The sequence below is a fragment of the Taudactylus pleione genome, unplaced genomic scaffold (genome assembly GCF_031769625.1).
Source record: "Taudactylus pleione unplaced genomic scaffold, aTauple2 ptg000127l, whole genome shotgun sequence".
Taxonomy (NCBI): domain Eukaryota; kingdom Metazoa; phylum Chordata; class Amphibia; order Anura; family Myobatrachidae; genus Taudactylus; species Taudactylus pleione.
This window is the reverse complement of record NW_028284529.1, coordinates 16,993,756-17,137,934: the sequence shown is the minus strand read 5'-3', so window position 1 is coordinate 17,137,934 and position 144,179 is coordinate 16,993,756. Positions and strand designations below refer to the sequence as shown.

General features: G+C 41.8%; 2 protein-coding genes across 3 annotated transcripts; both read left to right on the top strand.

Moving 5' to 3' along the window:
• The first annotated feature begins 35,763 nt into the window (after positions 1–35,763).
• Positions 35,764–84,043, top strand: LOC148523852 (uncharacterized). 2 transcript variants are annotated; one of them, XM_088472664.1, is made up of 6 exons: positions 35,764–35,879; positions 52,942–53,094; positions 60,219–60,518; positions 61,851–61,968; positions 80,574–80,678; positions 81,243–84,043. In XM_088472664.1, the coding sequence occupies exons 1-6, from the start codon at positions 35,813–35,815 to the stop codon at positions 81,355–81,357; spliced, it is 858 nt and encodes a 285-aa protein (XP_088328790.1). In that variant the 5' UTR covers positions 35,764–35,812; the 3' UTR covers positions 81,358–84,043. The 2 variants fall into 2 exon arrangements, with proteins under 2 accessions (XP_088328790.1, XP_088328789.1); XM_088472663.1 differs by having other exon boundaries at positions 80,571–80,678.
• Positions 84,044–134,563: 50,520 nt separating this feature from the next.
• TYRP1 (tyrosinase related protein 1) lies at positions 134,564–142,734 on the top strand. Its single transcript, XM_088472662.1, has 8 exons — positions 134,564–134,662; positions 135,507–135,922; positions 136,781–137,103; positions 138,840–139,044; positions 139,256–139,423; positions 139,522–139,701; positions 140,143–140,289; positions 142,209–142,734. Exons 2-8 carry the CDS (start codon positions 135,532–135,534, stop codon positions 142,397–142,399), a joined length of 1,605 nt encoding a protein of 534 aa, XP_088328788.1. The 5' UTR covers positions 134,564–134,662; positions 135,507–135,531; the 3' UTR covers positions 142,400–142,734.
• Positions 142,735–144,179: the final 1,445 nt, after the last annotated feature.

Below are 144,179 nucleotides of genomic sequence, written 5' to 3'. Positions count from 1 at the left end.
ACCTGCGTCAACCTGGAACCCGGCGGCTTGCATATTGGCTGTTCAAACTGTCACAATCCGGTGCAAATGTTCCTCTGCGGAGGACTGTGAGCCAGGGGGTTCGGGTGACTATGGGAGTGACTGGACTAGGTCTCCTAGCTGTGGCCAAACCCAGGTTTGGCTAGACCTGCCCAGAGGCGTGGAGTTTAACTCTCTTGGTGTTTTTCTCCAGTAAGCCCTCCAATTGGGATTTGGTTTTCCGCTGCACCAAGTGAGCAGGTCGCGGCCCTCTGGATAGGTACCTGGGAATGGCAGAAGACCGGAAACTATAATGAATACTATAATACTGGTGGTGAACGGAATGCTTGAACTCTGGAGCTGGATCTGAATACTTAGAAAACAGGGAAAGAATCTGGATGCTAGAACACAGGCATGGACTGGAAATAGTTAAACATATTGGTGCTGATTTGCACAGACAAGATACAGAGCAGAGTGGACAAAGGCAAATACTGGGAGTGCTGTAAATGCTGGTACTGCTTTGCACAGACAAGGCACAGAGCAGAGTGGACAAAGGCAAATACTGGGAGAGTAACAGATTCTGGAGCTGATTAGCACAGTGAGACACAGAGAGAAGACAGGCATATACTGGGAAAGCTAGGAATGCTGGTGCAGATTTACACAGACAAACACAGGGCTGTAGACTAGCTGGGAATGCTAAAAGAGGCAGCTGGGAGCTAATTAGTAATAGCAGGTAATCTGACACCTCAGTAGCACATATACAAAGACACACAGACATAGATAAACATGGTACTAGGAGAGAACTAACTCTCAGACTGAGAATAGCAAGGAAGCTAAAGCTGGAGACTTTAGAGAAATGTGAGCAGGCTGAAGCAACTCTCTGTAAGGAATAGCATAGAGCAACATAGTATCACAGGCACTGGAACAAAGAAGTTGAACAGCAGTTACTTGTTCCTGCAGTCAGACTAAAATACCCCTGGGTGGCTGATCATTGGATCAGAGGGTCAGGTGAGTGACCACAGGACTATCATTGGGAGAGACTAGTCAGGTGATATGAGCCAACATGGCTGCGCCCAAGCCCAGCACCCCGGAAACCAGGATGCACGCACGGAAGTCCTAGATGACCCCAGGGAGAATACACAGTCACCACTCACCTCCACTCCCAGCATCTGGACACCTAAGCCCAAGGACACCAGCACAGAAGTGAGTAGCAGCTTATCCCAGGCCACATCCTGACACATATATCTAATGCAGTACCAGGGATCAGACAAAAACAGAGTCAGAACAAGCCAAGATCAGATACAGAATAACAGGAAATGCACTGGAATGCTGGAGTAGGTATTGTAGCCTATACTCTGGCACCTGTCAATTGCCAGAGACTCCCTCTTATAGGGAGTTCAAATGTGAGTTCAAAAATGAATTACATTTGGTGCACCTGGCCCTTTAAATCTTCATGCAGGATGGTGCGCGTGCCCCTAGGGGAGCCGCGGCTGCCTCCACACAGCCACAACAGTGGGAGCCAGAGAAAGCAAGTGCCGGGATCTCCCACTTGCCGCCCGCCGGGGAATGTGACTGGGAGGCAGCTTTGTCAGCAGCGGGCGCCGGGATCTCCCTGCCCGCTGCCTGCCAGGGAGCCAGTGCTGCCGGACCCAGTAAGTTATGACTGGTGTCCAGCACATTGTGACACTACCATTGCAATATTAAGCCTCATGTGTTGAACTATGTTCTATCCAAGAGCTAATCAGCACAGCTGTATGATATCCACTGACTCCTGAGAGTGGTTCTATGCTTCTTAATGTCAGACCAGCCTGATTACACCAACAACCAGTCTTTTGCTGGTTTCATCACATCCTGTAGTTTCTTTAGATACATCCCAGTGCAAGTCTGCCTGCAATCATTCCTGCTGTCCATCAGTGTATCTCTGTGGTATTCTACCTGCCTATTCACCAACTTCTACAGTTTGCAATTATAGAAGCCTTGTACCAGAGCTCCAGAGCACTGCCTGCTTGTGAGCACTATCTAAAACTCTTACCTTACACTGGAACCCTCAGCTTACTCCTTCCTGTCAATTACACTGTCTGCTACTGGAAGTATCATTGTGTGAATCATTACTCATTAGCTTTTGTTACTACCATCGGAGACTATCCATGTTATAGTGACTGACACTTCAATTCCTGATCTGATCATATTTGCCTGTCCTGCTGGTATCCAGTGACTGTATTGTGCACTCTAACAAATATTCTGTTCATACTATCTTCACTAAACCAACATCATTTATCATTTTTGAGATAAAGCTATATTATACCTCACAGTTTCCACCACACAGCCTCCAGTCACATAACGGCCTCAGACCCTGTTATGAAACCAGAATCTCAAATACTGATATAATGGACTTTTAATTCAGCTTGTATCTTCTCTCTTTTGTATGTATACATAGGCAGCTCTTTCAAAAATGTTAAAATGCTTTGAATTGGGTTTGTTTCCTGGCCATGCTTCTATTGGTGTTTTGTATTTTAAGGCAACTGTGGGAGATCAATTTTTCAGACAAACTGCTGCGGACACTGTTTCCCCTCAAATTTGCTTGTTTGGGCCTGCGTCCTTTTACATGCTTCTGGCTTTCTCTACTAATGTTCAGTTTGCACGCCCACCCCATTTTGCTCTGGTGTGTCGGCACTGATCAAGTGTAGGCGATGACCAGTTTTAATTTTGATTAGTCCTTTGTAGTCTGTAGTGTATTATTCATTTATTACCAGTTATTTATATAGCGCACACATATTCTGCAGCACTTTACAGATAATATTTGGCCATTCACATCAGCCCCTGCCCTTGTGGAGCTTACAATCTATGTTCCTTATCACATGCTCACACACATACAGACTAGGGTTAATTTGTGTTGGGAGCCAATTAATCTACTAGTATATTTTTGGAGTGTGGGAGGAAACTGGAGTATCCGGAGGAAACCCACGCAAGCACAGGGAGAATCTATAAACTCTCACTACTTTAGACTTCTCTTTAATGAAATATATGCATGACATTCTTGTGAAGTCAAAAATGGATGTTTTGAGGTATCTGTATCCACTTATTGACTTAAATTACATCTGTCCACACACATCTGTATGCATTAATTGTAGTGGCACTTCAGCTCTGCTTTCTGACTTTGGAAATACGGAAGAGAGAGGGAAACATATTAGGACAGTGCTGGTTTCCTTTGTGTACTTGTGGATACCTGAAAGCCTTGATTAGTGTTAGCCAGTTCAACTTCAGATTCTGTGACTGAGAGGTGTTCCAGCAATTCACTATAGCAGACTGTACCAGAAGTTCACTGCAGCTGACTTCTGCCTATTGGCATTACAAACACCTTTTAAGCAAACAGTGCCTCATATGGTTCACTACATTTTGGAATCAGTCATGTCATGCATCCCTGCAGATACACATGCAGGACATGGTTTGGTAAGTGCTGCAATTTCTTTACCACTTACCTAGTTGGAATTGGCACCATCCCATCTCAGCTTGATAGCTCAGAGGGTATTGCTACTCTTGTGGACCCAACATCAAACTGCATAGTTTGTTTTCAGCTTAAAATCTCCAGCTGGGGCCCTTTGGATCGATTATATGCTACATGCAGTGCAATAGCTTATAACAACTTAGGCAAATCTTTAATGGACTTAGGGCCTGATTTAGCAAGGATTGCAGTTGCTTATATGCACACAATCGGCTGATTATTGCATACTGCAGATGAGTATGCATCATATTATGCATGCGCGAGCCAGTCACTGTGATCGGGACTGCGCACGCAGATGATACACAGATCCATGTCAGAGTGAGTGACAGGAAGTGCCATTTGTGGGTAGTGATGGGGGTTGGTTAGGCAAATGCAGTCATGCCAGTATGGTGGGATGGCATTGCTTGGGCATGTCTAACTTAGCCACTGCAATACCAGATGTTTTTATGTAATATGTAAAGTTGAAGTATATCTGTATTAATAAATTCCTTTTATGTTCAAGCTGAGGCTGATCAATTGTGGTTAGTGCTTAGAACAGTACTATTTTTTTAGTATCTGGATTTTTCTCCCCAAGGGTTGGCAGGCCCTTTAAGCAGCAGCTTTACAATCATCTTTTGCCTTGCCCCTTAGGGCTGTACTTTTTTATTGTTGTTTTTCATAGCTGCAAGCACTTCATTTCCAATGAATTTGATTGTTAAAGAGTCACAGATGGTTAATGTGGTGAACCACTTTTCAATGCAGCTTAAATGCCTGGTAGCTCCTGAGTCAATATACCAGCAATCTCTTCTGTGGATGTCTTTGCCATTCAAAGCTGACACATATTTGCTGTTGCACTTCTTATTCTGCATACTATTCACATTGTTTTGCTTACATTCAACTGCTCTGTGACCTATCTTGTGTCAAATATAAAATGTGTACTTGAATTTTCTGAGTTTCTCAGTCTTACTGTGTTTTGCAGTATTATCAGCATTCAATTCAATTGGCACATGTTTTTGGACCTGCAGCAGTTTTGCTCTAACAATGTCAGTAGTTAACTTGGCTGTTTTGTTAATCCAATGCCACCACTAGAAAGTCAAACATTACAAGACGTTTAATTTTTCAGCATTGACAATGCTATCTTCTTGCCATTTACTTCAACACCTACAGCGTTAGCTGCTGTGCTATGGACATCATTCTGTTAATGTAATCAAATATACTAGTGCATTCACATAACTTTGCATTATGTAATACATATCTCAGATCAATTGTTCTCATTAGACACTCATCTAGAAATGCTGCCTGCAGTACTTTCCACATGTCTTTTGCTGACATTTTCTCATGTATAATATAATACAAGTGTTGCTCTACAATAAAGCCAATTGTACCCATAGCTCTCTCTACATCATCTGAGCTTGGACTGTCACTTGTGTCAATTGTAACTTTCTACACCCTTTCATGCTTTAGTTGCATTTCCATTGCAAACTTCCATGTAGTGTAATTCTCTGCACCCTTCAGTTTCATGAACCCCAACATGGGTGTAACTTCTGTATTTATATTTTTCATTTACTTAAGTTTCACTGCTTGAAACACTCTGTGCTACAGTATCTTCACTCTGTATTTACAGGTGTCTAATGGTGGCTGTGTGCTCCTGGGCTTTCTAAGTGATTGAGATCAGTGTGACTGGTGCTTGTGTGTCTGGGCCCATAACCTGTTGGAATATGTATGAAGTGTTGAAGATGGTATAGCAATGTAAATGCACACATCTACGGATATTGTGAAGTCACCAAACAGCCCAGTACTTAACCAGTGGAGTGGTTTATGTAGCAGTAACTTAAATGTACAACTGTGCTCACAGTTATTCATGTAACAGACTTTCAGCATAGAGTGGAGTATACAGAAAAGACAGTGACTACATGTTGGAAGCGGTGCAGGATGCACATGGTGAACAACATTGTGGATGCAGTATATTTCAGGGTCTCACTGAGCTAATTGGTATAGTCCGTGTTCCAATGTGGATAGATGATATATCTTTCTCTTATTTCCTCTGCTCCCACCTTGTTCTTGTACTCAAATTTGCATGTTAACAGTTTGGGTAAATTATAAATCACAAAATGTGCAAAGAAAAACCTGTATTGTGCCGAATTTGAAATGCATACTTACATTTCTGCTGAGGTGCATGTGCACACTTGGTTGGTGAAGTAGTGAGGACACTTATTGGTGAAAGACTGAGTGAGGACACCAGGGCACCTACATTTCTGTAGAAATGCAGAAACAAATAATTCTATTAGTTTTCCATGTTGCTTTTCATCAGACAAGCATATTGTTAAGCAATGCAATGTACTATATAATAAAAATAGTTACTAAAATGGTTGGAGGTTGGTCCTTGAAGTGACGTTTACACTTTGGCACAATTCAGGCTCTGACGATTTTCTACTTCCACATACATAGGCACATTTTTGGCTTGCAGTAATGCCTACAGTGAATAAATGGTTAGCATGCACCATTATAGATAAATTGTTTTATTATTTACATAAAAAAAATAAAGTGGATAGGCAATGAAATTTTACCGGTACAAAGCTAGCTAGTTTTGGTTAATGCATTGAACGTATCACTTAAATGACCTACCAGTATATTTTAATGTTGTGTTCTTTTACTTTAAATATGAAGCTTTGCTATGTTAGAAGGAAAAGTTATTTATTATCCATACACGGTACACTGAAAATTATGTAGTACAATGATACAGAATATCATATTAATATATAAATTGCACAGACGCATATCTGTTCATTCTTGTGAATGTTTTTTTAATATCCTTGTTAATCTAATTTATTAAAATATATCAATGTATTATTAATAACAAAGACATTATAATTTGTTAAAAAAACAAATATTACACTACCATAATACTTCAGTTTGTAACTAAATTAGAATCTCTGTTTTGATGATTAATGGCCTTTGACATTGCCTTGTGAATAGCAATTCATATGCAAAAGGCATGTGACAGCAATTCATGTGAAGATTAAATGTTTAAGGCAGTTTAAGGGAGGTGGGAAGTGGGCAAAGGTTAGGAGTTTAACTTAAATACCTTAAACAGGAGGCTAATTTATTCACTGATAACATTAGATAATGTTCATATTATTCAAGCTAAATGCAGAAATAAAAAAATGTTGCTTTACTTTAAGGGGTATATTGACTAAAGTGAGAGTTTTTAGAAGTGGAGATGTTGCCTACAGCAACCACTCAGATTCTACTAAATATTTTAATAGCACCTTCTCGAAGTTAATAGCTAGAATCTGATTTGTTGCTATGGGCAACATCTCCACTTCTAAAAACTCTCACTTTAGTAAATTTACCCAAGCCTTTTTCATTTTTGTTTTATTTGGGTTTGTTTTTGGAAAACACAATGACTATATTATAAATATGTTTCTTGTGTACATTTGTTTAAAGTAAGGGGCAAACTTTACGGTTTTGCTTTTATCTGCATATTTTGGTCATGAGTCACAACCAATGTGCTTTTATGAATAATGTAATCACATGAAAGGTTAGACTGGTTTGCAACCAGTCATGCCGCCATCCAGATTTGCATGAGAATTAACAAGCAACGGTTTTGAGAACCACAAAATAACCTGCCATACTGTATAATAGAAGTGCTTGTGACTATATCTGAGCTGCTGTTTGAGCTACGTGGCCAATCACAAGGTGAGAACTATCAATACACTTTTAATGAAGGCAATCATTATGTCAATATTATTTTATTAATATACAGATGTGTCAACATACACCTTTCCTAAAATCTAGTCATATGGCCAAATGTGCCATGCCTTGGAAGGCATGACTTTGCCACAACTTGTGATTTTTCTTAAAATTTGCTACTTTATTCTGCTACTTTATACGAATACTTTTGAAGGGGAAAAAAATTGGGATTTATCCAATTGCTACTCGTTGTGGAGCGTCTTAGCCATGATGGCATTTCGTGCCAAATGAATCAAAAAAGCAAAAGGTGTATGAGGACACATCTGTACCTAGGTGCAAAATTAAAGTTTAATTTTTATTTTTTTTTTAAAGAATTTTTATTGGTTTTTCAAGTTTCATCCATAAATTTAACAAGATATTAATCCAGGTGTTATAAAGAACAATATAAGTGATCTACAAATTCTTCCTACATCTGGGAATTTGTTAAGCGAAAATATCAGAAACATATTATAACTATCAACATAGTCAAGATTTTGCGGTAATTCAGTCTACATAATCGCAGAAAAAAATCCTCTGTATTATTATTTAATACTGTATATAAACTGAATTTCAGCATATAACACTTAGGACAAACAGACATTAAACATAAAACACCTAGGGAAAGAAGGGGAGGGAAAGGAAGGGGAGTGTATCTTAAATAATTATTCTGAATAAATTTGACTCTTTCAATTGAAGTTTTATTGGATTTCAATAAAAGTTAGTGGAATTTGTAAGAGAGAAGTATATACGAGTATCATTACTAGTTTTGCTGAGATGAAGATAAACGCCTGAGCAAAATCCAATCTGTATTCTCAAATAATTTGATAATATGATCTTGAATAGCTTTATCTAGTGTATTAATATATGGTTCCCATTTAGTATAAAATTTTTCTACTCCTTTATTTATATCTTGCATGGTCGACCTTCTGTCATAGTATAACAACTGTAGCAATTTATTTTTTACTTCTGCGAGACTCGGGGAGGATCTATTGAACCAATGTATTAAAATAACTTTTTTTGCTACGGTAATCAGATTAACAATTAAGGGTATTTTTAAGTTATTATTTGTTCCGAGATCCCATAGTTGGAAGTTAGCACATAAACAAGCTAAAGGGTTGGGTGCTAGATTAAGTGTAAATATCTTGTTAATCATTTGAACAACTTTATTCCAAATTTTTTTTATTTTACCGCATTCCCATGTGGAATGTATAAAAGTAGCATCAACTTTCCTGCATTTAGGACAAATACCTGTTTCCAATTCTACCATATATTTCCGCTGTGCTGGGGAAATATATGCCCTATGCACTATCCGAAGATGTACTTCCTGTAAATATGATGACTTTAATTTCCTTAAAGTAGGATCTATATAGTCTGTTAAATCAGAGAGAGAGGACATTGATGATATATCCGTCTTCAATGCATTATTTAAGGAAACCCATTGAGCTGCAGAATGACCGTCAACCAATTGCTCATATAACATATTCATTTTGTATGGGGTACTATTCAATCTTTTTAAGAGTGTTCGGAGAAAAAAAGTTTCAGTATCTTCATCTGAAATTATAGGTATAGTAGCTATGTAATGTCTCATTTGCAAATACATATAAAAATGTTGATTTGGTATTTGATATTTTTGCTGCAAATCAGTAAACGACATAAGAGATCCTCCAGGATCAAAGACTTTAGTAATGTTCGACAGGCCTTTTTCTCTCCACCGAAGATAATTACTATTATTCAATGAAGGAAGGAAAGCTGGGTTGCCCCATAAGGGAATATACGGTGAATGTAAATGATTATTTCTTAATTTCTTATTAATAGAAATCCATGAGTAAAATAAAATATTTTGTAAAATAGAATGAGGGATGTCTTTAATGTTGGAATGTAATAACGCACTAGGGGAATATGGCGAGAAGAAAGCTAAATCTAATCGTTTATCTGTGTAATCTCCTTTTTCTAATATCCAATCATTAATATATCGAAAAGATATAGATAAAGAGTAGCTCTTAAGGTCTGGGAGAAAATTAAAGTTTAATTTAAGAGTGTAATTATATGTATTAGTTATATTAATGGGTCAATATTAATTAATTGTTAACTGGTGTTAAAAAATATTTATGACGGGCAACATTTATTATTTATTTTAATAAACTAATAAATGTTGCCTTTTATATAACTATTCACTTCCTCTATTGTGTGTAGATGAGAGGTGATTTTAAATAAGCCTTCAGCAATTTATATCCTTTTCTGTTTAACATAAATAGTAATGCATCTTTATTGGGTGAAGGGGGAATACTGTGATATATTTGAATTTTAACTGGGCATACCTAAATTTATCCATGCAAATTAGTTATAAAATAAGATCTAACCCAGATTTTGCTGACTCTTGGCCTCAATTTGCATTACCTCCTCCCCAATATGCCAAACCACAATCACTTCATGGACAACTACACCAAACTTCTGCTGAAGCCCCAACTAGCCTAAGTCCTGCCCCCTTAACATATTTTTATTGGGTTGTTCTATGAAGATTTGGAAAGTTGTGAGGTGTCTCATGGCCTTCTTATATGTACTGGGCTATTTAATCCTTGCTGGAAAATGATTGTTCATTTTTGAAAATGTAAAAATGGTGTGCCTGATTCAGAGGCGGATTCAGTACACATTTTTGCATGATTGATGTTTTTGTAATGTACATGTATTCAAGCCGCACTGTGCATGTGACTGAGCTACTGCTGGCATTCGCAGAATGAATTTGGACTCATAGAGGCAAATTTAGTTGGTGTTCCTGGTAACAGGGGGTGGCTACCGGGATGCAGACATGTCACAGGAGTGTCACGGCCAGCGACTGCACAGTTGCAATGGTTCTAGTGTTAATGTTCCGATAGACATTCTAAATTACTATACAGTTGCTCTAATGTCTGATGGCGCGACCGATGTGTGTTCGATGGTGTCATTGTTTATACACAGTGGATTAGAGACACAGCAGGTGGGCGTCTCAATAGGAAGCCAATCGGCTGCGGCATTAGCATAAATTTGCAGTTGCAGCTACAGTAGCATCCACTTCTAAATCAGGCCCTCTGACACTAGTTACCTTATTAACTGCTCTCTAAAAGACGCACAATGCGGCTGAGATGCACAGGAACTGGCATCTCTCACGTGCCCTTTGTAACACGAGATAACGCAGGGAGGATAGAAGAGGAAGGACATATCTGTATCTGATAATGAGGATTTTTTACCGCAAATATGCTTTATTTGCATTGCAATGTAAATACAATGTACAGGAATAAGATGTGATCCGCGCTCAGCTGGACTTCCCTAGCTTTCAGGAGCAGCTTTAGTACTGGAGATGTCCTAGCTCCAATCAAAAAGGCACTATAGAGATTTGTACTATAGAGATACTATAAGGTACACATATCTCTATAGATGTAAGACACACAAGCAGACTTTGAATAAAATGATTTGCGGCATGTGTATGTTCTGTGTGTGGCCAAGTCTGTAAAATAACATAACATAGCATTTTATATGCAGATACAGTGGAAGTCGCACACAGAATATACACATGCCGCATATCTTTTTAATAAACAAAGTCTACATTATTCACATCGCTTTGTGAATGGGATGCATTTGCGGTGAATAAGACACATGAAAAGACTCTCTGCATGAGTATACTCACACGGGACTAAGCGCAACTAGAAGGGCTGTTCAGTGCGACTGCAGCAACAACAATTGATGACATCTGTACAGTATATCTTTGAATTTGGTTTGCTGGATCATTATGGGGCTGATCTGAGTTGGATGCACTGCCAATGTCAGACACATCTGAGCGATGATTTTCTTCTGCACATGCATCTAAATCGCACTGCGTATGCGTCCTGAGTACACATGTGACCCAAGCTCTGTTCATGTGTTTTACGCATCTTTTCTATGTATTAAAATATTTTCTGAATAGTTTTATACATACATATTTATTAGGGAGGTTTTCTCCTCATTGTTGTATGAATGAACTATGCTTGCCTTATTTACATATTATAAATTGTACATTCACCATATGAGAGCTCTGAGTCCTTGTCTACCATGTATCTTCTCTTGTCAAGTTTACTGCAGCCTTCAGAATCTTAGAAATTCTTCTATTGACTTATTTATTACATTTCCTTAACTAGGGCTAATTCCACAAATACCTCATGCTTTACAATGTCCATGAAGTCATGAAGAAATGTTCATAATCTGTTTCTGTACTTATAGATTTATACACCACAATTAGAAAAGAAGCCAGGATAAAATCTTAGAACCACCCATCTTTCCATATAATAACATAAACGAGGTGGCTTACATGAATCAAGGAGATGCCATGTAAAAGTCAAAAAAGCTAATATAAAACGCAAACATACAACAGCAACTATCTATTCACAACTATAATCTGTGATTACTTTAATAAGATTTTTTTGTACTCTTTAATTCTATTTTAATATTTTTAATAGCGTCTTTATTGTTAAATAAATATTTGCTTGTAAGGTCAATCCCTTTGTGTACTTGTGAATCACTACTTTTAGTATGGTACTAGTTAGCATTACTGCCTCACAGTGAAAAACAAATAGAAAAAATGAGAGGGCTAACCCATTTAAATTAACATAGTTTAATTATGACAATAATATCAAACAAATCAAATCTGAAAATATATTAATAATATTAAAACATTTAATCAAATAATCAGCTGATCACAATTTGCATAAACACGTAAATGATATACACATTAAACTGAACACAATATGAAACAATGAAAAAGAATCATATGATCCTAATCATGTGTGCAGTTATACATATGTATTTAACACTAATCCATTGGTATAGGTTCTCCCAACCAATTAGAATAGATTAAAAATGGTATATATTTAAATTATACTGTATACTAATCAATCCTAAATTAGTATAAACAGCCTCAAAATCCTAGTGTCATAACAAAATCTCTTAATGTAATAGAGTAGTTGCATGCACACAATATTGTAATCTCAATAGTAATTAAGGGTTATTTATCCTCAGATGTATGAACGCATGCAGTTTCACTCTTCTCTGCCATGCTGCAGTTAGTTAGTATCAAAATTAATACATAAAAGATTGGATGTAAACAAAAAAAATCCATATTGTTTCACTTTAGTAGCCTAACAAAGCTTACAAATTGTCAATTCTGAGGCTGGTTAATAAAAGGCAGTCTGTTGGAATACACTAATTGTGGTGAATAGATCTTGAAACAGGTTATATCACCCCATTAACCATTCAGAGCACTCAGGCGCAATCAGGCGTCACTAACAGCCTGTAATTGACAGGATACTAACAGACAGTCATGTAAATCCTCCCTGTCCAGCTCTATCCCACTGCTTGTGGGAGAGACCATTGTGCACAATTAAGGCTGGGTAGCGCAAGTGAGATATTACTTACTGCTACCATGTACGAGACCTCGGACGGTGTTAGATTCCTGGTGCTCTCTCTGGGTTTCTAACTGCTAAGTTGCGGTGCACATTGTGCCAGCTAGCGATGCTAGTTAAATCCCAGCGGCTTGATGTCCGACCTGTGGGAGAACCTTTTTCCAGGTACCGTCTTTGAAAATAAGGGGTGGAGCTTGACGCATTTTTCAGCCACGTACAAGGGGCCGTTTCCTCACAATACTGAAGTTGTGGGTTTGATTCCCACTATGGCCCTGTGTGGAGTTTGTATATTCTCCACATGCTTGCATGAGTTTCCACAGGTTACTTCTTTTACTTCCTACACTCCAATAATATACTGGTAGGTTAATTGGCTCTTGACAAAGGATTAACCCTAGTGTTCAAGTGTGTGCATGTACCTGTGGTAGGGAATATAGATTATAAGCTCCTCTGGGGCAGTGACTGATGTAAATGGCCAAATATTCTCTATAAAACATTGTGGAATATGTGTGCACTATATAAATAACTAGTAATAATAATATTAATAATAATAATAATAATAATAATAATAATCTGCTATAGTACTAGATGTTTTACTTAATAGGACAAACTGAATGAACTGAAGAACATGAAATAACTCATCGCATGAATAGCAGCATTTATTAATGTCGTATGCATGTACAAATGCAAATAAAACCACAATGGACATTCTTCTGACAAGAGCTGTCCTTTGCGGTTTGAGGACTTCCAAGTTTATGACCTGGATTTCCTTCTGTGCATGTGCAAGCCACAAGGTGATTTATAAATGAGTAATGTTCAGCATTAATACCATAAGAATGTTAATGAAGTGATTAGAAAATAAGCTGAATCATATATCATATATAGTCAATATTAGTTTGACGATAGTAAAGTGAAAATCAATAGATAGTAAACAACACCTAGGGGCCTATTCATGATGTTAATTATTGGGGTCCAAACAGACCCACGATAATTAACATTCTAACTTGCCACGGAATCCAGAGCAATTCATCAATACTCCAGCTTGGTGAAAGCTGATGCGGCTTCACTGCTCCTTTCGAAGCAGTGACGGGAGTGCGCAAGTGCAACCTACAGGTCATGCTTGCGCACAAGTGCCCCAACATCCAGTGGAAGGAGCCGGACAGGGGTGGAGGGATCTTAAAGGATCTCTCTTTGCACCCTGGACCTCCTTACCATAGGGAAGGAGAAGGTTGTGACCCACAAGCGGAAGCATATGCCATCTGAAGATGGCGAATGCTACAGCACTCAAGCTCAGAAAATATTGTATTTTCGTAGCTTGATGAATTCTGTCTCCATACTAGTGTATGGGGACAGTGAGCCATTCCGCAAGAGGAAGGTGAGTAGGAGATATCTATGATATCTCCTGCTTTACCTTCTTGATGAATGGTCCAAAAACTTAATTTTTACAATTGCAGGTGAAAACGTGCATTTTCACCTGCTTTTGTAAAAATGAAGTGATGATGAATAGGCCCCATAATGTTTTAGGACTCATATTATTGTAAAGCAAGATTTAGCAATCATAACATATTAAGACATATTAGCTTACAATTGCAGTGTAGAAAAACACTGATAGTTGGAATGCTAGCAGCGGAATGCTGACAGTGAAAATGCTGGAGAATATCTGTAATTATTGTATCCCAAACTTTAACCCTAACCCACTCCTCGTGCAACCTAACCCTAACAGCCAATGTCTAACCATCCCCTTCAGCACACTAACCCTTCCCTTGCAGCCTAACACTAACCCTCCCCAGGGCTGTAACTAGGGTGGTGCGATCAGTGCCTTGGCACAGGGCACCGCGGGTCAGGGGGGGCGCTGTTTGTGCCTGTCAATTTTCCTGTTTATTATCATTCTCACTTGTAGCTTCCTCTTATTTTATCTCCAGCAACTCCTGACCTCCCCTATCTCTTCCCTGCCGTTCCCCATGAGGCCATGGCCCTTTTTGGGAGCGTTATGTTCCTATTTGAAATTTAGGGGGGCGCCAATGCTCCTTCTGGCACAGGGCACTAAAAAGTCTAGTTACAGCTCTGACCCTCCCCTCCCACAGCCTAACCCTAACCCTCCCCTCCTGTAGTCTAACCCTAACCCTCCCCATAATACTTACTGTTTAATGTTGTTGGCATTTTGACCCATCGGGATCTCACAGCCAGTATAGTGAGCGTCAGGATTATGACTAATGGGGTGCCGGCTATATCCCGTGTGCTATATGCAAAGGAAGTCAGCATTTTCCCTGCATGCTTAACAAATAAATTCTTTTGCATAATTTGCATAGAAACTTGGTTTGTCCAGGTGCAAATTTGCTCATTTATTTGCTTTACAAAAACAATAAATGCAAATTAGTTACCTGCCTTCTGTCCCATTAAATAATTTATACTACAACTACTACTTTACATAACATATAATTTACAAATGACATACAATAGTATTATCATCTACACCCATTCATTTTTGGAGCACCTTAAATTAATATCAGCAATGGTGAAGACACTAACAGGGGAATTCAATATGGAGCGATAAGTCCGTTTCTGCGAGGTTAACACTTGAATGACGTCATTTTCGTCGATGTGACTTTTACACCGTATTCAATTTGGAGTTTACGCAAAAAAAAATGCGTAAACTTTTCGGCGCTATGGCTTTTCGTCGGGCGATACGTATCCTATTGAAATTAATTGCTTAACACCGTTTCTGTATTCAATATGAAAAATGTATCGGAGTTTTGAAGTGACTTTTCGCCGTTTTTTTAACGCCAATCGGAGGGTGGTGAAGACTCCGAAAAAACTTTTTGGGGGTATTTTCACCTGTGGTATTGAGGTGGTAGAGGGATTTCAGTAATGGCTGTACTTTTTTTTCCCCAAAACGAGTTTTTGGGACTCTTAATTCAGCATTTTTAATATTACCTCACCACACTTCCTGGTTTTACCTCAGGAGTATTTCCTGTCACTGACAGGAAGTCAATCACTCCTGGGTAGGGACATTCATGGAGAAGCAGCATCTGTGCAGTCAGCTGTATAAACTTTGCATTTTCCAACACTTTTGAGGTATTTTACTTACAAAAAGTAAATTTTTTTATACTAGCTACAAACATGGAGCAGCATACTGACACCATCTGGATGTTCATGGTCTGTGCATCAGTGGGGTCTCGTCTGGCCATGGATGAAGGTGGTGATCAGGAGGCAGCTCCATTGGGTGAGTTGGTCTGTGAGTCAATTCCATGCCCGCGTCAGTTTCGCACTAGACGTGAGCTGGATGGTCTCCCCGTGGTAGAAGTGATAAGGATTTATCGCTTATCTAGCTCGTTAATCTATGCACTATATGATCAAATGGAGCCGGACCTGCAACCACAGAAGCGCTCAAACAAGGCAGTCAGTGGCATGTCAAAGCTGCTGGCTGCCTTGCATTTTTTTGCGTCAGGCACTTTCCAGCCGACCCTGTCCCAAATCACCGTTTTTTCACAACCAACATTTTCACATATTTTAACACAGGTCCTCAAGGCATTCCTAAAATTGACGACCCAGTACATAAAATTTCCTGATCATGATAGTGAATGGAGGGAGACCAAATTTGTTTTTTTTCAAATTGCTCAGTTCCCCAACATTCTGGCCGCGATAGAGTGCACCCATTTGTTTTTTTCTCTTCAAATCATGTTATGTCATTGATTACTCTAACTTCATTTTTTTTTTTTTCTTTTAGGTGATGTGGGTTACCCCAATAAAAGCTGGTTGTTGACCCCATTATCCAATCCCCAAAGTGATGCTGAGAAAAGGTATCAGGCAGCACACATAGCATCGAGGGGTGTAATAGAAAGGACCTTTGGTGTATTTAAAAGCCTCTTTCAGTGCTTAGACCGCAGTGGCGGTGTGTTGCTTTATTCACCGGAAAAGGTTTGCAGCATTGTTAATGCATGTTGCATCTTACACAACATTTGTGTTGCAAACCGTTTTCCGGTGCATATTGATCCCGAGGTTTGCCAGGATGCTGACCTTTCCTCAGCACCGCCAGAAGGTTTGGACGACGGAGTCTTTTCGTGCCAAGCACTGATCGAGGATTTTTTTAATTGTAAGTATGAATTTTTTTTAAATTAAGTAAATGCTATGCATTTTCCAAAATGGGTTAATTTAAAAAACTAATATTGTTGTTCAAATTTTGTTTTGGTTGGTGTTTAGCTTGATGGTCCTTTTGGATTATTTGATTTTGAATTCTGGCATCTCATTTTTTTTTTCATGTGGAAGATTTGTTTTTTTTCTGCCAGTTGTGGAAGTTGTGTTATGTTAAGGTACTTTTTGATTTTGAAAAAGAAACAAAAAATCAAATGTCAAGTACAATGTGTCTTATTTTAAAATTTGTCAAATTTTTCTATTTTGTAGTTCTGTTCCTGTTTCAAATTATTATTTTGGGATGGTTGGTTGATGTCTTTGTGCGATTGGAGAAATTATCCTGAGGCCTCTACAGTCCCCCAAGCAACCTTATCCACTCGGCTTCCATGACTACTGGTGAATGCATCCAAAATGCGGGTCTTCAGGCTGCACGTTTGTTTCCAAGGCTCGTTTGCTAAGAAGAACAAAGACGCAGCACTTTGAACATGGTGAGTTGCAGTGTTTTATTTTAATTTTTTTTTACTTGGTGCAAATGTAAATTTTTTTGTTAAAAAAGTTTACCAGTCTTTTTATTTTGTGTTTTGTTTTTCCCTGCTACTCCTATGTTCATCTATTTCAGTTAATCGTGCTGTCGTTCGAGGACCTACCCATGGAGAGTGCATTTCACCTGAGTCCAACAATGCCCTGCCTGGCTTGAGTGCGATTGGAGAAAGTATCCTGAGCCCTCTGCAGTCCCCCAAGCTAACCTTATCCACTCGGCTTCCATGACATCTGACCATACCAAATGAAGGTCTTCAGCCTGCATGGTTGTTTCCAAGGCTCGGTGCTAAGAAGAACAAAGACGCAGCACTTTCAACATGGTGAGTTGCAGTGTTTTTAATTTTTTTTTTTTTTGACTTGACGCAAATGTAAATGTTTTTTATTTTTTTATTTTTTATCAGCCTTTGTTATTTTGCATTTTGTTTTTCCCTGCTACTCCTATGTTCATCTATTTCAGTTAATCGTGCTGTCGTTCGAGGACCTACCCATGGAGAGTGCATGGCACCTGAGTCCAACAATGCCCTACCAGGCTTGAGTGCGATTGGAGAAAGTATCCTGAGGCCTCTGCAGTCCCACAAGCTAACCAGTATCCACTAGCCTTCCGTGACATCCTCTTGTCTCACCATCCCAAATGAAGGACTTCAACCTGCACGTTTGGTTCCAAGGCTCGGTGCATAAGAAGAACAAAGAGGCACCAGTCTTATACAGGTATGTTATAGTGTCAAATAGCTGAGATGGCTTATGTTGTAAAGCAATTTGTGATATATTCAATCTTAATGTGTTTAATCTTTCCCCTTTATTTTTTACCTATACAAATGTATTCCAGAATACACAGCTTCCTTTGAAAACCCACCCTGTGAAAGTCACACTCAGGACTTTGAAGAATCTCATGGCAGGCAATTTTGCGTTTGGTGAATGTATGTTTAAGCCTATGCAGTCGGAAAATCCACTTTACTAACTCTGATACCATAAGTATTTCTTGCTACACCAATCAAATAAGCGCTTGCACCCTGCTTCTATGTTTCCAGGCTCGACGCTGTTTGGATGTAAGTCGCTGCAGAATAATGTTGGTGAGCTGAAATAGAGGCATGGAGCTGTTGGTTTTTAGTAAATGTCCAATTTTAAACTCTAATTTGATGTATGTGTTTTTTTTTTCTTATGGTGGAGTTTTGCCTAATGTCCTATGGGATTTTTTTCCTCATTGCTTGCTGTTTTCCTGGTCATCGCCCTTTGGACAAAGAAAGTCATTGGATTACTTGAATTATATATTTGCCTTTTCAATTATTGCCAGTAAGTATCCTCATTCTTGTGTAGTACCGTAAAAATATCTATGCCACATCACTTCTATGATGAATTCTCCTCTCAGTATCTAAATGAGGACCTTCAATATTTGTATGCACCATTTGTTTTTGGTCTAAATAGAAGGTATTGTCAAGTAATCTTATTATGTTATTTTACACTATCACTACAGTGTTAATAATTTTTTTTTCTTTAGCTCAGAATGGAACAAGTACCTTGTGAAGATATTGACCATCAAATTACTTCTTTCAAAAACACATCCATTTCATATGTCATCCTCAAGGAAGAGACACTGCCTGGTTGTGACCCTTGGAAAATAGGATTTTTAATATACAACTAAAGGTATTTTTGTAACATTTATTTTGCAAATCTTATGTCTTATCAAAGTGCACGCGCCAATATAGCTGTCATTGGGGGTTTTTTTTAGGAGAAATGTTAAACTAATTTTTATTCGAAAAAACAGATTTAATAAGTTTCAATGTGAAGTAAATTGTTGTCACCATTGGTAGTAGTGGCGTTTTTTTCCCCAAAATATTAATTGATTTCTCAAGGCACAACATGTATGTCTGATATTAGCAGCAACCCTGGATAATTGTGTCTGTACATTGCAATAAATGGCAAAGTAGTATGTACATATGATCTCAGTAATCTCCATTTTGGCCACTGTAGTTTGCAACTTTTGAACATAATGTTACCCACTGTAGATATTGGATATTTCCATTTTTATCACACCAACGTGCGTTTCCCCAGAAACTTGTGTTCAAAGGTCTTTGTCCATCTTAAGTTCCTGCCCATCTACATGTGCAGAAAGCTGTAATTGTTGTCAGCCAACAAAGTATGTCAGGTTTTATTTTTTAATAAAGTTTAACAGCATAAACAGGTTAATAATTTAAATGTGGGGATGTTTTTTTTGTAAAATTTTAAACCTGCGCAGTAAATGGCATCGCTATCGTATTATTATCAAAATAAACAATGAGGTCTATGTTTTCATGTACTTAAGATATGTAAAATAATTGATTTTGCTTACATATTATATTGATTACTACATTTATAGTAATTTCAATATAGATAGCTGAAGTTGAATTAATGCTTTTAAAATTGTTGCCTATTCACCATGCCTTAGATGTTGAAATAAAAAAAAAATATTTTTTTATTTTTTTCCCTAGACCACCTTAAACAACTGTTTTGAAGAATTGGATAAAGTCACATCTGTACCGGTGATATTTTAAAAAGAATAAAAATCATTGATCAATAAAAAAATTTACATTTTTTTGTGATTTACATTCAAAAGTACAAGTTGACCTCAATTTCCACTGTGTGTAACATTGTGAAAATAAACTTTCAAGTATTTTTTGGAAAATTTTGTTTGGGTTTTATTGTATTAAAAAATCGTATGTAGGGTTGCCATTTTTCAGTTATTGTATGTATCTATTACTTAAATGTCTAATAACTGCTATAAAGGAATGTTTTTGCATTTATCTACGTGTTTTTCACAATTATGTTTTGCAGTGGAATACGCCAACAATGTTTAAAGGCAGCAGTAGCGGGTGCCACTCCAATGAACACAAACATGGACACACCGTGAGTCCATGTGGTTTTTGATTAACCATTTCAGTCAGTGGTCGAAGTGGGGGTATGGAGGTCATCTGCATGTGCACCGGGAAGGCATATCCAAAAAATTAGTTTGGGTGTTTTGAGGAGAGTGGCTACTCAAAATGAGGGTGTCAGCATCCATCTCTTACCCTTTGCACCCATAGGAAATAAAACGAACACAAATAAAACATAAACGGGGTGAATTCAATTGTTCAGGGTGGCGTCTATGCTAATGGGTGTCCGATGGAGCAATTCAATTGCTGCTCTGTCGGGCTCCCATTAGCTCTCGAAGACACATTTGTTCTCGCAGTATCCTGACATGGCGAGAAGAAAAGTTTGTGGTTTGGTTGACAAAACGGTAGTTTGGGAGTTTAAACAATTACTTTAGAGAAGTTTAGCTGTGCATATTTTGCTTCTGTGCGCTTCAAAAATAATGGGTCACCGAACATTTGAATTGCTCCGTTGGGTGCCTGGTACTTTAGACGACACCCAGAAGAAGTGAATTTCCCCCTACAGACTTTCCATAAAAGAAATGTACACATTGGCACTGATAGGAAAATCTAAAAATACATAGGCCACCACCAATGGATAGGAAAATGTAGTGGGGTAGACAGAGGTAATAAGGCACAAAGGAGTAATGGGATACACAGGGGTGGCGAGGGACACAGAGGAGGCCTGGGACATGGGTGGTAGGGTACACAAGGGACGGTAGGGTACACTCTACACAAGTGTGTATTCTGGTATTAGCCACGAGTTGATTTTGTACAGACCTATGGAGGAGACTGTGTGAGCTAAGGAAGAGACTGTCTGACTATGATTGAGGGCTGTAATGGTGTGGAGTGGAGAGGTATCCATACGGAAGACTGTCGAGGACTTGGAGGGAAGCAGGGAGCAGTGCAGGTGACAGTGGGTGGCAGCAAATACTATACTTAGAGGCCGCTGCATCAGGAATAACTCCAGGGCTCAGCCATCTGCACCAACAGTCTTATCGGTGGACCTGTATTGACGAGCTCTCCTGTCACCAGCGGTGGAAAGGCAACACAGCCGGCACTCTGGAGGGATTTGCAGCATGGTTGAGTGGGGCAGACCCACCCGACAGGGAAAGATGCGCAAACAGGAGGGCTGCGGAACACTGCAGGAGGAGACAGACACACAAAGGCCAGCAGCAGTATGCTACAGGTCCCGCAACATGGTAAGAGTTATTGATTAATTGCAAAGGTAGCCTTATCCAGACTGTGCCGCAGCGGCCAGTAACAGATGCTGTCAGGGTGACGGGGGCAGCCAGCACAGTAGGGCTCCGGAGCATGCCTGAGTGAAACTGAGTCTGTCACTCTGCACTCAAGGCACGCCTCGGCACTCAGCTGTGCAATACTGACAAATGAAAAAAAAAAACTAGTGCTGGAAGTGGCAGTATGTTATTCCGTTGCATACCGGCACACTTCAAGCACTGATTTGAGTGCCACCCGCTCCTGCTGCTTGTCTGTATATTTTATAAGGGGAAGGCACCTCAAATTACTAATATATAGGTGTTAGTGCCAAGTATTGGCACTAAAAAATATATATATATATATATATATTATATACACACATACACAGACACACATATATACACACAGACACTTACTAACAGCTCTGTAAGAAATATTTGTTGAGGCCTATTAGGAAACGACAGGTTTTTAAAGAAAAAAATGTAGAAAAAAAGCCTTAGCGTACTTGATTTTAACGTGTGATTAATTTGATATATATACATACATAGAGATAGATATAAATATATATATATATCTATTAGGGGTGAGCGGGTTCGGATTTCTGAAATCCAAACCCCCCCGAGCCCCCACGATCCAAGTCCGATCCGAGTCAGGCTCGACTTTTCCCGCCTGACTCGGATCTGAAATCGAGGCAAAATGTCATCATCCCGCCTTCCGAGTCTCGCAGGTTTTGGATCATATATAAGGTACCCGCGTCGGCGCCATTTTCTCACTCGGCTGTGGACAGTGAAGAGGGAGGGTGGGAGTTAGGGCTGTGTAGTGTAGTGATGTATAGTGCTGCTGTTGTCCACTACTTCAAAGTCCATAGGGGCTGGCTGTGTTGTGCTGTGCTGCTGTTGTTAATAGGGGCTGTGTCCACTACTTCAAAGTCCATAGGGGCTGGCTGGACTGTGTTGTGCAGTCAGTTCTCCATAGGGGCTGTGTCCACTCCAAAGTCCTGTGCAGTGTCCCAGTCCTAAAGGGGTGCTGTAGTGTTGTCCAGGGGGTGCTCTGTCCATCAGGGGTGCTCCCCCAAGTGCAAAAAAAATAATATATTTTCTGTGTTTGTGAATTGTGTGCGCAGTAGCCGCACGTGCATCAACAAAGTAGAGCCAAGCGTGCGCCTGTGTCATAAGTAAAGGGCCGGCTGGCTTGACCATTAAAGGGTGCTGTAACCCCCGAAAGTACACTCCAGTCCAAACCAAAAAAAAAATGATTTTCTGTTTGTGAATTGTGTGCGCAGTAGCCGCACGTGCATCAACAAAGTAGTGCCAAGCGTGCGCCTGTGTCATAAGTAAAGGGCCAGCTGGCTTGACCGTTAAAGGGTGCTGTAACCGCCGAAAGTACACTCCAGTCCAAACCAAAAAAAAAATTATTTCTGTGTTTGTGAATTGTGTGCGCAGTAGCCGCACGTGCATCAACAAAGTAGTGCCAAGCGTGCGCCTGTGTCATAAGTAAAGGGCCGGCTGGCTTGACCATTAAATGGTGCTGTAACCCCCGAAAGTACACTCCAGTCCAAACCAACAAAAAAATTATTTTCTGTGTTTGTGAATTGTGTGCGCAGTAGCCGCACGTGCATCAACAAAGTAGTGCCAAGCGTGCGCCTGTGTCATAAGTAAAGGGCCGGCTGGCTTGACCGTTAAAGGGTGCTGTAACCCCCGAAAGTACACTCCAGTCCAAGCCAAAAAAAAAATTATTTTCTGTGTTTGTGAATTGTGTGCGCAGTAGCCGCACGTGCATCAACAAAGTAGTGCCAAGCGTGCGCCTGTGTCATAGTTAAAGGGCCGGCTGGCTTCACTGTTAAAGGGTGCTGTAACCCCCGAAAGTACACTCCAGTCCAAACCAAAAAAAAAATTATTTTCTGTGTTTGTGAATTTTGTGCGCAGTAGCCGCACGTGCATCAACAAAGTAGTGCCAAGCGTGCGCCTGTGTCATAAGTAAAGGGCCGGCTGGCTTGACCGTTAAAGGGTGCTGTAACCCCCGAAAGTACACTCCAGTCCAAACCAAAAAAAAAATGATTTTCTGTGTTTGTGAATTGTGTGCGCAGTAGCCGCACGTGCATCAACAAAGTAGTGCCAAGCGTGTGCCTGTGTCATAAGTAAAGGGCCGGCTGGCTTGACCGTTAAAGGGTGCTGTAACCCCCGAAAGTACACTCCAGTCCAAACCCAAAAAAAAATTATTTTCTGTGTTTGTGAATTGTGTGCGCAGTAGCCGCACGTGCATCAACAAAGTAGAGCCAAGCGTGCACCTGTGTCATAAGTAAAGGGCCGGCTGGCTTGACCGATAAAGGGTGCTGTAAACCCCGAAAGTACACTCCAGTCCACACCAAAAAAAAAATTATTTTCTGTGTTTGTGAATTGTGTGCGCAGTAGCCGCACGTGCATCAACAAAGTAGTGCCAAGCGTGCGCCTGTGTCATAAGTAAAGGGCCGGCTGGCTTGACCGTTAAAGGGTGCTGTAACTGCCGAAAGTACACTCCAGTCCAAACCAAAAAAAAAATGATTTTCTGTGTTTGTGAATTGTGTGCGCAGTAGCCGCACACGCATCAACAAAGTAGTGCCAAGCGTGCGCCTGTGTCATAAGTAAAGGGCCGGCTGGCTTGACCGTTAAAGGGTGCTGTATCCCCCGAAAGTACACTCCAGTCCAAACCAAAAAAAAAATTATTTTCTGTGTTTGTGAATTGTGTGCGCAGTAGCCGCACGTGCATCAACAAAGTAGTGCCAAGCGTGCGCCTGTGTCATAAGTAAAGGGCCGGCTGGCTTGACCGTTAAAGGGTGCTGTAACCCCCAAAAGTACACTCCAGTCCAAACCAAAAAAAAATTATTTTCTGTGTTTGTGAATTGTGTGCGCAGTAGCCGCACGTGCATCAACAAAGTAGTGCCAAGCGTGCGCCTGTGTCATAAGTAAAGGGCCGGCTGGCTTGACCGTTAAAGGGTGCTATAACCCCCGAAAGTACACTCCAGTCCAAACCAAAAAAAAAATTATTTTCTGTGTTTGTGAATTGTGTGCGCAGTAGCCGCACGTGCATCAACAAAGTAGTGCCAAGCGTGCGCCTGTGTCATAAGTAATGGGCCGGCTGGCTTGACTGTTAAAGGGTGCTGTAACCCCTGAAAGTACACTCCAGTCCAAACCAAAAATAAATTATTTTCTGTGTTTGTGAATTGTGTGCGCAGTAGCCGCACGTGCATCAACAAAGTAGAGCCAAGCGTGCGCCTGTGTCATAAGTAAAGGGCCGACTGGCTTGACCGTTAAAGGGTGCTGTAACCCCCGAAAGTACACTCCAGTCCAAGCCAAAAAAAAAATTATTTTCTGTGGTTGTGAATTGTGTGCGCTGTAGCCGCACGTGCATCAACAAAGTAGTGCCAAGCGTGCGCCTGTGTCATAAGTAAAGGGCCGGCTGGCTTGACCGTTAAAGGGTGCTGTAACCCCCGAAAGTACACTCCAGTCCAAACCAAAAAAAAAATGATTTTCTGTGTTTGTGAATTGTGTGCGCAGTAGCCGCACGTGCATCAACAAAGTAGTGCCAAGCGTGCACCTGTGTCATAAGTAAAGGGCCGGCTGGCTTGACCATTAAAGGGTGCTGTAACCCCCGAAAGTACACTCCAGTCCAAACCAAAAAAAAAATGATTTTCTGTTTGTGAATTGTGTGCGCTGTAGCCGCACGTGCATCAACAAAGTAGTGCCAAGCGTGCGCCTGTGTCATAAGTAAAGGGCCAGCTGGCTTGACCGTTAAAGGGTGCTGTAACCGCCGAAAGTACACTCCAGTCCAAACCAAAAAAAAAATTATTTCTGTGTTTGTGAATTGTGTGCGCAGTAGCGGCACGTGCATCAACAAAGTAGTGCCAAGCGTGCGCCTGTGTCATAAGTAAAGGGCCGGCTGGCTTGACCATTAAATGGTGCTGTAACCCCCGAAAGTACACTCCAGTCCAAACCAACAAAAAAATTATTTTCTGTGTTTGTGAATTGTGTGCGCAGTAGCCGCACGTGCATCAACAAAGTAGTGCCAAGCGTGCGCCTGTGTCATAAGTAAAGGGCCGGCTGGCTTGACCGTTAAAGGGTGCTGTAACCCCCGAAAGTACACTCCAGTCCAAGCCAAAAAAAAAATTATTTTCTGTGTTTGTGAATTGTGTGCGCAGTAGCCGCACGTGCATCAACAAAGTAGTGCCAAGCGTGCGCCTGTGTCATAGTTAAAGGGCCGGCTGGCTTCACTGTTAAAGGGTGCTGTAACCCCCGAAAGTACACTCCAGTCCAAACCAAAAAAAAAATTATTTTCTGTGTTTGTGAATTTTGTGCGCAGTAGCCGCACGTGCATCAACAAAGTAGTGCCAAGCGTGCGCCTGTGTCATAAGTAAAGGGCCGGCTGGCTTGACCGTTAAAGGGTGCTGTAACCCCCGAAAGTACACTCCAGTCCAAACCAAAAAAAAAATGATTTTCTGTGTTTGTGAATTGTGTGCGCAGTAGCCGCACGTGCATCAACAAAGTAGTGCCAAGCGTGTGCCTGTGTCATAAGTAAAGGGCCGGCTGGCTTGACCGTTAAAGGGTGCTGTAACCCCCGAAAGTACACTCCAGTCCAAACCCAAAAAAAAATTATTTTCTGTGTTTGTGAATTGTGTGCGCAGTAGCCGCACGTGCATCAACAAAGTAGAGCCAAGCGTGCACCTGTGTCATAAGTAAAGGGCCGGCTGGCTTGACCGTTAAAGGGTGCTGTAAACCCCGAAAGTACACTCCAGTCCACACCAAAAAAAAAATTATTTTCTGTGTTTGTGAATTGTGTGCGCAGTAGCCGCACGTGCATCAACAAAGTAGTGCCAAGCGTGCGCCTGTGTCATAAGTAAAGGGCCGGCTGGCTTGACCGTTAAAGGGTGCTGTAACTGCCGAAAGTACACTCCAGTCCAAACCAAAAAAAAAATGATTTTCTGTGTTTGTGAATTGTGTGCGCAGTAGCCGCACGCGCATCAACAAACTAGTGCCAAGCGTGCGCCTGTGTCATAAGTAAAGGGCCGGCTGGCTTGACCGTTAAAGGGTGCTGTATCCCCCGAAAGTACACTCCAGTCCAAACCAAAAAAAAAATTATTTTCTGTGTTTGTGAATTGTGTGCGCAGTAGCCGCACGTGCATCAACAAAGTAGTGCCAAGCGTGCGCCTGTGTCATAAGTAAAGGGCCGGCTGGCTTGACCGTTAAAGGGTGCTGTAACCCCCAAAAGTACACTCCAGTCCAAACCAAAAAAAAATTATTTTCTGTGTTTGTGAATTGTGTGCGCAGTAGCCGCACGTGCATCAACAAAGTAGTGCCAAGCGTGCGCCTGTGTCATAAGTAAAGGGCCGGCTGGCTTGACCGTTAAAGGGTGCTATAACCCCCGAAAGTACACTCCAGTCCAAACCAAAAAAAAAATTATTTTCTGTGTTTGTGAATTGTGTGCGCAGTAGCCGCACGTGCATCAACAAAGTAGTGCCAAGCGTGCGCCTGTGTCATAAGTAATGGGCCGGCTGGCTTGACTGTTAAAGGGTGCTGTAACCCCTGAAAGTACACTCCAGTCCAAACCAAAAATAAATTATTTTCTGTGTTTGTGAATTGTGTGCGCAGTAGCCGCACGTGCATCAACAAAGTAGTGCCAAGCGTGCGCCTGTGTCATAAGTAAAGGGCCAGCTGGCTTGACCGTTAAAGGGTGCTGTAACCCCCGAAAGTACACTCCAGTCCAAACCAAAAAAAAAATAATTTTCTGTGTTTGTGAATTGTGTGCGCAGTAGCCGCACGTGCATCAACAAAGGAGCAGCGCCAAGCGTGCGCCTGTGTCCCATAAGTAAAGAGCCAGCTGGCTCATTTCTTAAAGGCTGGTATAACCCCCAAAGTGCACTACTCTCCAGCAAAAATAAAAAAATATTTTCTGTGTTTAGTCGCACGTATATATCAAATCGATATAACATAAATGGAGGACCAAACTTTCTCCGATAAAAATAAAATAGAGAAAGATCAAGAACCACTTCCTCCTAGTGCTGAAGCTGCTGCCACTAGTCATGACATAGACGATAACATGCCATCAACGTCGTCTGCCAAGGCCGATGCCCAATGTCATAGTAGAGGGCACATACAATCCCAAATGACAAAGTTCAGGAAAATGACCTTGAAAAAAACATTTAAATCATCTGAAGAGAAACGTAAACTTGCCAATATGCCATTTACGACACGGAGTGGCAAGGAACGGCTAAGGTCGATCCCTAGTATGTTCATGACTAGTGGTTCAGCTTCACATGACGATGGAAGCCCTCCTCCCACTAAAAAAATCAAAAGAGTTAAGCTGGCAAAAGCACAGTGAAGAACTGTGCTTTCTAAGAAGATATCACAAATCCCCAAGGAGAGTCCAAGTGTGGTGGTGGTTGCGATGCCTGACCTTCCCAGCACTGGACGGGAAGAGGTGGCTCTTTCCACCATTTGCACGCCCCCTGCAAGTGCTGAAAGGAGCACCCACAGTCCACTTGCTGATATGCAAATTGAAGATGTCACTGTTGAAGTACAACAGGATGAGGATACTGGCGTAGCTGGCGCTGAGGAGGAAGTTGGCGAGGAGGATTCTGATGGTGATGTGGTTTGTTTAAATCAGGCTCCGGGGGAGACAGTTGTTGTCCGTGGGATGAAAAAGCCCATCACGGTCATGCCTGGGCAGAAGACCAAACATTCCACCTCTTTGGACTGGCAATATTTCTATCCAAATCCGGACAACAACTGTCTTGCCATATGTACCATATGTAAAGGTGAAATAAGTAGGGGTAGGGACGTCAACCACCTAGGAACATCCTCCCTTATACGGCACCTGCAGCGCGTTCATAAAAAGTTACTGTCAAGTTCAGAAACTTTGGCTAAGACTGTAAGCAGTCCAGGGACACCTAAATCCCGTTGTCCTGTTGTATCCAAGCGCCTGCAAACCACACCGTCAACTCCCTCCTCGTCAATTTCCTGCTTAGTCAGGATCGGAAGTAGTCCTGCAGGCCATGTCACTGGCATGACTGACTCTCCTATCCGGGATTCCTCCAGAGGATCCTGCATTGCTACGCCTACTGCGGCCGCTGCTGCTGTTGCTGCTGCTGGGAGTCGTTCATCATCCCAGAGAGGAAGTAGGAACACCACTACTTTTACTAAACAATTGACGCTCCAACAGTCCTTAGCGAGGAGGATGAAGTACGACAGCAGTCATCCTGAAGCAAAACGTATAACTGAGGCCTTGACTGCTATGTTGGTGTTAGACGTGCGTCCGGTATCCGCCATTAGTGCAGTGGGATTTATACAATTGATGGAGGTGGTGTGTCCCCGGTTCCAAATCCCGTCTAGATTCCACTTCACTAGGCAGGCGATACCGAGACTGTACAGAAACGTCAGAAAAAGTGTCCTCAGTGTCCTGAAAAATGCCGTTGTACACAATGTCCACTTAACCATGGACATGTGGACAAGTGGAACAGGGCAGACTAAGGACTATATGACTGTGACAGCCCACTGGGTAGATGTATCACCTTACGCAGCAACAGCAGCAGCGTCACCAGTAGCAGCATCTCAGAAACGCCAGCTCGTTACAAGGCAGGCTACGCTGTGTATCACCGGTTTCAGTAAGAGGCATACTGCCGACAACCTCTTAGAGAAACTGAGGGAAATCATCGCCCAGTGGCTTACCCCACTTAGACTCTCCTGGGGATTTGTGATATCTGACAACACCACCAATATTGTGCGGGCATTACATCTGGGCAAATTCCAGCACATCCCATGTTTTGCTCACACAATAAACTTGGTGGTGCAGAATTTTCTGAAAAGTGACAGGGGCGTGCAGGAGACGCTTTGGGTGGCCCGAAAAATTTCTGGCCACTTTCGCCATTCAGCGACTGCGTGCCGAAGACTGGAGCACCAGCAAACACTCTTGAACCTGCCCCGCCATCACCTGAAGCAAGAGGTTGTGACGCGGTGGAACTCAACCCTCTATATGCTTCAGAGGATGGAGGAGCAGCAAAAGGCCATACAAGCCTATACATCCACCTATGACATAGGCAAAGGAGGGGGTATGCACCTGACTCAAGCGCAGTGGAGAATGATTTCCGTGTTGTGCAAGGTTCTCCAGCCCTTCGAACTTGCCACACGTGAAGTCAGTTCAGACCCTGCCAGCTTGAGTCAGGTCATTCCCCTCATCAGGTTTTTGCAGAAGCAGCTGGAGAAAGTGAAGGAGGAGCTAAGACGGAGCGATTCCGCTCGGCATGTGGGACTTGTGGATGAAGCCCTTCATTCGCTTTGCCAGGATTCCAGGGTGGTCAATCTGTTGAAATCAGACCACTACATTTTGGCCACCGTGCTCGATCCTAGGTTTAAAGCCTATGTGGTGTCTCTCTTTCCGGCCGACACAAGCCTGCAGAGGTGTGAAGACCTGCTGGTGAACACACTTTCAGCTGAAGCGTAACGTGACACGTCAACGGCTCCTTCTTCATTTTCTCCAGCAACTGGGGCTGCCAGGAAAAAACTTAGGTATCCTAAGCAACCCGCTGGCAGTGATGCAGGGCAGGCAGGACCAAGTTTGGACATCTGGTCCGGACTGAAGGACCTGGCAACAATTTCTGACATGTCTACTGTCACTGCATATGATACTGTCACCATTGACAGAATGGTGGAGGATTACATCGGTGACAGCATCCAAGTAGGCATGTCAGACAGTCCATACCTGTACTGGCAGGAAAAAGAGGCAATTTGAAGGCCCCTGTACAAACTGGCTCTATTTTACCTGAGTTGCCCCCCCTCCAGTGTGTACTCCGAAAGAGTGTTTAGTGCAGCCGGGAACCTTGTCAGCGAAAGGCGTAGGAGGTTGCTTCTACAGAATGTGGAGAAGATGATGTTCATCAAAATGAATTATCAGCTCTTCCAGGGAGACCAGCCTCCAGAACTTAAAGAGGGACCTGTGGTGGTGGATTCCAGTGGGGACGAGTTAATACTCTGTGAGGAGGAGGATGTACACACTGAAGAGGGTGAGGAATCGGTGGATGAGGAGGATGAGGATGACATCTTGCCTCTGTAGAGCCAGTTTGTGCAGGGACACATTAATTGCCAGCTTGTTTTGTGGGGGCCCAAACGAACCAATCATTTCAGCCACAGTTGTGTGGCAGACCCTGGCGCTGAATTGATTGGTTTGTTAAAGTGTGCATGTCCTGTTTATACAACATAAGGGTGGGTGGGAGGCCCCAAGGACAATTCCATCTTGCACCTCTTTTTTTTCTTTGCATTATGTACAGTTTGGGGCCTAGTTTTTCTAACTGCCATCCTGTCTGCCACTGCAGTATCACGCCTAGATGGGTCATGTGTTTGTGCCGCCCACTCGTGTCGCTTAGCATAGTCATCCAGCTACCTCGGTGCAACCTTTTGGACATAAAAACACTATTGTGAGGTGTGAGGTGTTCAGAATAGACTGGAAATGAGTGGAAATTAAGGTTATTGAGGTTAATAATAGCATAGGAGCAGAAAAACCTACAAATTCTGTGATTTTAGCTGTTTTTATTCTTTTTTTCAAAAAAATACAGATCCAAAACACAAAACCCAGAACCCAAAACACGGAAGGGTGGTTTTGGCAAAACCAATCAAGATCCAAAACACGAAGAAAGATCCAGATAAAAAACCAAAACATAAAACACGAAAAGTGGCCGGTGCACACCCCTAGTACATACCACATTAAACAGAGCCATACCTCTACATTTTGGTTGCCTGTGCCAGATAAAAACATAGACGCACCCCACAATTTTTAAATGGACTTAGGCCCTCATTCAGACCCACTCGCGAGCGGCTGTCCGCTCGCAAGTGGGTCGATGGTCTGCACTGCGCATGCGCACGACGGAGGGAGCTCCGTTGTGCGCATGCGCGAGACGCGCTGAAGGAAAGTCCTTCGCTCAGCGCGTCTCGCGCATGCGCACGACGGACTTTCCTTCGCTCGGAGTGTCTCATCAAAGGGGGCGTGCTGTCGATGTTGACTTAAAGCACACCCCCTTTAGTGGGCGTGCCGAGGGCGTGCCTGCCAGACGGAGGCATACCCAAGGGAACGGCTACCATCTGAAGCCGGCCCCACTGACATCACTAGTGATGTCAGTGGGAGTGATTTTGGCTCTGATAGAGCCAAAATTACTCCTGGCCTTGCGGTTGAAAAACTCAACCGCAGGCTGTTGCTCGCAGTGGCGATGGTCGCAATGGTCAAGACCATCGCGACCATCATCCTGCATGCTCGTATATGCTGTGGGTGGTGACCCACAGCTATACGAGCATCCAGGAGGACGCTCCATATTAATGGAGGTGGGCCCTGATTCAGAGCGAGCGCTCTGGTCAGAGCGTCCAGCTCTGAATCAGGGCCTTTATGCACAAAGAAAAAATGGAAAATGACCTCATGGGGAAGGGCCAGGGAAGACATATAGGAGGCCAAGAGATGCAGAAGCTCAAATAAGTGGAAGCTATAAGAGAGAATGATAATAAACAGAAATTTCACAGGCCCAAACAGCACCCCATTACCTGTGGTGCCCTGTGCGATGGCACTGGCCGCACTACCCTAACTACGGCCCTGACGGTAACAAACAGCAGTAAGTACATGAATGGCAGGCAGCATTTACAACCACAAAAAAATTAGCCTAACTTAACTCTACATTATAACATTTAATACCATTAAAAAAAAAAAATCAATGCATTATAAACATTTTACATACTGAAAGTGTACATATGTTTGGAGGAAATAGGGCATTATAGATGTACATCACTGCATGAGTGCATGGGCCAGGTGATAGATTGGCATTGCAGTGCATGTGCTTACAAGGGACAAGCCACTATACGCTTAATAATATGGCTTGAGTACATGGATCAAAGTTGATGTTAGTGTACATGTGCTTAAAAGTGACAAGGGCACTGCTGTTCAGTATAAAATATTTCACTTAATGGGCCGGGATGGACGTACAGGCAAGATGTTAGTATTTATTAACGTTTATTATAACAGTGCCAGGGTCAGGGTGCTGTTAGTGTGCATGGCTTTACAATACAAAACACTTATGGCCCTCCAGCTACTGTAGAACTACACATCACAGCATGCCCTGCAAACATTTTAAACATAACACCATGCTAAAATTATGGCAGGACATCCTGGGATCTGGAGTCCTACAACAACTGGAGGGCCATAGGTTAAAGATCCCTGCCATCTAGCGCGTGGGGGGGAAGGAGAGGGGGCGATTTTCTAAAACTGAAAACATAATTAAAAAAGTGTCAAGGTGTGGCTTAGGTATGCACTATAGGCTATAGGGACAGATTGCACATACCTAAAACAAATAGAAATATGACAGATCTCTTCCTCCATGGGCTGGCTCCTCTGCTCCCAGTCGCTGTCTTCTCTCCTCTGGGTCCTGGATTGCTGGTCACTGCTGCTGCTGTCTCTCTTGCCAACTTTGTTCACCAACAGGTACCCTTGTCAGCAAGCCAAATTGATCAGGGACACTGCACTCTCCACACTGCAGGCTGATCAAAATGGTGGCTCACCAACAGCCAATCAGAGCCATATATACTCTGGGGAAAGCACTGATATACCTTCAGTGTGAAATACAACCAGGTGACGTGTACAATGACACTGCCTGTTAATTATGCACACCTCTGAAACAGCGTTAGGATGCTCAGGCACACCTGTGTTCACACCTCCACTCCCCTGTTTCTAGTGGCCTGCCCCTGCCACCACCCACAAACAGTTTCTCCTGTCACTTACTCTGTTAGGCAGTCTATGCACAGAGAGCGAACAATTCGTGAGCATTCGTAACTGATTCGCAAACGTGCACTGTGATGCATGCGCATGAACAGATTGCGAACATCGGCCTGCTACGAGCGAACGCTTCTTAGCATCTAAGTCTGAATCAGGTCCTGATTGCTATAATAGGGGTGTAATATATTTATCGAATAGCACCAAACATTGACATCAGACATCACTTAATTTGTGAGCTTGCGGAGAATGGAATCCATTAATGTAGTTCACATTGCCAGTGAGGAGAAAGAGTGGACTACAAATCATTTGAAATGTTGATAGTTTCCTGCTTGACTAATCCTCAGTTTTTTACAGGTTGCTAAATGTTTGTGTAACATGGAGAAGCTTATAATGAAAAGGGGGAGGGGGGGTGTTGAAGCAGAGAGAACGCTACTTTGTAGTCTCCATATTGGCTCCTTCAGGGGTCTATCCAGCAAGAGTGACGGTGTTGCCAGAATATTATTGGGCAACATTGTCACGATTTTTATGAATTATTCAAATTTATTGCTGCTATTCATCATTATTTTATGCAGGGACAGCGGTTGTGGTAACATGCTGTCCCTGCGATGTTAAAGAAGGCATTGTTTTTGGTTTCCAAAAACAATACATTCTGTTTCTGCTACTGCACATGCTCAGTCATGCTTTTCCGAACAGTCTCCATCCCTGCTTCGAGGTGACCACGGTGTAAATGCAAATACAGCCTATCCAAAGTGATTGACGTATATTAGTCTGTATACATGTATATTTATGTGCTTATATATTTAACATTTATATATAAATGTTAAATATAATCGCACATAATTATACATGTATACAGGGTAGTATAAAGCCTGTATACACATGTCAATCACTTTCGGCAGGTTTAACATGCTCTAATTTGTCTTACCTGTCCGCGGTCACCGGAAAGCAGGCATGGAGACTGAGCGGTGTTACACGATGCTGCAGGGACTTATGGGAAAATTTCCCTCTGTCCCTGCAGTTTTCGGGATTTTTAAGTATTTTCTTAATATAACGCCATTCTGAGATGGCGTTATATAAAGTAAATATTTTTCGAGAGATTTAACACTTTTTGCCTTGCTGAATAGCAAAAAGCGTTAAAGTACTGTAGAGATCAATGGCTGATCCCTACAGTGCGGTACTCTGTGAGCAGGGAATTAGTGGAGAAGATAATTGCGTTATCTTCTCCATTATCCCATTGCTGAAAAGGAGATTTACATAAAAAATACGGGAATCATAGTTTCCGCATTTTTTATGAAAAAAAATCATTGCTGAATAGACCCCTTAGGGAGGTTTCATAACCGCTATCTGTACTGCTGTCCCTGTCACTTATTTTATTAAATTAATAATACAATTGTGTCTTTTATTTTAATATTTCACCTATATATGGGGTATATGTATTTGTTATACTTTTATATGGAATTTATTTGTGTGACCAGTGCACCACATCACTATCGTTTACTTTTGAGATTAGATACTGTACCTCTCCTTATAGTGGGTAGCACCTCTTTAGTGTGTAACTAATAGATTAAAACTCAAATGAAGTTTTGAAAAAAAGGTCACAGACTGATGTGGTGGTTTCCCTTTTTTCTATTGCACCAAAGTTATTTTCAATATAGCACTGATGAGACATACATTCATCATATGACATTCAGAGTTGTAGACTCTGTTATATTTTATTCACATATTTTTTCTTTTTTCACTTTCTTTATTATTTTATTGTGCTTTATAATATATTGCTTGTGTATTTTTTAATGTGATAATTCAAATTTATATTCTATTTATCAATTGTACTCTACTGAGCAGATTAATGCACCTCTACTACTATTCTTCTCAGTGTTTCTGGTTATAGCATAGTAGTCGTTAGCACCCCTATATAAATACGGTCATTGTGTTATTATATTTTTATTGAGGGTATCGATACAACCTGTGCGATTGACCGATCCTCTCTTGCTCATACTGTAGCTCACCCGAGGCCCAGGCATATTGTGCCTTATATATTCAACCACTGGCATGTGCACTTTATAGTAGACTGTATGCTTGGTCATTTGCAGATTGGTAAAAGTCGCATGGTAAACAATTAAGACTACATGTTAATGTTGGAGATAACTTCCTTCCTTAATTTTAGATTTATTATAGGAAACATTAGGTACATTTCATAATATTTATGGTGATTCCATTACTTCACATATATACTAATGCATATCAAGCATACAGCACAACTCACAGAGATTCTTGGAAATTATACTTTCTCTATCTCTGAGCCTTCAGTTTTGTTCATGTTACATCCCCCACTTAACTCACATTCTTTAAATGTTGTCACACTGATTATAATTGAACAGTTATCACCATGATTAGATTTAAAGTCTGTTTGTGAGATGCCAGCAATGCCTTTGGTGAAGTAAAATACTATTTGACTTGGTATTTGGAAGTAATCTGTGAGTTTCTATAGATGACCACATAGGCTAACCTAGAACGTATTACAAGAAGCAGAGTCGAATTTCATAGTAGTCATCTAGCTAAATAGCGACCACGTAATTATGCTATTCATTTGCAAGTAAACCTTTCATGTTCAATACTGATTAGTTTTTGTACAAGTTAAGGATTTATCCGAGTATATGATGAAATCTCTGGAAATTGAAAAAATCATTGCTTTAGTCCTTTGTATTATTTGTAAAGCAAAAGGTAAGTTTTCTCCTAATTATCAAATGATTCTGCACTGTATATCTGCATCTTTAGATGAAATGTGATAGTTTTATATTGCAACCAAACTGCTAAATATTTATATCATCATTGGTTCGTAAGCTCCTATTTTATCTGTTTCACTTTAGAATCATGCCAAAGAAAAAATATACATACTTATGTAAAGATGTAGTTTTCTTACAAAGGGACTAAAGTGTCCTTAATAAAAGTAAACAGTCATTTATGAAACTTGTTGGGTAGGCGTAGATATGGCTTCTTGGTCTGACTGCATGTCACTTACCATCTTTGGCTACAATTGTTACAATGAAACTAGTACAGAAACACAACATATTGGACAATTACTAGAGTCACTCAATGTATTTGACAACAATAATAATATCATTATGTATGTATAAATGCTGTATTGCTAAGAGAATGTTATATTGAGAGGAGTGTTTGTAGTTCAGTGGAGGCTGAGCTCCAATAGTATAATTTGGCTGCTTCCTTACTGTAATAGTAGATTTATCATTACCTTTATAAAAATTCAGAGCATGCACAAGACATTCATGGCATATGTACTGATATGTAGATGAACAACGTCACAGTGGATTTTAGTGTAAGTTGCAATGTTTCAGTCATATACTCTTCTGGTTCTACTTTTGCTCTACCATTCCATAGAATAGATAATCAGTGCTGTATTAAAATATAATGGTGACAACAACAATGTTAGTTTATTCTGCCCTGTGACGTGGTTAGTGTGTGTTAAGTTAAAGAGGTAAAGTAACTCCTCTAACTACACTAAACTGCATAAACCACAAAGAGTCTTAGCCTCTGGCAGTGTATGCTTACTCGCAAATAGTGCTGGGTTGTTATGGTCAAAGCTCATTATCAGTAATAATATATATTTTACACTACACAATTTAAATATTTAAATGTGTTTGGTGCAGACCAGGAAATATTGTATAGAATAGACAGAGTGGTAGATCCTCAGTTGAGCCTCATCCTAGAGTTTGCGACTGGACTGTCATTATGGGGCTTATTATGAGTCAGACACAGTTGGGTCCATGTCTGTGTGGTGGTCATCAGCTACAAAGCTCTTCCCTGGTGTTACATCTGTGTGTGCGAATGTGCAAGGACTGAGATGCGCACTCTCAGTGTCTGTTCATGTTGAAAATACAGATTTGTACTATGGCAGGTGTAGTTTTTTCATAAAAGTATGGCCTCTTATGTGAGTAATACACAGAAAAAGTAGGTGGCATCTAAGAACACATATCAGTGAGTGTATTTATAAACCACCTTTATTAAAGGCTCAAATATCAGTATATGTAAACTTTCAAAAATATCAATAAAACTTCCGGGGGTATAAGAAAATTCTATACACACAGTATGTATTTAAATGAATAACATATCTTCAAATGAAGCACAGAATCACAATTAAAAGACAAACAATCACAATAAAATATCTCTATTATTCTCAAATTGATGGATTGAACATCTGAGCTCTGATGCTTCAATGAGCCAGGTGAAAATGACCCAGTTAGCAGCAATGTTCTGAATAACTGAGAAAAACATTTTCATGTAGCAATGAATTGAAAGCTGAATGGCCCAATAAAACTAAGTAGCTGACAGTGTTCCACAGCAATTAGCAACAGTGTGTCCAATGACTGAGAAAAAAGCTGCTAAACAGCAGTAAATTGAGAGCTGAGTGGCCCAATAAAACTAAATAGCTGTCAATGTTCTACAATGCGCTGTGAATATGCGCTTCCAATGTAATAGTGCGGAATGAGAAAACTCTGGGCCTGATTCAGACCCGCTCACAAGCAGGTCGATGTTGACCCAGTGCGCATGCGCACGACGGAGCCGGCTCCGTCGCGCACATGCACGAGACCCGGAGAGTGACGAGCAAGCCGTTGCTCCGGCTCTCGTACCAAAGGGGGCATGCTGTCGATGTTGAGTGACAGCACGCCCCCTTTGGGAACGCCTACCATCTGGGGCCGGCCCCACTGACATCACAAGTGATGTCAGTGGGAGTGCTCTCGGCTCTGATAGAGCCGAAAGCACTCCAGGGCTTGCGGCAACGAGACCCTACCACAAAGGTCTCATCGCAAGCCCGATGGTCTTAACCATCGCGACCATCTTCCTGGCCATTCGCTATAGCTGTGGGTGGTCACCCACAGCTATACGAGCGGCCAGGAGGCCGCTCTAAAAATTAAGAAGGATGGCCCTGATTCAGAGCGAGCGCTCTGTCAGAGCATCCAGCTCTGAATCAGGGCCTCAGTTCTCCACTGTACTCACTCCTCTTTTGGCGGTCCCGCCGCTCCAGCGGCTTGCAGATGATGGTAGCTCCAACTCCAGCAGCATAAAAAATATATATTGCACACAAAACCACCATCTATCCTGATGGAGAAATCTATCCGCAGCCCTCCGAGTGTCTCACTCACAGGAGGCTGCGCGGGTCACGCGGGGCTTCAGCTGTGTGTATGATGTGTGAGCGGGAAAGATATATAGAAGTAGTCCCAAGGGATGAGTCTGGGGCAGCAATTGGGTTCAGCTCTCAAAAGTGGTCCGTGTCCTCAAATAGTTTCTCCGCACACCGGCGGTTTTTTTCAAGAGGCGGAAGTATGTGAGTGGTTGAGCATCTCTTGTACACAACCACCTTTTGTGACACGCCCACCACACTTGCATCCACTAAGCCACCTTCCTGTCACTGACCTGTCACCACCCAACAGATATTCAAGACATATCTGATACTGTGCGTCTCCTATGTATCTCAATCACAACTCCGACACTGGGCACATGCACAATGCGACTTAGACACATGTTCAGAAAAAAAAGCATTGCTCCACTGCATCTGACATTGGCAGTGTATGTGACTCAGACTCAGGGGGTCATTCAGACCCGCTCGCGAGCGCAGAACGCTCGCAAGCGGGTCGATGTTGCCCCACTGCGCATGCGCACGACGGACGTAGCTCCGTCGTGCGCATGCGCGAGACCCGGATAGCGGCGGGGTATCCGTCACTCCAGGTCTCGCACAAAAGGGGGCGTGCTGTCGATGTTGATTGACAGCACGCCCCCTTTGGTGGGCATGCCGGGGGTGTGGCTGCCAGACGGAGGCGTACCCATGGGAACGCCTACCGTCTGAAGCCTGCCCCACTGACATCACTAGTGATGTCAGTGGGAGTGATTTTGGCTCTGCTAGAGCCAAAATCACTCCAGGGCTTGCGGCAGTGAGGGTCTCCGTCGCAAGCCCGATGGTCGCGATGGTCTTGACCATCGCGACCATCATCATGGACGCTCGCATAAGCTGTGGATGGTCACCCACAGCTATGCGAGCATCCAGGAGGACGCTCCATTTTCATGGAGGAGGGCCCTGATTCAGACCGAGCGCTCTGGTCAGAGCGGTCGGCTCTGAATCAGACCCTCAGGCCTCATGTTGGGAAACAAGTAATGAACTGCAGGCTCCCCCATGATACAGTATATCAGCTGTTATAGCCCTAGGCACACACGTATATTATACTATATACAGTATAAATGTATATATATATATATATATATATATATATATATATATATATTAGGGGTGTGCATCGGCCACTTTTCGTGTTTTGTGTTTTGGTTTTGGATCTGGATCTTTCTTCGTGTTTTGGATCTGGATTGGTTTTGCCAAAACCACCCTTCCGTGTTTTGGGTTCTGGGTTTTGTGTTTTGGATCTGTATTTTTTTTTAAAAAAGCATAAAAACAGCTAAAATCTCAGAATTTGTAGGTTTTTCTGCTCCTATGCTATTATTAACCTCAATAACCTTAATTTCCACTCATTTCTAGTCTATTCTGAACACCTCACACCTCACAATAGTGTTTTTATGTCCAAAAGGTTGCACCGAGCTAGCTGGATGACTATGCTAAGCGACACGAGTGGGCGGCACAAACACGTGACCCATCTAGGAGTGACACTGCAGTGGCAGACAGGATGGCAGTTAGAAAAACTAGGCCCCAAACTGTACATAATGCAAAGAAAAAAAAGAGGTGCAAGATGGAATTGTCCTTGGGCCCTCCCACCCACCCTTATGTTGTATAAACAGGACATGCACACTTTAACAAATCAATCATTTCAGCGCCAGGGTCTGCCACACAACTGTGGCTGAAATGATTGGTTCGTTTGGGCCCCCACAAAACAAGCTGGCAATTAATGTGTCCCTGCACAAACTGGCTCTACGGAGGCAAGATGTCATCCTCATCCTCCTCATCCACCGATTCCTCACCCTCTTCAGTGTGTACATCCTCATCCTCACAAAGTATTAACTCGTCCCCACTTGAATCCACCACCACAGGTCCCTCTGTACCTTCTGGAGGCTGGTCTCCCTGGAAGAGCTGATAATTCATTTTGATGAAAATCATCTTCTCCACATTCTGTGGAAGCAACCTCCTACGCCTTTCGCTGACAAGGTTCCCGGCTGCACTAAACATTCTTTCGGAGTACACACTGGAGGGGGGGCAACTCAGGTAAAATAGAGCCAGTTTGTACAGGGGCCTCCAAATTGCCTCTTTTTCCTGCCAGTACAGGTATGGACTGTCTGACATGCCTACTTGGATGCTGTCACCGATGTAATCCTCCACCATTCTGTCAATGGTGACTGTATCATATGCAGTGACAGTAGACATGTCAGAAATTGTTGCCAGGTCCTTCAGTCCGGACCAGATGTCCAAACTTGGTCCTGCCTGCCCTGCATCACTGCCAGCGGGTTGCTTAGGATACCTAAGTTTTTTCCTGGCAGCCCCAGTTGCGGGAGAAAATGAAGAAGGAGCCGTTGACGTGTCACGTTCCGCTTCAGCTGACAGTGTGTTCACCAGCAGGTCTTTACACCTCTGCAGGCTTGTGTCGGCCGGAAAGAGAGACACCACATAGGCTTTAAACCTAGGATCGAGCACGGTGGCCAAAATGTAGTGGTCTGATTTCAACAGATTGACCACCCTGGAATCCTGGCAAAGCGAATGAAGGGCTTCATCCACAAGTCCCACATGCCGAGCGGAATCGCTCCGTCTTAGCTCCTCCTTCACTTTCTCCAGCTGCTTCTGCAAAAGCCTGATGAGGGGAATGACCTGACTCAAGCTGGCAGTGTCTGAACTGACTTCACGTGTGGCAAGTTCGAAGGGCTGGAGAACCTTGCACAACACGGAAATCATTCTCCACTGCGCTTGAGTCAGGTGCATACCCCCTCCTTTGCCTATGTCATAGGTGGATGTATAGGCTTGTATGGCCTTTTGCTGCTCCTCCATCCTCTGAAGCATATAGAGGGTTGAGTTCCACCGCATCACAACCTCTTGCTTCAGGTGATGGCGGGGCAGGTTCAAGAGTGTTTGCTGGCGCTCCAGTCTTCGGCACACAGTCGCTGAATGGCGAAAGTGGCCAGAAATTTTTTGGGCCACCCAAAGCGTCTCCTGCACGCCCCTGTCGCTTTTCAGAAAATTCTGCACCACCAAGTTTATTGTGTGAGCAAAACATGGGACGTGCTGGAATTTGCCCAGATGTAATGCCCTCACAATATTGGTGGCGTTGTCAGATATCATAAATCCCCAGGAGAGTCTAAGTGGGGTAAGCCACTGGGCGATGATTTCCCTCAGTTTCTCTAAGAGGTTGTCGGCGGTGTGCCTCTTACTGAAACCGGTGATACACAGCGTAGCCTGCCTTGTAACGAGCTGGCATTTCTGAGATGCTGCTACTGGTGACGCTGCTGCTGTTGCTGCGTAAGGTGATACATCTACCCAGTGGGTTGTCACAGTCATATAGTCCTTAGTCTGCCCTGTTCCACTTGTCCACATGTCCGTGGTTAAGTGGACATTGTGTACAACGGCATTTTTCAGGACACTGAGGACACTTTTTCTGACGTTTCTGTACAGTCTCGGTATCGCCTGCCTAGTGAAGTGGAATCTAGACGGGATTTGGAACCGGGGACACATTACCTCCATCAATTGTCTAAATCCCACTGCACTAATGGCGGATACCGGACGCACGTCTAACACCAACATAGCAGTCAAGGCCTCAGTTATACGTCTTGCTTTAGGATGACTGCTGTCGTACTTCATCCTCCTCGCTAAGGACTGTTGGAGGGTCAATTGTTTAGTAAAAGTAGTGGTGTTCCTACTTCCTCTCTGGGATGATGAACGACTCCCAGCAGCGGCAGCAGTAGGCGTAGCAATGCAGGATCCTCTGGAGGAATCCCGGATAGGAGAGTCAGTCATGCCAGTGACATGGCCTGCAGGACTACTTCCGATCCTGACTAAGGAGGAAATTGACGAGGAGGGAGTTGACGGTGTGGTTTGCAGGCACTTGGATACAACAGAACAACGGGATTTAGGTGTCCCTGGACTGCTTACGGTCTTAGCCAAAGTTTCTGAACTTGACAGTAACTTTTTATGAACGCGCTGCAGGTGCCGTATAAGGGAGGATGTTCCTAGGTGGTTGACGTCCCTACCCCTACTTATTTCACCTTTACATATGGTACATATGGCAAGACAGTTTTTGTCCGGATTTGGATAGAAATATTGCCAGACCAAAGAGGTGGAATGTTTGGTCTTCTGCCCAGGCATGACCGTGATGGGCTTTTTCATCCCACGGACAACAACTGTCTCCCCCGGAGCCTGATTTAAACAAACCACATCACCATCAGAATCCTCCTCGCCAACTTCCTCCTCAGCGCCAGCTACACCAGTATCCTCATCCTGTTGTACTTCAACAGTGACATCTTCAATTTGCATATCAGCAAGTGGACTGTGGGTGCTCCTTTCAGCACTTGCAGGGGGCGTGCAAATGGTGGAAAGAGCCACCTCTTCCCGTCCAGTGCTGGGAAGGTCAGGCATCGCAACCACCACCACACTTGGACTCTCCTTGGGGATTTGTGATATCTTCTTAGAAAGCACAATTCTTCGCTGTGCTTTTGCCAGCTTAACTCTTTTGATTTTTTTAGTGGGAGGAGGGCTTCCATCGTCATGTGAAGCTGAACCACTAGTCATGAACATACTAGGGATCGACCTTAGCCGTTCCTTGCCACTCCGTGTCGTAAATGGCATATTGGCAAGTTTACGTTTCTCTTCAGATGATTTAAATGTCTTTTTCAAGGTCATTTTCCTGAACTTTGCCATTTGGGATTGTATGTGCCCTCTACTATGACATTGGGCATCGGCCTTGGCAGACGACGCTGATGGCATGTTATCGTCTATGTCATGACTAGTGGCAGCAGCTTCAGCACTAGGAGGAAGTTGTTCTTGATCTTTCTCTATTTTATTTTTATCGGAGAAAGTTTGGTCCTCCATTTATGTTATATCAATTTGATATATACGTGCGGCTAAACACAGAAAATTATTTTTTTTTTGGTTTGGACTGGAGTGTACTTTCGGGGGTTACAGCACCCTTAAAGTCAAGCCAGCCGGCCCTTTACTTATGACACAGGCGCACGCTTGGCACTATTTTGTTGATGCACGTGCAGCTACTACGCACACAATTCACAAACACAGAAAATATTTTTTTTTTTGGTTTCGACTGGAGTGTACTTTCGGGGGTTACAGCACCCTTAATGGTCAAGCCAGCCGGCCCTTTACTTATGACACAGGCGCACGCTTGGCACTACTTTGTTGATGCACGTGCGGCTACTGCGCACACAATTCACAAACACAGAAAATAATTTTTTTTTGGTTTGGACAGGAGTGTACTTTGGGGGTTACAGCACCCTTTAACGGTCATGCCAGCCGGCCCTTTACTTATGACACAGGCGCACGCTTGGCACTACTTTGTTGATGCACGTGCGGCTACTGCGCACACAATTCACAAACACAGAAAATATTTTTTTTTTTGGTTTGGACTGGAGTGTACTTACGGGGGTTACAGCACCCTTAACGGTCAAGCCAGCCGGCCCTTTACTTATGACACAGGCGCACGCTTGGCACTACTTTGTTGATGCACGTGCGGCTACTGCGCACACAATTCACAAACACAGAAAATAATTTTTTTTTGGTTTGGACTGGAGTGTACTTTCGGGGGTTACAGCACCCTTAACGGTCAAGCCAGCCGGCCCTTTACTTATGACACAGGCGCACGCTTGGCACTACTTTGTTGATGCACGTGCGGCTACTGCGCACACAATTCACAAACACAGAAAATAATTTTTTTTTTGGTTTGGACTGGAGTGTACTTTCGGGGGTTACAGCACCCTTAACGGTCAAGCCAGCCGGCCCTTTACTTATGACACAGGCGCACGCTTGGCACTACTTTGTTGATGCACGTGCGGCTACTGCGCACACAATTCACAAACACAGAAAATTATTTTTTTTTTGGTTTGGACTGGACGGTACTTTGGGGGTTACAGCACCCTTTAACGGTCAAGCCAGCCGGCCCTTTACTTATAACACAGGCGCACGCTTGGCACTACTTTGTTGATGCACGTGCTGCTACTGCGCACACAATTCACAAACACAGAAAATATTTTTTTTTTTGGTTTGGACTGGAGTGTACTTTCGGGGGTTACTGCACCCTTAACGGTCAAGCCAGCCGGCCCTTTACTTATGACACAGGCGCACGCTTGGCACTACTTTGTTGATGCACGTGCGGCTTCTGCGCACACAATTCACAAACACAGAAAATAATTATTTTTTTGGTTTGGACTGGAGTGTACTTTGGGGGTTACAGCACCCTTTAACGGTCAAGCCAGCCGGCCCTTTACTTATGACACAGGCGCACGCTTGGCACTACTTTGTTGATGCACGTGCGGCTATTGCGCACACAATTCACAAACACAGAAAATAATTTTTTTTTTGGTTTGGACTGGAGTGTACTTTGGGGGTTACAGCACCCTTTAATGGTCAAGCCAGCCGGCCCTTTACTTATGACACAGGCGCACGCTTGGCACTACTTTGTTGATGCACGTGCGGCTACTGCGCACACAATTCACAAACACAGAAAATAATTTTTTTTTTGGTTTGGACTGGAGTGTACTTTCGGGGTTACAGCACCCTTAACGGTCAAGCCAGCCGGCCCTTTACTTATGACACAGGTGCACGCTTGGCACTACTTTGTTGATGCACGTGCGGCTACTGCGCACACAATTCACAAACACAGAAAATAATTTTTTTTTTGGTTTGGACTGGAGTGTACTTTCAGGGTTTACAACACCCTTTAACGGTCAAGCCAGCCGGCCCTTTACTTATGACACAGGCGCACGCTTGGCACTATTTTGTTGATGCACGTGCGGCTACTGCGCACACAATTCACAAACACAGAAAATAATTTTTTTTTTGGTTTGGACTGGAGTGTACTTTCGGGGGTTACAGCACCCTTTAACGGTCAAGCCAGCCGGCCCTTTACTTATGACACAGGCGCACGCTTGGCACTACTTTGTTGATGCCCGTGCGGCTACTGCGCACAAAATTCACAAACACAGAAAATTATTTTTTTTTTGGTTTGGACTGGAGTGTACTTTCGGGGGTTACAGCACCCTTTAACGGTCAAGCCAGCCGGCCCTTTACTTATGACACAGGCGCTCGCTTGACACTACTTTGTTGATGCACGTGCGGCTACTGCGCACACAATTCACAAACACAGAAAATAATTTTTTTTTTGGTTTGGACAGGAGTGTACTTTTGACGGTTACAGCACCCTTTAACGGTCAAGCCAGCCGGCCCTTTACTTATGACACAGGCGCACGCTTGGCACTACTTTGTTGATGCACTTGCGGCTACTGCGCACACAATTCACAAACACAGAAAATTATTTTTTTTTTGGTTTGGACTGGAGTGTACTTTCGGGGGTTACAGCACCCTTTAACGGTCAAGCCAGCCGGCCCTTTACTTATGACACAGGCGCACGCTTGGCACTACTTTGTTGATGCACGTGCGGCTACTGCGCACACAATTCACAAACACAGAAAATAATTTTTTTTTTGGTTTGGACTGGATTGTACTTTCGGGGGTTACAGCACCCTTTAACGGTCAAGCCAGCCGGCCCTTTACTTATGACACAGGCGCACGTTTGGCACTACTTTGTTGATGCACGTGCGTCTTCTGCGCACACAATTCACAAACACAGAAAATAATTTTTTTTTTGGTTTGGACAGGAGTGTACTTTCGACGGTTACAGCACCCTTTAACGGTCAAGCCAGCCAGCCCTTTACTTATGACACAGGCGCACGCTTGGCACTACTTTGTTGATGCACGTGCGGCTACTGCGCACACAATTCACAAACACAGAAAATAATTTTTTTTTTGGTTTGGACTGGAGTGTACTTTCGGGGGTTACAGCACCCTTTAACGGTCAAGCCAGCCGGCCCTTTACTTATGACACAGGCGCACGCTTGGCACTACTTTGTTGATGCACTTGCGGCTACTGCGCACACAATTCACAAACACAGAAAATTATTTTTTTTTTGGTTTGGACTGGAGTGTACTTTCGGGGGTTACAGCACCCTTTAACGGTCAAGCCAGCCGGCCCTTTACTTATGACACAGGCGCACGCTTGGCACTACTTTGTTGATGCACGTGCGGCTACTGCGCACACAATTCACAAACACAGAAAATAATTTTTTTTTTGGTTTGGACTGGATTGTACTTTCGGGGGTTACAGCACCCTTTAACGGTCAAGCCAGCCGGCCCTTTACTTATGACACAGGCGCACGCTTGGCACTACTTTGTTGATGCACGTGCGGCTTCTGCGCACACAATTCACAAACACAGAAAATAATTTTTTTTTTGGCTTGGACTGGAGTGTACTTTCGGGGGTTACAGCACCCTTTAACGGTCAAGCCAGTCGGCCCTTTACTTATGACACAGGCGCACGCTTGGCTCTACTTTGTTGATGCACGTGCGGCTACTGCGCACACAATTCACAAACACAGAAAATATATTATTTTTTTTGCACTTGGGGGGAGCACCCCTGATGGACAGAGCACCCCCTGGACAACACTACAGCACCCCTTTAGGACTGGGACACTGCACAGGACTTTGGAGTGGACACAGCCCCTATGGAGAACTGACTGCACAACACAGTCCAGCCAGCCCCTATGGACTTTGAAGTAGTGGACACAGCCCCTATTAACAACAGCAGCACAGCACAACACAGCCAGCCCCTATGGACTTTGAAGTAGTGGACAACAGCAGCACTACACTACACTACACTACACAGCCCTAACTCCCACCCTCCCTCTTCACTGTCCACAGCTGAGTGAGAAAATGGCGCCGACGCGGGTACCTTATATAGGATCCAAAACCCGCGAGACTCGGAAGGCGGGATGATGACGTTTTGCCTTGATTTCAGATCCGAGTCAGGCGGGAAAAGTCGAGCCTGACTCGGATCGGACTCGGATCGGGGGGGCTCGGGGGGGTTCGGATTTCAGAAATCCGAACCCGCTCACCCCTAATATATATATATATATATATTATAAGGTTACAGTCACCCTTATATCAAGGCTGAATCTAAAATAAATTGAGTTCTCCCATAGAGAATTCCTGAGAGGGGGGCATGGTGTTTAAGGGGCTACACCTCTAAAGCTATTGGATGTACAGAGCTGAAATTTGGCATGCTATTGTAGTAATGTTGCTCGGTGCTGCATGTCAAATTTCAGGGCAAAAAAAAATAAGTAAATAGGAGTATTCTAAAGTTCCAACTGCCACTTTCGGTTAGGACCACATTTCTGCTGCTTTCTAAGGGGGATTTTTGGGGATGGCATAATTCGGGGTACAGGATGAATTTAGACTTGGGGTTTGTTTTATTAGGTAGCTATTGTTCCAGTGTAGGGTGGGGTTCAGATAATTGAGAAAGTTACTGTTTTTAAACCATTACCTCACAAATGCCCTATTATACAGATAAGAAGCTTTAACTTGTTGTGCAGCCTCAGTAGGTGACCTCCAGCAGACGGTATACTGTGGCTTCACTTAGTTGCACAAGATGGCTCTCCTTTGTGGGTGTTAATGGAGGTGTGACCCAGGAGAGGTAGCAGGCATTAGCAGCGTCTGGGACCTGGCATAGGTAGCGGGAGTTAGCAGCAGCAAAGACCTGGTGGGGGTTCGGGCATTAGCGCAGCAGTGTGGAAATTAGCAGCAGCAGGACGCAGTGGCAGTGTGGTTGTTGGCAGCAAGCCTGGATCAGAGAGGATCCAGTCCCTGTCAGCCATTCTGCAGAGTTCGGCAGTGGTGCCGTTTTCAAAATTCGCACAAGATCTATCATGTGCGATCTAATGATTTGCATATTCATTAGATCATGTGCAATAGCAGACAGATGCAGGCTCGGATCAGGGAGATCCGTGATTCCTGTATCTGTGTGTAAAAAAAAATAAACACAGATGCACAGACAGATCAGTGAGATCCCTCTGTGCTGCTGTATTTAAAAAAATTAAAACCTGCGTAAAAACAGAAAAAAAAATGGAGTGACCTTCTCCCCAAAAGAACAACCATCACCGGGCTTTGGAGACCTAGTTCTGATTGTGCTAAAAACAGGGTACAAATGATATAGGGGTCCCCTGTATTAAGCACAGCCAGCACTGGGCTTTTCAGGCCCAGCCCTGGTTGCCAAAATACAGGGGACAAACAATGTAGGGGTCCCCTCTATTTAGCACAACCAGCACTAAGCTCTGATCTGGTCCTGGTTCTGGAAATACAGGGGAAAAAATGCATAGAATTCTCTCCAAAGCCCGGTGCTGGTTGTTCTTTTGGGGCGGGGGCCGAGCCGTTTTTTTTTAACACTTTTATTAATTTTTTTACACAGATGGATCTCACTGATCCATCCATTCATCAGTGTCTTTTATCACAGGTGCTTTCCGCATGGATCACACTGATCCGTTCGGGCGTCTGTGTTTTGATCCATGAAGGGATACTAGGTGAGTATGTGAGATAGTGAGTGTGTAATGTCCTTTATTTAAATTCTTTTGCAATGGTTCTGCAGGTACCTGCAGGCCCATAATGCCCTGCATGCTGGTGTGTGTGGTTCTCCAAGTACCAGCATGCGGGGAATGCTTGCTGGGACCTGTAGTTCTCCTGCAAAAGACAATATTATTTATTCTTTCTTTGCACTACACTATACACTGGCACCCACTGCTCCAAGGGTGCCAGGGATAGCCCTGGGCTATCAGCCTAGGCCTGGGGAGCCCTGGACAGAGGGACTCCATTAATTGGTGGTCCCCACCTACCCAGGGATCCCTGGTCTGTGCTGACTAGTGGTCAGGGGTAATGCTTTGGCCCAGTGACCCTGTGAAAGGACTCCCCTGGCTGTGGCATTACTCCCCTGCTAGAGAGGGTCCGGTGCTGGTTATGGTTAATACAGGGGACCCTACACTTTTTATCCCCTGTATTTTCAAAACCAGGACCAGCTGAGCTGAGCCCAGTACTAGTTGCGCTAAATATAGGGGACCTCCACATCTTTTGTCCTCTGTATTTTGGCAACCATGACTGGCTCTGAAAAGCCCAGTGCTGGTTATGCTAAATACAGGGGACCCCTATGTCATTTGTCACCTGTATTTTCACAACGAGGACCAGCTGTGAAAAACCCGGGGGGCTGGTTGTAATTTAGGGGTGGGGGACACACCATTTAAAAAAAATTAAATTTCACTTGTTTTCCTTTTTTTTAACACAGATGCATGGATGGATCTTACTGATCTGTCTATGCATCTGTGTCATTCATTTTTTTTTTTAGATGCATGCTGCATGGATTGTACTGATACGTGCATGCGTCTCTGAATCTTTTTTTTACACAGATGCCTTCATCACAGATCTCACTGATCCATGCATGCAGTCAGCTATCTTTAGATCTGCACAATAGTTCTTATGTCAAAATGTGCTGCTTAAGCACCATATCGTGTACTGGAGTGATGGGGAGAGAAATCGTTCATGAAATTGCATCATGAGCACATCGTTCCATGTGTAGGGGCCTTAAGAAGCAGTTCAAGGCTGGGACCAACAGCACCAGTGAGCCCCTCTGCCCCTGTGCACTGCCCTGCTAATGCCACTGCTCCACACCCCCGCTGCTGCCCCTTTGCAGTTCCCTACTGCTGCCACTGCCCCACATGCCTGCAGCCTGCCCTCACAGCCGTCTCTCCCTCTGCACTCACAAAATGCAGCTGCTAATTCACAGAAATGTGTGCTCATTGGAATACACATGCAGTCTATGCAACTGAGGTCTGAGTAGAAGATAGAGCTGCATACATGGGATAAGAGTGGTGTGGATGGGGGGAGGAGAAAGAGTGGAGTAGACAGGGGAGACAAAAAGGCTTGGAGAGGGGGAAGATTAAGCAGTACAGGTGGGGGGAAACCAAAGCACTTCAGATAGGTGGAAAACAGTGGTGCACATGGGGGGAAAACAGCAGCACAGATGGGGGAGACAGAGTGGCATTGTTTGTGGAGACACAGACACGTGTATGGGGTGGTACAGAGTGCCATGGATGCCGAAAGACTGAGCAGCACAAATGGGTAAAGACAGATTGGTACTGATGATAGAATACAGACTAGCACAAATGGGAGAACACAAAACAGTAGGGATTGGGGAAGAAAGATTGGTGCGGATGGGAGGGAGACAGAGTGGTGCAGGTGGTGAGGAGACAGAGTGGCATGGTTGGGGGGGACAGAGTGGTGCAGATGGAGGAAGAAAGAGTGGCACAAATAAGGGGAAGACAGAGCGGCATGGCTAGGGGGAAGGTAGTGGTGCAGATAGAAGGAAACAGAGTGGCACAGATGCAGGAAGACAAGGCCGCGAGGATGGGGAAAGAAATATAGGTGTGGATGAGAGAATACAGAATAGCACAGTTGGGAGACCACACAGCAGTAGGGATTGGGGAAGATACAGTAGCATGGAGATGAAGATACTGCACATGCATAGAGTTAGCAATTAGGGAGCTGAATGTGTATTCAGAATGAGATTGATGTAAGGAGTGAGAAGGATGTTGGAACCCAGTGGGATTGTTGAGGTGACCTAATGGGAAGATTGAGATTGTGGGCACTGAGTGGGATTTGTGTGCCGCATAACTGCTCAGACTTAGTTGCATAGACTGCATGTGTGTATTACAATGAGCACACAATTCTGTGAATTAGTAGCTCCACCATTTTGTGTGTGACAGCAATCTCACTCTGTGAGAGTGCTAAATCTGCAGTTAACCACAGGGTGTGATGGCATACCAAATCTGTATTGTACAAGGAACACGTCCATTAAGGTGTCAGTCTCAATGATCTGAATTTCATTGCTTTTTTTAGCTTGAGAAGCAGAAATTCAGTGGGTTTTGTGAGATTTCAGATCAAGTCTAATAAGCCTTAATGGGGTATGTGAAACCATAAGGTTTTTTGTCTATGGAATATATATAGGAATATATACATGTATATATATATATATATATATATATATATATATATATTATGTACTGAATGTGCTTGTACATAAGACCCCATCATTTTTTAAAGAATTTATGTCTAGTTATTAACAGCAGAGTAGTGGTCAAGAAAATAATAGACAAATGAAAAAGAGAAAAATAATAATAATTACATTTCTGGGCTGTCCCCTAATGTGTGATGTCCCAGGTGTGTGCCTAAGAAGGAAAGTAACAAGAATAAGGAGAAAGAGATGTTTTTTTTCTTCTTTGTTGTGAAGTATAGATATACTTGATACTTTCTAAAAGAAAGGTTTACCTCAAATTGAGCAATGTACTGTAAGCTTACAATCATTTTTGTAATCAGTCAAATACTATGGTCCAGATTCAAATAGTCGCAGGTTGTGTCATACAATGTCTAGTCCCAGGTAAAGTGCCCCAGAGGCAGCAGTTAATGCTTACTTCTGCTTGTATCTATGGAAGGTGCAAGCAGATAAGCGTCAACTGCTGCCTCTAGGCTGCTCACCAGTTGATCATGGGTCTCTAATTGAATAGCTCTGTGCACTTTACCAGTAGGAGAGACTGTGTGACACAAGTCATGGCTATTTGAATCTACCTTTATGTCTTATGGTAATTATAATACTTTTATATAAAATATAAATATAAACATAGCACATGTTTACAGTAGATACTATTTATGAACTATTTCTGTCAAGCACCTTTCAAATGTATGTGTACAGGGGAACAACATTCATCACTTTAGATCAATATTTTACTGCAGTAGTTAGGAAATACATTACCATTAGAATGTGGTGTGAATGTGAAATAAGGTATATACCACCCTTAAGTAAAATGCTTTGAAAAAAGTCAGATCTTGCAACTAAAATATTATAGTTAAATAATAACAGTAACACAGCATGTGCACAATCTTTGAAGGCTATTAGTTTGATAAATATTGTACATTGTTATTGCTTTTCCACATTAATTGAAATTTGGTTTAATTGTATTTTGTTATTACAAAGACATATGCTGTTTTGTGTCAGTACTAAGTGCTTACTAGCTTAAGAGCATAGCTACAGAATAGATGAATGCCTAAGTCTTTTTACTTTAATGTGTTGCTCTATGTTTATATTTGCAGTTTAAAAAGCTAAATAAGATTTCATGCTTCAATTCTCCGTAATGCTTCTATGAAGGTTAAGGTTTAAATCAGGGTAAACTATTATAGAATACAATGAAATAAACTGCATTTGTTTAAATATGCTGTAAATTTGTAGTGCCATTTATTTGCTGAAAAAGTCAGTAGTACCATGGCACTTTGGACATGAGGTGACTGATAGAGTACAAAGCATACAGTATATCAGGTCACCAAGAATACACTGTGCAACAAATACTTGTAAACTCATAAAACTTCTGTTAAAATGTTCTACTCTCTGTTACATTTGTAAGTAAAATATCTTGTGTACGGTTAATGGTTGATGCAGTTTATTTATCCAGTGGCCTAAAGAGATATATCACTATGTTGAAAAACAAATATAAAATAATATCATAGAGCAAGGAACCTAACACTGGAGTTTTATTGCAGGATAAATCTGAATGTTAGGAATGCAGCAAGAGACTGGCAAGTCATGATATGAGTTTTGTGCTGTATTATGCTCGGGAAACATTGCCTCAGTTTATTCTACTTATAATGTAGAATATCAGGGAAACCAAGTCTAAAATGTGTTTATTTTATTTGCAGGAGATGTACCCTACCAGTCCACTGTATTACCTACCTCAACGTTTGTTTCGCTCCCTGTCTTGAAACCAACCACTGCTGTTACTCAGACTGACCTGCCTGTAACTTTTCTCACTAACACAGAGCAGTCTGATGTGCCACCAACACAGGACCCAGGTACAGTCATACTAGCAAGGTGCAATATCTTATTTACATGTATCTGATGTAAAACAGCATTCTCAGGTACTGTAGGATGAACTGTTCCAACTACCCAGGGCAACATTCTACAGGATCCAAGATCATTTTATGAATATTGTTGCCATGAAAGACAAATCATACAATTAACCAACTGAATAACCACTGAAAACTGCTCTAATTGAGGGCACATTATTATTATTATTATTATTATTATTATTATTAGTAGTAGTAGTAGTAGTAGTAGTAGTAGAAGTAGTAGTAGTAGTAGTAGTAGTAGTAGTAGTAGTAGTAGTATTATGTCTCAAATCTTCCACTTTGCTGTATGCAAATAGTAGTGAATAAATACTTATGGTGCATTAAAACTATTGCTCATTTTGAACAATCATACAACATAAAGAGCCAAAAGCAAAGAGAACTACTGAAAATCTTGGAGATTTTATGATTTTCTAGATTAGACAGTTCACCTTTTTATACAGCATAGGGGGAACAATTAGCTGCCATAACCCGTCTTTGCGCGTTAAAGTGCTTTAAATGTTTTTGCGATATTCAATTAGCCCTGAAGTTAACACATGATAATACTTTTTAGGATTTAACACAAAATACTTTTCACCACCTCAAGCAGGTGAAAAGTTAGGGAAAATCCCTATTTTAAGTTAAAAATGTCTGGAATTGGTTCAGAACGACTGTGACACTCTTCTTAATGACTAATTAGGCAAAAATATTTTATTTACTAGCCTAATTTGGCCAATGTCATTTTTGGGGTGAAAATGTGTAAACTTCAGGAAAATGGGTTCATTGATTTGGGACAGGTATATGGGGGTGCTATATGAATGGGACAAGTGTTTTTAAGATTGTAGGTGGGCGTTAGAGGCATATTTGGAAGGTTTTTAAAAGTGGCTTTAAATGACACAAATATGTTCTTATAGGCATTTTTATATACCCCCAATTTAAGTAGAGAATTTATTTTGCAAAAAAAAAGTGCTTTTTATCTATGCAAGAATTACCGTGCCCAAGGGCCCCCCTCCCCCTGTAGGGGTCGTATTCCAGACTGTGCACTGAACTGTACTTTGTTATTCTATTAGAGAGTCAGTTATCTTGTGGAGCAGAACCACTGATAAACATCGATTCTTGGTTTGCTTCTATAGGAACTACACCAATATTTGCCTAATGGTTAGCCAAGCAACTGTGGTGGCTGGCCACACCCCCTCTGGTGGATAACCACACACCTTAAGCATGGGCTTCTGCTACTTTATTCCCCTGGTGGGTTCTTTATGCCCCAGTCCGACACTGTGTAGCTCTCATATAGTCCAATATGATTTCAACCATCAGATTATATTTCTAGTTTTGAATTCCAACAATTCATCATTTGATTGCTTAGATTATATATAGGCCATGTGGAAGCAGTCATTTTATAAAATTGAACATAAACCATTTATCTGCTGCTCCCTGAATAATGTTAACCATCTCTATGCCTACAAGACTTTGACAGCCTTAATTAAAGTTATAGGGCCTGATTCAGAGGTGAACGCTATGTACACGCAGTGTCGATATTCATGTAATTGAGTGATTATTTGCTACTGCGCAGCACCAAATATTCTGAAAACCCCTGTGGTGCATGCATTGACCTGTGTGTATGTACAAATTAGCTTTTGCGTATGTGAACGCTGGCATCAGATATGATGAGGGAAACCATGGGCGTTCTTGGGTTGTGACTGGGAAGTGACCATAACTCGCCAATGGGAAAAATATGTTCCACTGGAGTGTTATGGTAGTGTTGCGGGCATGTCAGTGAAAGCTGCTGCATTCCTAGATGCAGAGTCGCAGCCTCAGAGAGCATGTTCAGATGGAGACACTGCACCTGCCACAGGGCAAGGGCCAATGGTGCATGTTATGGTGCACTGTTGGTGGAGTATCTTGGTGTTATACCAGGCAGTAATGATGAAAGTGGCCATTTCAGTGCTTACACATTCAGGTGCATGAAAGTAGCATTTGCATTATAGCCACTGCTGCTCAGCAAACAGATGTAGCCGTGACTGTTACTGCATGCATCTCTGATCAGGCCCATAGTCAGCAGCATCCATTTGTACAGTATTTTAAGTTGAACTGTTATTTCTGTAGCATTTTTATGATGACTGTTCTAACATACAATACATTGCTAGTTTAATAACTATTAGTTACTCAACTGAAAAACGTGACATTATTTTTTACTTCGCCGTTAGATATATATTATTAAAATATTTTGCATAATTATAGCTCTATATCTCTGTTAATTGAATTTACAATTGAAAACTTCAACTAAAAAAGCAATAAAACAAAACCACTAATGGTAGATTCACCAGGAGTGTTAAACAAGATAGATTGGTTGCTGGTGTAATTCCTAATTCCACCGTCTTGTAAAATAAAGCTTTTTAATTATCAGTTCCAATTCATTTGTGTTGTCCAATTAAAATAACTGCTTGGTAAAAGTCCAAGACCTGAATGTGAAACTAAATGGTTTGATTTGTAGCATTTTAATTTGTCACAAGGTTTTCCGCATTTTAAGCACTGCATGGGTTTGTTAAAGAAAAAAAGTGCAGAGCAGTTACACTGACTAGCGTGACTTAATTGCTCCATTATTCCGCTTACTGTACTATTAATTACAAGCTGTTTCTTAAGCAGGAATTGCTTGGGTTGCCGTGTATTATCCGTGCAGTTTTCACAGTGCAAACTCAGTGGCTAAATGTGCTTTTAAACAATACTGAGCTTTGTGCAGATTACTTTTCAAAAATGTGTTATATAAACATGAATAATGGATTGAAAATGCTTCATTAAAATATCTACTAAATTAGCTATCAAGACACAAATGGAAGCAATCATTTACCTTTGATGACTATGATAATTTATATTACACTGCTTCAAATCTACAAATTATATACCAGTACAGCACCTGGTTTTATTTTAAACACTATATCAGCTGATGTCAGCCCTCCCTAACCATGCAGTTAACCATAATCATACACTTATTTAAAAGAATGACACAGAGGTAAATATTGGTGGGAAAAAAAGGGTCCACTTTATTTTAAATTTTAAGTTAATGTAGTTAAAGAAAGTATGGTAGAGAAGAAAGAATGGTCCCACTGACAGTATCACCATCTGCAAAATTAACACCCCTAGATAGGAGGCCTTCAACCAACCCATTATACTCTACTCATGGGATCCAACTCCCATATCAATGACACAGAGACATAAGGCCCACCTGGACTATTGGTGCCACTGACCCCAGTAGGGTAGAATCAGCCTAGCCCATGTATTGGTGGGGAGAGCACCTCAAGAATTATAGTAAAACGGTCACTGCAGCTGTTCTTTTACACCATTGAGGTTTAATAAAGCTGAAACCACCGCCATACTAAACAACTAGTACCTCCCTGACACCCTTCATCAAGTCTTCTAGAAACAGGAATATACCTTCCTTTGTAAGATGAACCTCATATGGCCAAAAGTTGAACATACTTAAAAATAATCAGAGGATAATTTACCAGAACACCTAAATAATGAAGCACTGACACACTCAAGGTAGACAGCTCCTGAATAATTCACCTTAAATCCAGATAAGTCCTATCAGCCAAATCATTACCCCCCAAATGAAGAATAATCACAAATGATAACCCAAAGGATCACTGTATTGTCAAACCAAACTCAAAAAGGAAATGCCAACACATGCCTCTGACACCAAACTAACAAACATATTGCAACTCTGGAAAAAGGGCAAAATTACATAATTAAGGGATTTAGCTGCACAATGAACGAAAGATTGTACCACAAGCCTAAAAAATGTAACATCAAATCTTGCTCCTGCAAACAAACAACAGAAATAACATTAATATTGAACTTCAGATAAAACTGTTGCAACCCAAAATGAAACAACTAAAATGGCCAAATGTGTATGGTTATTGGGGTGGGGGGTTTAAGAAGGCTTAGACTGGGCCGTGAGGCAGTCGGATGATTCCCAGGTGGGCCTCACTGATTTCAGGCCATGCTCCTTTCTGGGAGGGGGCAGTGATTTAGCGGAACATGTTTGGGAGCAAGGTTCTCCTGTCAGGGGTGGGGTGGGCAAGGAAGCAGGGTGCCATATACCCCTCGGGCCGGTACAATTAAAGTGAAGGCCGCAGGAGCTATGACTGATAGTCGGGTGACTGCACTGGTTACTTCCTGAGTCTTCAGAATGGCTGCCTGCTCAGAGCAGATGCCCCAGTGATCCCTCCCCTCCCTGCCTGGGACCCCAACTATACTCTACCTCGTCACTACCCTCCCTAACTGAATCTTCTACTGAATCTCCTGTCCCTAACCATGGTTCTGTCCCCTCACCTCAAGTCTCCACCCACCCCTATCCTCTACCTTGTCTGTCACTACTCTGACTCTAATCTACTGAATCTACTCAATTCCAAGACCCTCACACCCTGAGTCTCCGCCCCCTTATACTCATTGTCTGACAAATCTATTCTACTACCTTCTGGCCAAGGCCATGCCCCCTCACCCGAGTCCCCGTCGTCTCTTACACCCTGTCTGACTTTTCTTATCTACTCCCTCCTGTCCCTTGCAAAGACCCCACCCCTTACCTTGAGTCTCCACCCCTTTTCCAGTCTATCCAGTCTGTGAATTATTTTCCTGTACCCTTCAGCTCCTCAGGGACCAGAAACTTCCTCCTTCTGGACAGGTAAGTGCTAGTGGAAGTGTGAAAATGTTTAAATGTTATTTATAGGGATGGTATACTAATGCAATGAGATGGGGTGTATTTGTTTTTAACTTGGGTCGGTTAATACTGTCTGTGCTGGGGATGGTGTATTAATGTGTGTGCATGGGTATTATTATTGTGTTTGTTTGTGTGTGTGATGGGTGTATTCATTTTAACTGTTATATGTGGATCAATGATTGTCTCTGCATAATCTGACAGTCACTGCAACACTGTCTGCATTTTCAGGTGGTCACTACGATACTGTCTGCATTATCTGGTGGTCACTGAAACTTTCTCTCTGCATTATCTGACTGTCACTACATTGCTCTTGCATTATCTGGTGGTCACTGCAACACTCTGCATTATCTGATGTTAACTGTGACACTGTCTGCATTATACGGTGGTCACTGCAATGCTCTCTACATTATCTGGAGGTCACTGTGATGTTCCCTGCATTATCTGGAGGTCACCAGCGAGTAAATCAGGATTCTTGCCAGCCTACAGCCTCTACAGGCATCAAGCAGCCATCAATTACTATTGGCTCATTAGACAGTTCAGCAGTGCTACCTGTAGCTGGATCCAAGTGGCATTGTCACCTTGGCCCTCCATTAAGCAAAGCCAACCCATTAGCCAGTCTGGCAGCACTATTTGTTGTTGGGGCTGAGCAACACTGGAAACAATAAAACCAATTAAGCCTCAAATGCTACCACTGTCCTAACTGTGTCAGCTGACCCAGCCTAATGGGTTTAAACACCCACCAGGCATATTCAATTCCTTCTGTCACTCGATGCAGATATCAAATAATCATAAACATGCTACTTACTTTGTGCGTGCCTTATTTAATAATACTATGAGCATGTCCAAAGTGCTAATCCTCTCTCCTACTCAAGGTGAAGCTTTAGTGTATTCCTTATGTCTGTATAGCACATTTGCTTTCGTATGCACTTTATAGTAAAAGCTTGAATAACTGTTTTAAAATATGTGTGTGAGAAAACCTGCCACCAAACAAGTTATTAGATTGTTAACAGCTTCAGAGCTCATCCAGGTTTAGACAACACCTGCACTCTTCGGATGTGTAAGGGGGATGTAGTTTAAATCCCTGCTGTCAGGATGCCAGCACTCAGAATGCCGATGCCAGAATCCCGACACTAGTCAGAATCCCGGCTCCAGCATCCCGAAGGTAAGTAGCTGGGTTAGGCGGAGGGTTAGGATTAGGATTAGGCACTAGGGGGAGGGTTAGGGTCAGGCACTAGGAGGAAAGGGTTAGGGTTAGACACAAGGGGGGGAGGGTTAGGGTTAGGCTGTGGGGGGAGGTTAGGATTAGCCTGCGGGGAGGGAGAGTTAGGTTTAGGATTAGGGGTAGTGTTAGGATACTTATCGACAGGTGTCGTATCCTAACCCTGTCAGGATTCTGGTGTCGGGATTCTGTCCATCGGGATCCCGAACACCAGCATCCTGTACCCAACCCGTGCAAGGGGTTAAACCAACAAGAACACAATGAGGCTGCAGATGGATGTGGTCGACGGCCACCTAGTGGCTTGATGATCCACATTAATTTCTATGCATGCAATGCCGCTCTTGCTTGCACTTCTACATCAGCCCCAATCTGAGCATTTATAAACATCTCAGAGTGTGACATGAGGCTATTTTTATACTGTTGTGGAGAGAGGGTGATGTCAAATGCACACCCATATAAATCAAAGTTTCTACACCTAATCTATTTGGATTGTGTGGATTAAAACTAGATATCTTTCTATGCTTCATATATTATTGTAGACCATATGGCAACCTTTTCTATTTTTTGGAAGACATATTAGATATAGAGCATAATTGTACTAAAATGTATTTTCTTCCATGCATGCCAGGCACATTGCACAAACACTGGTTCTTACTCGGTGTGACATTTTTGTATACAGAAATCAAGCATTTAGACATAGCAATATACCAAATCCATGCCAGGAGTTCTGTCAAGGTATGATAATGTATGGCTATATATTTATAAATGTTATGATCAGTTCTTTAATGTAAGGCATCTAGTATTGTGGAGTTAAAGTTATAGTTAAACAAAGTCACAAGAATCCAAGCTTATATTGTATTGTATTATAGATATTGGGGTAAATGTAGTGAACTGCAATTAGTCAAAATCTATTTTTTTTTCTGACATTTTTGTTGCTGGCTATAAAGGGGAATTATTAAAGGCACCATATCAGGTTTTGCCTTTAATAAAATCACCCCTTTTAAATTCTGCAAATCTCTAAAAGAGCAGATTTTGACAAACAACAACTCATTACATATCTCCTTACAGTGATTGAGAAACCCTGCAACATTGAAAATGTTAAACATTTAGGTGATACTGTTTGCTAATTAACCCGTATGTGATACATTCTCATAGGCTCCAGACTAGATATGCCGAGTCGCAATGTATCTCCTCTTTCACATCATCCTGAGACTTCTCCTGTGCCTCAGCTGCCACAAAGTGCTAACTCAGGGATTTCTGATGCCAGTAAAGAGACTAATAGCATAAATGACATTTTTACTGAGGATAACACACTCTTCAACATCAATGAAAGAACCACAACCCCAGAAGTGGAAAATGACAAGGGTATGCCTCCAGTCACACCAGAGCCAACTGAGTCACAAGCCATGACTCCTAAAACTGAAGCATTCTTAGAAGGAACATTAGATGATGGAGGTAAAGCACACAGAAGAAACATAATAAAGGAGAGTCATTTAATGTACCTTTTACAAACCTGGTTTCAATTTATGAATAGTAAAAAAAATTTAATCGTTTATCTCATATTTCTTTAATTCTTGTACATTACAAACTAATAAAGCTGAAAATGTCATAGTGATTATACCAAGCATAGCTAAAAAGATGAGTTAATGGATTAAAAGAGATGATGGAAATCTACAACAAAGTGCTGAAAATAGGAGTTGGTTTCTTTGGAGATTAAACTAGTTTTGTACATCAATAATACATGTGAATTCTACAATGTTTCTAAACTCAGACAGAGAATGTTATTCCTGGACTGTATATTGCTACAGTACTTAACTCAGTTGTGTGATAGTAACAAGAAACATTTGGGGCCAAATTCAAATAATTATTGTTAAGCCAAAAACAGTGCTAGATTACTACACATCTGTAATCACGAGCATGTAAAAGTAAATTTGGGATTTCTAGTGTCAATAGAACTAAATTGATTCCAAAACATTGAGTGGTTTAAGCCACCTCTAGATTTAAACTCAAAATGATGATGTTAAATAAATAAATCTGTTAACAGCAAACATTTTGTAGCAGTTTGTTTAGTTTACATTTGGAAATCACTACACACAATTCACAGGGGCCTATTTAATAATAAGGCATCTTTAATTACATATTTCCTCTACACAGGTTTGAAATAAAATTCTTAACTTAGGGGGTGATTCAGCTTGGGATGGAATTGCAAAGCTGCACGCAAGCAGCTTTGCAATTCTGCTCTTGTAAATATGCGAATGCAGGCTGGGATAACCATCGCTACCATCCTCATCCTCAGCTTACTCAAGCTAGCCATTTTACGAGGCCAGGAAACTGCATCCACGCAGCCCCTGGCCTTGCCACTCCTGGAAAACAGCGAGAACACCCCACCCCCCATTTCCGGGAACGCAAGCCGACCCAGCCCGCGCACCATCCCGTAAATACCTCTGCCTGTCAATCAGGCAGAGGCAAAAGAGGCTGCATGCGATTACGCAGGACCCGTTTTGCACTTTCGCAGAATGGGTCCTGGACATGTGCAGATTCCCGATAATCGGGAATCTGTGTTCAGCATTGCACTTGTTTGCAATGCTGAATTAGCCCCTTAGATCAGTTGTTAAGCAAAACACTGCACAATTTTATTAATTGAAAAAATTAATATCTGAAAACTGTAGGTTAAATAGGGTATGTAGGTTTGCCTAGTATTTGTTACCTGCAATTTACATATAGTATCCATCACAAAATGCTGTTGTTTGTGTTTGTACAGTTTAGTTTTGCTTTTTCCATTTATAGGCAAAGATGAAAGCTTGGGACTTGAACCGTGGAAAATTGGTGTCATCTCAGCAGCTGTTTTTCTGGCAACAGAGGCTATTGTCCTGGCTATTTATTGCTTCATATGTAGAAAAAGAAGGTATGGTTTGCTTTTGAATTATTCATAATATTTTAAATGAAAGCTTTACATAAACACATATGTTTAAGTGTGTTAGTGTCACTAGCTCACCCTTCTATAGCATACTGTATGACAGACTTAGCTAACAAGGTCCAGTATCTTTACTTATTTTAAACACAATGGAGTTAATATATAGTGAACGCTGAAATTGCTCCCCAAAATGCAAGCACAATTTGTATTTATTAAATAAGCCGGAATTTTGATCATATGCAAAGTAACAACTATCTTTGAATGCTGATCAGCATCAGTAGCATATGTGCCTAGATTGCATCATTCAAAATGTCACATTCACTAGCAACCATGTTTTTAACATTTATTTTATTTGCTTAAACATGTACACTAAGAGCCAAATGTAATAGGGTGAGAGTTCAGAAAATGTGAGAGTTTAGCAGTAACTCACATTGGTCGAATTTTATCTTCAAAAGGATGAGAGTTTAAATCGTGAGTTTTTTTAGTCTGAAAAGCATGCGAGTTTGCATGTTCTCTGACTTTTTTAAACATTGGCCGAGTTTAAAAATTGCTGATCTTCATTTAATCCCAAACGTTACCAGATTTTCATTCCAACCAATCAACTAGTTGGCTAATTGGACAGATAATCTTTAGATGTGTGGCCAGCTTTAGGGACCAAAATTATCGTCTATTATGTGCACCTGACCAACCTTCTAATGTCATGTTCGGGTGTATATAAGTCTTTGATATGGCCTGCTTCTGCAAATACATCCTTATTGTACTCGGCCTACATTAGAATACCCCTCTCTTGCCTATTGAGGCACAAGCAGGGCAAATTCACTTACATCTGTATGAGCCATTTTTCAATAAATATACCTGACAACAACATCGCCAAATAAAGACAGGACACACAGCCATGCCTCCAGGACTTCTTGACAATTGCACATATGTTCCATAACATAAATCATGTCCTGAACCTTAGGCAACAGTCCCTTTTCCCCAATAAATACAATATTGGTCCAATACTCTGGTATGCAAAAAGGCACAAAATGGTTTTCACTTAGGAAATGAGCTACGTTATGTACAGCATAGTCAGTATGGAATAACGTTGTCCCGAATGAAAGACTGAGGTAGAAGTAGCTCAGCCAACTACAGATCACTCGCTAATGCTATAACCTAGAGTTAGGGATACACTTTTTTTAACTAAAAAACTCTCTGTTCTGTCTGAGACGAATACAATTGCATGAAAGGATGAAATGATGTGTCAGAAATCTATGTTCTAGACCGTGGACCCAAGGCCAGTGCAAGGTGTCTCAGCACCCTAGCAAAAGTTTAGCCCTCCATCTCTCCTTTCTGAAATACCCACTTACCAGTTTCTCACGAGTGACTTTTGGAAAAAGTAAAATAATAATTATTACCTGTTTCTTGCTGGTGGGGTTGCAGTCCAGGTATACTGATATCTGAGGCAAAACACTGTCCATACTCCACTGCTGCTGCAAGATTACTAGATGGGCTGGAGGGGGAGACTAAGGGGTACATTTACTAAGAATCAAGTTCGGGTGAGATTGCAATCTCACATAAGTTTAGGTATGCTTCTCAACTCACAAATTTACTAAAGACAAACTTGAGTGTGTTTGGAAGACAGTTTTCTCTTTTCACTGTTAAAACTCGTGTAAGATAGCAAAGTCGAAAAAACTCACCATCGGCCAAACTAGGAAGTACTTTTCATGAAAAAGATGCAACTCAGGAATTTGCTAAAATTCGAGTTTACAATCTCGGGTGAGATTGTGGCAAACTCACTAATAAATTGAAGTTTCAAACAGACCAGCTCCTGAGCTGCGAGTTTGCCAGATACATACACAGATCAGTGTGACCAGCTTGGGGTGACAATGCTTTGGCCCTGGAGACCCGGTAATAGGGTCTCCTGGCTGTGGCATTATACCCTGGGAGGTTTGGGTCCAGTGCTGGTTTTAAATATAGGGGGACCCCTATGCAATTTTTCCCCCCTACCTTTAAAGCCAGGACTAGCCCTGCAGCCCTACTCGTTTTGTTCGCCGTAATTTTGGGAACCAGGACTGGCTGATAAGTCTGGGCCTTGTTATGCTTTTGGGGGGCCTACGTAATTTTTTTTGTAATTTGAACCCGTATTTTACAGGTAAAACACAAGCAGCCTTCACATATCTCACTGACAAAGTATGTGCAGGCTGCTTGTTCGGGTGAGTTTGGCAGCGAGAAAACACTGCAATGTCGGGTGAATAATCTCATCTAAACTAGCAACTAGGGGTAGAAATCTCAATCTACTTCACCATGGGAAAACTCACTTTCAGCTAAACTCACTTCTTAGTAAATTTGCAAGTTTAAAAACTGAAACTCACCCAAGTTTCAGCGAAGTAAAGAGTGTTTGAAAAAAACAAAACTCGATTCTTAGTAAATTTACTACTAAATGTTAGGACAGAGTGGCAGGCAGTAGTAAGAAAAAACTTACCACATTGCTAGTCAGTCAGGGCCATTCTCTGAATGCATGACCCGGAATTGCTGGGTTAAACATACATATTGCATTGGAAGCCTGGTCTGGGGCTTTGAGGTGTAGATTAATTTGTATAAAATGCAAAAAATAACCATTTAACATTTTTAAAAAGAAAGAAAATTTGCTTTATTTTACTAATAAAACATTTTTTTTTCTTACCTCACTCACCTTAGTAGTATAACCTAATGGGTGATCTGGCCCATAGGGGGGAAACTCAATTAGCCGCAGGGTATACCACGCAGTTGATAGATCGCGTGGTAAACATCGGATCTGCGTGCACTAACCCATTGAATCCACGTAAAATCCGGAATCAATGGGTTTCCCTGCCTGTTAAAATGCAGAATCTGCATTTTAATACAGATTTTTCCTAGAAGCTCCTCATGCTGCAAGGGAAATTCCTGCCTCTGGTAAATAGCACGCAGTGTTCCCACAGCTAACTGAAAACCCCACAGTTAATTGAATTACCCCAAAAAGCACCACTGGTTGCATACAGTATGCACCAGATTTCCAGCGGGTGTATTCACATCTCAGCCAAATATGTATGCATATAGACTCATGTCTTTACATACAGTAGGCTAGCTAGCTAGCAAATATCACTGATATTAAAAGTTTACTAAGGTCAACCTTTAGCATGAATGCCTAGGTGTACTTACACCCCCCCATTGCTATCTTATTATGTTTTTTAACTTCACACTACATTCTTTGAAAACAAAAATATTAGGGTTTTTAATATTAACATCTGTTACGCTAAACCTCACTAACCACTATTATATAAGCATTACTCTAAATTATTAGTACAGTACTAGAATTTGTGATTACAATTGGTTAGAAACTATCCCTATATTAAAGAAGAACCCAAATATATATTTAGTGCATATATATATATATATATATATATATATATATATAATGCTTCTCTCAGGAGAGGGCTCGTGTGCAGACTCAGTGCGAGCCCCCTCCTCTCTCTGGCACAGGGAGAACAGGCTCCAAAACATGAGATACAGGGCTAGACATTATTTAAGGATTTGGAGGAGTTATGTAGAAGGCTCTTCATATATTCCATCTGGTATACATGCCAAATTCTATTAATGATAGACTGTATGTATGACACCAGACGGAGGCAATTTGGCAGGTAGTCGCAGAGGTGACATGTCAAATCAACTTATTCTGATGTTCATTAGCTGAGGGGAAATTCAGTGGCAGGAGGAGGAACATAGATGAGACAGGAAATTCAAAGTTAAGTAGGGAGAATTGGAAATGATAAACATTACTCCAGATCTGTAGTAGTTCAGGACAGCCCCACAATGTATAACAGAAAGTGCCCACTACAGGGCAACCTCTCTAACATCTATCAGAGACCTGTTATGATACATTTTGTAGCTTAGAGGGAACAAGGTATTATCTGTATAAGAGATAATAAACAGTTTCCTTTATGCAAATACATAAGGAACTATAGGTAGCATTAAGTCTAATATCATCCCAGTCCTAGTTGTCTAAAGGTTCCCCAAAGTCACTCTCCCAGGCCCTTTCATTTGGGTGTCTGTCTAAAGACCCAGGCAAACTGAGTTCCTCATATAGAGTGGATATCAACCCATTGGTAAAGGATTGCCTAAGTTAAAGTGTTTCAAAAGTAGTATTAGGTTTGGAGCTGAGTCTGGGCCTTACTGAGGAGTGAGTGTTGTATTTGCAAAAATTTAAATCATGACTTGTTTGATATCAAGAATGTGTCCTTCACATCAGAAAATAAGGAAAGATGGGACCCTAAGTGAGATCTCAATGACCTAATCTAATCCCCACTGGCAACCATCAAGTGCAGCACTGGTACATCGTGGAGGAAAGTATTTGTTATTTAATAAAATAAATAAATGGCCATTTGACGGGTACAATCTAATTTTAACATTAGCTCTATCCCAAGTACAAAGTGAAAGGTAGATGGTGGGGTGGTTAAGAGCCAGGGGCATTTCTAGACAAGAGGGGGCCCGTGTGCAGTCTCCGACATGGGCCCCCTCCTCTTTGTCCAGCGGCCGACAGCGCACTGAGTTGTGTGCAGCCAGCACCGGGGTTATAGACTCTGGGCACTAGAGTGCACCCAGAGTCTATAGAGTATGCACAGGTCGCCGGGAAAATGGCCACTGCAGCCATTTTCCCCGGACTGCGCATGCGCAAATGACAGACGTTTTTAGAGCGCCGGACCTCCGCTCCGACGTGGGACTCCAGAGAGGTAAGTATGCTATGGGTGCAGGGTTTGTGCTGCGGGGCCCCCCTGGACCCAGGCACCTGTGTGCCTCATACACCCTGCACCCATTATAGGTATTCCTCTAGATATGCCCCTGGTAAGAACAAAGGTAGGATGCTTGGATCTTGGGAGCCACCGCAGAGAGAACACCGACCACACCCCAAAAGACTGAGCTTAAATCATAACCACTATCTACCACTCTTACCATAATGCTCTGGACACTTCAAAACAAACATATTTCCAATCTCTCATCTCTGCTCAAGACCTTAACTCCAAGCAAATTCATACCCCTCCCTCACTGCTACTATCCATGCACAAGATCTTGCTTCCTATTTCAACTACAAAATTGATAAGTTCCAAAATGAAATGAAGTGACCTGCTCAATTCCTTACCTGAACCCACTGGCACATTCCATTAATTTGGCCCCACAAATGAAGATGAAATATTTACACTCTTCTCATCCTCCTAGACTGCTACCTCTCCTCTTGATCCTATAGCCTCACAAATCAGTAAAGCTCTGTCTCCTGTGCTCATCCCAACCTTAACTAAAATCTATAATCTCTCTCTATTGGTATATTTCCATCACTGTTCAAGCACACAGTGATTACCCCCATTCTGAAAAAAAAAACAATATTCTGACCCTAACACTCAAATTACCATCCCAGCTCCCATTCCGCTCCAAGCTACTTGAGAGACTTGTCTATACCTGCCTCACACACTTTCTTCATTCACACAACTTATTCAACCCATTTCAATCAGGCTTCATTGCCAACACTCCACAGAGACAGCACTGACTAAAGTAGTGAATGATCTGGTCACTGCCAAGGCTAAAAACCTTTACTCATTATTCTTTTAGATCTCTCTGCTGCTTTTGACACTGTTGACCACTCTCTTCTAATACAAACACTACGAACCCTAATCCTTAAGGACACAGCCCTTTCTTGGTTCTCATCCTACCTATCTAATTGCTCTTTCGCTGCCTCCTCTTCACCACTTATCAGTTAGAGTACCACAAGGCTCAGTCTTAGGTGCTCTGCTTTTCTCAATTTATACCACCTCTCTTGGCAAACTAATCCACTCTTTTGGATTTCAGTATCATCTGTACGTAGATGATATACAAATCTACTTATCCTCCCAAGATTTGTCACCATCTGTATTGTCCGTGTCACTGAATGTCTTCCTGCCATTTCATCTTCATTTCATCTTGGATATCATTTTAACACTTCAAACTTAATATTTCCAAAATAGAATTAATTATTTTTCCACCAACCAATAGTAGTTACCAACCTGGTCTCTCTATCAGTCGACAATCCACCCTATCCACAAGCTCGCTGCCTAGGTGTCATCCTTGACTATGAACTGTCCTTTGTTCCCCACATTCTAGATGTCACTAAATCATGTTACATACATTTAAAAGACATAATCAAAATTTTACCATAACTTACACAAGACACTGCTAAAACTCTAAACCATGCATTTATTAATTCCTGCATTGACTATTGCAATAGTCTCCTTACTGGTCTTCCCAAAAACAGGCTTTCACCACTACAATCCATTTTGAATGCAGCTGTGAGGCTGATATTCCTCATCAAATGTTCATCGTCTGCTGCTTTGATCTGTCAGTCTCTCCATTGGTTATCGGTTTTGCACTGTATTCAATACAAAATACTTTTACTTACACATAAGGCTATTAACTAAACCACACCAACGTACATCTCTTCACTTATCTCAAAATATCTTCCAACCTGATCTCTCCGCTCTGCACAAGACCTGCGTCTCTCATCCACACGCATTACTTGCTCCCATTCATGGTTGCAGGAATTTTTTCTGGCTGCACCCACTCTGTGAAATGCCATCCCATGCACAGTAAGACTTTCTTCTAGTCTCCAAACCTTCAAGCTAATAAAGTCACTTATTCAGACAAGCTTAACAGATTCCAGAACTGCCCACATAATTTCATAGCTTTCATATCTAATTACATCCCCTCTCACAGTCTACATATTACCTCACACATTTTCTTTCTTCAATTTTACATCTTCCTGACCTTTGACCAACATTCATGTGTGACTGGATTATACAGCCCACCAAGAACCTCTACAATCTGGCTGGACCAATTTTCAAGTTGTAGCACCTAGCCTATTTCTGTATAGATTTTACGCTTGTGAGCAGGGCCTTCCTACCTGTATGTCTGTCTGTTATTACCCAGTATTGGTCTATTAATGTTTCTAATTGTAAAACGGAATATGTCACACTATATAAGAAACTGTTAATAAATAAATAACAAGTCAGCCAGATCCTAGCATGAAGATGACCATTCAAAAGAACATATTGGGCGAGACGAGTCCCCAGATAATAATGACTAAAAATAGGTATACTCAAGCCTCCATCCCGTGTAGAGAATTGAAAAAGCTTAAGATGGACTCTAGGCCATCTATGTTACTAAATAAAGCATGACACCAAGTGATGCAAGTATTTAAACATATTAGGGAGAATTCAGATCAGGATGGTCTGGAAAATATGTAGATAATGTGTGAGAACTTTCATGTTCACTGCAGTGATCAGACCAAGTCAAGATATGTAACTGGAGATTTTAAAAGGAAACAAGACAATGCCATTGACCAACACAATTGCAGAAGGAGAATAGCAATAGCCCAAGATTCCAGTGAGAAATTTCCCATTAAATACCCATCAACCTGAGTACCCTAATTATGAATGGCCAAGAAATACAATCAAAAGCTTTTTTGGCATCTAGTACCATGATTAGAGAAGGAAATTTTTGCTGGCGGATATAGTGATTCAGGTCAATGGTTTTGCCTCGGGTAGTCCAAGGCCTGACGGCCACGAAAAAAAACACCTCATCTGGGTGAATCAAATGGGAAAGCATTGGGGAAATTCTATTAGTTAAAATTTTTATTCCACATTAAAAAGTGAGACCATCCTCTAATTAGTACAGATAGTGGAATCCTTACCTGGTTTGGGAATGACAATTATGCTGACCATTGTAGTCGCCCAATAAAAGAGGGTCCCATCTAGAAATGTATTAAATAATTCTGTTAAGAAGAGGGTAAGAACAACTGAGTATTTTTATAGTACAAGGAGGTTATGCCAGCTGGGCTGGTGGCAGAGAAGGTTTTTAGGTTTTAAATTGCTATTTGGGTCTCTCTGAAGAGATATCAAAAATAAGATACACTCTATGAGCATTGGATAAAGTAGGGAGCAAGCCCAGACTAAGGTAAGGATGAAGCTCATCTGGTGGGACCACAGGGAAGATAACTGCTCAGGGAAATCATAAAGAGATTGGTAGTAGGATCTAGACTTCTCCGCAATCTGCAAAGGATCAAGCAAAGTAAATCCAGTACCATGACATTACTAGAAATTGTATTCTAATGAGAATATTGATGTACACAAAGTGGGAGAGGGGGCAGAGCTGTGAAATACAGAGGCTGGTAAGTTAGGGTAGGGTGGCAGGCATGAATAAAGAGGTGAGTTTTCCAATAAGTTAGTTCATAAAATTTCTACCCTGCTAGAACAGCCCCAGTCAGCAGTTAGTGCTGTTATTGTGAACTTGAAACAACTAGGAACAATAATAGCTCTGCCATAAATCTGTTGGCCAAACATGCATACGGGACTGCCTAAAGCTGAAGTGAACATCATGTAAAAAACATCAGTCCTCATTTGCAATATTCACAACCGAGTTCCAAACTGTGTATATGAAGTCAGCTCAGTAACTTTACTGGGAGATTGGATTTCTATACACAAGCCTCAGATCACATTGCAGAATGTCAAATATTGGCTGGAGCAACCAATAGACTGTGTATGGAACAGTGGAAATGCATTCTCTGGACTGATGAACCATACTTCACCATCTGGCAGTTTCGTGGATGAATCTAGTTTTGGTAGACACCAGGACAACTCTTCCTGTCTGAATGCATACTGCCAAGTGAAAAGTTTGTTGATGGAGAAATCTTACTGTCTCATGGTTAGCCCTGGGCACTTTAGTTACAATGATTGAAAATCTTAATTATACTGCAAAAATTACTAGAAAATTGTATACCTACAGTACAACTCTCTGGGTAAAGCTTTTTTCTTTTTTCTGCATGACAGTACCATCTTGTACAAAGTGAGGTCCAACAAAAAATGGTTTGCCAAGTTTGGTATGGAAGGACTTGATTGGCATTGGCACTGATCATATTGATTAGTTCTCAATATCAAAGTTGAACTACAATTTACAAGGCACTTAGTCAAATGGCAATATACAGTGAGCAACTTCATATTTGTATATGTATCTTTGTGTTGCTCACATGTCTTGTAGTCTTAGATCACCACGTGTTCTACAAATAGTCCAAGTTCAGTAGGCAGCTTAGCAGTGATAGCAGACTGGTTAGTAGCAAGTGCGAGTCAGAAAACAGACATTGGTTAAAACTCCTGAAGTTCATGTATAACAAACTGAGACTACACAGATGCATAATCCAATATCTAGTTCCAGTATTCAGTGAACAGTGATTTGCAATGAGGCAAGCAAAAGGACATAGCAGAGCATGGTCAAAAGTTAGCCCAGGTTGTTACATGACAATCACATGTAGGGAACAAGAGAATTGTTAAGGTTTATCCAAAAATCAAAAGCCATAGTAACTAACATAAGGTTTGCAGGGTCAGTTTAGAGTGGGTTAATGGAACAATGACCTAGCACAGTTTGTTAGACATTGCCTCACTATAAGCAGCAAGGGGCATGGCTTTAATCACTGGCAAGTTAGTTGGTAACACCTTGGTCGCTAGTTTAACGCTAATTTGGGAGCTCGGAATCTGTCTTCACCTACATGTGATGCTTTGGAACCTCTGAGAGTAATATTGCTGGTCTAACCTATCAAGTGAGTGACAAAGGTTGTGAACAAATGTTTTATTAGCACAATATACAATGCTGAGTGTAAAAATATGCCCCTCTTTAGAATGACTATGTTGATGCAATTTATTAGTCTATTTACTAAGCAGTGTTAGGAGACAGAGTGAAAAGTGATAAGTGATAAGGTGCCAGCCAATCAGCTCCCAAATGTCAACTGAGATGGCAGTTGGGAGCTGATTGGCTGGCACCTTATCACTTATTTATCACTTTTCACTCTGTCTCCTAACACTGCTTAGTGAATAGACCCCTTAGTGTGAATCCTGTCATCCAACCTCTGGGCAGTCCACCTTAGTCAGGAAGTGGGTGGCAGTAGAAGATGGGCCAATATTTTTGTGTGGTCAGGAGAGGCCCCCTAAATATTGGACTCCTCCTGACATTCTGGGAGAATTGGCATGTCTGTGGTGAATCGCACCTATTCCCTTCCCAAACAGAGCTCCAACATTCCAGGATACAAAAAGAAGTTTAGCTTAACATACCAGCAGCAGCAAATAGCAAAAGTTGCAAGTGTAAGACTTCCTGTAAACTGTCCAGATTCTGGTGAGAAAATCCTGATTTGGGGTACTGTCCCTACAGCTTGGATAAAGTATGCTTAAAGAGGAAAGGCTTGGAGGGCAGTCATGCAGCAACACTGCAAGCCACACCAAGCATGCACATGCATTGACACACCTCCTGAATATTTACCCCACCTACTGGCAAGATGTTTTTATCTACACTATAATGTTAGGCCATATTCAGCGTGTGTGACTAGGTGAGAGGCGTCATACTGTATGTGACAAAGAGAGGAAGGGTGGGGAGATATGTGATTGTAGCTGGAAGGTTAGGAGAGCATATGCGACAATATGGAGGGAACATACAGTATGTTAAAATGGTAATGTGCTAAATTAAGAGAAAAGGCTGAGACACGGAGAAGATAGCATTTATTATGCAAATTAAAAAAGTTATATTCTGATTATAAATCATAGGGTCATATAATGATGATACATGTACATTAAAATTGATGTATCACTCCAATCAATAGTGCAGACAGAATTTTAACATGCATTAAATGAGTTTGTTTTCGCTTATAGAAAAGTGTATGGAAGGTGTGGGATGCGTAATGTTCCCTGCAGCGGCATTGAGACTTCCAGAGTATACTGTGATTTTTTGTTAGGGTCCTCTGATAAATACAGTAGCTTTTGTAATATGTTCTACATTATTAACATATATTAATTGTTAATGCAACATTTATCATACTAAGGGATCTATTTACTAAGCAGTGTTAGGAGACAGAGTGAATAGTGATAAGGTGCCAGCCTATCAGCTCCCAACTGTCATTTTTCAAACACAGCCTGTGAGATGGCAGTTAGGAGCAGATTGGCTGGCACCTTATTACTTTTCACTCTGTCTCCTAACACTGCTTAGTAAATAGACCCCCTAATATCCTCTCCCTCATGGCATCTCATATGTGTGAATTTATATGGTCAATGTTGGTTTATCAGTATAAAGGTGTCTGCAATCACAATGTTAACAGTCAAAAGTTTGTCTTCAAAATGTCGAATGACAAAATATTGACTTGGGTAAAATATTGACACCTAACATGTCGACACTAGCAAAACGCTGACACAATCAAAATGGCAACATATGAAATGTTGACACTGTCAAAATGTATAAATTCTAGGGTTTAGCCTAGGGTTGGGATGGGTCAGGGCTGAGGCTATGGTTAAGGTAAGGCTCAATATTGAGAGTCAATGTTTTGGCAATCAACAATTTGAACATTTTGACATTTTGTCAGTGTCAGCATGTTTCGAGTCAACATTGAACATGTCTACATAATGGTGTCTACAAAATGACTGTCGACATTGAGATTGTTGATAAAACTTCCCAAGCCCTTTTTAGCATATACTAATTGAGAGTCAGTAATTTGGAATATAACACACAGTAGTATGCTATATTTTTCTTATAATTTTTTGTTATTACACTATCTTTTTTTTAGTGTAATAGAGATCAGTATTTCCTATTTCCTTTGCATGTACCTGGAACAGGTCTAGCAGTAGGAGGTGATCTAATTATATGAAATAACATTATTATTTGAAAACTTTTATTACTTTACATTAGTCACAGTGAAAATATCATACTGCATAAGTGGTTGGGCACAGTATTATTAGCATGCCAATAAATTGGAATAAATAATAAACTGTTATTGCAAACAATTTCTAATTCTCTGATAGTAGTATTGCATTGTTTTTGTTATTCTTATTAGATTTAAATTACAAATGATCAGATTTTTGTCAGTTGGTTTCCAAGTTAAGTAAACAAGTTGCATGTTTTAAAATAAGAGAATGTAGTGTTGGGAATGATGCTGGATATGAAAAGGACTTCTGTCAGTAGTAGTAATTTCGAAATATAACAATATACAGATTTGCACAATTGTCCTCCCACATTCTAGTCAATTTAATAACTACAGTATGCTGCTTGTAATTAGGAGATTCCTAGTACTGCAGTGTTGGAATAACAAAATGTCTGAAAAGAGGAAGGACACTGGATATGAAACAAGGTTACACATAACAATATCGTAGAAGCACTTTGTATACCTGTGCTAAAACATTGGTACTAGCTCATAAAATTTGGCCTTTGACTATTCATTGCATTTCATAGCACAAATAACCACTATATCCACTAAAAAGCAAAGGGCCTGACTCAATGGTGCACGCAATTCAAATGTAATGTCACTGTTCTCATACTGTTGATAAATTGCCACTGTGCATATGTGATAAGTCCTTAAAGCCCCTACAACGCATGTGTTACACTAAGGCCTTGATTCAGAGCCGCTCGCAAAAAGCGAGCACTCGCTCTGAATCAGGGCGGGCGCTTTTTTTTTTAAACTGGCCTACCGGCCGCTCGCTAAGCTGTGGGTTACCACCCACAGCTTTTGCGAGTGGCCAGGTGATGGTCACGATGGTCGCGACCATCGGGCTTGCGACGAGACCCTTGTGGCAGGGTCTCGTCTACCGCAAGCCCCAGTGAGCTTCCGGCTCTAATAGAGCCGGAGGCTCACTACTAACATCACTAGTGATGTCAGCAAGGCCGCCCACAAATGGCAGGCAATTCTTCAACCTCCATTTGTCCAGCCACCCCCCCCCGCCCCACCTACAAAATGGGGCGAGCTGTCGATCAACATTGACAGCCGCCCCGTTTGTATCGAGCCCCGGAGCGAGTGAATTTCTCACTCGCTCCGGGGCATGTGCACACACATTGTGCACGACGCGCGTGCGCAGTGTCCCTCTCTCAAACCCGCTTGTGAGCGTATAGCACTTGCGAGCGGGTCTGAATCAGGCCCTTAGTGTATACACAAAGATGCTGTTGCATTCGGGGCAGACAGTTTTAGATTTGGGGAGACAGATTGATGGGCTTTCCTGGATGGTGAATGGGAGGTGGCCTGAAGTGAATGCAAAAAAGTCTGTCTCATGGGTGTGTTACGGGAGTGTCTTAGAAGTGTCTCAGATGCGCAGCCACAGCCACAGGGGTCCATGTTCAGACTGAGAAACAGCACTAGCTATAAGGCTGGTGTTAGTGTTGATGGTGCGCCCAAGGTGGCATGTGGCTAATCACTGAGTGCAGAGACACTGAGGGGGCAATTCAATTGTTTTTTAAGGCATGATAATTAAGGAGTGCCCAGTGTCACAATTCAATTATTCTGGACACTCATTAATGATCGCCCTCTTCGCCCTGGGTTTAGCCGTGCAAAACGGCTAAACCTGTCTAAAGTTCTGGTTAGGGCCCGCTAACAAGGGGGTTTCTCACACATTTCTGCTCGCACCCTCCTGAGGGTGCGAGCAGAAATGCCAGCGCCGGCGGCTATCGCACCCTGATGGAGCAACAATTGATTTGCTCCGTCGGACTACTTGGACCAACTACTTCCCCTTCGTTTTCACATCACCAGTAATGTTGTGCTTTGTTTATGCAAACTAAAATGAATATATAACACTGGTAGAGTAAATAAAGCTTCTTTCCACTGATAACTTGAATGATTTTGAAAACTTTTCGAAAAGAGTTACTGTAGGTAATTTATAGTATGGTAATGGCAAACATAAGCAGAATATCTTTTGATTCCACATAACTAGGGTACGGTATATATGCAATTTAAAATCTTTAATGATATTGAGCGACAATGAAAACATTAACAATCATGTCTTGCCCAAAATAAATATTAGTTATAAATCAGTACGTACATTAATGGTAATAATTATTTCAATGAGTTATAACACTGCACTGTATTCTATGCAATACATCCTTTTGTGAAAGTTCATATAATACATTTTGCTTAAACAGCATAAGTCAAATATAATATTTTAGAGTTAATAGTTAAGCGTTAATATATATAAATATAAATGTAGACATATTAACATATTTATCCTATACCTACCGTGTGTATATATATATATATATATATATAATACATAGAACACGTTGGTTTCTTACATTTTTAATAATTGTATCATGAGCATATAGTATGTCCTTATGCATAAATCAAGCATGACTGCAGATGTCATATTACATGTTAGATTCTTCTTAAATTCTTGTTAAACTGTGTATTGTGACAGGTTAGTAGCAGTGAGATGTACATGGCGATATTTGGTTGAAGCATTGCAATGGTGTCTAATGAAGGATCATATAAGGAAATAATGAAGAGCATTTTGACAGCTCCCATTTCTGAGTGGAGAGGTCAAGTGGAAATGCCATAAGTGATACTGGATTTCATTTCTGAGATTCTAAATGTAAAAGGACAGCTCAATATCTTCTTTCGTGATGTCACACACCTCAATTTTTGTTGACCTTTCCATATTGCTACTAGGCTGCACTGATTTCAGGAGCAAGATGGTGGACTTGATGGAGAAGCAGAAGTTTGCAGCAGCTGAATGGAGGAGTTGTGTTGAGCCAGGGTGTCCTTTGCTAACCAAGTACAGTAGTTGCACAAGTGTGTATAATTTTGTGAAACAGTGCAAATGTAAGGGTTTATTTTGTGGAGTGAATTTATTAAAATCAAATAAAGGGATAGGGAGGGTGCATGTTTGCTGGCAAATGCTTCCTTCATTGTTTTCACCAGCTCAGGATGCATTCTGTAACTTCCAGTTGCACCTTGGGCAAGAAGCACATTTCTAGGTGCATTTTTCCATATTGGATTGTTCAGTTTGTTTTTTAAACCTGTGCGATCCACCCGACTGTCATTCAACCACCTACATGGTGTGACTGGATAGCACCTACATACATTGTGTGATATATGGAGGTGCTCAGATTATTGGGCAGTAGCTCCTGCCTTCTTCCATGTTAGCTGGTTCAGCTGAACTGTTGTGTAGTTTAAGGCCAGCTTTAGTCATAATGTTGACTTACTGTAGATCAGCAGTATAGATTCGAAGGAAAAAAAAAAGGTATATGTGGCAAAATGAGTGTTTCTAAAGCAGGGCATCTTCTGCTACATGGGAGGTTTCTGCCCTCCCTGAGCTTGCCTTAGGATACCTGCGTTACGGTTTGACAGGTGTTACGCCTGTCAAACCGTAGAGGTGTTGTGAGCAGAATTGGTGACCATTGGTGACAGTGAGGTTATAGCAGTGGCCCATATGCACATTCATGACTATCAGAACTGGCTTATAGGTGGATAAAGTGACTGCATGGGCTAATGGTTTCCTATTGGTCCACATATTTTGTCAGAGCTGTGTATGTAGTCCAGGGGGGTCTCACACCTCCACACTGCATGTGTAACACAGGGCCTGAGATGGCCCTGTTCTGAATTTTTTAAAATCTTTTTTACACCTTGGACTCCTTGGGTCATTGTGTTATAGTCTACAATTCCAAAAATTGGTGTAGCATTAATATGGGACTCTAAAAAGGTACAATAGATGCTAATATAATATATTGAATATCTAACAATCAGGAGACCCCAAAAACAGTTGCTGGTGCGTTACATTGAGTCAAGGATGTGCACTTCAGCCACCATGGGACATCTGGAAATGAGCACTGGTGTTGGAATATCTAGTATCCTTATGTCTGAATGTACCTTATATGTATTTATATTTTTTTATTCTGTGTTACTGTGTTATATCCTTATTAAATAAGATTGATTACATTTGCTATTTAATGAGCACTTGACCCTATGGATATTCCCACAAAGGACTTTCTGACAGATGTGCTTACATCTGTTACAAATTATAAAGGCAATTAGGAAAATGAAAGGTTTAATTTACATTGTGTAGCACATGGGGATCCTCATTGTATGACATCTCAGGTTAAGTCTAGGTATGTAGCTTCACTGCACTGTAAAAAGCTGAAATGATAATTTGATTGCATGTCACTATGGAATAAAATTTGCAAATTACACCGATATCCTCATGCTATTTTTTTATAGAAAAATATAAAACCACAGACAAGGCTACTTGCCGTTGGCAGTGGTGGTTTATTATGTAAAATGTCTACATACCTGGACTTTCCAGGAAAGACCTCATCTGTACAGAAATATGTAAATACTTGAATCTGTACAGTGTAAAAAAATGTGATTTTTTTTTTTTTTTTTTTTAAATTTTGGATCCACTAAATAATAATTCAAATCGCGACGTATTAAAAATGTTTTGACGGATTTAAAATGTCCCCTTGTAGATTTAGACCAATCACTTTGAAAAAAAAATAGCATGACTTTCTTCCTCTTTGGTTTTGTAAAATGAGAACATGTTATTAACAGACATGCCCAGTTACATCCTTGCTGCTCGCATGGCAAATCGCACCTTTGAATGGATACGCAGAACCATGACCCCATAGGATTGCATGGTGTAATCGCAGTGCGCGCCACAGCATACCATAGCGTATGCAGCTGCATGGTGAGATGCTCTTGCACGTTTATAGCACGATCAGCAACGATGTAAGCGGACGCATCTGTAAATATGTTTTTCACTGAGATATTTATTATTATTATTACATTTTATTTATAGGGCGCCACAAGAGGTCCGCAGCGCCGTACATACAGTAAAGGGTACACAGAACATTACACTACAATACAGTAACCAACTTATAAACAGAGCACAAGTAACAATTAGTAAAACACAATTCTCCATACACAGTACAGCTCTGAAGTGAAGGCTGTCATAGAAGTGCTAGAGAAGAAGCCTGTGGGACAGTGGGGAGGAGGACCCTGCTCCTAGGAGCTTACAAGACACACAGTTACATATTATAAGAACATAGTTTATCCTTCATAGAATCAGAAAATGAGCTTTTCACTCAAACATATACTACAGTAAGTGCAATTACAGATTATGAACATATACTTTATCCATATAGAGCCAGAAGATTGGCTTTCATAAATGCCTGTTTTTCACTGAGCTACACACTTCGGAATGTATGGTTGCAGGTCCTTGGGATGTGCTTTAGCCATGTAGAGTCAAAAATTGCCTGGATTATAAATGTATGGGTTTCTTTTTAGATAAATAGAATAAATGTTGAGCCTCATTTACACTTATGAGCAAACACGGCTAAAGGATGAAACTTTATACCTGGATAAGAAATTATATAATTGAATAGGTGAAAATGAAATATTTTTGGAACCAGGAAAAATACTGCTTGCTTTTATATGTAGTGCAGTTTTATATTTACACACAGTATTCAAAAATTTTGATATTGAATTCACTAATTGGTCAAAAATAGAATCTAAAACATTTACTCAATTGCTGTTTGTTGGAAATTTGCTCTCCTGCGCTGCCTCCTTCCGGCACTAGCCAGGGAGGAGACAGCTAGTGTTCACTAGGACCCACCTGGACTCAGCCTGTCCTGTCTGACTTCTGACATGTGCTATAGGGTCCTTCTGTATGCCCCAAAGTACACTAGACCACCAATGTTATACACTAGACCACCAGTACTACTATCCACTTGTGTCAGAACCAGAATCACGCCCGGTGCACTATAACTCCAGACTGCCATAAACAGAGTATTACATCTACTGCTTTTACATCTGTGCAATTCCCTGTGTCACATGCTACCTGATGTTCTAAATGATATATAATAAATCTAAGAACTGGTTAAGGATACCACGTGTAGACTAACCACCCCCAGCACCAACTACTGCATTATACATCAAATCAACAGCACTCACACACTGGCCCTTTATATAATACTTTGGTGCAGGGCCGTAACTAGGGTAGTGCGACCAATGCCACATGGGCACTGCATGGCAGGGGGCGCTGTTTGGGTCTGTCAATTTACCTGTTTATTATCATTCTTACTTGTAGCTTCCTCTTCTTTTATCCCGAGCATCTCCTGGCCTCCCTTATCTCTTTACTGGCCCTTCCCCATGAGGCCATGGCCCTTTCTCAGGTGCACTGTCTTATGTCCCTATTTAAAAAAGGGTGGGGGGGCGCCAATGCTCTCTCTGGCACAGGGCACCAAAAAGTCTAGTTACGTCTCTGCTTTGGCGTATTAATTCATCAGGAAAATTACTGCTCCCAGCAAATACTGCATGCGATTCATTGTGACAGTTTACACTATCACCTGCTGTCACCACCATCTCTGCTAATACTATATCATTGGTAGACACTGTGGCAATTAAATGAGCATACCTGTAAAGACCGCTTCTATTGATAGAGACTGACTATGATGGTGAGAGGACTTTCAGCTTAGTAGGGTCTGCTCAGTCTTTAAAAATCAGCTAATAAAGGATTAAGAATCAAACTAATTGTATACTTAAATTTTTTATATTTCTTGTTTTGCATAAGTTTAATTTAAATACATACCTATTATTAATTAATACTGGATCCATCATTCCCAGAGGCTATTCAGGTAAAGGGCAAAAAGGATACGAATCCCTGCTTTTTTGTCTATGTTGCCTTTCCAGTGTGTGAATAGAGTAGATAAATGAATGTACGGCACTCGTTAACTGTCATTCTCAGCTTATTATAGTTATTTCATTATTCATACTTCTTTACTTTATTACTTAGCAGAGATATTATAGCCATTAACTGTGAGCAAGACAGTGAAGCTGGTGAAACAATTCACGTGGAATCAAATGACAATACAGAAATGGGAGAGGAAGGAACAATTAATGGGTGAGTGAGAAATTAAACCTGATATTTTTTTTTTTTTTTGTTAAGCTATAATCAAAACTAAGCATGTTGTAAAAATGTAGATATCAACTGTATTATGGTCGCAATTCAATAGCCCTAGACTCTTGAAAATGGCAGACTCACACGTGATCCAGGTTTTGGAATAGCCACCTCTGCTAGTACTTCATATTCAGTAATCTCCCACAGCCTAAGCCTAACCCTAAGTATCCCCCTGACTTTAACACTTACCTCCGCAATTTGGTGGTATTCTGACAGTCAGGATACAGCTGTTGGTATTGTGACCATCAGTGAGTACAATACTTACCAAATGGAGAATTCAAACTTTGAATGCCTGTGCATTTGAAATAGAGGAATAGATAGGTGGAATTTATTGTTCTACAAATAATTTCTTTTAAAAAAGGGGTTTTCTCAGAAATACTAAATTGTATGATATATTATGTATATACTGAAAAAAATAACACTGTATGCCTATTTATAATATACCATATGTGGTAGAACACCTAATTTTTTAGTGACTGTTATATCTTTTTATTGCTTTGTGTTTAGGGTACCTGGTCATAATGCAGGGGGCTATGCCAAACCTATTGAGCTGCAGGATACTTATCAAGAAAGCAGTGAAAAACAGGAGATTATTTCATACAATAAATTCACAGACGTTTAAATGAAAAACAAAAAGGATAAACAGCAACACAGGAGATATTGTTACACGTTTTATGTAAACTTTGTCTAAATGTATGCTCATTTGTCTTAATCTACTACTAATACATATTTATCCTATGGGGAGAATAACTTATTGGTGGTTTTGCAAAACTACTTGCTTTGTGGAGCTTTGATGTGCAGTTTGTAAAACATGTGATTTTCAAAAAGCCAACCTGCACACATCATAATTATAAACCATGACATTTAATACCACCTTCCCAATTTTTGTACATGAATTCATAGAAACCATCCAATGATTATGCATCATGATTATGGTCCAATTGTTTAATAAAACTAGTATATATATGTAAATTAATAAATCAAGCAAAAAAAAATCCCTAACTTCTATTTTTGCTCTCCCCTTTGCTACTCAACATCAAGCCATGGTCCTCTGAAAAGAGAAATCCTGAACACGTGATCAGGCCCCGTCATCTAGAGGTGACAAGCCAATTGCTGAGTAGAACTGGGTCTAACAGAGATATTAAAGCAAATACCATTTGTACTGTAACTTAGCAGAAGAGATCATTATTGAAGGCTCTGAAGACATCTTATCATATTTTTATCTAATTTGGGTGGAAATTTTCTATACAGCATGATTGATGGTGCTCATTCAGTGCTGGTTTTGACCTCCTAACCACTGGATTTCCTAATCAGTGGTTTGGACAGTGCTTTGCAACCTGCCGGTGAAGCATGGCGCATTTCAAATAACCAAACTGCTGACAGATTAGGGGAATCTGACTGTGATTAAAAGTAAAACACCATTGCAAGGGACAAGGACCCATTTTCTCTTCTCATACAGTATTGCCATACCAGGTTTTAGCAAAGCAATGTAAAGACTTACAAAATATAGTACCAATAAATATGGAGTCCTTATTATAATACTTTCAAATATTGTACCCCCATGCCGTATATATATATATATATATATATATATATATATATACGTTTCTTTATGATACTCTTTATAAAAAATGCCTCCTTTCATTTATTAAATACATAATAATGTGCTCCATTCAATCTAACTAGTGCTACACAAACTGGTGGTAGCAGTGCCTTCACCCAACTCTCACACCAATGTCACTGTGTGCCCTATGCACAGACTGCTATGTAGTGAATACAGGCCCAAAGCACCTCTCGCCCACACCTGTCTCTTGCTTTGATGATGTTAATACATGTTGTTTTTATTACTCAACTTTAACTTGATGGATCGAGATGAAACAATGTGCAGGTTATTTCTAGGCCTTTCCACTACAGAGTAATGCTGTTCTTAGGAAAATAGGTTTACTCGTTTTTGTGCAAACTTGTAACAAACAGATACAACACTCTTATTGTAAAGATAAACTTGCACGGAGATTCATGAAAAGCTGCTGAATTGGGGATTTCTTATTTTTAACATCTCTTTTACATTCTCTGATCTACTGCTTGGTACTGTATAAAACAGATCTACAGTAGAGCTATATTAACTAAACCAGCTTTTTAAAGTGTGTTTTTTCTTTTACATACAGTAATTGGCATACTGTACTAATTCTACAAGCAAAACCACTGACATTTAGCAGCCTTAAAAACCCACTGGCTAGTAAATATAAAAAGTATAAAAAATGACATGTGGTAATAAAAATAGAAATTGGTGATGATAAAGCCTCCTTTGAAGAGGCAAAACACTTTAGTCCATTCTTTCATAATATTACTCCAGAATCTATTCCCCTAAGCCTTTGATTAACACTTCTGGGACTTTTCTCATGTTGCAAATGGTTGCCAGTTAGAATATGGATATAGCCAGCTGACAGAATTGAGAATACAGCTCCACTGTTATATTAGATCAGGCAGCCTGCTGTACTAGCTGGATCTTTGAGACTCCATAAATTGCACAGCTAATAATTATCCTGGTATTTGAGAGAACTTCATGTAAGTTTGAAACTGCTTGCCTCATCATTCCACTTACTGGGATATTAACTTTCCTGTATTTGTTGCACTTTCTGGATTATCATTGTTTCCATCAATTAAGAACCTAGTGTTCCTTTACATGGGGCAGTAATCTTCACAGCATCCACCAGTTCCTGTAACCTAAGGGGCCTATTTTACATAGTGGTATACATTTGTTACTTCTGAATTTTGTTTTTTATTATATGTTATCTACATGGGTTTTTTGTAATATTGTATTAAACTCTTTGTTTCATTTATTAGAGAGGATCTTATTGATTCATCTAATTTTTCAGCTATCACCATTTCCTATTTTTATTAGAACAGTTCCTTTTTTGTATAGATTTTATGCTGGTAGAGAGTGCTACACAGGTGTGATGTTTATATGTAAATTAACTATATTTATCAATGTTTATTTTTAATTTTGATATTAAATATTCTACTGTACTGTAATATTTTGGTGGATGCAAACTAACATGGAATAGGTTAATTTTTGGATTAATAAATGTTGGCCCAGCGAGCACACCCATTTCCCTTTTTTACATTGTAAGTTATAATATATAGATTTGTAGTTGTAACAGTAGTGATAGCTATGCTAGAAATAGATGAATCATACCAGGCCAGCTAAAGCAACTAACAAATGCATTTGTACAATCTTATACTTGTATTTCTTATTTTACTTTTTTTTAAGTCACATAACAAATAACTTTATAATATAACATATTAAAAACTACAGATATGTAATTGTTTTCTAAATTGCAAAATAAAATATGCAACAATAAAAAATAAAAACATTTTATTACAATGTACTTTTTTCAATTGTATAAACCTTTAAATATGTGAATGTATTAAATGTGTTTTTTGTTTTGTTTTACTAAGAACATTGATACATACTTCCAATTATATCTTGACTATACAATGTATTCAACAAAGTAATACTGGCCTCATATCCTTCCTTATATTTCTAAAGAATATGCGTAGGAAAGACATTGATAAATGCAGGGGGTTTATTATGTCCCAATGTAAACCTGGGGAGATGATAAAAACTTGACACAGTTAATACTTCAAACAGCATAATATGGTGCAATCATACCCAGGTCAACATCAATGTGACTGTCACTCATCTGGAATTCTGCATGTTGTGCCAAAGCACTGTAATCCTGGGTACACACTGGCCACATATCGGCCGTTCAATTGAACTGCCTATATATCGTGTGTGTGTCGTCCATTGTGTACAGTTGATATGTCTGTGGACGACGTCGTTCACAGACATATTGTGTCAGCTGTGCAGCTCAGACCACCACCCGTACACTTGCTACACAGGCCACCGGGGAGGGAGGCGCAACACCAGATGTCAGTGATGGTTGTTCAGGGTCTATGAACAACCATCATCAGCAGATATATGTGCAGATCAGTCACTCTGCAGATATATCTTTCAAGTGAGTACCCAGCATAAGCAACTGAGACAAGATATACTGTAAATAAACACATTGAAGGGGACTAAAAACTATGCTATATTGTGTTGTGATCAGATCGGATATTGTATAAATATATAACATACTATTAATAGTAATAAAAATAACTAGATATTTACAGAAAATTGGAAATAAATCTGGGCTGAGAGCAATGGCAGGTTTTACCTAGGGGCTGCAGACTCCCCAGTAAGATCTGCCACCCGCAGGGACTGCTGAGCAGTGGCAGCGACTTCAGATTGGAAGTGGTCATTGCTAATCACATGATGGACAAGCAGTCTCAGGAAGAAGTGTTTTCTCGCCCTGGGATTGTCAGTACAGTATGTGATAGCAGAGATCACTTCCCTTGGGAAACCACTCCCCTGCTATCACAGCAGCCTTACCCGGCTTCTGGGGGATTCAGCTGATGTAGTTACTATAAGCCTGACAGCTTTGTAATTTGTGCGCGTGTACAGGATTGTGTTTCTGCACATGCACACAATTACAGAGCCCCCAGCTGGCCAAGGCAGGAGTCATGGCTGCCTGAGAGCCAATAGACTTTAAAAAATAAATTTCTTACTTTGGACATGTAATTGACAAACAAGTTTTGACAAGTATGAAAACATAATTGAAGCAGTAGCACAAGCATTGTGCCCACAGCTTGTGGCTCTTTGATAGCCATTGTTAAAATTTGTCACTCCTCTCCTCTACCCCAGTTCACCCACCGATGGTTCACTACTTGACCTTAGAATGTGAGCTCCCACAGGCAATGCCCTTTTCCCACTTCTTTTCCCGAATATCGCTATCCATATCAGTAGTACTCTGCTCTGCTCCCTTGTCTCCTACTCTCCTTCAGTAACTCTGACAATACGTTCAGTACAGGCTCATTGAATACTTACTTGAATCACCCCTTTAAGTCATCACTTCATACTCATACAGTACTTAAAGCTACAGTGAGAGACTCTACTTTTGCCCCATTATGTTTCCTACCCAGTCAGTGGTGTTATACTTATGTTTTGTATTTATGCTCTGTACTTATGGTTAGCTGTTGCATATTGTATTTATGCTCTGTCACTCTTTTTAATATTTTTATGTGTAACAGATAATTTTCTTTGTCTAGTGAATTAGTATCACAAATGTCTACCTTAAATATCAACAATATTGCCCTGATTCAAAATCATTGTAACAGAAGGAAGCACATCGGGTGTGGCATACAAAAATTAGAAAATGCTTTTTAAGAGATATGAGGATCTTGGTTGATGTGATGAGATTCTTTGGGGTATATTTACTAAAGTGCATGATTTTAGAAGTGGAGTTATTACTCATAGCAACCAATCAGATTGTACAGTACTTACCATTTATCTACCACCTTCTAGAAGGTAATAGTTAGAATCTGATTGGTTGCTATAGGCAACAACTCCACTTCTAAAAGCCCACACTTTAGAAAATATACCCCAAAAAATCTCATCACCTCAACCAAGATCGTCATGCCCTTAAATCCATCTCTGTATATCAAGTTGAGTAAAATATCCACTTTTGAAATAGTGGCAGCCTAATCACAATCTTCCAGATGTCAGTGAGTGACCAGGGGCGCCGGCCAAAGGGGGGCGCCATCCGGCAGTGCCACCAGCAGCAAAGGGGTGGACTACCCCAGGGGTCGAACAAGCGGCAGTGTACACACTCCTAGTCCCCCAGGCCCCACAAGTGTAGGGCAGACTGCAGTGAGAGCGGTCTGCCCTACACAGTTTGCAAACCCACATCTGCCAGTGGTGGCTGTGTGTTTGTTATAGCAGCCAGCCAATGAGAGTCAGACAGACTCTCATTGGCTGCTGTGTCCACGGAGGGAGCCGGCTGGAACTCACTCATGAGCTTTGTCTTCCAGCTCCCCCTTGTCACTATTGGTGTCTGTGAGTTACCTGTCTCAGGTGATGAGTGGGATTCAATGGAAACCGACATGACTGGAACCACAGATGACATAGATAGCTCTATTGCAAGATTTATGTAGCAGTGAGAACTGCCATTGATGATGAATGACAGGAACTTGGAGGAACCGGACTGGGACTGGCAGGAAGACTTGTTGAGTTGAACTGGTGAACTTGGAACTTGACTCTGGACTGGAATAACGTGGATTGAACTGATGAACTTGGAACTTGACTCTGGACTGGAATAACATGGATTGAACTGATGAACTTGGAGCTTGACTCTGGACTGGAATAACGTGACAATGGCTGAAGGGAAATCAGGTAATGCTGAGACGAGGGTTAAACAGGGTAATCCGGAAATGGTATGGCAAAGGCTGGAATTCAGGTGCAGGCTGGATAGGGTAATTGGGAATAACAGGTTCAGGAAGGAATGGCTAGGTTTGGGATTTTAGGTTCAGGGAGGGAGTGGGTAGGTAGAAGGAGCAGGAGTTGATCCACAGCAGGAAGCACAATGCAGGGTAACATGATGCAGGTTTGAAGGGTGCCAGGGACCAACCAGGAGTAGGGCTAGCAGCAGAGCACAGGACTAAGGTCAGAAGCACAGGAACTCACTTATAGCTGAAGCTTAAAACACAGGAGTTGCACTGGCCTGGGAACTAGCAGGATTACTTGATTGCCAGGTATTGCTGTAGCAGGTTTTCTGGATTGCCAGGTATTGCTGTAGCAGGTTTTCTAGATTGCCAGGTATTGCTGTAGCAGGTTTTCTGGACTGCAAGGTAATGCTGTAGCAGGTTTTCAGGATGCACCAGGGGTTGCTGTCAGCAGGAGACAGGGATACACTTGTATACGGAAACAGCATGAACCATACACTATGGGGAGTAATGAGATGTTCAGGCCCAGAATGCTATCAGGGGAGGATATATATACCCTGGGTCTGGCTGCAATTGGTGGATATGGACAGGTGGTCTGGCAGTAGCATTCTGAGTGGTAGAAGGCACAACATGCAGAGGAAGTATTCATCTCTGCAGCACTGAGTCTGAACTACACCTGTGATTCCAATCAGGGCTAGCAGTGTTCACAGACAGGAAAGGACCCAGGTGAAATAATCACTGTGGAAGGAATGCATAGAGAAGTGCTGCAGCAGCATGATCAGAACAGGTCCTCCAGGCAAATTACACTTACAGATCCATGGAGACAGCTGGCAGTGGTAAGTCAACAGGCAAAGGGTGAAAACTTGACAGGTTCATGACACCGCTGCAGCGAGTTATGGGAGAACCGTCATGACGTCTCTCCCATAGGGCACTGCAGAGCGGACCAGGAGGAACAGACTGTGGCAGCCGCGTCAGGAATGGGGATCAGCTAAGTTGTGTTTTTTTTCTTCTGTGTGCGTAAGCCTGGCATGGGAGGGTGCTACTAGGGGGCACTGTATAGCTGGTGGCCGCTACTGGGGGCACTTAATGGGGGTGTGTGACCGCTACTGGGGACACCAAATAGGTGGGGCTGCTATTGGGGCACTGTATAGCTGGTGGCCACTACTGGGGGCACTTTATGGGGGTGTGGCAACTACTGGGGGCACCAAATAGGGGGGGCCGCTACTGGGGGCACTGTATAGCTCGTGGCCACTACTGGGGGCACCAAATAGGGGGGACTACTACTGAGGGCAATGCAGCATAGGGGGGACTACTACTGGGGGTACAGTATAGGGAAACTACTACTGGGGGCAATGCAGCATAGGGGGACTACTATTGGGGGCAATGCACAGGGAGGACTACTACTGGGGGCAATGCAGCATAGGGAGGACTACTACTGGGGGCAATGCAGCATAGGGGGGACTACTACTGGGGGCACTGTATAGGGGGGATTACTACTGGGGGTATTGTATATGGGGGCCGCTACTGGGGGCACTGCATAGTGGGGACTACTACTGGTGGCACTGCATAGGGGGTAGCTGGGGAATCATTTTAAGTACTTATTTAATGTATAGTATTATTAATCAGAAATTATGGGGGGAGGGGGGCGCCAGTCCATTAATTTGCCTGGGGCGCTCGGATCCCTAGATACACCCCTGTGAGTGACTAAATGAATTTGCATTGAGATCCTTAACTGTGGCAGAACATAATTATGCACAAATTGATCATGAAGCTTTAAGTGTTGTATGAGCAGTAAATACATTCCACCAGTTTCTTTAAGCACATAAATTCATATTGGTCAAAGACCACAAACCTCTTGTGACTATTTTCAATACTAAAAAATGGGAACCTCGAATGGTACCTGTTAGATTAAAACATTGCTAATACATGGCTGCTCATACTTATGAGATAGAACTGAAGCAGATAACATTTCTCGGCAATGCTAATTGACAAGATCCCCTCTACAACAAGCTGATGAGCCTGTTTACATAGACCAACAGAATATGTATCACTGAATATTGATAGAGCAGCTTGTAATAGCTAATGCTGTTATCAACCAAAAAAACAGTAATGATTCAGTGTTTTCTAAACTTCATGGTATTAAAGTTAAAGGTTGGTGGAAACATGGCAACTGAGATCTCATAGGGACTTGAAACAAGATGTATGTTAATATGTCCATAGCAAGTAATCCAATATGTGTGAAACATTAGATATTTTGATGTTGAATAGATAAGGGAAGGAGGGAAGATGCAGCACTGGAACAAAATAGTGATCTACACAACAAAGGAATTCAAATGATGGTGGTATATGTGATAATTTAATAAAGGGCCCTTCACATTCATTGACAGAGGTGCTCCTTGAAAGTTAATTATCCAAAGTAAAGAAAGAGAGAGAAAAAAGAGCAAACTCTCATAGGTGGGGCACATTATGTCATCAAAAGATTATTAAAAATTAACTTTTATTAAAAAATATAAAAATTCTAATAAAAATGACGTATGACTTAAACCGACGTTCAATCCGATTGGAAGATCCTGACAACCCTTGGAACCTGGCAAACCAAATAAAGGACTTTATCTACAAGTCTGACATACTAAGCAGAAACACTTCATTTTAGCTTTTCCTTCAGTTTCTCAAGCTGCTTTTCCAACAGTCTAAATAGGGGAATTACCTGACTCAAGTTGGCAGTGTCTGAATTCACTTCACAGGTGACTACTTTGAAGGGTTTCAGAACCTTGCACAACACAGAAAGCATTCTCCACTGATATTGAGTAAGGTACATTCCTCTTCCTATGTCATAGGTCATTGTGTAGCTTTGGATGGTGTTTTGCTGTTCCACCATCTGCTGAAGCATATAAAGGGTAGATTTCCACCTTGTTACTACCTCTTGCTTCTGCTGGTGGCAGGGTAAATTTAAAATTTATTGCAGGTGATGAAATCTTCTACATGTACCTGCTGAATGGCAAAAATGTCCAGAAATTTTTCGGGCCACAGAATATATCTCCTGCATGGCCCTGTCATTTTAAAAAAAAAATTGCACCACCAAGATGATTGTGTGAGCAAAACATGGGACATGTTGGAATTCACCCAGCTGTAATGCTCTTGCAATATTGGTGGCATTGTCAGAAATCACAAATCTCGAAGAGAGTCCATGCAGGGTAAACCAGTTTACAATGACTTCTCTGAGTTTTTCTAAGAGGTTGTCAGCGGTATGCCTCATAGTGAAACTGGTGATACACAGCATAGCGGGCCTCTGAATAAGCTGCTTTTCCTTAGATGCTGCTGCTGTTTGTGCCACTGAATGCAATACACCCACCCAGTGGGCTGCTACAGTCATCTTATCTTTACATTGCCATATTCCACTTGTTCATATATCTGTGGTTAAGTGGGCAGTGGGTACAATGGCATTTTGGAGGACACTAATTAAGTTTTTTTAATGTCCCTGTATAGACTGGGAATTGCTTTTCTAGTGAAGTGGAATCTAGATGCAATTTAGTAGTGGGGACACAATACCTCAATTAACTGTCTAAAGCCCACTACAATAATGGTGGATATTGGACGCACATCTAATACCAGCATAGATGTTATGGCGTCAATGATCCGCTATGTAAGTGGGTGACTGTGGTCATACTTGCTCCCCCTTGCAAAGAATTGTTTAACAGCCAATTTTATTTTTAAACTACTACCAGTAGTCTTCCTGGTCCCCTACTGGGATGAAGATCCACTCCCAGCAGCAGAAGCAACAGCAGCAGGCATAGCACTCAAGGATTCTTCTATGGAATTCTGAATAGGGGAGGACTCTGTTAGCCATCTCAAATTGGATGCAGGATTACTTCTGATCATGATTGAGGATATTATTGATGATGGTGTTGGTGATAGAGATGGCAGGTGCTTGGATCTAGCAGAGAGAAGATAGCTAGCTGATGCTGGACAGCTTGTTGTTACTTTTTTAGCCAAAGTTTCTGAATTTGGCAAAAACTTTTGATCAATGCACTGCAGATTATGGAACAGGGAGGAGGTTCTTAGATGGTTAAGGTTCCTACCTCTACTTACTCTGGCTTTACAACCACTATAGATGGCTTGACAATTGTTGTCCGGATTTCGGTAGAAGTAATTCCACATATAAGAGAGTGATTTTTTTTAGTCTTACGCCCAGGCATGACTATGGGCTTTTTCTTGTCATGGGCAACAACTGTTTTAACTGGTGCCTGATTTGCTCAAACAACATCCTCATCAACAACATCCTCATCATCATCAACATCCTCATTAGCATCAGCTACACAAATATCCTCCTCATCCTGGTGCACTTCCACAGCAGCATATTCAATTTCTCAGCATGTTGACTTATGCTGCTCATCCCCACATTTGCAGAGGGTGCACATATGGTGGAAGGAGGCTCTTCTTTGAGTACAGTATTGGAAAGGTAAGGCTCACACATTGCACCCGCAGACACACTTAGGGGCATATCCAATTACCCGCGGGACCTCTCCCGCGAGTAATTGTGGCTTGAAAGTCCCGCGGCGCGGGGTTAAGCTATTCAATAAAATAGCTTTCTCCCCGTGCCGTTACCTCTGTTGTTGCGCACGTGAACACACTGTTTCCGCGTGCAATGTGGAAACAGTGTGTAATACCCTCTTGCATGAGGCTGAACAGGGTGGCCTCACACTGATTTTACCTCACACCTATAAGAGGTGCGAGGTAAAATCAAACAGCGGGGACTCGCTCGCGGGGTATCAGGGACACCCGCGCGTGGAATCACTGCTAGATGAATCTCGCCCAGCGTGCCAATTAGCCATGGGGTAAACCCCGTGGCTAATTGGATATGCCCCTTAGACTCTTCTCAGGGATTTGTGACAATTCAGAGCATACAGTTGGTTCCTGTGCCTTAGTGGTTTTCATTTTTTGATACCTCTTCTAGAATGAAAAGGGCTTACATCATCAAAATAAGAGGCAGAAGAACATTGCTCACTGACAATTTCAGAACCACCACTCATAAATTAAGGCCAAGGCCTTAGCCTTTCCTTGCCACTTCGTGTGGTGAATGGCATATTGGCAATTTTATGGTTTTCTGGAGCCAACTTTGATGTTTTTTTCTTTACCACTGCAAAATATTGGTTCTTTGATTTTAGATGCCTTGACTTAAACCCTCTATGCCCTTTGGCATTGGCTTTAGAGGACATTGAAGGACTAGTTTCATCATAACTGGTGGCAGCAGCTGCATCAAAAGTTTTTGTTTTTTGCTCATGCTCTTCTTTTCTAAACTAATCATCATCCATTACTGCAGGGATTCAAAAGTCTTTGTTGTACATGAACAAACTCACTGTGGTACAGCACACAGCTGGATACAATATAACAACAGAACCAAATGTAAAAAAATATATATATATTTTGTACTTTTTTTTTTAACTGACAGGACTTGGGGTCGCAGTGCTTATGCGAAGTTAGTGAACACAGTATGCTATGGCCCGTGGAGTCACTGTATCACCAGTCTGTGACATGACAGGGAGTGGTTGGACACAGCCACTGGATGGACAACAGCACAGCCACTGTTTGGAACAGTACAACATCTAATATATTAACTTTTTTAAACTTTGTTTGCAAATGAGTCTGCGGTGTCACAACACTTATGTGAATGCAGTGGGATACTGCCTGAAGCATCACAGTGATTACATGGATGCACTGGGATACGGAAGCATACACTGGGGTACGGCCTGCAGTGTCATAGTGCTTATATGGATACACTGGGGTACGGCTTACAGCATCACAGTGCTTAGACAGATACACTGGGGAATGGCCTGCAGCATCACAGTGCTTAGACATATACACTGGGGTACAGCCTACAGCATCACAGTGTTTATATGGATACACTGGGGTATGGAAGCATACACTGGGGTACAGCCTGCAGTGTCACAGTGCTTATACAGATACACTGGGGTACATCCTGCAGCATCACAGTGCTTATATGGATAGACTGGAGTACAGCCTGCAGCATCACAGTGCTTATATTGATACACTGGGGTACAGCATAAAAAAATCAACTTTTTAACTCATTTTATTACTTATTATTTTTTAATTTTTAAAAACTTTTCTTGACTTTTTTTTACAGCCCCTGGATGGACAGCACAGCCCCTGGATGGACAGCACTCCCCTGGATGGACAGCACACCCCTGGGTGGACAGCACCCCCCTGGATGGACAGCACAGCACACCCCTGAATTGACAGTACAGCACACCCCTGGATGGACAGCACACCCCTGAATGGACAGCACTCCTGTATGGACAGCATGACACACACAGCCCACCACCCCACCCTCCCTGCATTTGAGACTCAGCAGCAAATGGCACCATTCACCGCAGGGAAGGACTTATATGCAATCCAAAACCCGTGAGAATCCGATGCAGGATTGATGATGTTTTGCCTTGTTTTGGATTCTGAGTCAGGCGGGAAAACCCGAGCCTGACTCAAATCCTGCTTGGATTCTCTGAGAACCGGACCCGCTCATCACTACTATTTATAAAAGCTTTATATGTGTAATCATTTACACTGTGATTGCCAGTTTTATTATATCGATTGAAGTTTCAACATCTAGGGGTTAATTTAAAGGTAAATTTTAGTAAAAATCGGACTAAATTGATCAACATTGATATGGTGCTTCAGGGGCTAAATCACACATTTACGAACACTTATTTATACATTTAATAACACTTAAAGATCAATATAAAAAATAATCTATTAGTACCGTAAATTAATAATTTAGCCCCTGAAACACAACATCGATGCTGATCAATTTGGATACATTTTTAATAGATTAAAATGTATTATAATCGACTAAAATAAACCTTTCTGACTCCATATTTTTTTTACAGGCAGACTACAGGTACCAGCGGGCCCTTATTGTTCAGGCATCCTGGCATTTATTTTTCCACAAGGGCCAGCATACTGGAACTGGCCTGCTGGGACCTACCTGCAAATATCAATATTATTATCTATTATTTTACTAAAACCCATTTACCCAAAGCCCAGGATGTGCATGGAAGAGCCCTGGGCTGAAAGCTTACGGCTGTTTTTTCCATCAGAAGGAATTCCAGCCCTGGGTTGACCAGTTTGGGGTTGGTTAATGTGATGGTAGAGTGACTGTCTGTCTCCCTGCTAAGGCATTATCCCCATGGCTTGTTCAGACCAGTGCTGGTTATAGGACAATTTGGGGAATCCCATGCCATTTTCCCCCTATTTTCCAATACCGGACAAGGCTGAGAGGTCCAGGCCTTGTTACTGATTTTTGGAGAGGACCCCATGCATTTTCTTTTAAAATGTAATGGAGCATACACACGGTCAGATTTGTCAGATGTGTCAGATTTGTCAGATGAACGATTGAACGTTTGAACGATTTGAACGATTTTACCAAAGTTTTGAACGATTTGAACGATTGAACGATTTTTTACTGCATTAAAATGAATGGAATCGTCCAAGTGACTGCAAACACATCAGATGTCAGATATCATTATCTGACCATCGGGAATGCGCATCGTTCATCGTCCATCGTTCAGGCATGTCAGATATGTCAGATTTTCCTTCAGATATGAACGACTGAACGATTTTTAAATCGTTATCGTTCATATCTGAAGGAAAAATCTGACCATGTGTATGCACCATAACTGTTTCACTGCTACGATCAGCATCTAAACTAAAGACTCTGGTGAAGAGTGTTAGTAATATATAATATTTTCTACTAGGCTTTATATTTTAGGCTTTTAGTTCTTGATTAATACAAATATTGTATAGGGTCGTATAGTTTATTTAACTGCCATCCTGTCTGCCACTGCTTGCCACTATGTTTCATAGGGGTTGGGTACGGGATGCCGGCGCTCAGCATCCCGACAGGATTAGTATCCTAACCCTATTCCTACCCCTAATTCTAAACCTAACCCTTCCTCCCCGCTGTCTATACCTAACTATCCCCCTGCAGCCTAGCCCCAATCTCCTGTCCCGCAGCCTAAACGTAACCCTCCTCCCAGTGCCTAACCCTGTCCCCCAAATGCTTCTCTTTTGCTTAGTTTAATTGATAATGATTAATTAATTATCAATTATACAATTTTTATACTAGCATGCTTTCTGTTTTTTTGGCTTGAAGCACCTGTGTTGGTTTGGGGCCCTTGGTTGTTGATTTGCTGGTTTGAGAAGTGTGTTGGTAATACAGTAAATTACTTTTTTTTTCTACTAGGCTTTTACTTTTAGGTTATTAGTTCCTGATTGGTGAAAACATTCTATTTAGTTTATTAAACAGCCATCATGTCTGCCACTACTATGCCACTATGATACATTCTTTTAAACTTCCATGGAGAGCCGTAACTAGACTTTTTGGTGCCCTGTGCCAGGAACAGCATTGGCGCCTTCCCCCCCCCCATTTTTAAATAAGGTCATAAGATAGTGCACATGAAAAAGGGCCATAACCTCATGGGGAAGGGCCAGGGAAGAGATAGGGGAGGCCAGAAGATCTCATGGGGATAAAAGAAGAAGAGCTACAAGTGAGAATGATAATAAACAGGAAAATTGACAGGCCAAAACAGCGCCCCCTGTCCTGTGGTGCCCTTTGCCATGGCAAAGGTCGCACCACCCTAGTTACAGCCCTGCTTCCATGTGTCTGCACCACTGCTTTATTGCTTAGTTTAGCCATCCATCTCGCTGCAGCCTTTGGCCAATTGGTGAAAACAATAATGTGAGCTGTGAGTTGGTCAAAGTTAACTGGAAATGACTGGAATAAATATTACTGATGTTAATAATGTTTGGAAATTATGTGTGTTTCAGGTGTTGATGTTGCAGCACAGTTAGACACACATCCAGTGGATGACTCAAACTATAAACAATCCACTTACTTAACCAGTGGTCATGGTTATAGACCAGCTGGTGAGTTTATGCGTCTAGCAGGTAGTGGTACAGGATGCTGGAACAGCATTGTGGGTGGCAGTAATACCAGCTCTCCATCTGGAGCTAAGTAGGAGATATCCCACTGTGACACCGAAAACAGTGAACAGGATGGAGCCACCAAGGGCAGTACTAACTCGGCAGGCATATTGGTACAGGTAATGAAACCTTCCTGGAGGGACAGTAAGATAGAGTCTGTGCAGTTGCACACTCTACTTTCAACAATTAATAGTGCCGCAACAAAACAGGTCCAAATGACATTATTTTACCTGTTTTTATCAATTTTTAAAGAAATCCAAATCTAAAATATTTGTTGGTGGGTTTGCCAAAACCAAAACACGATGAAGATTTAGGACCAGTACCAAAACCAAAACACGAGGGGGTTTGCACACTTCTCTAGTTTATATATGAATTGCAGCTATTGCAGAACAGTCAATATGTTTATGGATATCTAACATGTGTTATTCTTTCTTACAACGTCCATGACTGAATTATTATTCAAGTTTACAGAACTATGCTACACAAAAAGATATTGGTCATTTCCCAACTCTCTCTGTGTATTCAAAAATGAAAGTTGTACAATGAAATGTATTGTGCCAACGTGATGATACTCAAGCATAACGATCCATTGACGCACACTGGTATTACACTGACGGTCCAACTATTTTATGAGTTACTGAAATTCATTAAGGGATCTTTTTGTATATTTCATGTGATTATTTGTTGCACTTGCCTCTGGGGAATTCCTAAGATACCACATGCTTCTTTATTAGCCCTGTGTTAATCAGAGGATATCCTGTGAGTACCATGACAAGATTATGATTACAATTTATTTAACAATCTGCTACAGCTACAACTGAAATGACAGTAAGTATTTATGTGCATTATACTGTACTTAATCCTAGAGATATGATTTTCACGTAGAATTCTTAGAGCTTGCAGACCAACAACAAGAGGTTTTTGCCTATACTCTTCTAGCATTTATACAACATGGAGTGAATGCAGAGTTGCACACTACCTGTTTTGCAGACAGATTTTTGGCTGGATTGAGAGGTGGCCCTAGTGTCGATGCCTCATGCAATTTGCCAATGTTTTAAGTCTACACATGTGTATGAGTTGAACTGCACATGTATCCTGATGATTACTGCTTGGAGTTGCAGAACAAATCCGGATGCAAGAGCTGAGGATTTAAGCAAGCACACATACCTGTAGACAGAATTGCACACTATGCAGAGTTGTGCATTTGCAGAGATCCGACTGTTTGCAGATGGATCTCTTGCACCAAGAATGGGATGTGTGCAAGTGTGCACTGATAATAATAATAATGGCTTTAAAACCAAGAGTATAAATAGGAATGGTGCAGTTGCATAGATGCACACAACCAGGGCCGGACTGGTCGTCTGGCAATTCTGGCAAATGCCAGAAGGGCCAATGGCCAGATGGGCCGGTTCAGTCGAGCAGCAGCTGTTTTCTTCTTAGGAGGACTCGGAGCCGAAAAACATCTTAAACCCCGCCCCTTTTGTGATGTCACTGGAACTGTCAGTCCACAGGTCTTTAGCCAGGGTTAACCAGCAGTCTGCAGCTCCCGACGGCTGTAGAATGGATCCTTCTGCTTGTGATTTCTCCACCCCCAAGCAGCCCTGCACAGCAGACACCAGCAGCTGCTAATGGAAGCACAGCACTGAGGTGATTGCAGTAACTTTCACCATGGAGTAGAGAGAGAGATAACAAGACAGGAGGTAACGTCACACACACTGGACGAGTGACTGGTGTTAACCCCTATAATGTCTTTCAGCCACACTAGCTAACTGCTTTTTTCCTAAGGCTGAGACTGTGCCCTTTTTCATCTTCTAGTCCCTGTTTTGTCACTGCATATACATGAGTACAGTATATACCTCCAGAAACCAAACCACATAACAATATTTGATTTTTGGAGGTATATACTCATTTATATATACAGTGACAAAATTTGTGAACTAGCTACAAACAACATCAGTGAATGAATATATCAGATTGGCTCTGTAATGAATCAGAGACTTGACTCCTTCTTTCACATTACTTGCATGATATGTGCCTAGCAGGATGGTAATGGGATGACGGCAGTCAATATCCCGATGCCGGCATCATAAGAGGGTTAGGATACTGACACTTGTCTGTTGGTATTCTAACACTCCCTCTCTAACTAATCTCCCTAACCCTTACCCTCCCTCCCTTGTGCCAAAACCTAAGCCTAACCTCCCCCAACCTTCCCCCTTAGTGCCTAACCCTAAACACGCTACCTACCTTTGGGATGCTGGTGGTCGGGATGCCGGCACTGGGATTCTAACAAGTGTAGGCATTGCGGCATTGGCATTCTGACCTCCAGCATCCCTCTTGTCTGAACTGAACGTATCCCATGTCTAGCGTACTTGTTATTCTAACAATATAAATAACATAGTAGCATTATACAGATTTTCAGGTGTAATATAAGAATGGGATTCAACTATAAATTGTACATACAATATACCTGCTGGTGTGGTGTTTTTATTTTAATCTTGTCTTCAATTTTTCTTTCATTCCCCTTGTCACATCCACCACATATTTTCGCCGAGTTAGGTACAGGATGCCGGCATTTGGGTTCCCGATGGTCAGGTTCCTGATGCCGGGATCCCGACAGGGTTAGCTTGCCAACACTTGTTGGACTGTATGCTAACCCTCCCCCTCTCCATACCATAATCCAGGGCTCGACAAATCCTGTGGGCCAGGTCGCCCTGGCTACCAGATTTTGCAGTGAGGGAGGAAGCAGATCCTCATCAGCTCTGGTGGAAATTCGTGCCTATAGTATTGTAGTGTTCATAGCATGCACAGGAGTGCATGTGCTGAGTGTCGCCTGCGGTGATTGCTATGCCACTGTCCATCCCGGCCTGCACTGATGACTTCTCTCCATCCTGGCCTGCTCTGATCCCTGCTGTCTGTCCCAGTCTACGCTGATCCTCCTGTACATCCCGGCTGTCTACTGGCTCCTATCTCCGACTGCATAGAGCTCTCCGGTAGTAGGGTCTATGGTGTGACCACGAGGGGAAGGGGGTTTTGTTGTACTTTCTGGCACCATTATTTTATGTGAAATTTGGTCCGTTATTACTGGAGGGTGAGGGAGTGGAGCAGGGGAGCTGTGCAGAGCAGTGAGGGGGCCTCGATTTTACTGTATCCATTCAATGGGACCATTTTGTGGACTAGTATAGTGTGTATAGCAGTTGCATAACACACACAGCTGTGCTCCTCACTCACTCCTGTAATTTTTTTTGGGGGGAAGGGGTCTGGCTCCTACACTTTCATCCTGGATCCTAGATTTTAGACAAATTTGTCAAGCCATGCCCTAACCCTCCCTCTTTAGTGCCTAACCCTAACCCCCCCCCTAGTGCCTGAACTTAACCTCCCCTCCCGCACCCTAAATCTTACCCTCCCCTCTTAGTGCCTAACCCTAACTCTCTACCTAGTGCTTAACCCTCCCCCAACCCGGCTACTTACCTTCAGTATCTTCAGTATGGCTTCGGGACTCTTTTGCCGGTAATGTAATTGCCGAACATATCCCATTTTTGCCTTTACACTTAGTCTAGTGTTTTTGTATTTTAATAGGTTATGTATATACTGGACTCCTGATCCACAGGCTAAATTTACATTCAGTCCAGATATTTCATTATGCCTATATTTGTTTTATATATATATATATATATATATATTATATATATTAGGGATGTGCAGGCTCGGTTCTACTCGGTTCCGTTCGGTTCTTTTTACCGGATCTTATTGGGTTTCAGCTGTCACGAGTTTTGGATAGCCAATAAGATTCGGTAAAAAGAACCGAACGGAACCGAGTAGAACCGAGCCTGCACATCCCTAATATATATATATATATATATATATATGTACGTTGAGGTTAGTCCAAACATAAAATTAATTGTTTTTAGCAATACTACATTTAGGCCCCCATTTATTAATGATGGCAATTGCAATGCGATCTGGGCATGACATTACCGCCCATGATTACATTGCAAGATGCGATCATAGCGCCTGGATGTATCATCCAGCACATGCAGGGACAGGGGCTCCAAAAGGAGCCATCCCTGCGATGTGCCAGGAGAGCTGCCAGGACTGTTGTGCATGTTCAGTCCCACTGACTGCACATGCACACCTGCCATTGCCAGGGCGGGATCCGGAGGAACCCTCTGCCAGCTAATTATGCTCAGTGAAGCCAATATGCTACATCAGGTGTTTACTATGGGGACCAATATCAAGTTTTGTGACTTTATAAGGGGCATAAGTCTTATAAGGGGCATTACTCTGTGTGGCATAATGTCTTTTAAGGGGCATTATTCTGTGTGGCATGTCTTATAAAGGACATTACTGAGTGTGGCATAATGTCTTATAAGGGGCATTACTCTGTGTGGCATAATATCTTATAAGGGGCATTACTGAGTGCGCATAATGTCTTATAAGGGGCATTACTGTGAGTGGCATAATGTAATATAAGGAGCATTATTGTGTGTGGCATAACGTATTATAAGGGGCATTAATACTGTGTGAAATAATGTGTTATAAGGGGCACTACTACTTTGTGGCATAATGTGAATGGGGGTCACTACTATATTGCTTACTATGAATGGGGGCTCTACTGTTTATCTTCTTAAGAATCGGGGGCCCTGCTCTGTGCCATGCTTTAAATCGGTTGCCCTGCTGTGTAGTATAGGCCTGTTGAGGGGAAGTAAGCAGTAATATCACTGCAGGCTCCATCATCAGCCCTGCTAATATTATGAGAAACCGGGCTCAGTGTTGCAAGCTGCAGCCCTCCTCACATGAGTGCAGGTGTGACTGTGTCATGTCCGCTGCCCGGGTGAGGAGGAGCGTGAATGCTGCTCTTTCCCACATGTCGCTGAGAAGATAATACATCAGTGTACAGTAGTAAATGTAAGATTTATTCTGTATATTATTATTTTCCATCCAAATTTTTGTCTCCTGTGATCTCCTTGTATATCTTTAGTATGTGAGGTCACACTAGGCAAACATTATCCTGTGGCCTCACAGCGAAGCACGCACCTTTTCTGGTGTGCGTGTAGGTGTGCCATCCATCTGTGATCACTAATGCCCTAACAAAATCCTAAAGTGAACATAAAACAAGACACCAAAATGTGTACTAAGGGCTCTGCTTTGGTGTGCACAGATGTGTCCTCTTCTGCATTCAGCACCCCCTGCCCTAAAAAATTCCTACAGTGATCACTATCTAATCCTCTACAACTGCTAAGTTTGGGCTTGGTCAATTGGGTAATGCCTTCCCTTTTCTTTAAGTATGACCTACACCAATGTAGTGCCAGCTTTACCTAACAGAACCAATCAAGTACCAAATATCTGAATATGGCACGTTTGAATCCGCTGCAAAAAGAGCTCTGTATTGTGTGTATTTTAATACGAGAAAGATGTATAACTTGTATGTTGTTCTAATATTATATTTGTAAGAGCATAGACTAAGAGGTGGAAGGAGTCAGAAATAGTAAGGGGAGGAGTCAATGCCAGTAGCCAGATTCTGACATGAGGTGGGCCTGTGTGATTTAAATGCCAGGGCCTATTTTTAGTCCCAGTCCGGCCCTGCGCACAACTCTATATAAGGTTGAATATCCACATTTTTCTCTGAGCATGCACAACTTGCTTATAGCTCTGAATCAGCCACCCCCCTATGAGAGGGTGCAAGCAGGGCAGTTTCCCACAATTCTGTTGCCTGATATGAGGCCCCTCTCTTACACCATGTAGACAAAAGTGATTGGACACTGACAGCAAATAGATCAATTACATTTTATTGACATCAGTACTTTGTAGGTCCGCCAGGTTCAGACACCCTTCTTGGCAAACTGTCCACATGGTCCTGAACAACAGCAGGAGGTATGTTTTGCCTTAAGTACAGTGACACTGAAGAAGGTCGAGTCAACCTAGAATGCACCCGTCACTCCAATTCGTCCCAGAGGTTCTCAATGGGGTTAAGATCTGGACTCCAAGTTGGCATTGTAGTCCTGACAAAAACTCTCCCTACGAAGTGTTGTCAAAACCACCACACTAGTGGTAGTTTTGACAAAATCTTTAAACACTATAGTTTAAACACTATAGTGTTTAACACTATTAAACACTAGTGGCTATTTGGAATGTGTGTGTAAATATTGGGCATCCAATAACTTTTGTCTACATAGTGTTCTTTAGGCAAATTGCTATGAATATTTACATAGCGATGTTACAACAATGCTTGGTGGCAAAAGAGCAAGTTGAAAATGTACTCAAGAGTACTGCTCAAATAATTCAAAGGTAACAAGAAAGAGAAACTTGGTATTATAGTGTTTAAAGATTTTGCAGATATAATATGAAATATCATAGTAGATCAAGTCATTACAAATATTTAAATATTAAATATTAGTTGATTTCACTAATACAGTAATATCTGTAAATATTAAAGTCGTTTGGAATATCATATATACCTTTTTAAGGGTTATAAATTAAAATCGAAGGAATACATTTATTATTCAGCACTTTCCAAAGTCACTACCTCTTCAGTACTTTCTCCATCTGAATTCAAAAGTATGTATATTGCACATCTTTTTTTATTGAATATAATTGCTACCTACAGAAAATTCAAAGTCCACAATTGCTGAAGACGCAGGATTCTGAAAAGGGAACCGCTAGGTTACTAGAGTGCATTCCCACCAGCTCTAGGGTCAAGGTAAGTGAGTGCATGTGAGTGTGAGTGAGTGAATTAGTGAGTGCATGTGTAATAACATAGTAAAACCTTTTAATTTTTTTTAATATTTCTTTTGCAGGTGAACTAGAGGCACCAGTGGGCTTTTATTCCTCTGCATGCTGCTACTTGTGGCTCTCCAAGTACCAGCATGCAGGGGAAACTTTGTGGTAGTGCTTCTGTAAAAGCCAATATTATTTATTCTATTTTTAACACAATCAACCTGGCACCCACCACCCAAAGGTGCCAGGCTATCAGCCCAGGTCTGGGGTGCCCTTTATTGGAGGGGTCCCACCTCCCCAGGAATCCCTGGTCTGGGCTGACTAGCGTGGGGTGAAAATGTTTGTCTGTGGAAATCTGTGAAGCAGGTCCCACAGCTGTGGAATTACACCCTACTAGGAAGAGTCCAGTGCTGGTTGTGACTAATATGGGGGACCCCTACTTATTTTGTCCCCGATATTTCCACAACCAGGACTTGATCACTGAGCCTGGTGCTGGGTGATGAAATTATGGGGGACCCCTATGTTTTTCCCCCATATTTTTACAACTAGGACTGACTCAGAAAAGCCTGGTACTGGTTGTGCTTTTGAGGTTGAATCCACATAATTTATATTTTTTTTACATTTTTATAGCTTATTTTCACACAGAAGCATGTACGGATCTCACTAATCTGTGCATGCTACTCTGTAACTTGCACCTTGTGGTGCCACAGAAGGCTGCCTTGGTGCTGCTGCTGTGCAGTATGATTGTGGCTCTGTGCCTTGTGTGTCCTGTGTCAGCGCTGATCAGCTACTCGGGAGAGGAGCTGCAATGCTTATTTGATCTTTCCCCAGGGTCAGAGATGCTGCTGGGGGGGTTGGCGGGTAGTGCAGCAGCTCTCTCAGTCCTTCACAGGGACAGAGTTCTTGGAGGTGTGGCAGTTCCTGGCATTCAGCAGCATATCCCCCGGTGGGGTGCAGAGGATGCCGGGATGAGATGCTGGGTGATGCCGCAGAAGGGTGCAGCGGTGGAGAAGGCCTGCGTGGGGGTCTGTGGTGGCGTTGGTGCCTGCCACTAGTGCTGGTGATGTCATGGCCATGGACAGTGCTGTGCCAAAAGGCAGGGAAGAGGTGGAGGGAGGTAAAAAGACTGTGCTAGTGGTTCCTGGAGGAGTGAGGCTTGGAGGAACTGAGGCTGCTGGAGGTCCCATGTGGAGGAGAAGGAGGAGGGGAAGACGAGCCGGTGCTCTGGTAAGGTGGAGTCAGAGAGGGCACTGGTCTGCTCTGCCAGCTATGCAGTTGTCCAATGTCCGTTCCCTTGTAAACAAGCTGGACGAGCTGACTTTGGGCCTGATTCAGACCCACTCACAAGCGGCTGTCCGCTCGCAAGTGGGTCGATGTTGTGCTCTGTGCATGCGCACGACGGCGGGAGCTTCGTCGTGCGCATGCACCAGACGCGATGCGCGAAGGACTTTCCTTCGCTCGTTGTGTCTGATCAAAGGGGGCGTGCTGTCGATGTTGATTGACAGCACGCCCCCTTTGGTGGGTGTGCCGGGGGCGTGCCTCCCGTCAGAAGCCGGCCCACTGACATCACTAGCAATGTCAGTGGGAGTGATTTTGGCTCTGATAGAGCCAAAATCACTCCGGGGCTTGCGGTTGAAAACCACAACCGCAGGCTCCGGCTCGCAGTTTCGATGGTCGCAATGCTCACGACCATCGCGGCCATCAAACTGCATGCTCGTATAGGCTGTGGGTGGTGACCCACAGCTATACGAGCATCCAGGAGGACGCTCCATTTTTATGGAGGGCGGCCCTCATTCAGAGCGTGCGCTCTGCTCAGAGCGTACAGCTCTGAATGAGGGCCTTTGTTGCTTGGCTGTGCAAGATCGGGCACAGTTATATCATTTGTTCTGTGCCTCACTGAGACTTGGTTGGGGGAACATATTTCTGATGAGTCTATGTCCCTGCCAGGCTTCAGTGTTTATAGTCCTGACTGTGCATTGGAACTCTCCGGGAAAGCCAAAGGAGTGGAGATATGTTTTTACATTAATGAAGAAAGGTGTTCGGATGTTACAGTCTTATCTAAAACATGCAGCCCACATCTGGAGTCATTCTTCATCAATTGTAAACCCTTTTACTCTCCACGAGAATTTGTATCATTCATTTTGGTTGGTGTTTACATTCCTCCCCAGGCTTGTGTAATTGAGGCGTTACATCATTTGTCTGTCCATATAATTGAGATGGAGCTTAAACAAAAAGATTCACTGCTTATTGTGCTGGGAGACTTTAACAAAGCAAATCTGGAGCTACCCAAGTATAATCAACATGTTAAGTGACCTACTAGGGATGCACGTGCTTTGGACCATTGCTATACCATCCTTAAAGATGCCTATCCAGGGCACCACAGGTCAGGGGGCACTGTTTGGGCCCGTCAATTTTCCTGTTTATTATCATTCTCACTTGTAGCTTCCTCTTCAGTTATCCCCAGCATCTCCTGCCCCCCCCCTATATCTTCCCTGTCCTTCCCCATGAAGCCATGGCCCTTTTTCAGGTGGACTATCTTATGTCCCTATTTAAAAAATGGGGGGGTTGGGTGCCAAGGCTCTCTCTGGCACAGGGCACCATAAAGTCTAGTTAAGGCTCTGTGCCTATCAGTCCATTCCTCGGGCAGCACTGGGACTCTCTGACCACTGTTTGATACAACTGCTCCCAAATTATAAGCAGAAGCTAAGATCGGTCAAACCTGTGGTCAGGACTGTGAATAGATGGTCCAATGAGGCGAATTTGGAACTTCAGGCTTGCGTCGACTGTACTGACTAGGGTGTTTTTGAGGATGCAGCCACTGTCATAGATGATTTAACTAATATATTAGTTTTTGTGAGGATATTATGTGTGTACCATCAAAGTCCTATCGTATTTTTAGTAATAATAAACCATGGTTTACTTCCAATCTCAGGCAACTGCGACGTGCCAAAGAGGATGCTTATGCAGCAGGGATAGGGCCTTATATAAACAGACCAGGAACCATTTGACCAGGGAGTTTAGGGCTGCTAAGAAATGTTTTACTGATAAGCTGATAAATAAGTATTCGGCAAATGATTCAGTTTCTGTATGGAGAGGCATGCAGGCTATCACAAGCTACAAGAAATCACCCAGCCATGTTACTATGAGCCAGAAAATAGCAGACAATTTGAATGTCTTTTATTGCAGGTTTGATAAGCCTGAACTTAATTTTACTAATGATTCTTCTCTAGTTACCCTACCCGTAACAGGGAGTTGTTCTTCCATATTGCAGGTGGGCCAGGCAGAGGTGACTAAGCTATACAGATGGTTAAAGCCAAAGAAGGCACCCGGTCCGGATGGCGTATCCCCATCTGCACTGAGCAGCTGGCACCTGTTTTCACAAGGATCTTTAATAGATCCTTGGAACTGTGGGCCTGATTCAGCAAGTATCGCTATTCTGCTAGAACGCACGACCGCAGTTGCTATTATTAGCGGTGAAATGCAAATGTTTGCAATCTCATTGCGATCACAGCTTACCATAAGGACGCCCAATTCCCCTTTCAAACATCCGTATACCTGGGCAACTTAGCGAAACAATCGGTAACATCGAGTAACGTCGGACCCATATGCACAGTTAAGGCAGGTCAGACCTCACTCAGGAATTGCTAAGTTCAGGTCACACTATGAGGCCTCAGGCTGCGTATGATATTGCAGTGGATAATTTAAGCATGCCCCTGCAATGCCATCCCAATGCACTGGCACACCTGCATTCACCCGACCACCCTCCCTGTCACCACCCACAAACGGCACTTCCTGTGCTTGGGGTCTGCGTAACCTCTGCAAATGCATTTCCCATTGCAATTGCTAGTTCGCGCATGCGCACTGCGATGCATATGCTGAATCAGGCCCTGTGTGCGGTTCCTTCCTGTTTTAAATGTTCCAAAATTGTTCCTGTTCCTAAGAAACATGCCATCTCAGGTTTGAATTGCTACAGACCAATGGCTTTGACATCTGTGGTCATGAAAACTTTTGAGCGCTTAGTACTGAGCTATCTGAAAGCAACAGCAGGCCCTCGCTTGGACTCTTTGCAATTTGACTATCAGGCAAATAAGTCAGTAGAGGATGCGGTCAATATGGGGCTGCACTATGTTCTACAACATCTTGACCTGCCTGGTACCTATACGAGGATAAATAGCTCCACCTGTGGATTATATAAAATCTGTCAGCCAGTAATGAATAAACCTGTGCACCAACTAGGATATCTGTAAAACATGCACTTTTAGTGGCCCTTGAGAACTGGAGCGAGGAAACACTGATTTATATAATTGCACATCATCATATACATGCCGATGTGTGCTACCCTGGCTGGAGAAAAACTGTCCAGATACAGGGCTGTGAACAAATAATTGGTAAAGATACTGTAGTGTAAGGTGTATGAGTGGCCCATCCAAGCTGGCTCAGAGTGGTGGTATGTGTGTACGTAGGCTCTTTAGTGGCCTAAGGAAAGTTGTAACCAAAAACACCTTTACTAAGTAATAGCTACATGACAATTACTGACAGCTGGTCTGAATCTGACCCCCTTCTTACTATGGCAGTGATGTCATTAACTGAGAGTTCTGACACTTAATGGATATGTCAGAGGCATGACGGACAGCCAATTATATCGCTTTTGGTTTGCCTGGCTTATTTTTTAAACAACATCAACACCATGGACTAATTTCTGTGCGCTGCCTGGCAATTACAGTAGGCTCTCCGACTCTACTGTTATTGTTGCTTATGTCTTATAACAATAGTGAATCTGTTGACTTCTTAAGAGTTGAATACTTTTATAACCCACTAGTTATATAGTTATATTTTTGTTCAGCACTCTGGATACATAAAATCAAATAGTTGGGTGACCTCCTATTGCCATGTAACATCCACAAAATTCCCTTGCAAATGAAAGGAAAAAGAAGGCATGCAAAGGATTTTTTTCAAAGTGAAAAATTTATTATTAAAATTATATGGACATTTCGAGCTACATTGAGCTTTTCTCTCAGGACAGTGGCATGTCTATTATGGGTGCAGTGTGTGAATCCAGGGAGGCCCACACTGCAGACACTGTGTCCATTCAACAAACGTACCTTATGCGGCATCTACCTCAGACTTAGAAGAAAATTATGCTAGTACCAATTCCCCAATGATATGCCCATGCACAATAAAGAAATCACCAGGAAAATAGTGGCAGAACCACATGGTAACTTAAGCTGGCCCCACACATAGCTATTTTTTTCCCGATCTGCCCGATTCCGACACATCGGAACGACAGATCGGGTAAAAAATTAGCAAATCATGAGTACCCACTCATGATCACGATGCGTTGCGTGCCCCCGCAGGTCGCACATCGCATCTTTAGATCTGCCGTGGTGTAGGGCAGATCTGACGATCTAGACTCAAATGTACTGTGAAAAAGTCTGGCTGCAGGAGATCGGATGAAGATTGGACAGCATATCGTGTGCAGAGCTGCCGGGAGAGTTTCAAGGGAAATCGGACACATCGTCGGAACGTGAGTATAGTCGGTATATGTGTGGGCACCTTTAGACACTGTGCCAGAGTCTGCAATGCACATGAGCTGGCGCAAAATTTGCCAGCTCAGACCCTGCACACAGGCCCCCTCCCCTCATAAGATGCCTCCGGGTGTAACAAATACGAAAAAAACACAGAAGCTTACCTTAAATACAGCTTGTGTGTAACTGGAAATGATATGTGTTACAGATCAAACAACCTTATGTGATGATGGGGTCATGACTCAGAATCAGGTGTAATTACAAACTGTTAATCATGGGAAGTCAGAGATCAAACACATACACTGAACATAACAAATACATTTCTGTAATATTACATCAAAATTAATCACCTCAAATATAGAAATTTAAGTGAATAATAGGAACAGCAGGCATAAATGCTGTCAGGTTTGTCATGGACTATTTGTGATAGAAAAATCATAAATATGTTAATGCACATGGAGACACGATTATAGCATATCCGCTCCACAGATATCCTATCTAAAATACTTTTAATTTTATTTAATATGAAGACAGATATATAGGATATAATTTACGCTCAAATAACACTACAAATTAAATGATCACTAATACAGTACCTGATGTTTAGTAATTGTGGTAGTTAATCAATACCCCCAAAACAGGCACAAGCAGAGACAAGCCTTAAGGAGAGAGTAGAGAGCTACTGACTAGTGAAACAATCTACAAGCTATCCACCAAGGAGTTAAAGCCCAAGAAGATAAAATAACCTATATGCATATATATATATATATATATATATATTATATATATATATACTGTATATATTTATATATATATACCAAAGCGACAGGCCGGCACTCCAAAAACTAAACATGTACTTGCCCAGGTGCCTTCTCAGGACCAAGTTCCAAGCCCAAATATGTACCCACAGCAGAGCGGCACTCACGGGTCATTCAGTCACAAATACAGGATACCAGATCCACGATGTATCAACGTTTCGGTTTATTCAACCTTTCTCAAGAATACAAAAAACATACAACATACACACCTTAAATAGCCCAGAACCCTCGTGTATCACCGCGTCCATGTTGGCGCGCAGAGATGACGTCACATGCCTGCGGCGCCTGCACGTCACGTGACCAAGACACGTGTATCCAATGCAGAGGCCTGGCGAGTGCCCGCCCCTCTCCCGCTCCATTGGTGGATCATAATCACCATGGTAACAAACATAATACAAACAGTGAATATACATCAGTCTGAACGCCAGTACAGTCAGGTAGGTTGAGAGAAACATATTCAAACATACTAGTATGAACTACCCGTGCAGTAAACCTGTCTCCCATATAAAGGCAATCAATATATATGCGCCCCATAATACTCCCAAATTATACAAGTGTCACATCAAATAGCGGATGGATGACTACAGAATGTCACTCACACATTACCAATATTAGATCTAAATATATGACACCCGGATGATATATCTTAACTGAGACAGACCCTACAAAGGCAATATAATAACTGCTGTATAGGACATAACACCAGCATAGGAGAAACAATACATGTATACATTATATAAAACAAGCCAAAGACAACGATTCATTTAACCCATTGGGTGCAACCGTGTCCATATTATATATCCATGTGGCCTCACATTGCAGCAACTTACGGTCACGATCTCCACCTCTTTTCAAGGTGGGAATATGATCCACTATCTTATATGTGAGCGATGCCAAGGAGTGTTGTTTCGCTTTGAAGTGTTTTGCTACAGGCTGATCTATGTCTCTACCACTTAATGCAAGGCGAATGGCAGAACGGTGTTGTGCCATTCTTTCACGAAACATACAACTCGTCTTACCAATGTACAACAAACTGCAGGGACATTTGATGCAGTACACCACGTACTTGCTAGTACATGTGACAACATGCTTAATCGGTATCTGTTTGCCAGACCGAGGATGGGAGATATAGCTCCCAGTTTCTAAATATCTGCACGTGGTGCAACCAGTGCATCTATAACATCCTGGATGTTTGGTTAAAAAGTGAGTAGTATTCAAGACTGTATGTCTGCCTATGTCGCTTTTAATTAACCAGTCTCGCAAATTTCTCCCTCTCTTGTGACACATCATCAACTTGGAGTTCACAAGAGGTTTCAAAGCGATGTCAGTGTTTATAATCGGCCACAATTTTTTAGCCGTACGTTGTACACAGGTACTGGCTGTATTAAATTCACTAACAAAGAACATTTTCTGAGTCTCATCATTACGACTGCTATTATGGTCAGAGGATTGTACTAAATCCCTCCGATCCAAGCTCAGAACTTTATTCTTGGCCCTTATTAGATTGTTCCTTTTGTAGCCTCGTTGTAGAAATTTTAAGAGCATCTTGTCAATTTCCAATCTAGCTGTATTGTCATCCTTGGTGATACGTCGAATGCACAAAAATTGGGAGTAAGGTAACCCACGTATCAGGGCTGGAGAATGGTGGCTGCGGGCATGTAGGATAGTATTATAGTCTGTCGGTTTGTGATAAACACAAGTTGATAATTCATTGTTGATGAAACTAATTTCCACATCCAGGTAGTGAATTACTTTATGATCACACAAATATGTGAATTTAATGGCAGGATGGAGCGTGTTAATGTCTTGCATAGCTGTTGTGAATTCCTCGATTGTACCCGTCCAAAAAACTAAAATATCGTCAATATACCGGTAAAATAAAAGGCAATGAGGACCGAACCTTGGATTATTCAAAAAGAGATCCTTTTCCACCTGAAACATAAAAATGTTGGCAAAAGAGGGGGCCACAGGAGATCCCATGGCACACCCTCTACATTGCAAAAAAAACTCATTATTGAGTAAAAAATAATTACATGCCAGCGTTTTTTCTAATGCCTGCATGAAGAACGGTATGGCAGGACCTGTGTATTGTGGATGCTCTTGTAAGAATTGGCAAACACTATTCAACCCTTGTTGTTGTGGAATACTAGTGTACAATGACACAACGTCAATTGTACACATCACTAGATCCCTAGGGAGTACACCGATGTTATTTAATATCTGTAGCAGCATGTTAGTGTCTCTGAGAGTAGTGCTTTCCGCCGCTACTAGAGGTTGAAGAAACAAATCCAGGTACTTAGACACCTTGCTGTAAATAGAATCCCTGGCCAAAATTATTGGTCGACCAGGAGGTGACGTCATGGACTTGTGAATCTTTGGTAGCGTGTATATCAATGGAATCCGAGGAAATTCCATTGTCAAATTCTTTTTCACACTGGCAGAGATGACATTATTGTCCACTGCTCGTTGTAAAAAGTTATTAAGATCCAATTGGAAGTCTTGTGTAGGGTCCCGTTCTAATTTATGGTACACCTCTTCATCTAGTAATTGGCGGTAAAGTTCAGCTTTGTAGTCCTCAATATTTTGAATCACCAAGGCACCCCCCTTGTCTGCCGGTCGTATAACGATAGACTCGTCTTGACTTAAGTCTTTGAGGGCTTGGAACTCATTTGTTGCAAGGTTGTGGCGTTTACTTAAAGCCACATCATGATTGGACATGACATCATGGTCCAGTAGTCGTATAAAACTTTTAATAGAAGGATTGTGTGATTGGGGTTCAAACGATGACTTGGATCTTATATTCCCCAACTCTGGTGCAGGAAGTATATTATCCGTATTGGCATAAAATTCTTTGAGTTTCAAACTGCGTTGGAATCTCCATAAATCCTTTTTCCACTCAAAGGGTCTGAAGTTGTTAGTTGGAACAAAGGTGAGTCCCTTGTTTAATACACTAGCTTCTGACTCAGAGATGTCACGGCTAGATAAGTTGATAATATTGCTAATTACCGGTGGTTTCTCCTGCCTTTCCCTCTGGCCACCACGCCTCGTCCTGCACCTCCGTCTTTTTCTTGCCCGGGTGACACGGGCTACCACCCCTAAAGGGGGTTTGGAATTAATGGGTAATGGAGAAGGCTCAGTGTCACTTGCAGAGGAGTTTGCACTACTGGAAGCTTCAATGTCTCTAATACGGAAATGTCTCCTGTACCCCAATCTTTGTGAATAGCCATCAGACTGGCGAGATGTAGCCCAGGTGTATACTCTTTGGTTCTGATAGTCTGCATTTAATTTAGCAAGTTTCTCTTTTTTAAACTTGATTAAATTCCTTTTGTACTCCTCAAGTTGTTTATTAAGTTTGCCTAACCAATCACATTGCGTGTCATTGGAAAGGACCGCTTTGTGGGTGTCCTCAAAATTTCTAATTTTTTCTTTAATAATACCAAGTTCCCTGGCTGATTCCTCGATCACGAGAATCATCAGGTCCAGGGAACATTTGTTTAGGACCGCAACCCACCTGCGGCAAAACTCCATGTTGTTACGTCCAATAGTAGGGACATTACGGACTCTAAATCCTCGTGGAATTTTCCTTTCTTTATGATACTCAGTGAGTGTAATTCCATGGAGTTGGAAGTCAATTTCTTTTTTCTTATATTTAAGTAATAAGCTGTACAAATCCTCTGGTGATTCAGAGCCAGCAGCAGTATTAAATGACTCTTTAAAATATGCATTCTCTACTTCAGAGTCACTGAAGCTGAGGATTTCACCAATAGGTAAATGGAAATTCACAAACCCACTCCCATCATTCGGAGTACCCTGGGTTGCATCTCTGCCAGTAGTCATATTATCAGCCACTGTAAAAACTTCATAAAAATATATAAGTCCTTTAATGAGAACAATGAGCCCCGCTCTTCCTGTTAGTTATAGAGCGAAGTAGGGAATACCTTAATCAGGGCAACCGCATAAATCAACACCACCCTTGGATATACCAGCGTTCCAGTGATATATAATTAAAAACAAATTCATATGGTTATTCAACCCAAAAAGAGTTCTTGTAGCAGTAAAGGTTGTGTATCTCCTTAAAGTATCAAAGATATAGCTGGGTGCCTTGCAAATAATCCAGAGGTTATCAATAACAAAGCGACAGGCCGGTACTCCAAAAACTAAACATGTACTTGCCCAGGTGCCTTCTCAGGACCAAGTTCCAAGCCCAAATATGTACCCACAGCAGAGCGGCACTCACGGGTCATTCAGTCACAAATACAGGATACCAGATCCACGATGTATCAACGTTTCGGTTTATTCAACCTTTCTCAAGAATACAAAAAACATACAACATACACACCTTAAATAGCCCAGAACCCTCGTGTATCACCGCGTCCATGTTGGCGCGCAGAGATGACGTTACACGCCTGCGGCGCCCGCACGTCACGTGACCAAGACACGTGTATCCAATGCAGAGGCCTGGCGAGTGCCCGCCCCTCTCCCGCTCCATTGGTGGATCATAATCACCATGGTAACAAACATAATACAAACAGTGAATATACATCAGTCTGAACGTCAGTACAGTCAGGTAGGTTGAGAGAAACATATTCAAACATACTAGTATGAACTACCCGTGCAGTAAACCTGTCTCCCATATAAAGGCAATCAATATATATGCGCCCCATAATACTCCCCAATTATACAAGTGTCACATCAAATAGCGGATGGATGACTACAGAATGTCACTCACACATTACCAAAATTAGATCTAAATATATGACACCCGGATGATATATCTTAACTGAGACAGACCCTACAAAGGCAATATAATAACTGCTGTATAGGACATAACACCAGCATAGGAGAAACAATACATGTATACATTATATAAAACAAGCCAAAGACAACGATTCATTTAACCCATTGGGTGCAACCGTGTCCATATTATATATCCATGTGGCCTCACATTGCAGCAACTTACGGTCACGATCTCCACCTCTTATATATATATATGAGACACTCAAAATTTACAGTGACTCACACGATTTTTTTTTCTACACCTCTTCAGTATTTTATTTTGCTGTTTTTAATCATAAAGAATGCAAAACTGCAGTTTTATCAAAAGAACGGATTCCTCATTCAATGACAAGTGTCTCCAGCAAACCCAAACATCCACTAGTACACACTGATGATTTCTGGGTATAATATTGAGTTAATCCAGTGACATGGAATCATTAATGTCTTGACAAAGTTGACAAAGCTCCTTGACTGTATCTGCTGTGTCAGGTGATAAGAAGTTGAGACATTGGGCTATCCATCACCAAAGGGAGATGAATTAATTTAGGGACATAGGCACATAGAGAAAGTGACATCTTTAAGCATGTATATCAGGGTGACTTCTTCTTTCATGAGGAACAGGTTTGGGACATAAAAATATCAAACACGCATACCTTAAACACATGGCTATTTAAGAATCCTAGAGAAGAATGTCTTTGATTTCTGATAAGAGGATAACCCACATGGTATTAATCTTTATTAGTTGTGCCTAGTACCATCCTCTTTGCTGCACCACCCTCTAATCTTTAATGTTAAGCTTCATGTAGGTTTTTTACTCCAAATTGAGCTTTAAAATATTCAAATCATTTTGCAACCTTCCAACATAAACTCATGCAACAAGAAATGTAATTAGAACTTTGGGATAAGATTGCAGAATATTTAAGTGACCCCAAAGTTTATACAGGTAGGTATGCCATTTTCTCTAAAGAAACACAATTTTAATTTTCCTATGAGCAGAATTTCATTTTGAAACACAGAATTTTGGGATGCTATCATGACATTCTGGGGCTTCACATCTCTTATAGCTAATATATGCAGGTCACATGACAGAAAGCTCATAAATAATTGCAGACACCAGAGACAGGAGTGAGGTCCTGAATCTGGTCAGGTGGCAGCTATGTAAGTCACAGAAGCTAAAGGGCTCTAACAGATCCTTTCCAAAATTACTCAATAATTAGGTAATAAGTCTTATTCTGAAAAAAGTGAACAAAATTCAGATTTCAATCCTCTTTTCTATACTCACATACCCCTCCAAGCTTTTGTAGAGGCCAATCTACATGATTATGACACAATCCTTTCCTTACAAAACATATTTTACTAGATCAGTTCTAGAGTGTCAGGCTCAACTTCCTGTGTTCCACAATTAATGCTCCAAATCTGATGATTGTTACTCTGTGTTCTGATCTGACTTGTTTCTGACTTCACTTTATACTTGCTCCCTGAGTACCTCTTTTGTGGATTCCAGTTTCACTTCTGGATTGCTTTAAGATTCATTTGGACACTCCTTTGGCACTCTTACAGCATATCTGGGTCTGACCTCTGACTAGTCTGACTACTTTTCAGCACTTGTTCCAGTTACCAGCTTGTCACACAAAGTACTCACTCAGAGAGCCACTTGTCCCTGAAGACCACTGTCATGTTAGACTCCCCACCTCTGTTCTGGGTAGTGCCAAACCTAGTTTTCAGTAATCATCCATTAAATCTCTGAGTTTATGACAGTAAACTCTGACCCAAAATGGAGTTAGCTGGTAAACCATTACCCAAGGACCTGCTTCAGCATCTTATTAACAGGGTGGATAAGCAAGTGTCCGACCAAACTCAACTTATACAATGCCTGCAGTCATTATTACAACAAGTGGACACTAGACAGTCCCGCCTGGCACCTCCTGTATCTGCAGCACTCTCCAATGCATCAGTTGTCTCTTATGCTCTAATCACCATATCATCTAACCCTTTGTATACCGAACATTAAGTTTGACGATGATTCAAAGGATGATTTCCCATCTAAGAAGGCCAAGATGGCTTATACATATTCTCTATTCTCTGGAGAAGCACTAGCATGGGCCTCTACTTTATTAGAGCAAAATATAATGTTGCTGCATAATTGTGCTGAATTCCTGGATACTTTCCAGAAGATCATTGATGAGTCTAGCCATGTAACAGCAGCTGCCTCCACCTATCGGCAGCTCAAGCAAGGATCCTATATGATGGGGCAATATGCAGAGCTGTTTAGTACCCTAGCCTCTGAATTGCACTGGAATAAAAGGCACTCCTTGCCACCTTTTGCAGGATCTAGCAGATTGAACTAGCCTCCAGAGACTTGTTATCTTCCTTGGATTACCTAATTTCTCTTTCTTTTAAGGTGGATATAATGTTTAGAGAATGGTCACAAGAGAAGAAACAAACACATCAAATCTCCTTTACTGTAGCTCCTCATTTCACTGTTCCAATTACCCCCACTGAAGAACTAATGCAAGTTGGAAGATCTTGACTCACTGTTTAGGAGTGAGAAAGGGTATCAGTGTACCTCTTTGCTTCTTGTCCCAAAAATTCAGGAAAGGGGAAAGCCTAACAAATCACTGGGATTTCTTGTTAGGTACAATTCTTCACTCTCCCCAACCTATGTCCCAGAAACCCTTTTCTATCATGATCCACTTGCTAATCCCAAAAGATACCATATCTTAGAAGACCTTCCTTGATTCTGACACAGAAGGAAATTTGATTTTATCCAAGATTGTGAAAAAGCACAAATTTCTCACTGGACCTCTTTATTTTCCCATTAACTTAATGGCTGTTGATGGCAATAGGAATCCTGTGGCTAAAGTTTTTAGCTGTCATACCTAGTGTTATTAATCCGGTCAACCTTGGTTTACTATGGTTACATTTACATTCTTCCAGTTTCTAATGGTATAAGCCTCAAATCTTTTTGTGGGATGATCAGTGTCATAAAAAGGTGTTTACAACCAGTAGTTCCCTTATGTAAGATCAACCAGGAGTCTCTACCTATTCAGAAGTCACCATTGACCCCTCCATACCATTCAGTTTCTGACGTAAACAAGCTGCAGAAAAACTTCCCAATCCCCAGGAGTGGAAGTTTCCTATTGACCTTATTCCTCCATTAATGCGCATGTTCCCATTCTCTTACCCGATACTCAAGTCATGGCAGGCTATATTAAGGAAGAAATTAGGATTTATTCAGAAATCAAATTCTCCTGCAGGGGTGGGATTCTTGTTTGTTAAAAAGAAGGATGAGGGGGCTGAGGTCCTGCATTGATTATAGAGGCCTAAATGCCATCACTGTTAAAGATAGATACCCACTGCTTGATTTCAGAACTTCTTGACAGTATTAGGGGGAATAAAATATTCTTAACATTAGATCTAGGTGGCACCTGTATTTTAATTACATTCAGACAAGTGGATGAATGGAAAACCACATTCAACACCCGGGATGGTCATTGGGAATATTTGGTGATACCATTTGGTCTCAGTAATGCCCTGGAAGTGTTTAAAAAATGTAGTAATTACCTTTTTGAGACATCTTGTATGTATATGTAGTTGAGTATCTGGGTGACATAAATTTTCTCCAAGGATTCAGCAAGCCAGACAAATGTGCATTTGAGCAACCTGAGATGTCTCTTAAGGTGCCTACACACATAGCGATGTGCTCATGATCCCATGATGTGTACGATTTCCCCCTGAACTCTCCCCAGCAGTCATGGGCACGATTTGGTTTGAAAAGCTGCCAATTTGACACACAATCTATCGTGCCTCCTAAACTATCCAGTGTATTGTGACTTAAATTTGCAGATCTGCCCTACATCACGGGAGATCTGAATATGCGATGTGCGACCTGCGGGGATGCGCATCGCATCGTGATCATGAGTGTGGACTCATGGTTTGGGCATATTTTATACGATCTGTCAGATCGTGTAAAATATTGCTACGTGTGTAGGCGCCTTTATAGTGTACATCAGGCATGTCAAACTCAAAATCCCAACTGGGCTGAATATTCAAGGTCTAAGAATGTGTGGGCCACAAGAAAAAAAAAGTTTTCTATGCAAGTTTGAAAGGTTTATTATTAAGAAAAACAAACAATAAAGTTTAAGCAAAGAGATGTCAAGTATAGGGAAGAAAACATTAAGTTTAATGTTTTCTTCGCAATATTTATCTTTTTGCTGTCACCAATTTTCCAATTTCAGCAGAAATCCTATTGGATGTAATAACTTTTAGAACTGAACCAAGATGAAAGTCTGTAAATCTGGACCTAGCAGGAGACTTGTTTCCTTTCATTAATCAGAATAATACGCTTACTGCCCCCATAGCCTCACACACACACACTGCCCCCAATTCTATAACTGTGAAAGGTAGGCAGCAGCTTTGTGACTGCACTGACAGTGGCATTTATCAGAGCATGGCAGCACCAGGCAATACTTACAGGTGTGATATTATGAGTGACTCCAGTCTCAGCTGCAATGCTTGTCCTGTTCCGGCTGGGCGTGCAACATAGATTCAGCTGGGAGCGATGTGGTAGGCCTTGTGGCGTCTCTTGTGGGAACACATTCATTGTGCGTTACTGCCAGAAGACGGAATTTGGGAGTGCAGGTCTTGTGGGGTGTGGTGTCTCTCCCTGGCAGTCCGTCATCACGTGACACTGACACTGTCGGGCCGTGCATTTGGGCCTCATGCAAGACTGCCCAATGATTTAAAGTAGCAGTAATTTAGCAAAACCAGGTTGATTTTGCCTTTTAAATGACAGCTACTTTAAAACATAGGGTATTCTCACACGGGACTCGCAGATGCTTGAAGTCCGCAGTCTATTACATATACCCCAAATTGTCTGCAATTACCAACTGGCCATGACCATGTGGATTAAAAGCTATTTAACACTTTAGGGGTTCTGTACTACTGACAAAAACTTGGAAAAGTTCATCAGAATGTATATTTTACCAAGGATGATTGGGTAAATCTTTTACCCTGTGCAGAATTTGCCATAACAACATGTTCCATGAGTCTGCAGCCTATTCTCCATTATGAATTCTGCATGGTTTTCATCTTGTTCTGCCAGAGTTACCAGCTTATCCATCCGTTTCACTTTCTGCTGGTCCAACACTCAGGGGCATCTTAAGAGAGGAGGGGGCCCGTGTGCTTTCCCTGTGCAGGGCCCTCTCCTCTCTCCCCAGTAGCCAGCAGCCAACTGACGCAGCTGGCCAAGAACTGGAGCATTAGTAGACTCCAGGCACTAGAGTGTACCCGGAGTCTACTGCGCATGTGCAGAACACCGGAAAAATGGCTGTGGTGGCCATTTTCCGGTGTTCTGAGCAGCGCTGACACCTGACGCGGGACCACACACAGGTTATCTAATATGGGTTCAGGGTGTGTGGTGCGGGGCCCCCGTGGACCCGGGGGTCCGTGCACCCATTATAGACACGCCACTGCCAACACTTCTTGTGTATCTGGAGCAAAGTAAAGAGAAACCTTGTTAAGACCTCTTCTCGTTATCAATTATTTGCAAATAAAAAGAGATGGAAGGCCCTTGGAGACAAGATTTGTCTCTCCATTCACCATCTAAGCTGAAATGTGAAATTTTCTTCAAGATCTTTAGGATTATTTTGGTTCCTGTAAGTTATCAGATCTTTAGCCTTCAGATTGAAGCTTCCATTTACAGGTTTGTCCTCATACACTTAGTGTCGTAAAATGCTTGGAGCAACTTAGACGCTCATTAACGGGTAGCATATTGTACTATTTTTCTAAATATTGCTTCTAAGTAGGATCATAGTCACATACAAACCTGCCACAGTGTACCAGAGATGGTAGGGTGCAAAAAACTTAGTACAACTTATATACAAAGTTGCAAATTCAGCATAACAAAATGAGGAGGGAGGAATAACCGTGGATACTCATATCAGAACCTATTTTACACAGATTGGTGAACACAGATGTACATGTACTGCAAGCCCCAGTTGTCAATGGGCCTGATTCAGCAAGGAACACATGCTAGCAGATGCACGCACCCAGCGAGAATATGCTAATAAATGGATACACATGGAGACCGCAGCACAAAAAGCAGACACCCAGCAAAACATAAAGCCGCCCACCTATGCCGTGATTGACAGCGTAAACATCGGGAACATTGAGTGCCATCGAAGCTGCGTGTAAGCTAAGGGTAGACCTAACCCTGCCGCAGGACTTGAGAGATTCCTGCATGCAGAGAGGCACCCGGCTGCGTGCGGTGCCACTGAGATTAATTTATGCACGCCCCTGTAGTGTCGTGTGCGAACGCACAGGCATGTCTGCATTCGGCAACCACTTCCCTGTCACCACCAACAAACAGCACTTCCTGTAAATCAACATCGAAGGTCTCTGCAACCTGTTCGCGCACATGCAATGTGATGTATACGCATGTGCTGATCGCAAAGAGCGGCTCACACCGTGCGTTCTCTCACTTGCGTTGCTTGCTGAATCAGGCCCAATGTACATTAGCAATGTAGATTTGTTACTTCTTAGAGTACTGTATTTAGCAATGCTAATAATTTTTGGACTCTTGCCTCAGCTCAGACGCAAGGACCCTGGTGCACCAAATAGCCCCACTTGGAGCACCATGGTCCTTTAAACTGAGCTGTAGCAAGCGTCCTTTTTTTAAAAAGTTGTATCTTTTTCCTCTAGAGCAAAGATGTATGAGGACACCTCTGTATGTGAAGGATCCCAAATGTCTTTCATGTGTCCCGTCTCAAACATTTGGTTACCAATCAATTTTCTTCTACTTAATCTTATCTTCTGGACTCTAGAGTCTGTAGGGGGCAGGTTCAACACCTAGTAGACTGGAAATTTTTTGGTCCAAAATAAAAGTGTTGGATCATTGGGTTTGCCTTCCATAAGAAGTTTCCTCATAAGCCTTTCATGGTGTGTTCAGAGATCACCCGCAAGGGTGAGAGAAATGTCACATGTAGCCTGAGCCCTGAGTTTTCTTACTGGGTACAGCAGCAGTGGTCCCTGCTTTCTGGTGTTCATACCAGCCCCCTGCACTGAGCCAGGCAGGTGCTCGCATCTGACTGCTGATGTAACACTTGGAACCAAATTCAATTCCAGCCTTTTATTTAAACCTCATTCTGGCACAAGAACGCTAGGGCAGTGCCAAAGCATCAGGCTCACCTTCTTGTACTCCAGCATTACTGCTCCAAGCCTGCTGATTATTACTTTGAGTTCTTATTTAGCTTGTTAGTGTCTTTGCTTACTGCTTGTTCCCTGGGTACCTCTGCTGTTGATGCCGGTATTTGACTTGTTTGATAATTGATCTGGATGCTCCTCAGAATTTCCTCCAACATATCTTGTTTTTGACCCACAGGTAATGTGACTATTCTTCTGCACTTTTTCCTCTTACTTGTCTGCCACACTAGGTACCCACTCATAGGGCTGCTTACAGTGTAAACCCAAATCCAATTTCAGGGGTCAGCACTAGTGCACCACTGGTCTGGGTAGCCCCAAACTAGTTGGCAGAAGTCATCCATTAAATACCCAAGTTTGTGATATAGAAATTTGTAAAATAATGTTGTTAACCATACATTACGACTCACCTAGAATGTCAGAGGAATTAAAAATTCTTAGGAGAGCATTGAACCCTTCTGTATCCTGCCTCCTTCCTTTCTTTGTGAAGTGGCCTGGTTGGAGCTTAATGATGCCATTCAGGGTAATTTACTTCATTACATGCCTTTGCCTCCAATGAGCGATGCAACAAATTCCTGTCATTGCACAGTGAGGGCCAGGGTCATAATGACACTAATAGTCCCACCCCTGCCACTGACTCTGTAGGTATGTTACTGCCTTCATATTGTTTTCTGGTTAGCTTGTAGTGGCTGGTGGATGGAAAGAATTAAGTACAAAAACATTATTGATAATTAGTTTTCTTAATAGTTGGAAGAGTCACCTGCCTGCTCTCTATAATAGTTTGCATCTTGGTGTCTGTGGCTGTAAATTCTTTGAATGTATATAAGAATCTAGTTTATTTTGATGTTGGATTTTTTTTGTAATTGTTATTAAGTCTAAACATATGTTGGATAAAGAAGTGAAAGAATGAAAATACAGACTCCCCCAAGCTCCAATTTATAATAAAAGAAATCCCAAAAGAGAATCCCTGCTCCACCCATTAGATTTTCATCCTAATCAGCTGCCCTTATCTCTCAGCCTTGTGGTATGGCCCTGGTTACTCACAGCATATTAATCTACTTAGATGTGTCATGTGCATAAAATCAATTTAAGTACATTGTATTAGACTTTATTAGATGTGACACTTTTTAAACTTTAATTAACTGCTTTTAGTGATATAGTGTGTGTACTCACCAGGCCAAGGTCAGGATAATGGTACAGTATGTCTGTCTCTTGGATATAAAGACCATGCAAGACATACTGGAGAAATAATTGCATGCTCTCCTCCCTTACAGATGTGTCCTTTTATACTGTGGCTTCAGTTGTGCCAAATAGCTGTAAATATCCTGGGGAAGTCCATCATACCAAGCAGCTTTTTCACTCAAAATGTGAGTCTTATTCAAATATCTAAAACAAACAACTGGACGTGACAAAACTGCATTGCCAACATACATTGAGAAGTGGGGTTTGTGGCATTTGTACATCTGTGTGCGACTGAGTTTGAATCTGTGTTAAAAGGGCTAAGGACCTCATTCAGAGCCGGACGCTATTTGCGCTCGCCCATTCAGGAAAAAGAGGCTGGCTATTCAAATGAACCGTTCGCTCTTTGCGGTCAGTTCACGCCTCTAGGTCTGAACGAGCGAACAAAACATGCGGTCGTTTTTTTGAAAACTACGCCCCCTGGCCGCTCGCATCCTACGTCATGTCCTCTATTTATTAGATTAATCGAGTATATCGACCAGCGTATGAACTGCTCGCTATTCTTGTGGTTGGTTTTTCCTACCACAATCTTGCGAGCAGTTCTGACTATAAAATAACCCAGTGACGTGGTCAATGACGCTGCTTTGTTAATTATGCACACCCTTAAAATGCCCATTTTGACCTTTAAGCACGCCTGCGTTCGGATCTCCACTCCCCGTTTTCAAGCACCTTCCCCCGTTACCACCCACATACGCCTCCTCCTGTCACTCAAAATAGCAGGCATTCGCTATTTAGCGAACAAATGATTTTCGGCCACACTGACTGGTTCGCGCATGCGTATTAAGATCCGTACGCATGCGCAGTTGTGCAAACATCGCTCGGAACAAACGAGCGGCCGCTTACGAGCGGCTCTGAATCAGGCCCTAAGAGCGTACAGCCATGGCTCTTTCTCATGCTCCATTCCATTGGTCTCTGGTACACTGTGAGTGTTTTTTTGCTGTGTCTGTGATACTACTAAGATACAACATTTAATAAAAAATATGGTATGCTGCTCCTCTCAGAGAATCTCAGTCTTGCCAGGTATTTTGCACCATATAATGTAAAGATGCTCAGTGTATGAGGACACATCCGTGTGAAAAAAATGTAGAGGTGACACAGCTCCTGTCCCTGCTGCCAGCTCTCCTCTGTAAGTTTATCCTGAAAATATTTTACCAAGTCTCCACTAAACATCTAACTGTGTGCCTGATTCAGACCCGGATGCTATCCGCAGTGCGCTCGCTATTGCAGATGGTTAATAATCTGCACATGCGTATGCATCGCTGTGTGCATGATCAAACTACACAGTGCGTTCGCAGATCCCTCGCTCGCACAGCAAAGCCAGCCCAGCAGAGTGAGTGACAGGAGAGGCCGTTTGTGGGTGGTAACAGGGGCAGTCCAGCAACAACGGGGGAGTGGAGGTGCAAACACAGGCGTGCCTGAGTGATAAACGCCATTTTAGAGGCGTGCATAATTAACAGGCAGCGTCATAGCACACGTCACCAGCCATTTTTTTACTCTGTTTTCCTCTCAATGCTTGCGGTAGAAAAAAGCTACCACAAGCACTGCATTCACATCCGATAGTGGTCGATGTACCAATGTTTTCACAAACTTCCAGGAGATGACTTGGGGCAGTGGGCGTCTCTGCATTCGCAAAGGGGAGTCTGCATACACAAAGCAAACTCTTGTACAGGTCAGATGGGCGTGCTTATGCCTTGGCGAGCGATTGCTCCCCACGGCGTCACTTTCAAATATTTGCATATGCATCGAGCGAGCGTACGCTCATGGCGACCGGGTCTTAATCAGGCTCTGTGTCCACACCAATAACTTTGGCACATACTACAGTCCAATGCTGCCATTTGCAGACCAAAGATGTTTTTCTAGTCAGGCTGGCCAGAACACAGTAATGAATTGGTAATATGTTGAAAAATAGGACATCATTTTCCTCATAACTAAAATGAACATTGTATCCTTATTTTGTTTTCCCTGAAGGGCCTGTATCCTGTCTTTCTCCATCCTAAGCCCCTTATCTACCCTCTATCTCTACCTGCTGGGTCCCCCAAACTGCTCCCCCTACTCACTCTCGCTAAACTCCAGATCCGCTCTCCTTCTAAACTCCATTGTGACATAAAATATGAAAAAAAAGGAAATATAGAAAACCAAAAGATGTTTAATGTTGGAGAGAAGTGCACTACTGTCCATTATCCTATCTACTTACAGTGAAGCTGGCCAGGCACTTTTACCAAGATGGCCGCCGGGTATGTTACTGTGCATTATATGGCCGCACCATCTTTACTGTGTTGAGTGTCGCAGTGCTGCTTAAAAGTGTAGAGTACCTACAACTGATATTACCACTGATATTGCCACTGCTGCATAGTAACAATACTGCTGTGTATGTTAAATCAAAAAATCTGCAAGCCTGTTTAGGTACAGTATTACTATGTGACCTAAACTCTATTTCACAATTCTGTTGGTGCCTATTGTTAACCTCAATAGGTTCTATACCAATAGGACATATCAACAGGTTATAGGGATTCGGTTCAAATCCCGGCAGTGGCAGCCCGACACAGGTGGAAATCCCAAACATCGGAAGGTAAGTATAAACCAACCTATTCTACCCCCTAACCCTCCCTTAGGGGTGCCTAACCCTAATCCCCTCCTCTAAGTGCCTAAACCTAACCCCCCTTCCCCGCCGTCTAAACCTAAGTCCCTCGGGGGGGGTGCCTAACCCTAACCTCTCCCTGGGGGTGCCTAACCCTAGCCCCCCATTTCATTAGCCTGACCCTAACCTCCCGGGGGGGGATCCTAACCTAAGTCCTCCCTGGGAGCCCTAAACCTAACCCTCCCCCCACGGCTGTCCGTGCCCGGCATTCCTTCAATCGGGATGCCGGGCGCCGGTTCCCCGGGGTAGGTAAAATGACAGGCGTTGAGATTTCTATACCTGTCATTTAACCCTTTCCGGTATTTAGCAGTCGGAAAGCCAGCGGTCGGCATTGCGTCCGCCGGCTTCCCAACTGTTTCCCGATTATAGGCCCAGGCACCACAGTACTATGTGTGTGAAGCATACAGTGAAGCTCTGCATTTGGATAGTACACAGAATGCACACTGCAGCAGCAGCCAGCATGACCTTTATAAAGCTGAGAGATTCAGAGAACTACGCCACATGGAAGATCACTATAGAGATGTACAGTAGCTCAAGCATGAAAAGCTGTGGAAGACTACATGTAATCCAGGTGAGAGTCTAAATCCTGATGAAGTAGAGTATATAGGGAGGGGCACTAGACTGCACACCCTAATATATAGCTAGGTGCTATCATACTTGAGACATTGTCACACACAAAAAAAGAAAAACAGTGCAGTTGAACACTCTCTAATAAATTCTGCAATTTAACTCAAAATGAGGCATAATTTTGGCTAAAAAATAAAAATATGGGTGTGCCCACCACATCCAGGTGACCTCATTAGGCATGTCCCAGGCATGAGAACCCCCAGGTCAGCACAACCAAACCGCCCAAAGGCATCACACTAGTGAGAGATTATTTATTAAAGAAGCTGCATCTATGTGTGAGGGGTGGTAATAAGAGTGTTTAAAGTGTTACATAGATGAAAAAAAACATATAGAGTATTAAAGAGTGCTGAAATAATTTTTTCAATGAGATGCCCTGAAGTGGTATGGCTACACCAACCCAGAGGCCCCATGCCCCATACTGACATGCTAAATAGATTTGTTAAGGTCTTACCATAATAGTGCCTACTATGATGAAGGTAGAAACTCATTCAACCTGGATTAGCACCCCTCCCACCTGTCCCTCGGTGTTTTTAATCAGCATGAAATCCATGCATTCTTAGACAGTATAATGAAGAATGCACTATTGTGGTATTATGGAACTGATAGGGCTTGACGCTTGGATTAAATTTAGTGCTTCATGAGTCTCATCTTCATTTTGAACACTTCTCTTGTTTATGATTTGGTTGGGTGTGTGGGCATATTTTTTGAGTGATGTTGAGTGTATCATCATTACAGACAATATTATCTTCCTTAGAAAATATACTCCATCAGAGTTTCAGAGCAACCATTTATATGCTCTCCCCCCACATATGTAATACCATACTTGCCGACATTCAGCTCCCTCCGTCCGGGAGGGAGGTGAATGCCTGCATACAGCAGGGGGTGTGGCCAGGCACTGACTTCATATGGGGGCGGGGCCAGTGCTTGACCTTTTCACAATACCAAAAATAAAGGCATTGTGAAGCAGGGGGTGGAGCCACGATGACGCAGGGTTTCTAGTAGTAGTCCGGGGGGGCAGGCAGCAGCCGGGAGGCTTGCCTGCCTTTCTGGGTGGTTGGGAGCGGCATGCGATATTCTGGAGGCTCCTGAGCAAATCGGGAGGGTAGGCAAGTCTGTGTATTACACATCATCCAGGAGTATATAAAGCATAGAATATTCCAAAATGCACACAATATACCTGCATACCTACTGATTGTCAGCACCATCTTCTGTTAAAGGCATGTTCTCTTCTGTATAACTATTTCACAATACTTAGGCTGTACCATTCCCACTATCTCTCTATTAATAATCAAGTATCACATACTTCCAAAACCAGATATGTTCTTTATTTTGTTTATCAATACTCCACTGATTTATGAATCTTTTCCTTATTTAAGTAACTTCGATTTATACACAGATAAATATGTTTTAAGTTGAGATGAGCGGGTTCGGATCTCAGAGATCCAAACCCACCCGAATTTTGAGATCTGGGGCGAGAACTGAACATGCGTTCGGTTCCTCTGCTGGCCCCAGATCTCAAACTGAGGCAAAACCATAGAGATGAAATCTCGCAGCTAGCGAGCTTTTGTCTCTATGTGTAAGGGACCACGCGGTCATCATCAATCTGTGCTCTGGGCCCATGTTCTGGACCGGAAAAAAAAACAACAAATAGTGTCTTTTGTATACTTTTTTTCTGTGTGCGCACGACTGCACGTGTGTGAATGTTGTAGCCACAGCTTGGCTACACTATTGGTGCTTGTGACACTGCTTCAAGACTGCTGAAAATATGGAGGGCTGTCACATGACAGGAGAGCAAGGCCAAGAACCACTTGCTGTAGGTGCCGCCAGCAGTCATCATGATTATGCAAGTCTGTCAACTTCCTTGTCCTTTATGAAGGCCCATGCCCCATGGCTTAAGTCACGCCATGGATATGGTACAGCTACTTTTACTGTAGTAAAGAAAAAAAAATCGAAAGGCAAGTTGCATTTAGACAAACAAAAAATTGGCAATATGCCATTCACTACACGAAGTGGCAAGGAAAGGATAAGGCCTTGGCATTTATTTTTGTTGACTGCTGGTTCTGATAGCCCTTCTGCTTGTAGTAGTGGTGGTGGTAAGATTAAAAAATGCAAAGTTTTTAAGAAGAGTAAGACAGCTCCGGAAAAACCAACTGTGTGCCCTGAGAAATCGAAATCACAAATCCCTGAGGAGAGTGCAAGTGTGTCCGCGGTTGCCATGTGTGAGCTAAACCTAAATACTAGTGTACTGGAGGATCCTCCAAGTTCCAACATTTGTGTGCCCTCTGTAAATGTGGGGAAGGGCAGTCATCATCTTGCACTTGTAGTCATTGAGGATGCTTCTGGGGAATTACACATGGAGGAAGATATTTTGGTTGTTGAAGGCACTAAGGATGATGAGGATGTTGATGATGAAGATGTTGGTGATGAGGATGTTGATGCCGAGAATGTCCTTTGTGTAAGTAAGGCAACAGATGTTGCCCATGGATTGAAAAAGCTAAAGCCCATTGTTGTCATGCCGGGGCAAAAGACCAAAAAATCCACTTCTCACATTTGGAATTATTTCCACCCCAATCTGGACAACAGTTGTCAAGCCATATGTAACCATTGCCAAGCAAGAGTGAGTAGAGGGAGGGACCTAAACCACCTAAGAACAGGGGCAGAACTATGGGAGACAATGGAGGTGCCTGTCGCCAGGCTCCAGCTCTGAAGGGGCACCACCTCCATTGTCAACAACATATTCACCCCACTTAGAGCTGTAACTATGTACCTGGAGTGTACCGTCATGGCTACCCAATACATGGCACCCCTTCCCAGCACATGAGAAGCCACCATACACTGGCTTCATTTTAGACCATCAGCTGATGCCTTCATCTATCTATAGCCTGTCTGCATGTGAATTGCTACATTACATTGTCAGCTGCTGTGACTGGGGGGGGGCACCAAATTATAACTTGCCTCCAGGCATCTGGGATGAACTTACGCCACTGACTTTGGAACCTCCTCCTTGTTACATCACTTGGAGCGCATTCATCAAATATCAAAGCGTATGTCGCCAAGTTCCAAAACTCAAAACGTAACAAGTCCAGTGTCACCGACCTGCTCCCTCTCTGTTGGATCCAAGTGCCTTTGATCTCCACCACCAACACCTGCATCATCAACATCCTCATTTATCATCGGCAGTAGTCCTACTGCATCCAGTGTTGTTATTCAAAGCATGATTGACGCCTATCCTATTCATGATTCCTCAGAAGGATCCTTGATGACTACACATGTTGCTGTTGCTGCTGTTGCTGTGAGTGGATCTTCATCCCAGAAGGGGACCAGGAGGAAGACTATTTGTAGTGTATCCTCCAAAAAACAATTAACTGTCAAACAATCATTTGCAAGGGCAAACAAGTATGACAGCAACCACCCAGTTGCACAGTGTATTACGGACACCATGGGCCTGATTCAGACCCACTCGCGAGCGGCTGTCCGCTCGCAAGTGGGTCGATGTTATGGACTGAGCATGCACACGACGGAGGGAGCTCTGTCGTGCGCATGCGCCAGACGCGACGAGCGAAGGAAAGTCCTTCGCTCGTTGTGTCCGATCAAAGGGGGCGTGCTGTCAATGTTGATTGACAGCACGCCCCCTTTGGTGGGCGTGCCGGGGGCGTGCCTCCCTGACGGGGGTGTTCCCACGGGAAAGCCTCCCGTCAGAAGCCGGCCCACTGACATCACTAGTGATGTCAGTGGGAGTGATTTTGGCTCTGATAGAGCCAAAATCACTCCGGAGCTTGCGGTTGAAAACCTCAACCGCAGGCTCCGGCTCGCAAATTCGATGGTCGCAATGGTCTCGACCATCGCGACCATCACAATGCACGCTCGTATAGCCTGTGGGTGGTGACCCACAGCTTTACGAGCGTCCAGGAGGACGCTCCATGAAAATGGAGGCCGGCCCTCATTCAGAGCGTGCGCTCTGCTCAGAGCGTACGGCTCTGAATGAGGGCCCATAACAGCTATGCTGGTATTAGATGTGCGTCCAGTACCCGCAATTACTGCAGTGGGTTTTCAATAGTTAATTGAGGTCCTGTGTCCTCGCTACCAGATCACTTCTAGATTCCACTTTGCTAGAACAGCAATTCCAAGTCTGTACAAGGACATTAAAAAAAACCTTATTAATGCCATTGTACCCTCTGTCCACTTGACCACTGATATGTGGACAAGTGGAACAGGGCAAACTAAGGATTACATGACTCTGACAGCCCACTGGGTAGGTGTTTTGCATACAACATCAACAGCAGCAGCAACATCTACCAAAAGACAGCTGATACAGAGGCAGGCTACTCTTTGTATAACTGGTTTCACTAAGAGGCATACCGCTGAGAACCTCTTAGAAAAACACAGGGAAATCATTGCTAAATGGCTTACCCCACTTGGACTCTCCGAGGGATTTGTGATTTTGGACAAAGCCACCAATATTGTGAGAGCATTACATGTGGGCAAATTCCAACACGTCCTCGCACAATTAATTTGGTGGTGCAACAATTTTTAGAAAATGACAGCGGCATGCATGAGATGCTCTCGGTGGCCCGCAAAATATACAGACATTTTAGACATTCGGCAAATGCTTGTTGAAGATTGCATGACCAGCAGGTACTGTTAAATTTGCCCTGCCATCAGCTGAAGCAAGAGGTAGTAACTCGGTGGAATTCTACCCTCTATATGCTTCAGCGGATGGAGGAACAGCAAAAGGCCATCCAGGGCTATACAATGGCCTATGACATAGGCTGTGGAGGGGAAATGCACCTTACTCAAGTGCAGTGGAGAATAATTTCTGTGTTGTGCAAGGTTCTCAAACCATTTGAACTTGCTACACGTGAAGTTAGTTCAGACACTGCCAGCTTCAGTCAGATCATTCCCCTCATCAGACTTTTGCAAAAACAGCTGGAGAAACTGAAGGAGGAAATGAAAAGGAGTGTTTATGCAAGGTATGTCGGACTGGTGGATCAAGCCCTTGATTCACTTCACCAGGATCCAAGAGTCGTCAATCTATTGAAATTTGAAAAATATATTTTGGTGACCATTCTGGATCCTAGGTTTAAGTCCTACCTTGTGAGTTTTTACCAACAGACCAAAATATAAAACTATGCAAAGAGCTGTTGGTAAAAAAAATTTCAGCTGCAGCCGCATGTGAAACGCCATCATCTCCTCCTTCAGTTTCTGCAGCTGCCAGGAAAAAACTAAATTTCCTTACAGAATGACTGCTGGTCATGCAGATCATTCACCAAATAATCAGGTCGGGACTGAGAGAACTGCCTACTATTGACATGTCTTCTACTGTGACTATGGGTGATACGGTCTCCATTCACAGAATGGTGGAGGAGTATTTCAGAGATAACATCCTATTAGGTATATCAGACAGTACCTTTCAGTACTGACAGGAAAAAGAGGAAATTTGGAATCCCATACACAAACTGGCTTTGCATTACTTAAGTTGCCCACCCTCCAGTATGTACCAACCTTGTCAGTGATCATCGTAGGAGGTTACTTCCTCAAAATGTGGAAAAGATGATGTTCATTAAAATGAATTACAAATTCCACGAGGAAGACCTCTACCAACAATTACATAAATGCTGTAGGAACAAAAAAGGCCCATTTTATGTGATTTTAGCAGTTTTATTTATTTTTTAAGAAAAAATCCAGATCCAAAACCAAAACACGAAAACAAAACACTAGCGATGAGCAGGTTCAGTTTACAAAGATCCGAACCCACCTGAATTTAGCATAACCGAGTCGGATCCAAGCAGGTTTAGATGTTCCCGCCTTACTCGGATCTCTCAAATCGAGGCAAAACCATACAGACAAAATCTCGCGTTTCACGAGCTTTCTTCTCTATGATCAATGTAGTATATAAGGGACCAAGTGACAGACTCCATTTCACTCCGGCTGTGTAGACTGAACAGGGAGGGTGGGTAGTGTAGGGTTGGGAGAGGTGCTGGTGCTATCTGCTGTGTCCTGGGCTGGTGCTGCTGATCCATTCTGGGCTGGTGCTTTTCATGTCTGCTGTGTCCATCTGGGCTGGTGCAGAACTGCAGATACATCTGGGCTTGTGCTGTGTCCATCTGGGCCCAAGTTCTGGACTCCAAAAAAAAATATATATATATATATAGTCCAAAAAAAAATCAATCAAAGTGTCTTTTATATTTTTCTGTGTGTGCACTTGCGTGTTAGGCTTAACTGCAGTACCGCACAAGATCCAGCCCAACTCCAGTTGTGCTAAAAACAAAAAAAATCAAAGTGCCCTTTCTGTGAAGTAATTTTTCCTCAAATTTCCTTTGAATCTACCTCCTTCCAGTATTTCTCACACTGTGTAACAGCCCCATCTCTGACACTCATGCACAGCTCCCCTCTGGTGGATTTAGAAATGTGGAGGAGAAATGTGTGAGACCTCAGCACAGGCAATGTGAAGGGAGGAGGATAAATATAAAGATAGAGATGGAGAGAGAAAAGAGATGAAGTGCAAAAGGTGGGGAGAGAGACAGAGAGAGAAAAAGAGGGAGACAGAGAAAGAGGAAGAGAGATAGAGAAAAAGAAAGAGAGAGAAGTGGATAGAGAGAGAGAGGCAGAGAGAGAGGGCGGAAGAGAGAGACAAGGGGAGGTAAGGAGGGAGGGAGGGAGGGAGGAGGAGAGAGAGGGAATAGAGGGAGAAGTGGAGAGAGAGAGAAATTAGGGAGTGGGAGAGGTGAATGAGGACTGTATTGCTCTCACCATCTAAAGATGGCAAGAGTGATGCAGTGACAAACAGCGGTAATCTCTGTTAAATGTTGAAAGGATGACATACACCCTTTAGCCAGTGCTAAAGGGGTAATAAATGGAGCGAATAATTTGAAAACATAGTCTGCATTTGGATAATAAATGGGAAAAGACATAAGCAGATCACTAATATTCTGTGAAAATGGATAATATTGTTCATTCTATCATGTTAAAAAGGTATGGTTACCATACATAGGAAGTAGGACACAAGTCTACTGCATTAGTAATAATGTTTAATGCAGTGTTTCCCAATGCCTGTTTTCCAGATCTCCTAGTTGGTGCACAGGTGTATTTATTACTGGCTGACACATTTTAAAAGAACCACAGGTGGAGCTACTTATTTCAACTGTGATGCTGAGGAGATCTGTAAAACATGCGGTTAGGGCACATGTTCTGAAACTTGGTCCACAGGACCCACAGTGCATGTTTTCCAGGTCTCCTCACAGAATCACAAGTGAAATAATTATGTCCACCTTTGGATCTTTTTTGTCAGTGAGTAATCAAAATGTGAAGTGTGTGGGGTGTTGAGGACAAAGTTTGAGAACCATTGAGTTAGGGGTTCTTGGTTTGCAGTTGGGAAACCCTGCTCTAGGGCTGTGGTTCTCAACTCCAACCCTCAAGTACCCCCAACAAGTCATGATTTAAGGATTTATGTCTGTGGAAGTAGGTGGGATAATTATTGTCCCATCAAAATAGATTAATACCGCTTTTATACCTAAATTCTGGGTCATTACTCGGAGGTTTGAACAGGGTTCCAAACCAGATCAGACCCAGAATTTAGCCGGCGCCGACCAAGGATATTCCCGAGTCGGCGCCATTCACACGTCATCTCCAAGTGCCACTGAAGCCGCTGAATCGGCAGGCATGCGGCGTGCTCCAGTTCATCGTGATCCGGAATGCACCATTTACACTTCAGGGTTTCACAGGTCATTCCCGTGTTAAACTCTGCAAGTTACCTGGGTTGGATGCCAGTTCACTCGATCCAGGAATCTAACTCTGTCCCTGTTACACCAAAGAGCTATGCAGGTTAACCCTGCAATAATCCGGATTTTAGCTCTGGTGTAAAAGGGGTATATCTCAGCTGTGCATGATTAAAGAGATCCACAAAGCATGTCCCATTGGAGAAACTACAGGACTGGAGTTCAGAACATTATCTTGTACATGAAAACTGCACTCTATTATACTTTTTTTGTCATTTTTACATGAATGCATCTTACTGAGATGTAGAAAATCTTATATGATTATGAACTGTATCAATATCCTGCCAGCATTTAAATATTTTAAAGAAACAGTTTATAGTAAAAATGCTTCTCACAAAATAGCTTGATTGGAGAGAGTTAATGTGTTTATTAGCCAAGCTGTGAGTTGATTGTGCTTAAATATTGAGTGAATAAATACCAAAGTGCAGGGTCCTGTGTCTATTCGGATGTCATCAGTCTGGCTTAAGGTGGCCATACACGGTGAGATTCAAAAGTAGGTCAGATCAGTTGTACGATTTCCTTTGAAAATTCTTCCCTTCAGACACAGAACGATTTGTATTTAAAATGCAACTATTTCACATAGTCAATCACATCACATAATGTGTGTCAATTCCTACACGATCAGTTGAGATCTCTCTGCAAAATCATCTGATCTATGATCCAACTAGACGACGGCGGGGACACGCATCGGGGTCGCAGAAGACTCAAAATACAACTATTTTCAAATGATTGGGCTGTCCAACCAGTAGAAACTGCCCAAATTGTGTGATCAATCGTCCCGTGTATGGCCAGTATAACAGTGATTGTGTATATGCTGGACTTTTTGCAGTGATAAAATTATATGGTTTGTAATCTCTTTTATTAGTTGTTTTCTCACTAACTTATCACTGCAATGAGCGTGTGATATTCCACTGATGTGGCAAACAATTGCTCTTTTCTTTAAATGTTATGGAAGGGTGGAGGGTTAATAACTGCACAAGAAAAAAAACCTCTGTCATGCTCAAACATCTTTTTGCTTCAGGAATGTTTATGCCCAGATTTCTATTCTAATACTGCTTGGTTTGACCGATGGTAGAACGTTGTGGTCACAATGCACACTGCAAGAAAATGGTCATGTGATAGTTAAACTACGCTGATATAAAAGGATTAGAGTGGGTAGGGGGAACTCTCCTGACTGGATCAAAGGGATTAGAAAGAAATGGACCATAACACAAACTGAAGTCCATCCTGTCTAGCACTTCTGACTCACTGCATTTAGTTGATGGAAGCAATCTGGTTGTAAAAGAAATAGCAGGTACTGTATTTGTTTGTAGGATAACTGAAAAGGAATTTCTCTAGATATTGATTGATTTATCTTATTTATGTTTTGGTAGCTATTTATGAACAATTCCAAAATATTTTATGCTTGGTAAGTATAGGTGTATATAATGCTCACTTATTTGAGATGTATGATGGCTTTAACTAATGTTTAAAGGGGAGAGGCGAAATAATGCTAAAGTCTGTGTTCTAATACCTCCAGGAAAAAAGTGCACGGTCTTTGTTGTTAGTTCTGTAGAACGAGAACTGCTGAGTAACAATGAAAATAAGTTAAACTTTGCCACACCCAAGAAGCTGCTCACTGGCTGGGATCAGAAGTGCAAATGTTTAATGGGTAGACTGAATTGATGTGTGGAACTGTACTTGGGAGTTTAATAGGTTTTTCATCCATAAAACTTTATTTTGTTTTTAAATTGACGTGATGACACAGAACATAATTGAATCATTGGATTGTTTTTTACTCTAGTGAAGGTACACCAGCAATTATTTAAATATAACACTTGTTTAATAGTTGTTAAACACCTTCTTTTATCACCTGTAAACAAAGTTTTTTCCTAGAACATCAACTCTACAACATATGTGAGGACCTGACCTAATATATTTGAATTATGTCTGCTCTGAACACATTACTAGTTACACCCATTATGTTAGCTATTAGTTAATCTGCCTATTAATGTACTCTGTTACAAAGGAGGGGTCTTTCATCAAAGTGGGGAGGGTTTTTCTGCACATTGAAGCTGCATTTCAAAGGGTTATTATTACATATGTAAATGTTATGACTCTGACCACACCAATTTTCTAATCTGTCTGCTCTTCTACAGCTGTGAGACAGTACAGTACACCATTATGTTGTGCTATAGGTCTTGGCGTATCTATGCAGTGGTACTAGTGGTTACCCTTCTTCATGACCAGATTTCTGCACAGTTTCCTCGTCAGTGTGCCACTCCAGAGGCATTACTCAGTGGGGAGTGTTGCCCAGGTCTCTTCCCTCAGGCATCTCAAGATCCAAGTGACCAGTGTGGATTCTCCATAGGTCGAGGTCTATGTGTGAATGTTGTAATTGACACTAGGCCTCATGGACCCCAGTATCAACTTGACGGGCTAGATGACCGCGAGCAGTGGCCCATACGGTTCTTCAACAGGACTTGTTTGTGTAATGGCCTTTTTTATGGTTACAACTGTGGCAGCTGCAGACCTGGATGGACAGGAGAAAACTGTGATCAGCCACTTGTGGTTGGTAAGTAGTTAACACTTCTAAAGTGTGCAGAAATGACGAAGTATATGTTGACTTTGTTTATCCTTTTTAAAATGGCACTCCCCGGAAGACATTCCAGACCCTCCCTTCAACAAAATGTTTGTATTATATATTGTGTAGCCTAATCTCTCTGGAAATGTAGCACTCTTCAAAATGTGGAAGGAGTACTGCAACCATAAATATTGAGAATGAAGCCAATCCTTCTCAGCAGTTTCCTTACAATGTAGTATTTTCAGTGTTCATGTAAACTTTACTTCAACAGTTTTAAAGTAGACTTTCAGCAAACTTGCACTCAAAGGGATCATTTCATTTAGCCTTGCCCTACAATGCCTATAAGCTGCACTTACGGTAGCTTCAGACTGACTTTTTATACTGCTCTAAGGGACTGTGCACAAAAATCATTGCGAGCGTGCTATGAGGGAGGCAAGATGATATGCTATTGCTGGTGTTTCCATGGTGTTGCAATGATCTTTCTCCCTCTCCATGACTAACTGAATTAACCCAATATGCTGTTCCTGAGGAAATTTCTAGTATAGTGGGAATAACTATTTACTGAGTGCTCTGATGTCTAGAAATAGATGCGATCAATTGTAATCATTTTAGTGTTGCTTTACTTCATCCATTTCTGACTGACCTACATCTCTGCCAGTCAAAGATAAAATGTAGGACTATGTACAGTAGTGGTGTAAAATGTTTATTTCCTGAACATATCTAACTCATTATGACTACTGTAAATAGTTTTGGAATTGATGCATTTGTTGAATCCCCATATTTATTACTTAAAAGGGGTCTCTGCAGTAAATGGTAGGTAAAATACAATGTAAATGTACTGTCTTTCAGTAAGAAGGAATATCTTGGACCTGCGTGCTGAGGAACACCAACGTTTTATTAATGCACTTGATCTTGCAAAAAGGACCTTGCACCCAGACTATGTCATTGCTACACAGCACTACAATGCACTTATAGACCGAGAAAGGAACAGCACAAACTTTGAAAATATCTCCATTTATGACTTCTTTGTTTGGACCCACTACTACAGTGTTAGCAAAACCTTTCTTGGCCCAGGTCAAGGAAGCACTGGTGGCATTGACTTCTCTCATGAGGGTCCGGCTTTTCTTACATGGCACAGATACCATTTGATACAACTTGAGAGGGACATACAGGTATGGCTTTAACTTTTCAGTGATGTTCTATAAAATAGTTTCACCTATAGAAATGGATTCTCCCCCTAACTTGTGTACTAGTTCGCAAATGTCCCATATCTGGTATTTGAGCAGGTTGTGCAAAAAGCATCTTGTGTAAAATTAGTCCTTTATTAGACATGTAAATCCTGCTGTTTGCTCCAACTGGATATAATTCCCATGTCTATGCTGCCACATTAGCATAGTAGTTCAACCATTTCTAGTAACTTTAACATGACTTCTAAAAAAAACACTTATATATTGATATATATGTACTTCTAACATGTAGCAAGTAGTCTTGTCTTTGTTTTGATCAAGACCATATTTCCTCTTGTTAGTCTAATGTGCATTGGAGGCAACTTAAGATGGCAGGCACTGATCAGTGGTTCCCCACCTAAACCAGCAGGTCATGTTTTGAGGATTTCTGTCTGTGGAAGAAGGCAGGATAACTACTGAAACAAAATGACCGGGCACTAATCAATTCATTAATGATTATAGATAATAGCAGCAAATTCACCCAATGAGCTTGTCTGCCCGCTACTATTACAGAAATACTACAACAGAACAATGGTGATGCGCTAATAGAACGATTGCATAATATACTCTATAGTTCCTGATATGGCAGAAAAATTCTCAAGACACTACCTATATGGTATGAATGATCTGTATAGAAATAAAATATTAGTACATATAAACTAGAGATGTGTTGTTCGGTTCTCCAGAAATCTGAATCCACCCAAATTTCGTGAATCCGGGTAAATCCAAGTTGCGGTTCTAATCTTTTTGCAATTCGGATTTTAAATCCAAATTTCATGTTTTGGATTGCATAAATTACATGATTTTAGCTGTTTTTAAAACTTTTATCTATTATTTTACTTTAAAAAATAAAAAACCACTTGAGGGTGGTTTGCAAAACCAGATCCAAAACCTTGAAGGAGATACAGATCCAAAACACGGGGGTCGGCGCACATCCATAATATAAAAACATTGGATTTTCCATACGATATTAATCTGCTAAAGGGACTGCTCCAGCCATCAAAGATCCAGTTATTCACAATTATTGGAAACAGTATATTTCATACATTGCAATTTGCATACAGTATCTGCACTTGAGTTTTTTTTATATTTTATAAATGATTATTTTTGTAGGTGTATATGTACTGATATATTTTATTTCTATAACAATACCATAAAGGTGGTGTCTTGAGAATTTTTTTTTTCTGCCATCTCAGGAACTAGAGTATATTATATAATTGTTCTATTAGCGCTTCACCATTTGTCTGTTGGGTTAACTACTGACCAAACAAAATAGATTAACTCACGTGTGCATGATTAAAGAAATCCACAAAATGTGACCTGTTAGTGCATTTCTGTATATTACCTGTATAATGTAGCACAGGGCTTCTCAAGTTCCCAAGTACTGTGGCACTGACTCTGCTACAAAAAACCCTGAAAATCCATTTGTGACTGACTAAGCTAATGAGTAACTTGAGGGGACACTGCCAGTGCTGCCCAGTATAACCGTGATTGTTTTAAAATATATTGTGACTGTGGTGTGTGTTATACATTAATCCCGTCTTAAACAAATTAATGTCTGGGGCGACCAAATGTGAAGAAGGAAATGTCTTTGCTGGTAAATCATGTGTGCACATGCATACCATTTCTTGTTGCTCTACATCTTTATTAGGTTGCACCCTTAACAAACCTTTTCTCTCTAGAACCTTTTGCAGGATCCTTCTTTTGCACTTCCCTACTGGAATTTTGCCATTGGTGGAAATGAGTGTGACATTTGCACAGATAACCTGATGGGTGCAAGAAGTAATTTTGATCAAAATCTGTTAAGTCCAAACTCTGTATTCTCTCGTTGGCAAGTTGTGTGTGAATATGCAGAGGACTATGAAAATCTTGGAACTATATGCAACAGTAAGTTCAATATAATATTCATGGTTTGGCCTACACTTCTATACTGGGTTTCAATTTACAAATGGGTTTCTATGTCAACTTTAGCTAGCATTTTATGCTGCATGTAACTAATTTGTATTTGTTGAACCTTCTTATCCCTGTATCACTTATGTCTGGAATAATGCTATTGGGATGATTTTCTAATACAATATGGTCTTGTTCCAATCTGCAGGCACGGCTAGCAGCCCAATAAGGAGAAACCCAGCTGGAAACACTGCACGTCCAATGGTGCAGAGACTTCCAGAAATGGAAGATGTGTTGGTTTGCTTGGAGGTCAATTTATTTGATACTCCTCCATTCTTCTCAAACTCTTCAGACAGCTTTCGAAATACCATTGAAGGTAATATATTTTGCCAGAAAAGGTCTTTGAAATAAAAGTGGAGTTTGCAGGGCTTATTTTTCTCTGATTTTCACTTCATATTGTCTTTTTTTTATTAGGCTACAGTGAACCTTCTGGGCAATATAATCCTACTGTTAGAAGTCTTCATAACCTAGCTCACCTATTTCTAAATGGAACTGGGGGCCAGACTCATGTGTCACCTAATGATCCAATGTTTGTTCTACTTCATACATTCACTGATGCAGTGTTTGATGAATGGCTGAGAAGACACAATTCGGGTAAGTATTACATTTGAATGGTACATAAAGTCAAAATTAACAAATTACCATATTTGGTAACATTTCTAGAATGTGCAGTTTGGCTAAACTGGTAATATCTAACTTAATTTACAATAACTGAATATACTGAATGCAATTGTTCAGATCACAACAATGGAACAGTTATCAGACTTGTGTATTCACATACAAGAACTATATAAATGTAGATAAAATGTACATATTGTGTATGCAATAAAACCTTAGCATGACATGATTATCCCTGTCCATCATTCCAAATTGAATTTGGATGTAGTAGTGTAATTTACAAGTTACAATTGAAAATGAGCCCTAGCCTGTGGGCACCATGCACTGATTTAGTTAGTCCTAGCTTAACATGTATCTTGTTTTCCAAATATTAATTTATACAATACATATGGAATGACTTGTGTCTCTGCTCTGTAGATTTCACTGAATATCCACTAGAAAATACACCTATAGGCCACAACAGACAATACAATATGGTTCCCTTTTGGCCACCAGTGACCAATAACGAAATGTTTGTATTGGCGCCAGAAAACCTGGGATATTCTTATGATGTCCAATGGCCTAGTAAGTAATAAAGCTGTCAAACTGACCATGCTGATGCATATTTTCATTTGTACTTAATACTGATTTATACTTTATATAAGCAACTAGTATTTTGGACCCAATATTGGTTGGGCCACTACCTATTGTGTCAGTGTTGCAGGGTTGTTGTGTTTTGTTTCACCTCCAACATATTTATTAATATTATATCATAGATTTTAGTTTCTAATGAAAGGGATGCTTAAGAAATGTATTAGAAAAACTGTAAAAAAAAACCTACCTATTACAGATGTATTTATTGCATGCAGATGACCCTTCCTTGTAAGATCACTGCTCAAATATCTGTTAAATCTTAAATCTGGCTAATCTCACTGGGGTTGTACAGTAGATTAGATGTTAAATTTGACTGTTACAACCGTAGTCATATTTGGATCAAAGGCTAGGGTGACGCTATAGCTGATTTTATAATAAAACTGCCATAGGTTCACTGCATCCCTTTAGGATCTCCTATATGAATTATCAGGTTAAGTCTCCATAGGTTTATATGGGGCTGTGAGTTGGTCGCATGCATAAACTCCAGAAAGTGTAGTTTTGCAGACCTTGATCCAGACGGTGATGCATATTGTAGCCTAAGGGCTAAATACTGCAATATGTTTGAGAGGGACCCTTCAGATTCCTCTTCATTGGTCACTGCTTAAGCAAACCAGTGGCTGTGAATCAAATCTCACTTCAGAAACATGGAAGTAATGACACTGCTGGAAAAGCTAGTTAATGGAGAAATTGTCCCAGTAAGACTATTTTTCTACATTCCAGGGTTTTGAGGCTGAGATGGTCAGGTGAAATGATCACAATTCTTTTATGGTCATTGATATATCTGCCCTTAAGTGTGTAAAGTATTACACCAGATCTACTGAGTAAACTCCAATGCTTAACTAACATCCATGTCCAAATATAAATATTTAGGTTCATGGCTTACATCTAGCCTTGTTGGTATTGCATATAGACACCCAGACAGAAAAAATGTATGCTTGACTTTCTTATAGACCTGTGATTCTCAAACTGTCTTCATGGAACCCTAACTGTATGTTTTCAAGGTATACTTGGACATAATTAGTACCAACTGTAGCTTTGTGTTAGCCAATTAACACACCAACTAGAACTAAAACATCTGCTTGGGGTCCCATGGGGATTGGGTTTGGAAAAAATATTTGGAGCATAGAACAAATGATGCTAATAAATGGACTTTAGTTTAAGTGCCAAATTCACATCTTTAGAAATGTTATCTATTCTAGTTTGCTGTGTAACTACAAATCCATCATTGTTACCTGTTAGAACCAGTCCCTAGAGTCCAAATGCACTATATGCTTCACCTGCTTATACTTAAATTTTCAGACTGCCTAACATTGGAATAGAATACCCCCTCAACTTGCATCACTTATTAATGAAGACCTGAATTCATCTAGCTTATAATTCCTAAATTCAATAAATAATTCTCCAGTGGTTCCCAGTGCACTGCCATCTCCAGTGCTACAAATTTATGGACTGACTTACCAAAGTCACTAAAGCACTTGTCTAAACTTTAAAAAACTTGTCGGCCTCCTCTAGAGGCTTGTTTGACTAAACCCTACTATTTTTGTAACTGGTCACAATTGTATAAAATATGTCCAGGACAGACTTAGAAATAAACGGTGACTCATTTTTTATTTTTTTTCCTCCTGATCAAAAGTCAACTGTCCAAAGTGAGGAGAGACAGCAGTATAAAGAGAATTTCTGGAATTTACTTATCAGTAAAGCTTCCATAATTTGAAGTAACCATACTGTTGCATGACTGCATAAGAAAATTGACTTGGTCATGTAGTAGGCAACGTTGGATTGTGGTTCTGTAAATGGATCGGCCAATTTGGTAGACTACATGTACAATCTTTTTTTTTTTTCCCCTATAGGTCGTACATTGAGCAGTACAGAGATGCTAACCATAGCAGTGATAGCAGCTTTAGGCCTTGTGGCTATAATATTTGTTGGTGTTACATGTGCCGTGCGACGCAGAAGCCAGAAGAATGAGGTGTTTCAACCACTACTTGGTGAAACTTACCCACATTATGGTGAAGACAAAGAAACAACTCAATCAGTGTGAAATGTTATTAATTTGTCTAGAATCAATTTCCTTATAAGTGCTTAGAAATCCTACTTGGCCTTAGTACCATGCGGTAATGTAGTCCTTTGTAATTGAACAGCATATAGGTCTGTTTACAACTAAATGCTGAGTGTTTTGTGACTTGAAACCTTCTTAGTTGAGCTACTAATTTTTTTTTTCTTTGCAGTTGTAAGGTGGTCCACTGCTATTCATATGGTGTGCTGCTAGTAAGCATTAAACAATGTGTTACGTCTTAGGGTCAGTTGCTCAATTATGGGAACTGTGCAATCTGTATAGTTATATTGGTAAAATATAACTTAAATGCCAAATGCAATATGACTATATAAATAAAAACTTTCTTTGCAATTCAGTGTGAATTTCATTACAAGCTTGGCATAACCGCCTTTGTATGTAATGGTTATGGTGTTTCTAATTTTAGAATATGTATTGCCATTATTAATTCTATTAAATGGCATGGCTTCCATATTGGGAATCTGCTGTTTACTGTAAGTGTCAACCTTCAAGATATGATGGGTTGTTTGGTGTTCCCCCTCCTTGCTAGCTGTTTCATGTTGGCAGATGTCAGCTACACTGGCATCACTAGGGTTGTGCCTACTCACCATTTTATCCCATACCTAAACTCCATATGTATTTGCAAAAGGGGCATGTCCACAGTGCTATATCCCCTCACTTGCTGTATGCTGTTTTTTTGGGTGGGTGGGTGCGTGTGACCATGTGTTTTTGTGTCACCCGATGTGCACCAGAGTGACTCCACTGATCAGTTGCACATACTGGGTTTGAAGTTAGGATTTAAATCCTATCAGGTAAGTTACACTTTCAATGTGATTTCAGTGTGCCTCTTCAGTGGCAAACTGCACAGTATACGTAGTTTTGTAATGACACCTTGGTTTGTACATGCAACATTTAATACAAAGCATGGTTAATATACATTTTATGCATTCTTCCATAGGAGGGGAGGGGATGGTTTTATGTGAAGAAAATGTAGAACACAGTGGTCAACAGGGGGCATGTACAAATAAACCTCAGCTCTGATGCAGTCTATGCTTGGCTCTTTGGCAAGCACTCTAAATGTTTATGAACCCAAGGCTAGGGATTCTCTATAAACAATCTAAAGTAGAGAAGTGGCATTATTGGAGAAATGCCAATATTGAGTTTGTAAAAATCGAGAGGTGCCACTGGTAGGAAGTCACAATGAGGTAGTAACCATTGTGTTTGTTATGTTTGTGTGCAAACAAGATATTGAACAGGGATGTAGTCCCCATCCCTGCAATCGGGGTGCTGGTGCTCCAGAATTCAGACGTGTGTGGCTGCAGGAAAGGTGCTTTAGGGTACTTGCTTTACTTGTTGGGATTCTGACCACCAGCATCCTGTACCCAACCCAATGAACACAGAGGGCTAATTATGAATTGGGAACATGGCAAAAGAGTAAATAAAAACATTACTTTGGCAATACCATGTTGCACTGCAGGTGGGGCATAGAGTTAGAAAGGGGGTGTCTTAGCTGAAATCTAAATTGATGATGGCCAATTGGTGGTCTTGTAAGAGTGTATCTGAATAGCCACCTCCCAGTCATCACCCTGGTATACCCCATACATTTATTTATCCTTGCTGACATCGTGCTTCTCAAATCGAGTATGCTGGACACTAACAGTGCTTGTTTTCCAGGTCTCACAGAATCGCAAGTGAAATAACTTTAAAATGTGGTGGCAATGAATACACCTGTGCTCCAGTAAAAAGATAAGGAAAACATTCACTGTTA

Excerpts from the sequence above, each read along its gene's own strand:
- LOC148523852 (XM_088472663.1), top strand. The coding sequence starts at position 35,813 with ATGATGAAATCTCTGGAAATTGAAAAAATCATTGCTTTAGTCCTTTGT. Across the intron at positions 53,095-60,218 it reads GCCACCAACACAGGACCCAG|GCTCCAGACTAGATATGCCG; the intron begins GTACAGTCATAC and ends ACATTCTCATAG. Across the intron at positions 61,969-80,570 it reads TTCATATGTAGAAAAAGAAG|CAGAGATATTATAGCCATTA; the intron begins GTATGGTTTGCT and ends TTTATTACTTAG.
- TYRP1 (XM_088472662.1), top strand. The coding sequence starts at position 135,532 with ATGTTGTGCTATAGGTCTTGGCGTATCTATGCAGTGGTACTAGTGGTT. Across the intron at positions 137,104-138,839 it reads AACTTGAGAGGGACATACAG|AACCTTTTGCAGGATCCTTC; the intron begins GTATGGCTTTAA and ends TTTTCTCTCTAG. Across the intron at positions 139,424-139,521 it reads CTTTCGAAATACCATTGAAG|GCTACAGTGAACCTTCTGGG; the intron begins GTAATATATTTT and ends TTTTTTTATTAG.